The 121,896-nt window shown below is 54.4% G+C and overlaps 2 protein-coding genes and 3 pseudogenes across 7 annotated transcripts; all 5 read right to left on the bottom strand.

Annotated features, from left to right (window-relative positions):
- Positions 1–44,153: 44,153 nt before the first annotated feature.
- Positions 44,154–121,363, bottom strand: LOC104574978 (protocadherin gamma-B4-like). Of its 6 annotated transcripts, none has more exons than XM_088522674.1 (4): positions 118,890–121,363; positions 64,860–64,918; positions 51,024–51,112; positions 44,154–44,798 (listed from the first exon to the last, which is right to left on the bottom strand). In XM_088522674.1, the coding sequence occupies exons 1-4, from the start codon at positions 121,305–121,307 to the stop codon at positions 44,572–44,574; spliced, it is 2,793 nt and encodes a 930-aa protein (XP_088378800.1). In that variant the 5' UTR covers positions 121,308–121,363; the 3' UTR covers positions 44,154–44,571. The 6 variants fall into 6 exon arrangements, with proteins under 6 accessions (XP_088378800.1, XP_088378799.1, XP_088378802.1 ...); XM_088522673.1 differs by lacking the exon at positions 118,890–121,363 and adding an exon at positions 107,190–109,667; XM_088522676.1 differs by lacking the exon at positions 118,890–121,363 and adding an exon at positions 81,748–82,089.
- Positions 72,855–81,741, bottom strand: LOC104574976 (uncharacterized; the record flags this gene model as incomplete). The annotated part of the gene is made up of 4 exons (XM_088522698.1): positions 72,855–75,596; positions 75,838–76,013; positions 78,457–78,568; positions 79,372–81,741. Coding segments are annotated over 4 exons (5,400 nt in total), but the record flags the coding sequence as incomplete, so codon positions are not given.
- Positions 86,018–88,825, bottom strand: LOC148595054 (protocadherin gamma-B5 pseudogene; annotated as a pseudogene).
- Positions 99,112–101,610, bottom strand: LOC148595055 (protocadherin gamma-B5 pseudogene; annotated as a pseudogene).
- On the bottom strand, positions 111,645–114,271 carry LOC148595056 (protocadherin gamma-B5 pseudogene; annotated as a pseudogene).
- Positions 121,364–121,896: the final 533 nt, after the last annotated feature.

Below are 121,896 nucleotides of genomic sequence, written 5' to 3' on the forward strand. Positions count from 1 at the left end.
AACAAGCTCCTTTCCCTTGGGTCGCATCTCATGGCTTCACAGCAGGAGCTGTCCTGCTGGGGCAGGTTCCTGACCCTCCTGGCCATAGTCTGCACACAGAGGAGGTCTCACCCTGGTGTGCAGAGAGCAGAGTCGTGGGGACCAGCAGTGCTCGGTGGCCACAGGGGCACCCAGCTGGGCGCAGCTCCCTTGGCAGCCCCGCGGGCTCCCAGCCTGCAGCTCACGGTGCACAGGAACGGGCTGTTCCCTAGTTAGGCTGCAGCGGTTCCTAAAAAGCCTGTGGAGAAACGTGGTGAAAACTGCCTGTTGCCAGAGGTGTCACCTGAGAGGAGCTGGGAGCGAGGCGGGTGGATGACTGTTTGGAAGCAAAGAGAATTCAGACGGAGCCAGGATTCCTTTACAGCCAGCCCTCTGTCTCTTGCCTGTCAGGTTGAAGAGGTGGAAAGAGGCAAAGGCGGGTTTGGGGGCATTGGTGAAAAGGTGGAATCTCTGAGATTTCCTGGAAAAGAAGAGCGTGGGGGGCTGAAGCAAGTCACAGACCTTGGGCACTAATGAGAACAGAATGGGGACGAGAAGGAGCTTGTGAATGATGCTGAGGCTGTGAGCTGATGGGAGGAACTGAGCGGAAGGAGCCCTGTGTTAACGGCCTCTGTGGATCCTGCTTTGCCTTTGCTGCAGATGGTGGCCCAAGGCCCCTCTCAGGACTGATTCTGGACGGAGGCTGAAGACGAGCGGTGTGAGAGCGGGGATCTCTTCGCTGAGCTGATGCCGACCTTGTCTGCCCCAGCAACGTGTGAGTGTCACTGTGAGAAGCATCAGGGCAGGGCTGCTGCTTGCAGGGCTGCCTGGGGAGGGACGTTGCAGGGTCCTTGTCCCCTGCTGAGGGAGGGAACAGGACGTGGCTGCAGCTCCCAGTCAGGCTGTCTCGCCAGGTCCCCATGTTGCCTCCAGCTGCCCTTTTCCTCTCTGTTTCTTTACTTCGAAATGGTTGAGAAAAGGATGTGCAAATCTTGTCCCCCAGGCACCCAGGTTCCCTGGTGCTGATGTCCTCGTTGTAGGTGCCTGTGACAGCTTTTCCCCAACCACAGCATGAAGGTTCCCACATGCACAAGATGAACTGTTTGTCCGTTCGCATGCAGCTTCTCTGCTGCTGTCCTCTGCATGTTGCCTCCTTGACACAAATCCTGATTTCTTGTTTGATCACCTATTCCCAGATCAGACATCAAAACTGCTTTTCAGTTTGCTGTGGGAGGGCTCAGGAATATGCAGAGTTCTTTCCAGGAAATAGTTTTGTTTCTGCAGCTTCTGGGGGTTGCATTTTTAACAGGCGGCAGCTCATTGATCTCTGGCTCCTGCTGCTTTTACCCGGGTGCTCCTATAACTAGTAAGTGGCAGCAGCAGAAGCATCACCCGCCCTCCCTGTTCTCCATGCTCCTTGGCACTGATAGCAGTGGGTGCCCAGCTTCCAGGTTACTTTCTGATTGTGGAATTCCCACAGCAGTTGGTACAGAGGGAATCGGCCCTTTCCCACACGGGAAGAGCATCCGCAGGCGTTTGGGCCAGGCAGGGCGGCAGCCGGGCTCTCGTCCCCAGGACGCCGAGGAGCTCGTTCCCAGGCCGCTCTTGCTGCCATTTGGGGTGTTTTCCTCCCTCAGGCCCCAGCAGTGCAGGGCCCGCTTGCGGATCTGCCTTTGGACACCAGGTGGCACCTGGATCTCTGCTGTTTGCAGCCAGCCTTGGCGACACTGCTGCAAAAGGGGGAGGAAGCAGCGAGTCAGGGAGCGTGGGCAAATTCCCGGCGCTGGAGGCGGCCGGGAGCTGGCGGGAGAGGCGCCGGGGCCGGGACAGAGGAGCAGGGGCTGCTCCTGCTGCCGCCGGGGCAGGAGGCAGCGAGAGCCAAAGCCGAGAGCTCGGCTGGAACCAGCAGCTGCGGAGCTGCCCGAGAGCCGCTGCCCAGCGAGCGCCCAACTCTGCCACACGCGGGGACATAAAGCAGAGCTGCAGGTTCCTGCCTGCAGGTGACTTGATCCATCAAAACAAGGTGGAGAAAAGCCAGGCCCAAGTTGTTGGAAAAGGTCTGGCTGCCGATGTGGCCTGGGCAGCAGATGTGTTGGCAGGGATCACAGCAGAGGCAGTTACAGCTGGCCCTGCTCCAGCAGCGCTGCCAAACGCTTTCCCCTGTTGCTCACCCCTGTGCTCGTCCTGCTGGGCACTCCTGAGAGCAGAAGAGGGAATGTTGGCATCTTCATTAAACAAATGTAGCTGCCACAGGGAACACATCTGCGCTGTGGGACATGGAGCTCCCCCCCGCACTTCTCTGGCTTGCAGCTGGTCTGACAGTCACCTGCGGGTCCCCCCTGTCCCCTGCCCACACGCACTGTGAGCGCTCACTGCGCTCCGGGCTCAGCTCCTCTGTTCCCTGTCTCTGCAGCTGGACTCGGAGCTGACTGCACGGCAGGAGCTGCAGGTGGAAATGAAGAAGCTGGAGGGGGACTTGGAGCAGAAACTCCTTGATGAACGTCTAAAGAAGCAGAACTTGGACGCGGAGAAACAGCAAATGGCTGCGGAGAAGCAGGAGCTGGAAAGCAAAGTCTCCCAGCTGAGTGAGGAGGTAAATGTCAGGCTGAGCCGCGGGCTGGGGAGTTGGGCTGGGGTTAGAGCAGCTCTTCCCTTTTCTCCTCACAGTGGCCATAGGTCCCAGGCCAGGAAGGTCACTCCACAGGTCACTGCTTTGCGCCTGGCACGAGGCTCTGCCCTTGAGCAGAGCTGCTGGAGTTGGATTCCTGGGGCTGCTCTGGGCTCTGGCTTTGCATCGACCAAGGGATTTGGCAGCAGCTTGTGAGGAGATGGGTTAGGCCTTGGAAAAAAGCCTTTGGGAAGCATTTCAGCACAGTCCCTGTTTGCTCTGTGTCACTGGTGATGGAATGGTGATGATAAGTTGACCATGAGGCAGCAGTGTGCCCTCGTGGCCAAGAAGGCCAATGGAATCCTGGGCTGCATTAAGAAGAGCGTCTCCAGCAGGTCGAGGGAGGTGATCCTGCCCCTCTGCCCTGGTGAGGCCTGCATCTGGAGTATTGTGTCCAGTTCTGGGCTCCACAGTACAAGAGGGATGTGGAGCTGCTGGAGAGAGTCCAGCGCAGGGCTACAAGGATGATCAGGGGCCTGGAACATCTGCCCTATGAGGAGAGGCTGAGGGAGCTGGGCCTGCTCAGCCTGGAGAAGAGAAGGCTGAGAGGGGATCTAAACAGTGTATATAAATACCTCAAGGGAGGGAGTGCAGAGGACGGAGATGGTCTCTTTTCAGTGGTGGCCACTGATAGGACTAGAGGAAATGGCCGGAAACTGAAACATCAAAAATTCCATAGGAACTTAAGGAAAAATTTCTTAACAGTGAGGGTGCCAGAGCACTGGAACAGGCTGCCCAGAGAGGTTGTGGAGTCTCCTTCTCTGGAGATCTTCAAAACCCGCTTGGATGCAGTCCCTGTGCCACGTTGCTCTAGGTGTCCCTGCGTATGCAGGGGGGTTGGACTAGATGATCTCTAGAGGTCCCTTCCAACCCTAAGCATTCTATGATTCTATGATTCTATGATTCTATGAATGTTGTTTGTGCTGTTCTTCACATTGCTAAGCTGGAAAAGTAGCTGGAAGGTGTGTAGAGAGAAAAGGCTTCATTCTCTTCTACCTTGCTTCCTCCTGCAGCTGGAGGCCACACAGGGATCCCCCAGCCAGCTGCTCTGCTCCCAGATGCTGCTTTTTGGCAATTCCTGTGCCCCTTCCACTGCTGGGTCCCACTCCTGGGGACATCCAAAGCCTCTCCACTGCCAGGCATGGGTGGGAGCCTCCCTCCTGCCTCCCCCCTTCCTCTAGGAGCTCTTGGGATCCCACCGCCCCCCACCAGGAATGGGGGCATCTCCTCCTCCCCCTGCCCTTTGGGGGCTGGGGACCTTGTGCAGCTCCAGATTAGCCCCAAGGAAGGTTTATAAACCTGGTGTGCAAGCTGCGGAGAGCAAATTGATCCAAGACAGGACTTATGTTTTTGGGTCATCCTGCACCCTACCCCTTCAGCCAAACAAGCTCCTTTCCCTTGGGTCGCATCTCATGGCTTCACAGCAGGAGTTGTCCCGCTGGGGTGGGTTCCTGACCCTCCTGGCCATAGTCTGCACACAGAGGAGGTCTCACCCTGGTGTGCAGAGAGCAGAGTTGTGGGGACCAGCAGTGCTCGGTGGCCAGAGGGGCACCCAGCTGGGCGCAGCTCCCTTGGCAGCCCCGCGGGGTCCCAGCCTGCAGCTCGTGGTGCACAGGAACGGGCTGTTCCCTAGTTAGGCTGCAGCGGTTCCTAAAAAGCCTGTGGAGAAACGTGGTAAAAACTGCCTGTTGCCAGAGGTGTCACCTGAGAGGAGCTGAGAGCGAGGCGGGTGGATGACTGTTTGGAAGCAAAGAAAATTCAGACGGAGCTAGGATTCCTTTACAGGCAGATCTCTGTCTCTTGCCTGTCAGGTTGAAGAGGTGGAAAGAGGCAAAGGCGGGTTTGGGGGCATTGGTGAAAAGGTGGAATCTCTGAGATTTCCTGAAAAGAAAAGCGTGGGGGGCTGAAGCAAGTCACAGACCTTGGGCACTAATGAGAACAGAATGGGGACGAGAAGGAGCTTGTGAATGATGCTGAGGCTGTGAGCTGATGGGAGGAACTGAGCGGAAGGAGCCCTGTGTTAACAGCCTCTGTGGATCCTGCTTTGCCTTTGCTGCAGATGGTGGCCCAAGGCCCCTCTCAGGACTGATTCTGGACGGAGGCTGAAGACGAGCGGTGTGAGAGCGGGATCTCTTCGCTGAGCTGATGCCGACCTTGTCTGCCCCAGCAACGTGTGAGTGTCACTGTGAGAAGCATCAGGGCAGGGCTGCTGCTTGCAGGGCTGCCTGGGGAGGGACGTTGCAGGGTCCTTGTCCCCTGCTGAGGGAGGGAACAGGACGTGGCTGCAGCTCTGAGTCGGGCTGTCTCGCCAGGTTCCTGTGTCGCCTCTAGCTGCCCTTTTCCTCTCTGTTTCTTTACTTTGAAATGGTTGAGAAAACGATGCGCAAATCATGTCCCCCAGGCACCCAGGTTCCCTGGTGCTGATGTTCTCTTGGTAGGTGCCTGTGACAGCTTTTCCCCCAACCACAGCATGAAGGTTGCCACATGCACAAGATAAACTGTTTGCCCGTTCGCATGCAGCTTCTCTGCTGCTGTCCTCTGCATGTTGCCCCCTTGACAAAAATCCTGATTTCTTGTTTGATCACCTATTCCCAGATCAGACATCAAAACTGCTTTTCAGTTTGCTATGGGAGGGCTCAGGAATATGCACAGTTCTTTCCAGGAAATAGTTTTGTTTCTGCAGCTTCTGGGGGTTGCATTTTTAACAGGCGGCAGCTGATGGATCTCTGGCTCCTGCTGCTTTTACCCGGGTGCTCCTAGAACTAGTAAGTGGCAGCAGCAGAAGCATCACCTGCCCTGCCTGTTCTCCGTGCTCTTGGCACTGATAGCAGTGGGTGCCCAGCTTCCAGGTTACTTTCTGATTGTGGAATTCCCACAGCAGTTGGTACAGAGGGAATCGGCCCTTTCCCACACGGGAAGAGCATCCGCAGGCGTTTGGGCCAGGCAGGGCGGCAGCCGGGCTCTCGTCCCCAGGACGCCGAGGAGCTCGTTCCCAGGCCGCTCTTGCTGCCATTTGGGGTGTTTTTCTCCCTCAGGCCCCCGCAGTGCAGGGCCCGCTTGCGGATCTGCCTTTGGACACCAGGTGGCACCTGGATCTCTGCTGTTTGCAGCCAGCCTTGGCGACACTGCTGCAAAAGGGGGAGGAAGCAGCGAGTCAGGGAGCGTGGGCAAATTCCCGGCGCTGGAGGCGGCCGGGAGCTGGCGGGAGAGGCGCCGGGGCCGGGACAGAGGAGCAGGGGCTGCTCCTGCTGCCGCCGGGGCAGGAGGCAGCGAGAGCCAAAGCCGAGAGCTCGGCTGGAACCAGCAGCTGCGGAGCTGCCCGAGAGCCGCTGCCCAGCGAGCGCCCAACTCTGCCACACGCGGGGACATAAAGCAGAGCTGCAGGTTCCTGCCTGCAGGTGACTTGATCCATCAAAACAAGGTGGAGAAAAGCCAGGCCCAAGTTGTTGGAAAAGGTCTGGCTGCCGATGTGGCCTGGGCAGCAGATGTGTTGGCAGGGATCACAGCAGAGGCAGTTACAGCTGGCCCTGCTCCAGCAGCGCTGCCAAACGCTTTCCCCTGTTGCTCACCCCTGTGCACATCCTGCTGGGCACTCCTGAGAGCAGAAGAGGGAATGTTGGCATCTTCATTAAACAAATGTAGCTGCCACAGGGAACACATCTGCGCTGTGGGACAGGGAGCTCCCCCCCGCACCTCTCTGGCTTGCAGCTGGTCTGACAGTCACCTGCGGGTCCCCCCTGTCCCCTGCCCACACGCACTGTGAGCGCTCACTGCGCTCCGGGCTCAGCTCCTCTGTTCCCTGTCTCTGCAGCTGGACTCGGAGCTGACTGCACGGCAGGAGCTGCAGGTGGAAATGAAGAAGCTGGAGGGGGACTTGGAGCAGAAACTCCTTGATGAACGTCTAAAGAAGCAGAACTTGGACGCGGAGAAACAGCAAATGGCTGCGGAGAGGCAGGAGCTGGAAAGCAAAGTCTCCCCGCTGAGTGAGGAGGTAAATGTCAGGCTGAGCCGCGGGCTGGGGAGTTGGGCTGGGGTTAGAGCAGCTCTTCCCTTTTCTCCTCACAGTGGCCATAGGTCCCAGGCCAGGAAGGTCACTCCACAGGTCACTGCTTTGCGCCTGGCACGAGGCTCTGCCCTTGAGCAGAGCTGCCTGGAGTTGGATTCCTGGGGCTGCTCTGGGCTCTGGCTTTGCATCGACCAAGGGATTTGGCAGCAGCTTGTGAGGAGATGGGTTAGGCCTTGGAAAAAAGCCTTTGGGAAGCATTTCAGCACAGTCCCTGTTTGCTCTGTGTCACTGGTGATGGAATGGTGATGATAAGTTGACCATGAGGCAGCAGTGTGCCCTCGTGGCCAAGAAGGCCAATGGAATCCTGGGCTGCATTAAGAAGAGCGTCTCCAGCAGGTCGAGGGAGGTGATCCTGCCCCTCTACTCAGCCCTGGTGAGGCCGCATCTGGAGTATTGTGTCCAGTTCTGGGCTCCACAGTACAAGAGGGATGTGGAGCTGCTGGAGAGAGTCCAGCGCAGGGCTACAAGGATGATCAGGGGCCTGGAACATCTGCCCTATGAGGAGAGGCTGAGGGAGCTGGGCCTGCTCAGCCTGGAGAAGAGAAGGCTGAGAGGGGATCTAAACAGTGTATATAAATACCTCAAGGGAGGGAGTGCAGAGGACGGAGATGGTCTCTTTTCAGTGGTGGCCACTGATAGGACTAGAGGAAATGGCCGGAAACTGAAACATCAAAAATTCCATAGGAACTTAAGGAAAAATTTCTTAACAGTGAGGGTGCCAGAGCACTGGAACAGGCTGCCCAGAGAGGTTGTGGAGTCTCCTTCTCTGGAGATCTTCAAAACCCGCTTGGATGCAGTCCTGTGCCACGTGCTCTAGGTGTCCCTGCGTATGCAGGGGGGTTGGACTAGATGATCTCTAGAGGTCCCTTCCAACCCTAAGCATTCTATGATTCTATGATTCTATGATTCTATGAATGTTGTTTGTGCTGTTCTTCACATTGCTAAGCTGGAAAAGTAGCTGGAAGGTGTGTAGAGAGAAAAGGCTTCATTCTCTTCTACCTTGCTTCCTCCTGCAGCTGGAGGCCACACAGGGATCCCCCAGCCAGCTGCTCTGCTCCCAGATGCTGCTTTTTGGCAATTCCTGTGCCCCTTCCACTGCTGGGTCCCGCTCCTGGGGACATCCCAAAGCCTCTCCACTGCCAGGCATGGGTGGGAGCCTCCCTCCTGCCTCCCCCCTTCCTCCAGGAGCTCTTGGGATCCCACCGCCCCCACCAGGAATGGGGGCATCTCCTCCTCCCCCTGCCTTTGGGGGCTGGGGACCTTGTGCAGCTCCAGATTAGCCCCAAGGAAGGTTTATAAACCTGGTGTGCAGCTGCGGAGAGCAAATTGATCCAAGACAGGACTTATGTTTTTGGGTCATCCTGCACCCTACCCCTTCAGCCAAACAAGCTCCTTTCCCTTGGGTCGCATCTCATGGCTTCACAGCAGGAGTTGTCCCGCTGGGGTGGGTTCCTGACCCTCCTGGCCATAGTCTGCACACAGAGGAGGTCTCACCCTGGTGTGCAGAGAGCAGAGTCGTGGGGACCAGCAGTGCTCGGTGGCCAGAGGGGCACCCAGCTGGGTGCAGCTCCCTTGGCAGCCCCGCGGGGTCCCAGCCTGCAGCTCGCGGTGCACAGGAACGGGCTGTTCCCTAGTTAGGCTGCAGCGGTTCCTAAAAAGCCTGTGGAGAAACGTGGTAAAAACTGCCTGTTGCCAGAGGTGTCACCTGAGAGGAGCTGAGAGCGAGGCGGGTGGATGACTGTTTGGAAGCAAAGAAAATTCAGACGGAGCTAGGATTCCTTTACAGGCAGATCTCTGTCTCTTGCCTGTCAGGTTGAAGAGGTGGAAAGAGGCAAAGGCGGGTTTGGGGGCATTGGTGAAAAGGTGGAATCTCTGAGATTTCCTGGAAAAGAAGAGCATGGGGGGCTGAAGCAAGTCACAGACCTTGGGCACTAATGAGAACAGAATGGGGACGAGAAGGAGCTTGTGAATGATGCTGAGGCTGTGAGCCGAAGGGAGGAACTGAGGGGAAGGAGCCCTGTGTTAACGGCCTCTGTGGATCCTGCTTTGCCTTTGCTGCAGATGGTGGCCCAAGGCCCCTCTCAGGACTGATTCTGGACGGAGGCTGAAGACGAGCGGTGTGAGAGCGGGGATCTCTTCGCTGAGCTGATGCCGACCTTGTCTGCCCCAGCAACGTGTGAGTGTCACTGCGAGAAGCATCAGGGCAGGGCTGCTGCTTGCAGGGCTGCCTGGGGAGGGACGTTGCAGGGTCCTTGTCCCCTGCTGAGGGAGGGAACAGGACGTGGCTGCAGCTCCCAGTCAGGCTGTCTCGACAGGTCCCCGTGTTGTCTCCATCTGCCCTTTTCCTCTCTGTTTCTTTACTTCGAAATGGTTGAGAAAAGGATGTGCAAATCATGTCCCCCAGGCACCCAGGTTCCCTGGTGCTCATGTCCTCGTGGTAGCTGCCTGTGACAGCTTTTCCCCAACCACAGCATGAAGATTCCCACATGCACAAGATAAACTGTTTGCCCGTTCGCATGCAGCTTCTCTGCTGCTGTCCTCTGCATGTTGCCTCCTTGACACAAATCCTGATTTCTTGTTTGATCACCTATTCCCAGATCAGACATCAAAACTGCTTTTCAGTTTGCTGTGGGAGGGCTCAGGAATATGCAGAGTTCTTTCCAGGAAATAGTTTTGTTCCTGCAGCTTCTGGGGGTTGCATTTTTAACAGGCGGCAGCTGATTGATCTCTGGCTCCTGCTGCTTTTACCCAGGTGCTCCTATAACCAGTAAGTGGCACCACCAGAAGCATCACCCGCCCTCCCTGTTCTCCATGCTCTTGGCACTGATAGCAGTGGGTGCCCAGCTTCCAGGTTACTTTCTGATTGTGGAATTCCCACAGCAGTTGGTACAGAGGGAATCGGCCCTTTCCCACACGGGAAGAGCATCCGCAGGCGTTTGGGCCAGGCAGGGCGGCAGCCGGGCTCTCGTCCCCAGGACGCCGAGGAGCTCGTTCCCAGGCCGCTCTTGCTGCCATTTGGGGTGTTTTCCTCCCTCAGGCCCCCGCAGTGCAGGGCCCGCTTGCGGATCTGCCTTTGGACACCAGGTGGCACCTGGATCTCTGCTGTTTGCAGCCAGCCTTGGCGACACTGCTGCAAAAGGGGGAGGAAGCAGCGAGTCAGGGAGCGTGGGCAAATTCCCGGCGCTGGAGGCGGCCGGGAGCTGGCGGGAGAGGCGCCGGGGCCGGGACAGAGGAGCAGGGGCTGCTCCTGCTGCCGCCGGGGCAGGAGGCAGCGAGAGCCAAAGCCGAGAGCTCGGCTGGAACCAGCAGCTGTGGAGCTGCCCGAGAGCCGCTGCCCAGCGAGCGCCCAACTCTGCCACACGCGGGGACATAAAGCAGAGCTGCAGGTTCCTGCCTGCAGGTGACTTGATCCATCAAAACAAGGTGGAGAAAAGCCAGGCCCAAGTTGTTGGAAAAGGTCTGGCTGCCGATGTGGCCTGGGCAGCAGATGTGTTGGCAGGGATCACAGCAGAGGCAGTTACAGCTGGCCCTGCTCCAGCAGCGCTGCCAAACGCTTTCCCCTGTTACTCACCCCTGTGCTCGTCCTGCTGGGCACTCCTGAGAGCAGAAGAGGGAATGTTGGCATCTTCATTAAACAAATGTAGCTGCCACAGGGAACACATCTGCGCTGTGGGACATGGAGCTCCCCCCCGCACCTCTCTGGCTTGCAGCTGGTCTGACAGTCACCTGCGGGTCCCCCCTGTCCCCTGCCCACACGCACTGTGAGCGCTCACTGCGCTCCGGGCTCAGCTCCTCTGTTCCCTGTCTCTGCAGCTGGACTCGGAGCTGACTGCACGGCAGGAGCTGCAGGTGGAAATGAAGAAGATGGAGGGGGACTGGGAGCAGAAACTCCTTGATGAACGTCTAAAGAAGCAGAACTTGGATGCGGAGAAACAGCAAATGGCTGCGGAGAAGCAGGAGCTGGAAAGCAAAGTCTCCCAGCTGAGTGAGGAGGTAAATGTCAGGCTGAGCCGCGGGCTGGGGAGTTGGGCTGGGGTTAGAGCAGCTCTTCCCTTTTCTCCTCACAGTGGCCATAGGTCCCAGGCCAGGAAGGTCACTCCACAGGTCACTGCTTTGGGCCTGGCACGAGGCTCTGCCCTTGAGCAGAGCTGCCTGGAGTTGGATTCCTGGGGCTGCTGTGGGCTCTGGCTTTGCATCGACCAAGGGATTTGGCAGCAGCTTGTGAGGAGATGGCTTAGGCCCTGGAGACAAGCTTTTGGGAAGCGTTTCAGCACAGTCCCTGTTTGCTCTGTGTCACTGGTGATGGAATGTTGTTTGTGCTGTTCTTCACATTGCTAAGCTGGAAAAGTAGCTGGAAGGTGTGTAGAGAGAAAAGGCTTCATTCTCTTCTACCTTGCTTCCTCCTGCAGCTGGAGGCCACACAGGGATCCCCCAGCCAGCTGCTCTGCTCCCAGATGCTGCTTTTTGGCAATTCCTCTGCCCCTTCCACTGCTGGGTCCCGCTCCTGGGGACATCCCAAAGCCTCTCCACTGCCAGGCATGGGTGGGGGCCTCCCTCCTGCCTCCCCCCTTCCTCCAGGAGCTCTTGGGATCCCACCGCTCCCACCAGGAATGGGGGCATCTCCTCCTCCCCCTGCCTTTGGGGGCTGGGGACCTTGTGCAGCTCCGGATTAGCCCCAAGGAAGGTTTATAAACCTGGTGTGCAGCTGCGGAGAGCAAATTGATCCAAGACAGGACTTAGAGGTCTTCAGGTCATCCTGCACCCTGTCCCTTCATCCAAACAAGCTCCTTTCCCTTGGGTCGCATCTCATGGCTTCACAGCAGCAGTTGTCCCGCTGGGGTGGGTTCCTGACCCTCCTGGCCATAGTCTGCACACAGAGGAGGTCTCACCCTGGTGTGCAGAGAGCAGTCGTGGGGACCAGCAGTGCTCGGTGGCCAGAGGGGCACCCAGCTGGGTGCAGCTCCCTTGGCAGCCCCGCGGGCTCCCAGCCTGCAGCTCGCGGTGCACAGGAACGGGCTGTTTCCTGGTTAGGCTGCAGCGGTTCCTAAAAAGCCTGTGGAGAAATGTGGTGAAAACTGCCTGTTGCCAGAGGTGTCACCTGAGAGCAGCTGGGAGCGAGGCGGGTGGATGCCTCTTTGGAAGCAAAGGGAATTCAGACGGAGCTAGGATTCCTTTACAGGCAGCCCTCTGTCTCTTGCCTGTCACCTTGAAGAGGTGGAAAGAGGCAAAGGCGGGTTTGGGGGCATTGGTGAAAAGGTGGAATTTCTGAGAATTCCTGGAAAAGAAGAGGGTGGGGGGCTGAAGCAAGTCACAGACCTTGGGCACTAATGGGAACAGAATGGGGACGAGAAGGAGCTTGTGAATGATGCTGAAGCTGTGAGCTGATGGGAGAAACTGAGGGGAAGGAGCCCTGTGTTAACAGCCTCTGTGGATCCTGCTTTGCCTTTGCTGCAGATCGTGGCCCAAGGCCCCTCTCAGGACTGATTCTGGACGGAGGCTGAAGACGAGCGGTGTGAGAGCGGGGATCTCTTCGCTGAGCTGATGCCGACCTTGTCTGCCCCAGCAACGTGTGAGTGTCACTGTGAGAAGCATCAGGGCAGGGCTGCTGTTTGCAGGGCTGCCTGGGGAGGGACGTTGCAGGGCCCTTGTCCCCCGCTGAGGGAGGGAACAGGACGTGGCTGCAGCTCCCAGTCGGGCTGTCTCGCCAGGTTCCTGTGTCGCCTCCAGCTGCCCTTTTCCTCTCTGTTTCTTTACTTTGAAATGGTTGAGAAAAGGATGTGCAAATCTTCTCCCCCAGGCACCCAGGTTCCCTGGTGCTGATGTCCTCGTGGTAGGTGCCTGTGACAGCTTTTCCCCAACCACAGCATGAAGGTTCCCACATGCACAAGATAAACTGTTTGCCCGTTCGCATGCAGCTTCTCTGCTGCTGTCCTCTGCATGTTGCCTCCTTGACACAAATCCTGATTTCTTGTTTGATCACCTATTCCCAGATCAGACATCAAAACTGCTTTTCAGTTTGCTATGGGAGGGCTCAGGAATATGCACAGTTCTTTCCAGGAAATAGTTTTGTTTCTGCAGCTTCTGGGCGCTGCATTTTTAACAGGCAGCAGCTGATGGATCTCTGGCTCCTGCTGCTTTTACCCGGGTGCTCCTAGAACTAGTAAGTGGCAGCAGCAGAAGCATCACCCGCCCTCCCTGTTCTCCATGCTCTTGGCACTGATAGCAGTGGGTGCCCAGCTTCCAGGTTACTTTCTGATTGTGGAATTCCCACAGCAGTTGGTACAGAGGGAATCGGCCCTTTCCCACACGGGAAGAGCATCCGCAGGCGTTTGGGCCAGGCAGGGCGGCAGCCGGGCTCTCGTCCCCAGGACGCCGAGGAGCTCGTTCCCAGGCCGCTCTTGCTGCCATTTGGGGTGTTTTCCTCCCTCAGGCCCCCGCAGTGCAGGGCCCGCTTGCGGATCTGCCTTTGGACACCAGGTGGCACCTGGATCTCTGCTGTTTGCAGCCAGCCTTGGCGACACTGCTGCAAAAGGGGGAGGAAGCAGCGAGTCAGGGAGCGTGGGCAAATTCCCGGCGCTGGAGGCGGCCGGGAGCTGGCGGGAGAGGCGCCGGGGCCGGGACAGAGGAGCAGGGGCTGCTCCTGCTGCCGCCGGGGCAGGAGGCAGCGAGAGCCAAAGCCGAGAGCTCGGCTGGAACCAGCAGCTGCGGAGCTGCCCGAGAGCCGCTGCCCAGCGAGCGCCCAACTCTGCCACACGCGGGGACATAAAGCAGAGCTGCAGGTTCCTGCCTGCAGGTGACTTGATCCATCAAAACAAGGTGGAGAAAAGCCAGGCCCAAGTTGGTGGAAAAGGTCTGGCTGCCGATGTGGCCTGGGCAGCAGATGTGTTGGCAGGGATCACAGCAGAGGCAGTTACAGCTGGCCCTGCTCCAGCAGCGCTGCCAAACGCTTTCCCCTGTTACTCACCCCTGTGCACATCCTGCTGGGCACTCCTGAGAGCAGAAGAGGGAATGTTGGCATCTTCATTAAACAAATGTAGCTGCCACAGGGAACACATCTGCGCTGTGGGACATGGAGCTCCCCCCTGCACCTCTCTGGCTTGCAGCTGGTCTGACAGTCACCTGCGGGTCCCCCCTGTCCCCTGCCCACACGCACTGTGAGCGCTCACTGCGCTCCGGGCTCAGCTCCTCTGTTCCCTGTCTCTGCAGCTGGACTCGGAGCTGACTGCACGGCAGGAGCTGCAGGTGGAAATGAAGAAGCTGGAGGGGGACTTGGAGCAGAAACTCCTTGATGAACGTCTAAAGAAGCAGAACTTGGACGCGGAGAAACAGGAAATGGCTGTGGAGAAGCAGGAGCTGGAAAGCAAAGTCTCCCAGCTGAGTGAGGAGGTAAATGTCAGGCTGAGCCGCGGGCTGGGGAGTTGGGCTGGGGTTAGAGCAGCTCTTCCCTTTTCTCCTCACAGTGGCCATAGGTCCCAGGCCAGGAAGGTCACTCCACAGGTCACTGCTTTGCGCCTGGCACGAGGCTCTGCCCTTGAGCAGAGCTGCTGGAGTTGGATTCCTAGGGCTGCTGTGGGCTCTGGCTTTGCATCGACCAAGGGATTTGGCAGCAGTTTGTGAGGAGATGGGTTAGGCCTTGGAAAAAAGCCTTTGGGAAGCATTTCAGCACAGTCCCTGTTTGCTCTGTGTCACTGGTGATGGAATGTTGTTTGTGCTGTTCTTCACATTGCTAAGCTGGAAAAGTAGCTGGAAGGTGTGTAGAGAGAAAAGGCTCCATTCTCTTCTACCTTGCTTCCTCCTGCAGCTGGAGGCCACACAGGGATCCCCCAGCCAGCTGCTCTGCTCCCAGATGCTGCTTTTTGGCAATTCCTGTGCCCCTTCCACTGCTGGGTCCCGCTCCTGGGGACATCCCAAAGCCTCTCCACTGCCAGGCATGGGTGGGGGCCTCCCTCCTGCCTCCCCCCTTCCTTTAGGAGCTCCTGGGATCCCACCGCCCCCACCAGGAATGTGGGCATCTCCTCCTCCCGCTGCCTTTGGGGGCTGGGGACCTTGTGCAGCTCCGGATTAGCCCCAGAGAAGGTTTATAAACCTGGTGTGCAGCTGCGGAGAGCAAATTGATCCAAGACAGGACTTAGAGGCCTTCAGGTCATTCTGCACCCTGTCCCTTCAGCCGAACAAGCTCCTTTCCTTTGGGTCGCATCTCATGGCTTCACAGCAGGAGTTGTCCCGCTGGTGCAGGTTCCTGACACTCCTGGCCATAGTCTGCACACAGAGGAGGTCTCACCCTGGTGTGCAGAGAGCAGAGTCGTGGGGACCAGCAGTGCTTGGTGGCCAGAGGGGCACCCAGCTGGGCGCAGCTCCCTTGGCAGCCCCGCGGGGTCCCAGCCTGCAGCTCGCGGTGCACAGGAACGGGCTGTTCCCTGGTTAGGCTGCAGCGGTTCCTAAAAAGGCTGTGGAGAAACGTGGTAAAAACTGCCTGTTGCCAGAGGTGTCACCTGAGAGGAGCTGGGAGCGAGGCGGGTGGATGCCTCTTTGGAAGCAAAGGGAATTCAGACGGAGCTAGGATTCCTTTACAGGCAGCCCTCTGTCTCTTGCCTGCAGGTTGAAGAGGTGGAAAGAGGCAAAGGTGGGTTTGGGGGCATTGGTGAAAAGGTGGTATCTCTGAGATTTCCTGGAAAAGAAGAGCGTGGGGGGCTGAAGCAAGTCACAGACCTTGGGCACAAATGAGAACAGAATGGAGACGAGAAGGAGCTTGTGAATGATGCTGAGGCTGTGAGCTGATGGGAGGAACTGAGCGGAAGGAGCCCTGTGTTAACGGCCTCTGTGGATCCTGCTTTGCCTTTGCTGCAGATGGTGACCCAAGGCCCCTCTCAGGACTGATTCTGGACGGAGGCTGAAGACGAGCGGTGTGAGAGCGGGGATCTCTTCGCCGAGCTGATGCCGACCTTGTCTGCCCCAGCAACGTGTGAGTGTCACTGCGAGAAGCATCAGGGCAGGGCTGCTGCTTGCAGGGCTGCCTGGGGAGGGACGTTGCAGGGTCCTTGTCCCCTGCTGAGGGAGGGAACAGGACGTGGCTGCAGCTCCCAGTCGGGCTGTCTCGCCAGGTCCCCGTGTTGTCTCCATCTGCCCTTTTCCTCTCTGTTTCTCTACTTCGAAATGGTTGAGAAAAGGATGTGCAAATCTTGTCCCCCAGGCACCCAGGTTCCCTGGTGCTGATGTCCTCGTGGTAGCTGCCTGTGACAGCTTTTCCCCAACCACAGCATGAAGGTTCCCACATGCACAAGATAAACTGTTGGCCCGTCCGCGTGCAGCTTCTCTGCTGCTGTCCTCTGCATGTTGCCTCCTTGACACAAATCCTGATTTCTTGTTTGATCACCTATTCCCAGATCAGACATCAAAACTGCTTTTCAGTTTGCTGTGGGAGGGCTCAGGAATATGCAGAGTTCTTTCCAGGAAATAGTTTTGTTTCTGCAGCTTCTGGGGGTTGCATTTTTAACGGGCAGCAGCTGATTGATCTCTGGCTCCTGCTGCTTTTACCCGGGTGCTCCTAGAACTAGTAAGTGGCAGCAGCAGAAGCATCACCCGCCCTCCTTGTTCTCCGTGCTCTTGGCACTGATAGCAGTGGGTGCCCAGCTTCCAGGTTACTTTCTGATTGTGGAATTCCCACAGCAGTTGGTACAGAGGGAATCGGCCCTTTCCCACACGGGAAGAGCATCCGCAGGCGTTTGGGCCAGGCAGGGCGGCAGCCGGGCTCTCGTCCCCAGGACGCCGAGGAGCTCGTTCCCAGGCCGCTCTTGCTGCCATTTGGGGTGTTTTCCTCCCTCAGGCCCCCGCAGTGCAGGGCCCGCTTGCGGATCTGCCTTTGGACACCAGGTGGCACCTGGATCTCCGCTGTTTGCAGCCAGCCTTGGCGACACTGCTGCAAAAGGGGGAGGAAGCAGCGAGTCAGGGAGCGTGGGCAAATTCCCGGCGCTGGAGGCGGCCGGGAGCTGGCGGGAGAGGCGCCGGGGCCGGGACAGAGGAGCAGGGGCTGCTCCTGCTGCCGCCGGGGCAGGAGGCAGCGAGAGCCAAAGCCGAGAGCTCGGCTGGAACCAGCAGCTGCGGAGCTGCCCGAGAGCCGCTGCCCAGCGAGCGCCCAACTCTGCCACACGCGGGGACATAAAGCAGAGCTGCAGGTTCTGGGGTGTTTAAGCACCCAGCCAGGGTCTGTGTACCCTGAGTATGGTTCAGCCCAGACCTGATCCCAAATCCATGCTGGCAAGGAAAGCTGAGGATTTCCCAAACAGACTGCCCAGCAGTTAGGCCTAGACAGGCAGGATATTTTCAGCTGGTGCAGCTGGACCCTCCAGGGGCTCCCACATCCCTGTGATTCTTGATTCCCCACGCGCTCTTTGTGCGTCCCCATTCCCGTACGCGCCGGCAGCAGTGCTTTCTGCAGCTCATGGAGCTCCTGCTGCAGCTTCCCTGCTTCCTTCCTCACCCTTCCTTCCTCAGCACTGTCTGCCCTCGATACCTCCTGTATTTGGGGGCTACAGGCCGTGCCAGGCCAGGTCCGTCACTGCTGCTTCCCTTTACCTCTAGTAGTGGCATTTTGTGTTGTGGCTGGCTAAAGGTTGGGAATGCACAGTAATAGAAATCGGGCTGTTGTGTTATTCAGGAATATTTCCAGAGCAAATGGAGATGTCTGTGTGCGAGCCTGGGAGCTGATATAGGGCAGTTCAAGCCTTTTGCCTTGGAGAGCAGCTGTGGAGGAGCGTGTGCGCTCCCCAGGCGTCCTCAGCCAATGCTGCAGGGTGGAAGGATGCTCGGGAGGTTTGTGCCTGGTCCGAGCATCCCGCTCAGAGGAGGGAGAACTGCTAAGTGTGATGAGGCAGCTCAGAGCCTTGTGCAGGCACACGCTGAGTCCATCCAGGTTAGAAACTGCCCCATCTTCCTAGATTTATGCAGCCTCCCTGTTCCTGTGCTTAACCCTCTTCCTGTGGACCGTGTTCTCCTTATGTGCAGTTGTGATTTTCATCACTGGAGCTGATGGCTGCTGCCTCTTCAGCTTTTCCCTGTGCTTGCCGAGATGTTGTCTAGTTTCTCTTGCAACAGGGATGGACAATCCATGCCAGGAAGCCCCGAGGTACCTTGTGACAGAGCCGTGGGAGCTCTTGTTGCTGGAAACCTGGATATTTGCCTTTCCCAGAAGCCAGACACTTGTGCGCAGGGCTTCCTCCTTGGGTCTCCTCAGGTGTCATTTCTGTGAGTACCTGGTCCCCGCTCCCCGCACAGCACCCGCACCGGGCCCAGGGCTGTGCCCTGCAGCCACCATCCCCAGCAAGGTGTCGCAATCAGCTAGGAACAAACCCCAAATTCCGGGATACATTCTGTGGCTTTCCCTGCTTCTCTTGCTGGCCTAGAGACTCCCTGGAGTCTCACTCCAGCACCTCGGAGGCGCCAAGGAAGAAGAGAAGCTGGAGCCGAGTTAATCATGGTGAGAGTCAATGCAGGAGAGGAGGGCGCTGGGGCTGCCCGGGGCCCCCAGGTTCTGCAGGGGGGACGCAGTGAGGTGCCGCCCTGCACCGGGGCGGTTGGTAAGGTCCCCAGCTTAGTGCCGCGGGTGCCCTGGGCTTGTCCCGCCCCGAGGGCCCTGTCCCGCCCGGGACAGCGGGTTTTCCCCCGGGAACGCGCCGCTTCCCGCTGCCGTGTCCGCGTTCCCGGGGCGGCTGCAGCGCCGCCAACGGCCGCCAGGTGTGCGCGCGTGAGCCGCCCCCCCCGCTGTGACGTCAGAGCGCGGCCATTGGCTGCGCCGCTCGGCTGATCGCCCCCCCGCCCGCCCCCCTCCTGACCTCCTTCTGCTGCCCCCCCCTCCTCCCCCGCTTCCCTCCCCCTCTTCCTCCCTCCTTTCCCTCCCCCTTTTCCCTCCCTGGCTCCCGTTTCCCGGCCGCTTTGTGCTGCCTGTCGGATTTCTCCCTCTTTTCAGCCCGTGACAGGCTCCCTTTTTGGGGGGTTCCTCCATCTGCCGCCGGGCCGGGCATCACCTGCCCGCGCGCACAAAGGCCCCCGCGGGCTCCCCGTGTTCAGGCTGTTTCCAAGCTAGCGAGGGGGAGATTTGCTGTCCTTTGTGCCCCTGGAAGAGACGCAGAGCCCTGAAACATTATTCAGGGCCTGTCCTAGCTTTCTGCCAGTGAAATGTTCCTTTTTTGTTCCTTTTTCTTTCCTCCCTGCCTGTTTTCCAAGTACCCCATCCCTGTGCTGTGCTCACAGCAGTGCACAATGTTGCTATTTTGCATCTTTCTCTCGTTTTTAGCTCCTTGCTGCCTTTACAGCTGGCAGCTCTGCGGTGCCCCCAGCCCTGGGCTCCTGCCTCATTCCGTCCCTGTCCGTCGCTCCTGCCCGGCGGTGCTGGCTCACCGGGCTGGCGTCCACCCTGCCGTGTGGCTCCGTCCTTCCCAGCGCTCCCATACGGAGTCGCTCGGGACGTGCTGGGAACGCAGCAGCGTTGGGAACCCCAGTGTGCAACTGTGCAGGGCCCCATCGCCCAGAGGCTGAGCAATTCTGGCACTGCTGGGTGCTGACACCCCGTCCTATGCAGCAATGCTGCAAAAACACCAACCAGTCGCTAACTGACTTGTGCTGCCTGGGGCTTGTAGCTGGGCTCTCTAGGTGAGACACCCCCATTCCTGCCTGAATTTAATTCTGTGGCATTTAATTTTGCAGTCTCTTATGTAACTGTTCTCTCTACATTTTCCCCTTTCCTTTCTAAAAATCCTTTGCTTTTCCTCCCCGTCCTCCCAGGGGTGTTTACTCCGGTTGCCCCAAAGGATTTGGGGCCACAAATCTGTTTTCCCTCTCGTAACCACGTTGTGCTTTAGCCCCTAATGCGGAGAAAACCTCCCGTAAGGTTCCCGTGTGCATCTTAAGCTTCAGCCGCAGCTATGTTTGGCCCTAGGCTGATTTGCTCCTAGCTTAAGAGATGGAGGATCAAGGAATGTCTGGCCACAGCAGCGGGTTAAATGCCCTGGAAAAGGCCCCGCGCGGGCCGGGGGCTGCTCCCCCCGCAGCGGCCCGGCCGGCGGCAGATGGTGCTCTTGCACCGCGCTGCAAACCCTCCTCTTCCTCAGCCATTTTAGGCGAATGTTTTCCTTCCTTGCAGGCTCCATTTTATGTTTATGACGCAGGAAATAAAAAGGTTGGTGGCGGGGGGAGGAGGAGGGGGAGGGAGGCGAAGCCATTCCCGGAGCTCGGCGGCTTTTCCGGAGCGGAGACGGGGTGCAGGGCTGGGAGAAGCAGCCAGCAGGGGGGGCAGAGCGAGGGATGCTCGGCTGGGGGGGCAGGATGCCAGAATTGGGGGTCTGTGAGCCCTCTGCTTCCCCCCAAGCGGGTATTCCGGGTGAACTCCCCCAGCCACCCCCTCATGTCGGACATTACTCCCCCTTGGCAGCGCGGTTCTCCTTGCCCTGCCTTCTGCCGGGAGTTATCCCTCCAAACGGCACGTCCGGGAGCTGGATGCAGGGAAGCCTTGGTTGCTGTCGGCCGAGCGCCGGGACCTGCCCGTTCCCGTTGTTCGGGACACGGCGCTCCTTCCCGCCGGGCAGGGTGGGCGGCCCGGGCGCGCAGACCCCGGTACCGGCTGCGCGGGGGCCTCCGGGAGAGCTGCCAGCCGGGGACACGCGGATCGTCATTATTAATGTCTCTATTTGTTGCTCCCATTCCCGGCCGCATCCCTGCGGCGATGCCGTGGAATGGGGTCGGGCAGGCGGATATTGCTCAGGCAAACCCCAAACTGGGGCAGACTTCGTGCTCCTTTTTGTGAAGCAGAACTTCCTTGGGTGAAATCTCCTGCTGAAATCCTGGCACCCCCCTGGCAAGGGGGGATGCCTGGTCCTCCAACAGGCAGCAACAGCAATGGGAGCCAGATGTGTTTCCCATAGCCAGGACTCGGGAACGGGCTTTCCCAGGCAGGAGGATTCACTGCAGGTTTTTGCTTGTTAGTTATGTAATGCACAAAAAGGCATTTTGATCTGGGTCATGGCACTACGTAGCACTCATTTTATGCAGCACTCATTTTATACTATTTATTCTTACCCATGTGCTGTCTTTGGGCAGGGTTAGCTGGGTATTTCTGAGCATCATTCTCTTTCCTAAGAGCTGGATGATTTTTACTCCTATGAAGTTGTATTTTTTTCTTTCTTTAAGTGTTTCCGTTATCTCTGCAGTTCGAGTCGTTAGCTGCCGAGTGCCGTGGCTGCTGCGGGAGGCCTGTGAATTCAGGGGATGGGACGTTAGGGGGTTCATGGTAAACTTGGATTTGTCACTAACAAAAGATGCTGCTTCAGATCTCTGTAACGCCGCCACTTCTGTCTGGATAGTGAGGTCTGCTACAGCAACGTACTAGTATGAAGGTAACAGTCAGCCTGGAGACTTTCCAGAAGGACGGGTGAAACGCACTTGCATTTCGAGGAGGCTGAGGGCAAACACAGCGTCTCTCGGTGTAGGTGCCATATGGCAGCTCAGAGCTTTCACAGTTTAAGCTTCAGAATGAACTTGGCAAGAAACAGTTTTGTGAGCCCTTGTAGGGCTTTTGGTTCTTTCTTTCTCCTTTTTATTTTTTGCCAGACTTCAGAGCGTAGTTTAGGGATGTTTTCTCCTTGTAGCATCTATTACTTCAATTACTTCAAGTTTTTAGAGGTATGCGTGCATAGATTGAACCTGCTTTAAATGTATCTGACTTAACTTTGCAGTGGCCAGCAGTGAGGCTGCCCGAGGTGTGGATTACAACCCTTGCAGCTTGGTCCAAGTCCACCTGGGGTCTCCAGCAAAACAAATTACTGAGACTGACTCATTGAAACTTGGTTTGGGTTAGTGCACGCAAGTAACTTGTACATGGGCGATGGGGGGTGTATCCACAAGACTGTTCAGTCCCAGCTCAGAGAGTTTTGTTAGAATTTGTTCCTTCCACATAGATTAATGAGAACAATCTACGTTTTGTTTCCTAGGCTCAGTTCTCAAGTTCTTACATGTCCAGCAATTGCCCTTCTCTTGCTTTCTCAGGACATCATTTCACAGTTTAATGGAGCTTTTTGCTTTGCCTTTTTCTTTTCAGCCGTGTGGTCAGCGCCTCTTCTGCTCGCGCAGCCTTTCTCAAGGATGGAGGACCGAGAGCGTCGTTGTCCTGAGAACCGCTGCGGTTTGTGGGGACGGCTCCGAGGGCGGCTTTGCCCGTAGACACCCCCGGGCAGCAGCGCCCTGCGCTCGCGGCGGACCCGCTCGCCTGGAACTAGGTCGGTGAATCCGAGCGCGCGGCCGCGGCGCCTCCCCGTTCGGCTCCCACGGGGGAGCTGCTGCTCCTGCCCTGCCTCGTTACGGCACGGGGGATCCAAAGAGTGTGAGGGGGCCGCAGGCATCCCCGCACACACAGTATCCAAAGGGGAGCACCCGGTGGGACACAGGAGGGTTGTGTTTCCATGGTCCTTCCCCGCTGTCTGCAAAGCTGGGGTGCAGAGGAAAGGCCTGGCTTGGCTTTCCATGGCCGAAAGGGGATGAGAGCCACGTTGCAGCTGCAGGACAGTGTAGCAGAGCTCTTATAGTCCCTTTTCTATGGTCTCCCCTGACAGCTCGTGTTTTACTGGCCTCGTGTGTCAGCTCCCTGGCTCCCAGAGAAGGAAGTGTCCATGACAGTGTCAGAAACTGGCATAACCCAGAGGAGAGGGTTGTTCACAGGCTGCAAAATACGTTGTGTGAGAAGGGAGGAAGCCTCAGAAACTGGTGTGAGGCTGAGGGGAGGATTATTCACAGGCTGCGAGAAGGTCCAGGAGCTGGGATGACACCGGGCATCTGCTGTGGCTCCTTTCCTATGCAGGACACCACAACTTTCATGCATTCAGTGCCTCGCATCAAGCTCTGATGTACAGGTGGATGTTGTCACCTTAGCCTAAAGTCTCTGGTTTTATTTAAGGCAATAGCTGTCCTTAGCAAGGTTATTTCTTTTCTTTTGTTGTGGAGAAGTAAAGACTGTCTGTGTCTGTGACAAGGGCAAGGAGAGCAGCCCTCTGAGCCTCCTCTAAGCTTTGGTAAACCCTTGTTAGAGAGACTCACCAGAGCTTTGTCATCAGTTGCTAGGACAGTTCGGTTCAGACAGCACATGAAGAAAAGCTCCGGCACTTTGAGCTTTTTACACCTTACCTGTATTTTGTGTATTCACAGCCAAGAAAGAGCAGGAGGGTGGAGAGGAGAAAAGGACAACTCAGAAGAAAAAAGTCAAGGAGCTGAAAGTCCTGGATTCAAAGACTGCCCAGAACTTATGTGAGTGTGACAGGATTTGGGGCCGTTTCCTTCTAAGCGCTGGGCAGGGCCTTGTCCCTAAAGATTGTGTGTTTCTGTTTTGGGTTCTGGCAGCCATTTTCCTGGGGTCTTTCCGCATGCCCTATGAAGAAATCAAGACCGTCATCCTGGAGGTGAATGAAGCCGTGCTCACCGAGTCCATGATTCAGGTGAGTGCGTGCCCTGCGCACACGCAGGAGGGAGGTTTTTGTAGGTGGCTGCTTCCCAGTTTTGCTGTGCTGCAGTTTGGCAGAGAGTGACCCAGTTCATGGCAGAGCCTCTCTGAAGTTGTTATCTCCTTCCTTTCTCATGTGGGAAGGGCACAGTGTAAAGAAACTGTTTTTTCTCTGTCATTGGACATCCCTGTTGGTTGTACATTTTGAGACCAGCATCGAGCAAGGCCAAACGTCTGCGTTTCTCTTGTAGAACTTGATTAAGCAAATGCCAGAGCCAGAGCAGCTGAAGATGCTGGCAGAGCTGAAGGATGAGTACAATGACCTGGCAGAACCTGAGCAGTTTGGGGTTGTGGTGAGTGCCTTTCCCTTTGCTTAGACAAAGAAAGATGCATCAGCATCTTCCTCTAATTAAAAGAAATGTATTTTTCACTGCTTTGTTCCTTGTGTGATGTCCCACTCCACCTCCATACTCTATGTTCTGCCTCTGAATTTCCTGTCTAGTGCTGCACAAAGGACCATCAGGCAGACTAACAAGCACACAGATTTATTTCTGGGAAGGGGAAAGGGGAGACTCTCCCCAGGAGGCAGCCAGGAGGAGAAGCAATGGGGGAGTCTCCCCAAATGAACATTCTTTGTCCCTCAAGTGCCTTTCCCACCTAGTGTTCTGCTACACATCCTGTCTTGCATCCTGTGTTCAGGTAGGGACTTTTCTGTAGTGTTTTTTTTTATTGTCGGTATTGCCTTTTAGCATCAACCCGAGATGAATTTAAACACCATGTTCAATATTTCAAAAGAAGCTGTTAGAGTATTTAACCTGCTTGGATGGAAACAGTTCTGTTAGGCTGCTTTGTCAGGACCAACTTTATTGCCCCGATTTCCAAATAGGCTGGCTCTCCCTGTGGAGCTGGTAGCTCTTATCTTCTTTATGTGGAGAATTTTGGATTTGATGGAGTTTTAGATCCAAATGCTTTAGATCTGTGAAAGGTCCTTGTCTGTCCTGTAGAAAATCTGTTCTCCCTGTTCTGTTCCTTCCTTAATGAAGTATATGGTTACTTGGGTTCCTCCCAAGAAAAAAGAAATGAAGAATCCAGAGCTCCATATTAGTCTTCCCAAAAATCTTGAGAGGGTCTCGGTGTTCCCGAGACACAGAGCTTTAGGTGGCCTGTAAAACTCCATGAGAATTAGTCCATCTCTTCAGTTACATTTAGTTCCAAAAAAATAAAACTTTGGCCATGTAATGAGAGAAGGAAATTTCAGAACGTGATTTAAAAAAAAAAAAAAAAAAAAAAAACTTCACTGTGAAAAGATTTCAAATTACCGGATGTAAAAAGCTGCCTTTAACAGAACTGTTAAGTTTGCACATCCCAGTTTCACTCCGCTTGGTGGCAAGGGAGAAGGATGGGAAGCAGGAAGGCCAGAGCCTCGTGTCTGGTCAGGTCTGTAGAGGACAACTGCTCCAAGAGCTGAGACTGACCTGACTTTGGGTGCCCCTCCTGAGAAACAGCAGAATAGAAAATAAAACCTGATCCTGTCACCAGTGCTGGAACATTTATGAGCACCAGGAAGTAGAGGAATGAAGAAATAGATCAACAATGTCCTCCCTGTTTCTATATTTTCTTTTTCACTTTCTTGATCAATATAGGATTCTTACAACGTGCTTAATGCTTAGAATGACATTTTCCACAAAGGATGGTGATCCTGCCATCATTCAGCCTTAGCTGATGCTGTTTTTAGAAGTCTCTTGTCCCTCTACCTAACTGTCCATAATCTAATGTGCAGAGTCTGAGCACAGTAACTTCTAAAGCGCGTCCCTGGCCATGGTAACATATGTTTGCTCTGAGATGTATTTCCTTTTCCAAAGAGCCTGCCCAAGGCGAGGTTTCGGGATCTGACTGCGAAACTTCTCTGGGGCAGGATCCAACTGCTTAGAAAAGAGTTTCCCCTGTTGTTAGAAGCTGAGAAGCAGCTCAAGGAGGGGGCGGCTGCTGTTTGGTGACTGTCCGCGTTGGGTCGCGCGGCCGTCGGCAGCTGGAAGCAGAAGGCCCGGCCTAAGGAGCTGCGGCCGCTTCAGAGACACGTGGGCCCTGCCCAGGGACCCTGTGGCCCCGCTGGGCTGGTGATGGTCCCGTGGGACCAGATCAGTCCGCGCTTGTCAGGAGAAACCTCTTCCGTCTCTCTCGAAACAAAACCTTGTGCCTTACCCCGCTGCTGATCTCAGTGCTTGTAGCTGCCCTGCGCTTTGACTCGGGTCAGCACCAAACAAGGGCTGTAGGTGTCTGAGCTGTGGGAGCGTCGGCATCGCTTTAGTGTCTCCTGGATTTGATAGAGCAAATGGCAGCGGTGATTTTGTGCAATGGAAAAGGCTCCTGAGCACTGCTCGTGGTGTGCTGGTGCATCCTGTGCATCTCACCCGCCTCCTCCACCACTTGGGCTCCATCTTTTGCTTGGTGGAGGGGGGTCTGAGTTAGGGTGTGTGTGGGTTAACACCAGACACCTGGTGTGTGCGTGGGTGCTAGCCAGCTCCGAGACACAAAGTCCTCGGATCAGAAGCTAACGCTGCTGCACTTTGTGGCTGGGCAGTGTGAACTGTCCTACCCCAACCTGCTGGCGCTTCCAGACGAGCTCATCCACAGTGGCCTGCCTTTCTTTTTGGGGAGAACAGAAGATGGAGGTTTCAGAACGATTGGGATCAGGGCTTTGGATCTTGGCATTTCTGGACAAAACTAGGGTTGTTCATGCATCTGGGGTGCTCCATGGAAGGTGCCTGCTGCTTCCCAAGGAAATGTTATTCTGGTTGTTACAGTAGAAGCCTTTTTACCATGCAGAGCAGTGAGGGAAGCGTCAATGCAATAGGCAGATCCCATGGCTGAAAGGAAGGATACCCCCTGTTTTGTGATGGGATAAAGAGCGGGGGCTGCTGAGTCTGTATCCAGGGAGGAAGGAAATGGAGTCTCAGCAGCAGGATGCAGACTGCAGGTGCATCCTCCTCCGAGAGAGGGTGAAGGCACTCGGCAGTAGTGCGCTCGTCACCCAACCCGCTGGTGTTTCCTCGCTATAGACTAATATTTCCCTTCAACAACAGGCATCTGAAAATAGAGTGACTCTGCTGGTGTGACACTGTCCTTTCTCCTGTCCCCCTGTTGCAAGGAAACCGTGATCTGCTGCAGTAGAGGTGGGCAGGGAGCTTCAGCAGGGTCTTTGCAGATGCCCAGTCTTGGGCCTTTGTCAGTGTTTAAGCAACTGCAAGTGAGAAAGCAGCACCTTTCTATATTTTGGAGGCTGCAGATTGTTGGACTCCCCTACCAAAATACTGCAAAAAAGAGAGTAGAGAACAGTGGCACTGGCTGACATAATGTGGGGCTTCTGCTTGTGCCAGAGTTTCCTCCCTTTCACTGTCTGGGAGCAGACAGGGACAGATTTCCTCAAGAATCTGATGTTCAGATCTTCCTCACTGAAGTGCTGTTTTGCAGCAGTTAATCATCAAGTGGGAGGAGTGCGACTTGCCTGGACCGAAGTCGGGGTGAGCCTCCCTTCTGGCAGATATCCAAGGGGTTTTCGGGCGACAGGTACAGTCCTGATATAGCAGTTGCAGGATAGAAACTGTGCTCCTGGCTCAAGCAAATATTTTAGGAATGTTCTCTATTTTTGAATGTCTTTTGGGGGACCTTTTTCTGCTGAGAATTTGCGACAAGCTGCATATGATGCACTCGAACAAGTGCAAACAAGCCTTTAAGGAGCTAGGCCAGTAATTTCTGTTTGAACCCAAGAAAACCTCTATTGAGAACTTCCTTATGGATCTGAGCAACTTTAAAAATATGCTTCTGTGAGAAAGATGCCTTTTAGCCTGGACTCTGTTTCCTTCATTGCCCAGATCTACCACAATTTTCACTCGTCAAAAGAGGATTTTTAACTGCCTTGGTGTGTTGGGTTCTTTTCCCCGCATCCCCTCCATCATGCAGCCCCTGAGCAACTGTTTCTCCTTGATAGCTGCAGCAGGGGGATCTAAAAGGGCACATAACAGAAGAGAAGGCAGAGTACAGAGCAAAACTGGCCAATTTTGGAGACATCTGAGAAGGAACAAACAGAAGCAGCAGAAGAGAAGAGAGCTGATAGATACAAGCACAGGTATGAGGGGCAGTTGGATTTGGAGGACAACAAAGGTTTTGGACTTGCTGCACAGGCCTGTATGTGCAGAGAACTACAAATGGAAAGAAATGTTCTGGAGGTGGATGCTGAGAGATGGAGATTTGAAGATACCTTCTCCGTAAGAAAAAATGAATAATATTACTGAGGTGAAGTTCTGTGTGTGAGAACAGCAGCTTAGTTTAAAGCTAAGAGCTTTAAACATGGGCGTTAGGTGAGTCACCTCCAGAGATGTGCAAAGCCTAGGAGGGTGCAGGAAACCAGGCTGAACTTGAGAGTTTTTTTGAGGCACTTCTCACCTAAACAAAATACAGAAATTTGAGTTACATGCCAAGGGCAATAGCACAAAATGGGCAAGAATTCAGTGCTGCGGTGCTGTGCTTTCTATTTTGAGAGGGAGGCAGGCCTGGTGCCCACCAGCGTGAACACTCGTGTCTCCTGCTTTCCTGCTCACTGTTCTGCTAAGGCACCAGTCTGGCATCAGGCCCGTCTAGTCCAACCCAGGTGTTTCAGATTTCTTTGCAAGTTTATTTTAAAAAGCAAACAGGGGAAGGTCGTAAATAGCCCAGTGAGCTCTCCCAGGGCTGGTTCATGGCTTTGGTCACATGCGGTTCTGTGGGGCAGCCTTGTGGCTTCAGCCTGAGTTACCGACTCCAATTCCCCCTTCCTCAGCACCCAAGGGCCTGATTGGGAGCGGGTCAGTCTGTGTAGCAGTAGGTCCTACATGAGGGTTTAACAACTGCTTGGGAACAGAGCAGACCTGCTGATGAGTGGCCAGAACGTGTTTTGGTGTTGGGGTTGTCCATGCTATCCACTTGCCTTCCTAGCTCCTCAATATGCTGGGCAGTGATGTGAGTATGAATAAACCCCTGTCATTTCAGAGTGAATCAGCTGCTTCTGTGCCCTTCTGCAATGTTAACTGATTCATGGAGATATTAATGAGTTTAAGGCTGGAAGGCCTCTGGCACACAGCTAAGACACGTGTGGCCTGGATGACTGCCTGAGTGACAAGCAGCCCATCTTAGCTTCGTTGCAAAGCCTCTGTTTTGTCGCTTCCTGGCCCAAAATGTAACTTTGCTTCCTATGTGCTCTGCTGTCCCCCCAGCCTTCCTCGCTTACAGTGTGTTCCCTTCAACCAGATGCGTTCTGCTCTTGCAACATATGGACTCAATTACTGCCCCTCGCCATTGATTTCCTGTCTGTGGCTTTCCTGCTCGCACCCCCTCGGGCCGGACTCCTGCAGTGAAATTCCTCCCTGCCTCCCGCTGCTCGGCCTCCTTTAACAGGCTGGTCCTGACTCAGAGCACGAACGCATGAAGCTGCAGACCTGCTTTGTCATCGGAGATGAGCTCACGGACCTTAAAAGCTGGGCTTGCCGCAGAAAAAAAAGCTTTTCAGCCCACTAAGTGCCTGTTTGGAGGCGATCTGCATTGGCTTCTGACTCCTTGTCTCAACAGAGGTCCCCACCCTGTCTCAGCACTGTTCCTAGCTCGCTGCACTGTTCACAGCCAGCTGTTTCAGTTGCAAAACTTGGGTTTTTTCCATTCCCTCCGAGCCCTTCTCTGCATTTTGGAAGGGGGCATTGAGCAGCGTCGGGGTTGCTCCTGGAAGCTCTTTGGCTTCCTTCCTGCCCCTCTGCTCCTGCAAACCCCCTCGGAGAAGCCTTTTTGCCCATGGTCTCTGCCTCTGAGAGCGTGCGGGGCAGAGGGCAGAGCGCTGTGCTCTCCGTTAGCTGTTTCTCAACTCCTGCCTGCCGCTGCAGGGGGATGAAGCCCAGGCCCTGCACCACCACAGAGCTCAAAATCTTAGGAAGTTGAAGCTTATTTAAGAGGTGGCCGGAGATGGAAACAGTTAAAACATGCATGAGTTAACGCTCTCCACCGCCTCGCTGGTGTGTTATGGTTTTTGAAAGGGGGTCTGGCCAGCAGCTGTGCCAGCAACTGCAATTGTAGCTCAGAAAAAAAAAAAAAAAAAGCGTATTTTCATTCTCTATCTGCTTTCAGCCCTGACCCCTTTGGATTCTCCTGATTCCTGCGGATGCCAGGTTCCCAGGTCTCCGGCTGCTCCCAGTTTATCCCTCGCCCCCAGCAATGGGATTAGATGATGGGGGAGCTGAGACGACCCTGTTCAGCCACCGCTCGCTTTATTCCGAGTGCTCTGGCAGAGGAGAGACTTTCTCCCAGAGCCCGAGTGACTCAGCAGCATTCACAAAGGGAGCACAAAGCTGTCGGTTCTGCGCCTCGGGAGCCGAGAGCAGGAGAGCAACTTGCTCAAACAGGGCTTTATTCGGAGCCGACTGGAGAAATAGTTGTGGCTGAGGCATCCTGCAGTCAGCTTCAGCTGTGGAGACGCCCAGGCATTTGTTGTGTATCCAGGGCCTCGCATCTAAAAACACAAAGTGCCAGTAAGGGGAATGTGAAAATGGGCGATTTCTGGGGCTGTTTGGAGACTTTCCCCCGGAGAGATGGTCCCTGTTCTTTACCAGACCACTTCCCCTGTGATTAGTAGCATCTCTCTCAAGTCCCTCTCAGTGTTACCTCCTTGTTTGCTCAGTAATCAGAGCCCTTGGTGTGACATGAGCCTGAACTCAGGATTTCCTTCCCCACTGCCAGAAGGAATCTCCTGGCTTCTGGCATCAGGAGCATCACCTTGAAGGATTTATGCAGCATCTCCCTAACTTCCTACCCCAGCCAGCGAGGAGTTTCTGGAGGGGGCAGCCTGCAAGAACAGAGGCCCCAGGAGCGCCCTGTTGTCCAAGCAGAGTCTGGCCCAGTGGCCAGAACTTCACCGTAGGTGGCAAATTCCCTGGGATCACGTGGATCCTACGATGCCCTGGCAACTTTGGGGTGCGTGTTGCACCCTGCTGCTTGCAGGAGCATCGCAAACTCCCCTCTGTAGCTTATGGGCTGCGTCCAGCAGGCAAATTTGAAGGCCCTCGAGGGGGTAGGTGTCCTCCTTAGCACTGCTAGCCCCACACAGGGAACAGAGGCCGGCGCACCGGGGAGCGTTTGCCGGCAGGCGGCACCCTGCCCAGGCAGCACGGCCGGTGCCGGCAGATGTTTAACAGGATTTTAGAGCTCTGGGTTTCCCTGCGAGCTGTTGTTATGGAAACCCGGGCTTTGCAGAGCCTTCTGCATGGGGGATTAACCGCTTCGGTGCCGGGCGAGCACCGGAATCTGCCTTCTCTTGTCACCACCCGCCGGGTCACGGCGCAGGGAGAGCCAAGAGGCTCCTCTGGAAGGCTGGGCGGGAGCTGCGGGAGCCCCGAGTGAGGCGGCTCAAGGAGCTGGCGCTCTCCTCCCTCCGGCGCTGCAGCAGGAACATCCTGCTGTTCTTAGGGCTGGATTTTAGTGGCTCTTAAAACCCACGATTGTGCTGCAACAGCACAAGACCATGTCTGGGGGGCCTTGGCATCTCCCACCCAAAAGAGGGGACTGAAGCAGAGGACCAGGATGGGTCTGCAAGGTTCCCAACTGGGATAAGGGTGCTGTGCTGGTGGCTGCATCCCTGCATCTCATTCTGCCCGAGCTGACTTCAAAGTCTGTGGCTGTTCAGGCAGGCCTGAGCAGGCAGGAGAGGGCACTGGAGCCTTGCTGCTCCGGGCAGTCCCTGCTGGCGCGGCAGCCCCACATGTGTCGCTGATGGCACGTGGGCTGCCAGCCCAGTGACATCCTTGTTGCTAGGGCTGGAGTGAAGCTGAGGCCACACTAAGCTCCTTAGTGGCCTGAGCACCTTTGGGAGAACGAAAGGGAGATTAGGGCACAGTGGCTGGTGCTAACAATGTGGGACTCGGAGCAGAGCAAGGAGACAAGTGAGCCAAGCAGAGAGGGAGAAGGCTCGTGGGGAGGCTAATGGGAAGCGTCTGGAGGGCCTCCTTCGGCAGCAGAATAGCCCAAGAGTTGGGCAGCTGCAAATAACTTGCCCAAAAGGCTGCCTGAGCTGCCCCCGGTTTCCCTCTCCTTGCCAGGCAGTCTGCATCCTAATCCCTCCCCTCCTCTGGGCAGAGGAAGGGATATCCTCTGGGGGACAGGAGGGTCCAAACTTCCCTTAACCCTGCTAAGACTCAGCAGGAGATTGGCTCCTTCTCCCTCCATGGCACCCACGGAAAAAACAAACCATGTTTTGCCCCATGAAGAGGGACGGGACGTGATGCTGCCCCTTTCCCTGATGCAGGGAAGAAAGAGAGGTGCTCTTTTCCGTAGATAAAGGAGTGTGAGGCCTGAGCTCCATGAGGGAACCCAGCTGATGGAATCTGCTCCCCTTTTCTGCCACATGGATTTCACTGGGTATCCTGTTTTCTTTCCAGAGGGGGATGGGACAGGCGTGATGGACAGTCTGCTGGAGGCGCTGCAGTCTGGAGACGCGTTCCGCAGGAAGAGGGAATCGCGCCCTGGTGGGTATCGCTCACGATTCAAACTCTGCTCCCAGGGGAGAGAAACTCTGAAGTCCCTGAGTGATTCCTGAAGTCTCAAGGCCAGCAAGGGAAGCAGGCGCAAACATGGGACATTGGATCTCTGCTTCTGAAGTGCTTCAAGCTGATGACCACGTGTGTAGATGAGTGTGGGAGGGAGGTCTTTGATCCCAGGCTTTGGAAACTGAAAGACAGAGCCCTGAGGGAGATGTGAGAGAGACACAACTCTTCAAAGATAGGAGGAGGGTCAGGAGAAGCATTGAGGGAAACCTGCGATTCAGTTTTAGCAGCCTGCAGTGACAGTGGGGGGTTCTGCAATTTACAGGGGCAGAGGGGGCAAGGGTTTAAATTAACAGGGTGTTGTGCAGCATGGCAGAGAGCAAGGGTGACGGAGCTGTTCCGTAAGGGAAAGCTTGAGACTAGCGCAGACAGCTGCAGAACTGAGCGATGAGATAAGTGTTTTGAGTGTCACAAGTTTTGACACAGGTCCCAGGCAACACGGATCTGATGGCAGAGCAACACAGAGCACAGAGGGGAAGGAAAACCCCACTTGGAGAGAGAACGGAGCAAATATCCTGGCATCCCAAGTATAGTAAAGGGGTGAGAGTAGAACTGATAGACTTTTTGCTGCTGCTTTTATCAGTCATTGGGCAAGGGCAAACACAGACAGGAGAAAACAGTCAGCAGTTGGCAGCATTTTCTGCTTTGAAAGAGAGGGAGGGACAGAAATTAGATTTTGAAAATAGTTGCTTAGAATCCAGACAGCCTAATCAGGGATGGTCAAGCTGGACAAGTGAGACTCCCTGGGAAGCTGTTTCAGGATGGGGAATGGCAAAATGGCAGCTGCCAACTTTGGGGCTTTGGGAAGGTTTTAAGGGTTGAGTAGCTGGGTCAGGATGGAAAGGCCAGTGATGTCCAAGCCCCTGAGGGAAAGCAGGGAAGGTGTCTCTGTGAAGAAGAAGCCAACGGGGATTCTCGCAGAGCAGTAAGCAGAGCTGGGTAGATGGGTATATAAAGGAAAGAGAGGCCCACACCAGCAGGAGGACATACGGATGGAATTTTAATAACCAATAGCAAATAGCCAGTAGATATCCTTGTGCCACTCAGTGATGCGTTACATCAGGACAGGAGTTTGTAAGATCTGCAGTGTCAGTGTTCTGGCAGGAGCTTTGTCCTCCATCCTGCAGACAGCAGCTCCGTGTAGATCCTGTGGCCTCTCATCTCGACTCCGTCCCTCCGTAGGCAGCTGTGCGGGTTCCGCCGCGAGCAGCTCCAGCGCCAGCCCCCAGAGGAGTGGGAAAAGCTGCCGGGCCGCTGGGAATGCGGCTGAGCAGCTGAAAGGCCTCCTTGGAGGGGAGGGAGGGCAGCAAAAGGGGGTTGTTCCAGCTTGCTGAGGAAGGGAGAAGTGCGGAGCCTGGGAGCCGTGGGATGTGCGCACAGGAGCTCAGTGTCCTCCGCTGCCGGCTCTGCAGTTGCGCTGCTCTCAGGTCCTCAGTCACAGCTGGTTTCTGGTGTAAGGGATTCAACCTTTCCCTAAGCGAGATAAAACTGCAGTGAACAGAGCAGACAAGTTACCTCTGTGGCCCTGTTGCTTAATTTCTTTCCTGACTCTTTCCTGGCTTGTGGTAGAGAATAAAACTCATCCTTCACGTAGGTGTTGCACCACTGGCAAAGGCTGTAGTGTGTTCTGGCTTGTTCTGTGGTTGGCAATGCCATCATGGCCAAAATCTCTGTCTCTAGTAGGAGGCAACAATCTCCCAAGTCTTTGTTTTACTAGTCCTGTCTAGAGCCACTGCACTCCTGAATTGGATTTGCTGGAGGTGACCCAAAAATGCATCTTTGGGCATGGACTTGCCGGTCTTGCTATCCATCAGCCCTGCCGTAAGTGCTCATTGCTCAGAAACATGTTGAGTCCAGTATCTCCTCCAATATATCCCTAAAGCCCACCTGGATTTCTGAAGGGCATTCAACTTCGGTGCCTCACCAAAGAATCCTAAAGAAATTAGGATGGGATCGGGGCAGCACCTCATGTGATATTAACCACTTATGTAACGGACTACTAGGTGAGAAAGAAAGGAGTAGAGTGTTTTCATCTGCAAGAAGGTCACTTAGTGGAATCATATGGGAATCTGTGCTCCATAAATGGACTGGAAGAGAATAAATGGCAGTAATAACAGTAATAATAAATGTCTGATATCAGCTGAGTGCTCCGTAGTAGTCGAAACACAAAAGACTCGATTGAGATCTAGGAATTCCTGAGGAAGAGAGGGAAAGCAGTCATAGCATGGTATAATAACACTGATATTTTGTTTAAAATCTGCTTTCTGGCTGCACGTTGGATAGTGTATGCAGCTCTGGTGCCTCTGCCTCAAGGAAGAACATGGTGAGTTGGAAAAGGGGATGGGAGAGAGGTGAGGATGGTTGAGTCGACCTGGGCCTCTTCAGTCTGGAAAAAGCAGGAGAGAACTCAGGGCATGAACTAGGTATATGAAATTATCAGCTGAAACTTGGAGGCAGAAATGAAGATGGAGAAGCAGGCGTAAATGAAAAGATGCAACTTCCCACCACGCTTCACAGTTTGCTGCGGATGCTCAAAATTTACATGGGTTAAAAAGGCAACCAGGAATATTTCTGGAAGGAACCAGTGGGAGGACGTGAGAGAATCTGCTGCTAGGGCGAGATGAGAGAGTGTCAGTGGGGGATGTGAGGAATATTTATGAGAGCCACAAGGAGGAGCGGATACGAGAGACAGAACTCACTGCTTTAGCATCGGGCTAAAGCTGGGGGAAGGGTTTGTCTCTGGGAATGAGCCAGGATGCGGGAGGACAGTGGCCGCCCGGAGCGGCACAAGCGCCCGGTGCTGGAGCACGGAGAGGAGGTGGCCGTGGGCAAGCAGGGGTTGGGGTAGGTGCGAGCCAGAGCCGTTCCCTGTGGGGGTCTGTGGTGAGGGAGAGCTGGGGGCTCGGAGCTGGCGCGGAGAGGAGGAGCAGAGGGAGGAAGGTGGCATCGCGTGTGTTTAGGACAGGGTTCTGCTTTCCTTCAGGTCTTTCCAGCTAGATACAGTCCAGCTGTATCCCTTTAGGGAGGATGGGGCCTCCCTTTAGGGAGGATGGAGCCAAACTCTTCTCAGTGCTGGCCAGTGACAGGACAAGGGGTAATGGGTACAAGTGGAAGCACAGGCAGTTCCATCTCCGTGTGAGGAACAACTTCCTTCCTGTGATGGTGACAGAGCCCTGGCACAGGCTGCCCAGAGAGGCTGTGGAGGCTCCTTCTCTGGAGATCTTCAAACCCACCTGGATGCCACCCTGTGCCATATGCTCTGGGTGTCCCTGCTGGAGCAGGGGGTTGGACTAGATGATCCCTAGAGGTCCCTTCCAACCGCAACCCTTCTGGGATTCTGTAGCTGATGGGACAGCTCTCACTGCCGTCCTTCCTGCTGTCGCCCCAGAGGGGTCACTGCCCGAGCCCAGCAGCTGCAGATGCTCCCCATGTTGTCTGCAGCCGGCAGCCGCCACTGTGTCAAGGTGGGACGGAGCTGCACGACCCCGAGCAGCAGCTGCCTCCCGCGGAGGTGCTGCTCCCTTCAGCAGCACCTGCAAGGGCTGCATAAAACCCGTCAGCAGCCGCCAGCGCTGAGAAATTGCCACCCTGCAGCAGAGACATCCTGGACACACCTGGAGAGGGAAGGGACACAAAGCGTCCGGGTTTCGGAGGCTGCCTGTCCCTTTTGGATCAAGCTTGGGACATGCAAAACAATGGGCATTAAGTCCATCTCAGGGGGCCTGTAAGGGTTTCCTTAATAACACCATTTTTTTAATGGCTTTGCAGCTGTGGGTGAGCACTGCTTGGTAGCACCATGAGACAACAACGTGGTTTCTTTATATGTACAAAATACGGAGAAATAAACATCATTTTGGGTATATAAATGGTGCCCTTGACATTTATCTGCTCCTGTATAATCTCTCTGTTCGTTCTTACTGCCAAGATGAACCTGCCTTGGAGACCTGTGGTGCTGAGTTCTGAGGGACCTTCTCTGGGTCGTCTGCGTGCCAGGAGGCTGCTGGGGTGGTGTCTTCAGAGGTGCAAATGCATTGCCGAAGCCCCACAACCCATCCTTCATCCAAATGTGGGTACAAATAACCCCCACTGTGGGGGATGAACACCTGGGGAGGAAGAGCCCCAGGCACCAGTACAGGTTGGGGGCTGACCTGCTGGACAGCAGCTCCATGGAGAGGGATTTGGACGTTCTGGTAGACAAGAAGTTAACCATCAATGTGCCCTCGTGGCCAAGAAGGCCAATGGGATCCTGGCTGCATCAGGAGCGTTACAAGCAGGTCGAGGGAGGGGATCCTGCCCCTCTGCTCAACTCTGGTGAGGCCGCACCTGGAATATTGGGGGCAGTTCTGGGCTCCCCAGGACAAGAGGGACGTGGAACTTCTAGAGAGGGTCCAGTGAAGAACGACAAAGATATTAAGGGGCTGGAGCATTCATCTTTCCGGCTTAGGCCATCCCTGTCTCTTCAATGGGAAGGAAGAGTCCGTCCCAGCGCTGCTGCTTGGCGACCACTTGTGTTTCTGGAGCTGGTCTCCATGGGCATGGCAGGATGGGACTGCCAGGGTAATTTTAAAACAAGGACAGAGACCTCATTATTGCCCTAGTTTGTCTCAAACCTATGAAAACCCCTCCACAGCATGTTTGACACCTTGTCAATGACAAGTTGCTAACTGAGGAGCATGAGGCCCTGTTCATGCTGATGGTGCCGGGAGCAGGGTGCCCCGAGCAACGGGGAGGTGTTTGCTCCCCTCCTGCTCCCTGAGCCCTGCCAGGAGCTTTGCCCCTTCCTCCACTGTGGTGCCCAGTGGGGTGCACGATGGGGTTGCTCCTCCCTGACGGGCACAGGGTGCTTGGGGTGGGCTTGAAGGAACCCGATGAAGGTTCCTGCCTGATTGGGCTCAGGCTCCTCGCTCTGCCAGGATCATCCCCATGTCCCTTGGCTGCAGCACCGGCCACGTCCACGTCACTGGGGTGAGCAGCAGGATGCATCCTGGATGGCGCAAGCCCAGGGTGGAGGGTTGGTGCGTTGGAATCCTTGCCTGGCCAGAGAGGCGCCAGTTGCTGTTTCGGGATGAAGCAGGGCAGCTGGGGCCGGGCTGCGCTCGAGAGGGAGCCAGACCGGCCCCCCAGACTCCCCCCTCTGCCGTCTGCACCCAGCAGCACCTTCTCCCCCTCCAGCCCTGCGGTGCTTCCCTGCACAAAGCGGCCTTGTCTGCCTCCTCCTCCTCCTCCTCCCCCCCATCTGGCCTTTCTCCCTTGCTGATGCCCACCCTGCCCAGTCCCCTTTCCCTTCGGAGAACAAGGATCCCTCCGGCTTCTCTCTCTGGCTTGGGTTAGGGGGGGGGCAGATTTTTCAAGCTGGAGCCATCCCTGCTGGGGCTCAGCACTTTGTGGGGGGGTGTCCAAGCTCCCGTTTCCCCTCACCAGTGCCTGCTGTTTGGGGGAGCATGATGCCGAATCTGCCTCAAGCTGATGGGACCAGCAGGTCTTTAATAGCTGCTTTTCCTTCCCGGGGCTGGGATGGGGCTGGCTCTCCCAGTCTGGACCCCTGGTTGTTTGGCAGGGGGGGTTACACAGGAGGATGCCGAACCACCCCCTCAAGGGAGCCAAGAGGCTGGCGGGTGAACAGCCATGCCGTCACTGCTGTTTTATTTTATTCCTGCTTATTTTTGGCCGGTGGGGGGGGGGGGGGGATTCCCAAAGTGCTGGCTCTGCCCTGACTCCCGCGGGGACGGCTGGCTCCATGCCGGCCCTTCCTGAGCCCAGACACCATCCCGAGAGCTACCGCAGGCCAAGGAGAGCCTCGAGGGAGTCCTGGGGGATTCCAGCCGTGCTTGAGGCCACAGTGGCTGTTGGCCAGGGAGGCCGGATTTCCTTCTCCGGTTCTCCAGCGCCCTTGTCGTGCTCCCAAGCGCCGGGCCGGGCTGGACATGCCGCACGTTCCCTCAGCACCACAGCCCTTTCCCCATGGGGTCTGTGGATCACAAGTGACACAACCAGGCCTGTTTGCCAAGCCCAGCTGCCTTCCACGGAGCTGCGGTTTAAGCAGGGCCAGCCAGGAGCCCCCATTCCCACAGTATTTGCAGCAGGGCCAGAGGATGGCAGCTTCAGGGATGTGATGCCATCCCCGGCCTCATGCTCGGCCTCTATGGCCCTTGGGCTGCTCATGGTCATGGCTGCCCTCACACTCACCCCCAGCAGCACCTGCAACCGGTCAGGATTGCGGGGGGGATTCAGGGCCTTCAGGACGGCAGTAGGAGACTCTGACCTGGCAACTGGTGGCAACCATAGCGGTAGCCACTGTGGACTGTCACCAGTGGTGTCCACAGAGGGATCGGCACCCACGGATGGATGCGGGTGGTGGTCAGCGACCTCCTGCAGACAGGTTTGTCACCCTCTGGGGAGGTGCCACTAGGAGCTGAGCCCCTCACTCTACCATGGCTTGGTGGCAACACTAGGCTCCTCTCTCCTTCCTCTGCCCAGGCCGAGGTGTTTCGGTTCTCCTTTGCCCTAGCTCTGCCAGGTGCTCTCCTCCCTTTCTTCCCCTTTTCTGGTCTGATACAGTCTGATCTGGTCTCCCATCCCTTCATCTTGTCTCTCCTTCCCTTGTCTGGTCTCCCCTTGTCTTGTCTCGTCTCTGCTCATCTTGTGTCCCCTCATTTCGTCTCCCGCATCTCGTTGCCCCTTGTTTCCCTCCCCTTCCCTGCCCTCTCGTTTGCCAGCTCTGATTGACCTGCTGGACAAGGACAGGGCAGGTGAACCGAGGTGGGGGTCAGGGCTGCCGGCTGGTAGGCTCTGTGCACCAGGACACGAGCACCTTGTGTTGCTGTCGATGCAGGCAGGTGAACGAAGGGTCCCTTAAGCGCCAGCAGCACCAGAAAGCTGCAAAAAGCCCCCACGCTGCATCAGGGAGGGACACTGAGAACACCTTGTGCAGCTCCCACTCCAGAGCCCTGATGGAGGGGCCAGCAGCTGCATCACGGGGACCACCGCAGCATGAAGCCACAGTTAAAGCAGTGTGTAAAAGAGTGACATCCCACCACAGCTGCTTCTACCTGGCCTTGTGGAGACCAGAAAAATGGGTTGGGGCTGACCCCCTCCAATCCTCCTTGACATGGTGAACAAGGAGGGTCACGCTGCCTTTTTAACCCATGGGGCCTGCAAAGGGCAGCCTCCCATGGCCACTCCTTCAGGACAGTCACAGGACTCCAGTGATCAAAAGGCGCATTTATCCTGGCCCTAAGCACTGGGTTTAGGATGCAAAAATCATCAAAGCATCTGGAACTTCCTGGCACAGGAAAGCCAGGACCCGGAGGCAGCGTTCTACTCCCCACGCGGTCCCGTGCCACCCCCCAGTCTTGCCCTGTGTGCCACCCTCTGTGCCTGAGAGGACAGTCCCATCCGTGTGTCTCAGCACATGACCAGGAGGCAGTTTAGCTCACTAAATGTGGCAGAAATATGTGTCTTCTCACTTTATTAAAAAAAAAAGGGAAAAAAAAAGAGGAAAAAAAAAGAGGAAAAAAAAAGAAACAAAATGAGTTAAATTGGCAGTTCCTGCTGTTCCTCCACTGCCTTGGCTTCCCCTTTGGCCTGCATGATCACCAGCCTCGTCAATCCCCAGCAATGGGGCTGAGCCACCAGGGACCTGCTGGGAACTGGGGACGGGGGGCTGACATTCTGGTCCTGCAGAGGGTGGGAAAGAGCAGGAGGAGAAGGATGAGGAGGAGAAAGAGGATTAGAACAGCTCCTGCAGGATATGGTCCGGCCTGGGGGTGAACCAAGCGCTTTTGAATCCCCAAAGCCTTCTTTGTCTCCAAATGGGTGGCGCGTGGGAGGAAGGGGACAGTGACGACCGCTTGGGCTCCAAGGACAGGGGAGGCTGCAGCTTCCTGAAACCGGACCCGCATCCGCAGCCAGTCCCGCTGCCGCCTTGGCCAAGGCTCTTATTTCCCGCTTCCTGAGCAGGAGGCAGCTGTAACCCCACTGGGAAAAACATGTTTTTTTGACCCTTTCCTCTCCTTTCACCCATATTCTCCATCAAGGAGTGCTGGGCGCCTTGACAAGGGGGACCTGGGCCAGCCCGTGTCATGCGACCTTGTGCCCAGATCCAGCCCATGGCGAGGGTGGTGACCGGGACAGGATGGGACTGCGTGTGTGTGCGTGCACATAGGCAGGAGGTTATGGGGGATGGATGGGCCCTGGCTGTGGGTAGCTGCGGGCAGGGGACACGGACCTGACAGGCACACAGGAGTCTGCACAGATGGTCCCTTTTCCTAGCGGGTCTCTGTGCAGTGGGGAGGCTTGTTCGGGGGGGCAGGATGCTGCTTTGAGCTGGGTAACCTGGAGGGCCTTGGGGATGGGGGGGGCTGGGAGGGGGTAGGGGTTGTTGCATGTGGGCAGATGGTCGGGAAGCGGGGGGGGGGGGGGGGGGGGGGGTGTCTATGGGGGATGGAGGAAGCAGGGGGATGGGGATGCGGGGGGGGGGGGGGGCGGGTTGGGAATGTGCTTCGGCGCGGGGTGGTGCTTAGGGGGGTCTCCGGGCAGCGCGAGCCGTTTCCAGGAGGGCAGGGACATTCCTATAGGGCGGATGTCTCTGTGTCGCCGGCGGGGGGCGGGGGGTCTGTGTGTCTGTCTGCACCGGGGGCTCCGCGGCGCCGGGGAGGAGGCAGCACCGGCCTCCACGCCCTCCTCACCCCCACCAAGCAGCAGCTTGTCCGGGGGAGGGAGGGATCGGACATGGCGCGGAAATGGCCCCCCACCCCATAGCGCGGAAACCGCCCCCCCGCCTCCTCCTCCTCCCCTCCCGGTGCAGCGCGGCCGCGCTCCTGTGGGGGCGCCCTCGGCCTCCGCGCGGCGCGGGGTGCGGGGGAGGCTAAAGGATGCTTGGGGGGGAGGGGGGGGACACGGCACCCCCCCCCCCCGAGAGCCCCAGACACCCTCGCGATGGGGGGGGTGCCCCCCCCCCCCCCCCCCGTGCCCCCTACTCCCCGGGTCCAGCACCGCGACGTGCGACACTTCCCCCCCCCCCCCCCGCGCCCCCCCGCCGCTGCTGATCCCCCCGCTCCGCTGCCGCATCCGCCGCCGCATCCCGCGGGAGCCGGGAGGAGAGGGGCGGCACCCGGACCCCCCCCCCGCGCTCCCTGCACGCGCGTCTGGGCAGCAGCGGCCAGAGGAGACGCTTGGTGTGGTCCCCCCCGCCGCGATTGCGACACTCGCCGAGTCACAAGATGTTTGCGAAACTCCCCGGCCCCTTCGGATGGGAGCAGAGCCCTGGCTGCCGGCGGCGGGGGGGGACAGCCAGGGCGGAGGGGGCAGCCTCTATCTACCCCCCTTCTTCCTCCTCAGCCTCTGCCTGCCCTGGGGGGCACCTCTGAGGGCGGTGGAAGCCGAAGGCTGTGGCTGCGCCCAGCAGCAGCTCCGCGGGGTCCCTCCCCAAGTGCTGTCCAAAGCAGAGCGAGGACCGCGCTGCACGGGGGGTCCCTCCGCAGTGGCCCCGGCACCGTGTTGCATGCGGCAAACCCTGGGGTCCTTGCTGCGCTGGGGGGGCTTGGGGCCCTGCAGTGCACAGCAACGAGCCCCTCTGTGTGCAAGGGCACATTTACCCCTCCTGACACTTCAGGGTAACTGCTTGCCCTGCCAAAGCCGCTGCCTTTCCCCAGCAGTGACTGTCCCTCTGCAAGTGGGGCACAGGGCCAGGCTGGACACCAGGAGAAGCACGGTGAGGCCTGCGGCCGGCCCTTGGCCTCCTGAATCTAAGCCAAGGTTTTAGCATGACTCAGATGGGGGGAACCAACCAGTGGGACTTTTCCAACCCAGCACAGTCAGGGCAGAGCCAGGGTGGGGGGGTACATGGTCCCCACGGGCACTAGGGACCACGCTGCAGCATCCTCAGGGATGTTGTGGCCTCGTTGGGCTGTGATGGGGTCGCCAGGTGGGCTGCTCCACCATGCAGTGGCAGAGCACTGCAGTCCATGGCCATGCCACCTGCACCCCAAAGCCTTGGGGCACCCAAGGACAGGGATGTCCCAAGAGCATCAGCCCTATCAGAGGACGGCTAGTGCAGAGACAGCAATCCCAGCTCTGCTACTCACTCTCTGGGGCTGAACCTCACACAGACAAGTTAGAGAGGAGGGACAGGTCATTTTGCACCATCACTCCCTTTCTTGCAGAAACCAACACCAGTTATTCAGAAGAAACCATTTTATTATTTTTTTTCCCAAAGAAAAAAAGCAATATAAATATTAGAGTATAAAACTTGCGTGTAACACATTGACGTTGGTCTATATGGGTATAAGAAGGATATAAGCATATATATAATATATAAGTATAATTCAATATTAGACACATTGAAAGGGCAAACGTGTTTCATGTCACGTACACTCAAGAGCACAGACCACATGGAAAGAAGGTACAGAAAAATTGAAAATACTGGTGTCCACAAGTTAGTTACCGAGATAAAAATAACACGCCACTAAATACACAACACTCACTACTCTACCTCAGATTGCAGATTAAAAAGAAATATAAACACTACGCTTCATCTACAGCATCTCTAGAAGGGCCACGTAATAACTACATGAGATTGTGTAAGCCTTACTAATCATGTAAACTGGTTCTAGTGCCGCCACCACAGGAGGTGACCGGGATCAGTACAAAACTCGTATGCAGGCAAGGTCCTCCCTTCGGCTGGTCCCGCTTCCCAGGGCAGAGGGAGAGAGAGAGCCATCGGGGCCGGCCCCCTGCGCCGCCCGTGTGCCCGGAGCCGAGCGGAGGAGGCTGGATCTGCTCAAGTGACCTACATGTTAGTTATTAAAGGAAATGCAAGGAAAAAAAAAAAAAAAAAACCAAACCAACCTCCCCCAGAAAATCTAGCAGACCCTGGCATGGCTACCTCATCCCCTTCTCTTCTGCCCTCTCGCTACAAAAACGCTCCGTGTCTCCCTTCCCAGTCCCAGTCATCTGGTTTGATGTGGGAGAGAAGAGGCAGCTGGTGAGGCACATGGGAGACCCCAAGACCAGGCTGATGTGGGGCTGAGGGCACAAGGCACCTTCCCTTTGTGGTGTTTATACCAGCGGGAGAAGGGGCAGGGAGATGAAGGGCACATGGTGCAGATATCTCATTCCTGGTCCTTCTGCTCCGGCTGTGTGGTGAAGAGTCCAAAGCCAGTGGTAACACCAAACACAAACTGTCTGGGCTGCAGGCCCAACCTGGGTTGAGGCCCGTCTACCTGTCTGGGTGCAGCGTGGTCGCACATAACCCACAATGAGCCAGAATCCTCCGAGCCCGGGGTCTCCAACCAACTCCATCTCCATCCAGGTTCACTAGCTTTGCAGGCAACACCACATACACTCATTTCCAGGGCCTGTGCCCCTTACAGAGGTCTGGTCACCCAGGGCCACCAAACCAGCTGTCACTTAACTCAGTAGCCAATGCTGAAGGCCAAGGAACCACAGATACTCACGGGCAGATCTCGTCAATGCCCCTCTTGGGAATGGGGCCTCTCCAACTCTCCCCATCTTGTGTTACTGAACCCAACTGAACCCTAGATAGACACTGCTCGACCTGCACCTAGACTCGTTTATCTGCCGTGTATTTATACCATGCTGCATGGGCATGCGATGACTTCTCTACGTCCGTGGAGTTATCTGCTCTACTGTAGATGTGAAGTGAATAATTTGCATGCAGACACTGATGTGCAGAAATGTGAAGCTTGGTCTCCGTTCCCTACAAGCAGATTAAAACTTATTCAGATAGCACAAGGCCTCAGTAAGGACTCGGCTATGTCACTGCTTGAAGGAGCTGCAGCCCCCATCTCGCAGCAGGGCACTAAGACTTTCTTAACTTTAATTCCAGAGAAAAAAAAACATTTACTGTACATATAAATATTTACTGCAAAGAATGTATGAGATGTGTCTGCTCTTTAGAGACCTCTATAATCCTTAGGACAGCTTTTGTACACCTTAGTGGAGAGCGGCACACTCTTCCACTGCGGTTAAATCGAATTGCCTGTCTCAGACATGGTGACTTTTAGTCTCATATTTCAGGCCATCACTCGTTGCACTTAAAAAAAAATGTTTAGGATGCAGCTTTACCATATTCCCTTTGAGTCATGCAATATAAACACTTTTTTTAGGATAACAGGTAAACAGGAACTGAAGCACTCCCTACCAACTTCTTAGCAAGAAATCCATAAATAACTCAGGGTGAATTTCACTAATGGTAAGATAAACAGCAAAATTTTGAACATGGGCTCCAACCTAGGAATTTTCTTTCTCCTTCCACAATGATTAAAGGTCTATAAATTAAAAAAAAAAAAAAACCTTGTTAAAATTATTTACACTGGGCGAAGCCAAGCACAAGCCTTGTGCCTTTCTCAGACTATCGGGGAGCAAATCGAATCCAAAGACATGTTTAAAAGACCTTCTACCCTTGCATATTTCCATTACCCGAGGGATTGTATAAAATATTAGCTAGTATTAACAGGGCACTTGCTTTTTTTTTTTTTTTTTTTTTTTTTCTCTCTCATTAGGTTTTGTTTCCACATTGAGTTTCATCATGAGATCTAACAGTAGCGAGACCCTACTCCTAGCTCTGATGATGAGATACATTCGTTGCTTTTCCTACTTTAGCGTCGCAAGATTCACATTCGTCCTCCGTCCTAGGCTGCAATTTGGGGGAGTGCTGGAGAGGTCTGCCCTGTAGATCTAAGCTGCAGATGGTCTCCTGTCAACCCTACTTCTTCTCCTTCTTGTTCGACTTCTTCTTGTTGCCGCCGGAAGAGGCCGCGTTCTTGGCGTCACGCTTGCCCGCGGCGTTGCTGAGCGTGGCGGTGCTGCCCGGGATGTACACGTTCTGCCGGTAGTCGGGGACGTGCTGCAGGGTGAACTGGGGGCCGTACCTGGCGCTCAGGCCCATGGTGCCTGTTCCTGCGCCCAGAGTCGCGTTCCCATCAGCAGCTTCTGGGGGAAGCGCGGGAGAGAAGCAAAGAAAACAAGAGGGCCATTAACGTCAGCGAGACACCAGGAATACCCTAAAGCCCATCCCAAGCCCCATCCAGCTGGGCACCTCCCAGCCAGCCAGGGATGCTCTGAAAGGCTCCCCCAGGCAGAGGGCATTTAGTGCAGCCCTCCTTGGTGCCATCATTCTCCCCCACAAACTGTCCTTAGCCTTCATTACTGACATCCCCCTCGATACCGTAGGAGGATGAGGGCCACATAAGCAGGTCCACGAGTCTAACGCGAAGGGAGATGCTCACCGTGGGAGGCAGAACCTGCAGAGTTTTTGCTGGAGGACACCGTGCTGCCCCCCCATTGCACATCCCACCAGAGATGGGGCGATCGGTGCAGGCCTGAAAGCAGCCAGGGGCCACATGGCCCCAGTGGGACATCGCACGGGGTATGGGGGAAGCCCAGGAGCAGTTTCATTCCTGTCTTTCCTCTCCTCCATCCCCAAAACCTCCCACAGGGAAGGCCAGGCAGGTCAGCTGCATCCATCGGCAGGGCACATTGTCCGTGCGTGCCAAGATCTCCTTGGGACACACCGGTTTCAGGAGGTGGCTCGTGCTCAAGCAGCAGCAGAAATCCCTTAGTGTCTCTGCAGTGCAGGTCCCCCCTCCCTCTCTGGACCGCAGCTCCTCGTGACAACCACACTGTACAGCTATAACGATTAGTAATGCATTAAGGGAAATCTGTTATTGGGCTCTGCATTTCCCCCCCCTGCATTTAAAACCCTCACCACAGTATTTCTAAATATAGGTTTGTTTAAGGAGCAGAACACTCTCATGCCAAAGAAAATCCCCGTCACGCAGTGCCACAAAATGGCTCTAGGAAACACAAAGCAGCCGGTGCCGAAGTGCGCCTGATAGCCCAGATCTGGGATCAGGCCACGGAGGGGGAGGGGAAGGCAAATTAATTCCTGACATGCTGCAAAAAGGCAGCACAGAGAGGCTCGGTGGGGGCTGGGAGGGCTGCAGAACCGCCCGCGATGCTGTCACAGGCTGCAAAATGGGAATGGGGAGATGCACGGAGACAGGGAATGAGCAACGTTGCCTCCAAGAGCAGCTGCGCACTCCACTCCAACACGACCAGCCCAGGATTTGATTCCTGCACAGCTCTGCCTAGAAAGGACTTGCTAAAATCCTGCCTTTGCATTCGATACCAATCTGCAAAGATCCTGCCGCTTTTCTCATGAATGGGGCTTTTATCTGCTGAGGACATGAGCTCCCCAAAGCCTGGGAGAAAGCCCCAAGTTCTCCCTGGGGTGGCAGACGTGGTACCTCCAAGCCAAACAACCTCTCTAGCAATAGGGCTGAGTCCTCACTGCGAGAAAAAGTGCTCAAGGGGCCCAAAGCAGAGCCCAGAACTGCTGTCCCCTCCCTTTCCCAGTCACAGAGACAGACAAACGACAAGAATCAATTGTGCTACGACCACATCCTGTTGTTCCTCTCAGGAGCTCAGATCTGCACGTGCCTTCAGACCAAAGGCTGGGGAGAACACCAAGGAATCCAAACAGAAACCCGGCACACACTTATTTCCTACCCCCCTGAAATGCTTCAGTGTATATACCTACTCCCCCACCAGGGGCACTGGAAATACTAAGCAACTGCAATTTGAAAAGCTACAGCTGCTGTTATTACAATGGACAGAGGAAAACCATACAGCGAGTCTTAAAGCAGGCATAATACTACTTATTAAGGACCAAGGAAGCTCAAGGATGCATATACAAATGCAGCAAAAGACACTGTGGGGAAATGTCGTTTTGCTTTCTGGCATGAGAGCACCAAAATTCACAGACAGGAGCCTTTTTCTATCGCTGCTTTAGACAGACTCACTGAATTAGCACGGTTTTTAGGAGCTTCTCTGAGGGAAAACATAGGAGAACAAGTGCAGTGAATGTGCACACACATTTAATTATGTTTGTCACTAATCCTCTGTGCTAGTTCCCTATCCCAGGGTTTCACTATTCACCCCCTGGGTTGTGTTTAGCTTTATCTTCTTTCTTCTTGTTTTAAAAGGTGCTTGGAGATTTGTAATTGCCCACCTTGTCAACAGCTCATTTCGCTAACAACCAACTCAATGGCCCACCCCTGAAGGGTGTTAGGGACCAGGATGCGCTCACAGGAGATGGGCCATCAGGCCAGGCTGTAATCAGGGACCAACTTGCAGGCGGGTTATTGCCTCTGGAGCGTGCGAGGATTTTCTTCTGGGCTTTGAGCACTTCTCAGGACTCAGCTGGACTTCAGATGGAGAGAACCTGGCCGGGGGCTTCATGGGTTGGGGCACGTTTTAGCGAGTCCCCACTCCTGCGGCACTGCTTGTCCCACCAACCCATTTCTCTCTATCCCCAGTGCTCAGGGGCTTCGTGGAGTGAGGGGCCTGGGGGCTCTCAGCAGCGTCTTTCCCCTATGAAATACACTGCGGAGGCAGCGGTTTCCAAAGAGGAAAGAAAGAAAGAAAGAAAGAAGTCAGGTTCCCAGCCCACCAGCTGATCCAGTCCAAGAGTGAAGAGCGAGCAGAAAGCTGTTTCTAGGTAACATTGACATTAAGGCTGAAAAGAAGCAAGAACAGGGACAACAGAGATTTACAAATGGGCACTGAGCTGCTTTTGCCAAGCTGGGCATTACAGCTCTTCTTGCTCGAAACGTTACGCTCAGCCTTTACCAGCAGCCACTATCCTAAATAGCTCCCGACTATCCTTCAGGAATATCTGAAATATTCCTTCAGGAATATGCTAAATATTCCTGAAGCCCCCAAAGCAGCTTCCAGTGGGCGAGAGGAAAACAATTTGCACTTGGGCAAAAATAACCAAGTGTCTCCGTTTCCCTCCTGAGCTGAGCTCGCCTCTGGAGGGGAGGATGAGATTTAGGGAGTTGGGCCCCGAACACTTGCTGGTGCAGCTGCTGGAGGGGCTTTCAGGGGGCCCAAATATAGAGCATCTGCTGGAGCCTGTGGGCTGAAGGGTCCTCTCAGGCTGCCTTTCTGTCTGCAGGAGAAGGACTGCGCCGTCTTGCTGGCTGTCTCGTGGCGCCCATATAAATAAATTTGGGCTAAAAGAGACAAAGTATTTCAAGAGAGATTTCCCAGGACGGGATGCCTCACAAGCTTAGCCATCACTGTCCGGTTTCCTGGAGCGTCTGCACTCCTTGGTTCGTCTTTGCAGCTGCCTCTGTCCTTTCAGATTGCTAAAATCACTAGCTTTACAAACCACTAGCAGTTCCCAGGTCTTTGAAAGTGGGAGCATAAAGGCAGTCACTCAAATATACTGCAAGGCTCAATCCACAGGGATATGGCACAGGAACTCCGGGCAGTCCCTCTCTTCCCTTAACACCCCCATCCTGAAGACCTGGATGCTCAGCATGGGAAAGCATTGCTGAAAACACTGTTAAAACGGTGTTTTCGCTATCCCTGCTGCTAGATCAGCTGTTTATCACAGTAAGGAGTGTGTACAGCCAGTGCAGAAAGTGGAAGACCCTTTACTCAAAACATGGGACAGGAGACACTGTCAGGGAGACAGCATGGGCCAAGCTGTGAAGTAATCAGGAAATGAGGTCTCCCAGCTTGGAGGGGGATCCAGAGGGTCCCTGGAAATGGAGGCAGAAGCTGCAGCCCTGTGAGGTCAAATAGCTCCAGGCCTTGGTCCTGTCCCTGCAGCTGCTCTCTGCTTCAGACCCAAGTTAGCTGCTGTCCGCCTTGGAAGGGGATAAAGCAGTAGTGGCAACTGCTTTAATCCTCAGGGAGACTGGCTTGACCGAGCCTGGAATAGCCAAGCAAGCTCACTGCTCTGCCTCTAGTTCCTCCTACACGGTGGCACAGGGCCATGGATGCAGATGGGACAGCAGGGAAGCTCACAGAGCAAAGCAGCATCAGGGGAGCTTCAACCTCCCAAGTCCCCAGTAAGTGCAGACCTGAGCACTAACTTCACTCTGAGCACTAACCAGATGCCTGAAGTGGTTTATATGCCTGCTCTGTGCAGAGAGGAGTTCATGCTGAGAACACTTGGCCTAAGTGAATGGCACAGGGTGCTTTCACCACTGTAATGGGGAGCTACGGCTCTTTGCATCTCCATAGCTCGAGCAGAGCTTAGTAGGCAACAAAAGGAGGCAATTGTCATTTAAAAAGCCACCAAACATTACCCCAGGATGGATAAGTGCAAAGCTTAACACCCAATTACAGCCGTAACATCTGCCCTGCATCAAAGCCTGCCCCATCAGTGCTCTTACCCTAATGAATGAGGGCAGCATGCGAGGAAATGGGTGGGGGGAAGACTGGTGAAAACACCGTTACTGTGAAAAGAAAACTATCTAGGGGCTCCTTGCTGCACTGGAGATGGGTTCCTGTGCTGTGCCCCCATCCTGGCCCCATCCCTCTCCCCTCAGCCAAGTACCAAGAGCGGGCAGGAAAAGAAATAACTGCACTGAGCCAGCTTCTCTCTGGGGCTACACCAAGTTGCTTTGATCTAGTGGATGGAGCTGATTTAATTTAGCCCCCCGGGCAGACAGAGGCGTGGGAGAGGTTAAGATGCCTGGACTTGGGGGAGATTTGCCATGAGAGGACCCAGCGCAAGGCGGAACCAAGGTCTAACCTGGCAGGAACCGGCTCAGCTTTCAGATCTGAGGAGCTGCTGGAATGGCAGGCAGCAAAACCGTTTTATTTGTGAGCAGGGAAACTGGATCTGGAGGCTCTGCATGATGATAACCAGATGGGCCCCTGGAGGCTATTTTTCCATGGTCTTTTTTTTTTTTTTTTTTTTCCAGAACAGACACACATTTTCACGTTGTTTCTTCTCCCTGTGTGTAAACAAGTCTAATACCCAAGACGTTCATCCCTTCACCCGGCCGCCACAACTGTGTCTCTGGGCTGCCTGATGTCTGCAGAGAGCCTTGCAGAGAGGCATAGTTCAGCTGAAGCAGCTTTCCAAGAAAGCAACACCATATGAGCCCCTCCTCCCCCAGATTCCTTCTCTCCCAAGAGCTCAAAGGAAGCATCCTAAGCATTTTACACAGGGTTTTATGGCTGCGCTGCTGATGCTATTTTTAAATCAAGGGGGAAAGAGTTGGTGGTATTTATAAATAAAGGCTTTATGAAAACCAGCCTCTTTATCCTGAGCATTGCGTAGAGTGATAATTGCACTTCTTTTATATAAAGCCATGGAGCTTGCAGGCTCACAGAAACACCCCTCTACATCCACTACTTTCACACAACACAGCCATTAATCAGAACAAGCCAACCAAGCATCTAAACAATGTCAGACCAAGTCCCAACAACTGCAAACAAAGAACTGGCAACAGGATGTAGGGCAGAGTCTTGCTCAGTCCTCAGCCGCCCAGAGCCCACCTCACAGCGAGCTGCAGCCAGAACAACCCCCCAGACACAGGGCACATGCTGGTGGGAACCATCTCGCTACCCACATCTCCAAACACAAAGCCTGAGGGTGGTATTTTATTTTATTTTAAGACATGCAGATCCTTCCTAAAACATTTCTTCTGCTCCTGACACAGGATATTCCCTACTCTATATTGGAGTATAACAGACTCTCCTGTATTCCCTACACGACAAGAAAAAGGGACCTGCTTCCCTGCAACAGCCTCAAGCTTTTGTTTGGGAATATGATTCTGGTAACCTTAAAATATAGGACCCTAGAGTAAGTGGACTGACTCAGGCAGCATTTACTGCATTTCTGATACCACTCACCCAGGCCCTATCTCTGGCCCCAAGCAAATCTTTCAAGCTTTTTGCCTTATTTCCTAATGCCAAGTTCCACCAGAGCAGATACTTCATTCACTGTGACCTTCTGGAACCAGATAGCTTAAAACACATCTCAAGACCAGCTCTTCCAATCAACACAATCCCCACACATAAGCCAGATAACATTCTGTCTAGTTCATGGGTAATACATCTCAGGTGGAAGAGATACCCGTCTACAGCATGCCTGCTGCTGATGACTACCTTGCATCTCTTTTGCCTGAGTCCTTTCTGAACCCTCTTTTCTACAGGGTAACACAGAGAGCAGTGCTTTTCAAGCGGTGCTTTTCATTCAGTGTCTCTTTACATACTTCAGAAACTATCTCAGCTCCTCCAGTTATGCCAAACACATCAATAACACAAGCATCTCATCTAGTTGCACGCGCCTGGGATGTCTATGCAATAACAAATGATGCGTTTTTGCCATACGGAATGGAGACTGACCGTTCGCTGAAGCCAGGATCATGGCTTGAAGCATTTCCGTGTCAAACTGGTTGTTCGGCCAAGCTCCACCTTCCTCTCCATTCTGGGAGCTAAGGAGAAAGAAAAGAAACAGCAAGTTATTACAGCTCAGTAAAAAGGAGTGGGGTTGTTAGCACATTAACATTAGAGGACATTAAACCACTCTGCTAAGGAATACCCTAGAGACAAAATACTTTCTGAGGCCTCCATTCTTTTCCAGGCTTTAAAGAATAGTAAAAAAAAAAAAAAAAAGGTCATTGATATTTCCAGAAATGCCTACCAACTCCCACTGATCTCAGAGAGAGTCAGGCACCTAAACAGTTCAAAATCCCAGCAGGTGCCTTCACAGATCACTACATCACTTAAATACCATGAAAATGCTAGTCCTAAAGTCCCAGAGATGCGCACATCCTTGTACAATCAGATTATTTTCAGGTTAAAACTCCATTCAATAGCTTCATTTGTGAGAATGAAAGGGAGAAAATCTTCAGGACTCATAAGCTTTGGCCTCAGCAGGGAGCCAGCTGTCTAGCACTGAAGGGAATCCAAGAGCAGCCACCAACTCTGTAGAACATGGAGCAAGATTTCTGGGGAGCAGTGGGCAGAAGAGAGAGGAGGTGAGAGACCAGCTCTGTTCCTTGGGGAGGGCTGATGGGTGGACTGTTTGCACAACAATCGATCAGATCGGCTTGCAGAATCCCTGGGGATGCTATCCAGCCTCAGTTCTGGAGGAGTTGTTGTCAACCAAGGTCTAACAAGCTCTGCATTCCTGTTTACCAGATCCCTGGAAACTGTTCATCATGTACACAAGCCAATGCTTACATGGAGGCAATGGCTGATGAGCAGGTCAGCAGAGAACTCTCAAACTTACCAGCTGTCAGGGCCTCTGCTCTGACCCTGCAGCAGCGTGTGAGTGACCATGTAGCACATGAACCCTCTTGGGAGCTGGATTGGGGCCACAATTCTTCCCTGTCTGAGCCAAGTGCTCCATCCACCATGCAACTCTTGCCAGGTTTTGAGAAGCAAGGCTCTGCACCCTCAGCTGTGCATTAGCTCACTTCAACAGGTGTGGTGAGAGCTGCCGCCACTTCTGTGGCCAGGAACTGTCAAGATGTGAGAGGTCATTCATGCTGGAGAAAGCTGAGCCTGTTTCCTAGGCAAGCATTCAAACCCCCAGGCTGCAGGCCAAGGAGGTGGCCTCCTCCGCCCACGCTTCGCCTTGGAGGGAAAGCTGTGGTCAAAGCACTCACATCCAAGAGGAGGTGTCCAACCCTGAAATCCTTTTCATATATATTCCACTGGAGACTTCCCCAGCCCTGGGATCTCCTGTTAGCTGCTCTGCGTCCAAGTGCTCCGCAAGTGCCCCAGTCACCTTATAGAGCGCTGCTAGTGCTGATGCCTACTGAGCATCATGTGCTGTACAGTAGATGGGCACCTCACCACCGTGCTGAGCATCATGCAGCCTGAGTCCTCCTCCCAGATATGACTGCTCCAGCCTTTAGGTAAAACACAGGTCAAGTATGCCCACTTTGAAAACAGGACACTGAGATACAGACTGACCCACATGCAGATCCTTAAAGGCTGCGTCTATCCGGGTGATCTTGTAGCACATCCAGCTAGGTCACGGATCCAGCTGTGTCAAAGCTTTGTCATGAGGGAAGTGCTGAATGCACAACAGCTTTCCCATTCCTCCCTGTACAAATGTCCTGTACACTCAGGAACAAAAAGCCCAGATGCACAGACCAGATAGGAGTCCCAGTAAGCCCCAATCAGGATCAAAATTGGTCCTGCTTTTTCACACAGCTCAAAATAGACTCCATGAAAGATATATACAACTCCCTCTGAAACACAGGGGGACTTGAGCTTAAGGGAGACACGGACTTGGATACTTCTGGGAGCTTCGGTGAGGGATGGAAATGCTTTTGTAAATCTGGTCTTAAGCAACTTGCGTAAAGATATGCAGGACCTCTGCCAGGACATGACTATCCTTCCCTTCCCCCTTCTGCATTGCCTTTCTGACATAACTCTGGCCAGGGCCATATTACTGTTCTTGCTTTACTGTTTTATCTGCTGAGGACACAAACAATTACTTATTTAGCAGAGGATGTCCTGGCAGGACACTGCTAGCAATACTGCTTCTGAAGTGTCTGCCATCTGCTGCAACCTGGGGCATCCCAAAAATTATTCATAACTATCATCTACTACATGGCTTGCTGGCACAGTTTCAAGAAGGCCAGAAGTGAGTTTTGCCTGCCTCCCAAATTGATTTCAGTGTTTGCTTGTCTTCTTGTTTCAGTGAGACTCCTCAAACAAGATTAAAACTCCATCGTACTCGGTGTTACGCCAAGCAGTATGTAGCAATTTTTGCCTCAGAGAACAGAAAGTCCCAGCAGTCAGATCAAGGGGGAGACAGCTTCAGGGATGGAGTGACCTATTCAGTGTCACAGGCAGGGCTGGGAATAGAGCTCCAGGGTAGATCCAATAAAGGGTTTACGCACCTAAACCCCAGTCCAAACCACAACCCATTCAGCCACCACTTAACCCCAGCAGTTCCTCCCTCATCACGTCTCCCTGGCTGACAACTGTTTCGATGCTGTGAGAAGCCTGCCCAGATATACCCAACTCCACACCTGCTTTTCAGGAGGAATCCGGTCTGGCCTGGTCCTCAGGGACCTCTAGAATAACGATGGTATCCAGGGAGGGGAGAGAAGAGAGAAGGCACAAAAAAGACCAAAGTTAATTTGGCTGGGGGAATGGGGTAGTTGTAACAGTCCAGTGGTTTGAACCCATGTTCAACCTATATTTCACTCCTTTGGTATAAAAGTGTTTGAGACATCTCATTTTCCACTTCCCAGAAGATTGCTTCATTGCTTTCCACTCTTCCTTCATGCAACAGGCTACCCTGGACAGAAGCTCCTTCTCTCTCCTGCTAAAGGTGTGCCTCTGCACAGTAAGACAGAGGAAATGCATGGAAGAAAAGCATCACTCTATGACCAGGGCATTCAGCCTGAAGGCAGGATCAGGGTCCTCAAATTCTGAGGTCCCTATCCACTTCTTTCTAAAGTAAATGCTTCCATCTCTTCCCAACCTTGGGGAACCTTGGCCTTTTGGCTGTACATGGGCACAGATGGCGAACTGTCATCCTGCAGCAGCCATCAGACGCTAAGAAGGGAGGAAGATGAAGAAGAGACTTGGCTGTCAGTTCCTGCAGGCTGGGAGGGTGTTGAGGCTCTGGGTCTTCAGTGAGACACGCTCAACCTGACCTGAAGCACGTGGGGCCGTATCTGTTCCAGTCTGACTTTCCTTTGAGTGCTCCCAAACACACGCAAAGTAGGGCCAACCTTTCAGTCAGATGCAACTTTATATTAGATGCTTAAGACCTTGAGCTATTAAAGTTTTGGTATTTCCAAGCCAGATATTTCTCTAGCCTCTCTGGACCCCTGTCCCAGTGTTCAGACACCCTCAGGGGAAAAAATGTTTCCTAATATCTACTCAGAATTTGTCATGTTGTAACTTATGCCCACTGCCTCTTGTCCTTTCACTGTGCACTTCTGCACACTTCTGTGTCTGTGTTATCTACAAACGTCCCTTAGGCAGCAGAAGACAACAATTAGCTCTTAGCTCTCACTTCTCTAAGCTGAAGAAAAGCTCATCTGTCTCAGCCTCTCCTCATCAGTCACATGCTCCAGACCAGATGTGATCCCACAAGTGTTGAGTAGAGGGGAACTGCCACTCCTCTTGATTTGCTGGCTACTTCCTTGCCAGTAAAACCCAGTATGCAGTTGGTCTCCTTCACAGCAAGGGTGCACTGCTGGCTCATATTCAACTTGCTGTCCATCAGGACACCCAGGCCATTTTCTGCAAGCCTACTGCACCCAGTATTCCCAAGCAGCCTTCCATCCAGCTACTAATTTGGCCTGACTTTATCAAGCTTCAGAAATCAAGCAAGACCTGCATACCCAGGATGATGCGGCCTGGTGGCAGTCACCCCATGCAGGAGAGGCCCAAGCGTCACTCTGATGACACCCTGATGACCTTACGGTCCACCAAGGAAGGAGCCCAACCCAGCCAGTCTCCGTGATGATGGTGTGACATTGCTGCACGGTCTACATGGGGAAACCGGTCTGCACAGCACACCCAAGCTCAGCTCCTTTTCCTCACTCCAGAAGGTCCCTAACTTCAGCTCAGCCCTGCTGGGGTGCTGGCTTCTCCCCAAGGAAGGTCAGTGGACTTGGCCTCTGGTACAGGCTTGTGCTCACCCTACAGCACAGGCATGCGCTGTGTCTCTTGAGTCCTGGCTCCAGCTCTTTGTAATACTCTCTCTTCAAAGGACTGGAGATAAGCTGACACTTCGGGCCCGAAACAGTGTTCCTACTGCATATGATGTCACACAGAAAAGCTATTTTAGAAATGCCTTAGAGCTGCAAAAAAAAAAATGGCATTGAGCTCATTTCTATACGCAGGAAATTGAAGTGCCTCAATTGCTCCCAGTGCAATCATGCAGAATTCAGCAGCCCAGAAAACACAAGGGCAGTAATCTAAAGATGACCTAAAATAAGTACTTGCACCTAAAAAAGGCACACATCTGATGACCAGATCTGGCTGTCTTCCATGGCTATAGGACAGAGTTGTAAACTGCTGATTTACAATTCTGCAACTAAAATCCCACCTTTCCCCACTGATTAAAACTGCTTCTTCTACCTGCCTACAATACAGAAGCCTTAAAGCAACCCCCCGCTTACAGGATTGCTCACTGCTCATCCTGAGCCTTAAATAATCCTTCAGGGAGGATGCCCAAAACTTAGAAAGGCTGGTTCCTATGGAAATGACTGAGGGGAAATCACATTTTTAATACTGATGACATTTACTCAATAGGCTTTCTTTAAAAACCCATCCTCCACAGCACAGATTTTTTTTTTCCTGCTAAATTCCTTTCCTCCTCAGTTCAGGAGCACAGAAAATAGCTGTTCTTTATTCAGGGCCATTTCCAAGGCAGCTAGGACTGGAGAAAAAGAAACAAATGCCCAAATCTACATGCAAGACAAAGAGGCAAGTCTTTCTGTGCCAGGTCCTCCGGGAATACAGTGACTGAGGTGGATGAGGGCAGCATGGACACAGGTCTGTGGGCAGGGAGAGGACTGCAGCAGCGCGGGCAGCGTTCAGGTGCACAAAACCATGTGCTTTTCACCCCGAGGGGAGCTGCTAGCACAGAGGCAGGTGTATCTAGGGCACATGCCACCAAGGCCTTCATTAAACTCAACCAAACTGTCTGTCTGGAAGTTAGGAAATGCCAAAATGGAAGGTTTTCTGCGCAGTCCTCATATAGCTCCACTATGCATCAAATTACAACGCTGCCTAATTACGCAGGAGCCTATAGGTTTTCCACAAGCATCCGCCCAAGCAGGGCACAGGGTGGCCACATGTCCTGGCCTGACCGGCTATTTTGTGCCTCTCCACCTGGACGACACATTGTCCCTTTTTAAACTCCACTTTGAGCACTGAATTATTCATTTCCTTATGGAGTTTCTATGGAGCTTGTTGCTACGGCATCCAAATGCCTCACAAACATTTATTTGCACAGCTGCCCAGTGAATACTGGAAAAAAAAAGGAAAAAATTTGTTTTCCTCATTCTGCAGATGGAAACCTGGCTTTGAGACTAGCACTGTAAGAAACTGAAGGAGCTGAAGGCCACAGAGAAGCGACTGCAGAGGGCTGGGGAGGTTTGTCCCTCAGCTCTGGCTCCTTCTCCCACTCCCTCAGCATCCTCCCTGGGGAAAGGATCCTGCTCTTCCATCACTGCCCGGTGGGTCCAGAGTGCAGCCTCAATCCTCATTCCCTGTCCATCCCTGATGCTCACAGGCTGCCTCCCTCAGCCCAGCCCCCACTGCTGTTTCCAGTCTCTTTTCCGATGTCCCTTCCCCCACTACTCCATCCACGCATCCTCCCACACACCAGAGGCAGCAGCAGAAGTAAAAGCTCAGCCTGAGCGTTTTCAGCTTGGCAAAGTGACAAGCAACAGGAAAAGGATCTGTCATGGACAGCGAGGAGCCTCAGCCGCTCTTAAGGTGTGCTGGAGGCTGCTTGCCGAGCCCCAAGGCAAGGATTGAGCATCTCCCAGCTCCGCAGTCCACCCCATCCCACGCATGGCCTGGACCTGCTGCCCACCATCCCCTGCCCTTCCTCCTCCACCTCCCAGAGTCCCCGAAAAACCAGGACAAACACAGAAACCGCCCGAATTTCCTTCCTTCTGCCTTAAGGGAGGATGCTGCCTGCCCTTCCCCCCGGCTCCCTTCCCCCTCCCCGGCTCTGCACATTCCCTGCTTCTTCTGTAATGCAATTACACTGGCTGGAGACGGCCGGGAATAAAGCACAGCTTTACGACCGTGACTTTGCAAAGATGGGACTGAACACTTTAGTAGGTGGAGGGCAAGGTTTGAAGCAGGTTACAGGGAATCGCTTACAGCCCTGGAAGCCACTGAGATGCTGCTCTGCGAGCTGGAGGGGACGGAGAGGGCCAGGATGGTGCCACAGCTGCCAGCAGCTGGATGGCAGGGGGCCCTGCGGGTAACCGCCCTGCACGAGGAGGTCCAGCGCTTGCGAGCGAGCTGCGTCCAGCAGCATAAACAAGAACCAGGAACAGCCTGTCTGCATGACCCATCCCGTCGCCGCACATGCCACAGACACGAGAGGAAAGCTATTTTGAGAGAATTCTTGAGTGCTGTCATTGTGCCTGTTTGTTGGCTTCCTGGGCCTCTACAGTCAGCCACGGCCTGCGCACAGCTGTGCAGGAAACGGAGGGAGAAAGATTAAACATGTAGCACCTGCTAAATTACCTAAAATAGTGTTTCTAAACATAAATTCATGATGATGAAAGACCTGATATTTTGGAGACCCTCCTGAGTGACAACATAATCCTCAGATAGAACATTTCCCATTCTCCACAAGTCTGTCTACATCACTCTTTGCCCAGCCTGGCAGAATCCAGATGTCTCAGGCTTCAAGGGCCATGACAAATACGGACAAAAGTGTAGCGAAATAGTAGCCCAGAATGGCCCTTCCTTCTGGAGAGAGGAAGGAAGCATCAAGCTGAAGAGGTCTACGTAGTCTAAAGAGAAACCCAAACACAGCTTCTTGTGAGGTGTGGGTTGTTAATGCACCAAAGAGAGAGGAGAGCTCACAGGACTCTCTCACAGCGCTGGTGGAAAGCTGGGCTGTCTCGCAGCTGTGGAAGGGGGGCAGAGCTAGGACAGACCATTACACAAGCTCCAATTTCAATTCCCAGGAAGTGCCTTTCATTGCAGCAGGCCAGGACTCGTGCGCTCCAGGGAGAGGAGAAAGGAGAGCAGTTATCTAGGCACAGCTCCTGCTTCAGCATCAGAGCGGCTCCCACGGGATCTTTCCCTGCCCGTACTAGCCCCAGCCCCCACCAGCACGCTCCAACTACAGCACACACCAGGCAAGGCCAGGCTCTGGTAATGCTTTAAAGCGCTTTTCCGCTGTGCTGTGCAATAGGAAACTGTCCACAGCTCAACCTCGGCGCTTCCAAAGCTCAGTCTCATCTCAAGACCCACCGAGCTCCCACCAGAGCAACGCTGCACATTACAAAATCAAACACCTGGCCCTTGCTGGGGTTGTGTGGATCCCTCAGAGATGTTTGCTCAGCAAAAGACCCGCACAGGCTGGAGTTCAAGGCATGTTCCTCATGAAGATAACCTCAAATTTCTCCTCGAAATGCACTCCTTTCTCAGGCTTCTGAGGACCAGAAACATGCTGGTGCTGTGTGTCGCTGTGTGCCACAGTCTGCACTTCATCCAAGGGTATTTCCAGAGTGTTGTGATTTTTCAGGCATGTCTCCTCAACTCCTGACCCTGCCGCACTCCTGCTCACACCTGGCTCCACCGCTGCATTCAAGGCACTGCACTCCTGCTCATCCAGGGTGAGCGGGTGCACAGCAGGGGCCTGCGTACAGTCCCGGTGAGAAGCGAACAGCAAACATGATGCAAACAGCAGATATGACCTCAGGGAAAGACCAAAGGCACTTTACTTCCCCAGCCTGTCACTTTAGCCTGTGTGTTCTCCAAGACATGTTAAGCGGATGAAAGCAGCACTATGCTCTACACGTTGCAGGAGTCACCAGAGAATTGCAAGTGTCTGCACAGACGGATGCAAAACAGCCAGAAGAAACCAGTGATTTTGGACCTAAGACAATTGCACCTCTTTTCATTCACCTACAAAACATGCAAAGCCTCATGTTCAGAAGCAAACTTTGCTATTACAACATAGATGCTGACTTCAGCCTAGGTGCATTTGAGATGAAAATGAGGAATTAGAATCTATTTCCTAAATCACCAGGGGAGGCAGTTATTTTTGCTGCTCCTGCTGCCCCTCTGAGTGAAGGATTGAGGGTGAGAAGTTTGCCCTTCCAGTCGGGCATGTCAGCAGTGCCAGGAGTTATTCCCAGGGCCTCTCAACCTTCAGCTGCCGTCTGACCGTTCCTTTACTCCCGTCTAGCTGAGATCAGATTTGTTGGCCCCACAGAAGTTGCTGCCATACTGTGCCTCTACCACTTACGTGAAAATCAGCACAGAAAGATCCTAATTGCTCTCTTCAGCTACAGAAAGGCTTAGTTACCCGTTGTGCTTTCCCTGCCAGCTATCCTGTCAAAGCCCATCATGGGGTAGACACTCAGCATACGGAGATGGTGATAACCGCTTATTCTGCTGCTGTAGGGCACAGCTGGGGATGCTGTGGAGGAAGACGGGGGTGCTGTGGAAGGCTGTGGGAGAAAGCAGAAGGCTGGGGATGTGATGGGGACCAAATATTATGTCAGAAGAGAAGCACTTCCCCTTCTGCAGTACAGCTGGCTCCCTACAACAGGGAGCCTGTGGCTCCCACAGCCGTGTGTGAAGCGAGCTGCCACACGTTTGCAATGAATGAGTGAATGAAAGTTAAAACTAAGAGTATTTACGCTGTCACCCACCCCCATCCACACACTCACGTACTTTAGTACTTGCCACGGTGTTGACCATGGCATTACATAAGCTTGCAGCATAAATTCCTTCGGGGTTACAATACTCGCAGGCCGCCCCCGCCATGACCATTCAGTCAGCAAATACTTCTCTGCTTTCGGAAAGACTTACAAATGTTGGAACCTGTGTGTGGATCTGTTTCTGAGCTGAGCATCTGACTTTGCTATGTAAATGCAAGAGTGTGTCTGGCCTGTACATGCTTTGGAAACTCCCAAACACACAGCATGTTCCCAGCGTGGCCTAAGTGCCCCATATAGAAGTTTACTTTGCAGGAGCATGTCCCTGGCATGCTGGTGCGATGGATTCACACGGGAGCTCCTGATGCTCCCAAGTCCATGGCAGAAGCCCCTGGAGTTGCACCAGGTCTTTGGGCGTACCCGAATACCATCCTGCAGCCACTGGGATACCAAGAGCCCTTCAGGGAGCTTTAGAAAATATTTGTGGAATGTCTTTTTTTTTCAGCTGTCTGATTCATCTAGTAATGACTGTCCAAGTCTTGGCACCCAGGAGTGAAAAAAAGAAAAAAAAAAAAAAAGAAACTGAGGAAGAAAGATTGCAGCTTTGCTATCACCTGCGTTGCAGTGTGTCCCCAGTCCCATCCCTGCTGCCCTCTGCACAGGTCATGGGACAGCGGCCCCGTGTCAGACAGGGCAGCTGTGAGACTGTTTAATGGGTGAATGACGTGAACATCACTATTGACTGGGTTTAGCCTGGGAGGGCTCAGAGAGGCATTTAAAACCATTAGCACAGGGAGGAGACTGAGGGGGGTAAGGGGAATGATAACCCACTCTATCCTGTTTGCATACTTTGCTCATCCCTCCCCTCTAAGAGCTGGAATCCTCATACAGTCTCCTGTCTCCTTTCAAGTCCTTCCATCCCAGTCTCTCCAGTTTGTCCTGTCTGGGATCGCCTCCTCCAGCTCACGTGGCTTGAGATTGTCCCCAGTCCCCCTTGACATATCCAGGACACACAGTTCCTTCCCAGTTTGGATGGAAGGAACCTTCTTCATCCTCCCATGCTCTCCTTAAAGCCACCAGGACCCTTCCCTGCTCCTCCAAGTAGAAAACTCTGACACAAGCCCAGTGCTTTGCTGAATAAACTAGCGAGCAAAGATCAAAACAACGAGGGGTTGTCAGGCAAATAACGTGAATGCGGGGCACGAGTCAGGTCTCTGTTCCTCTGCTGAAAGATCAGCAAGACGGGTCCCTCGCACCAGTACCAGTCCCCACGTTCTCCTCCCCTCCGGCCACCCACCCTGGAAAATCCCACACTGTCAATCCCACAGGGACTCGTCCTGCAATGCCGCTAGCTCGGCACCGCTCCGGACAATTCAGCACTGTAGCCTCCACTACAGCCAGCCCCAATAGGGTATGGTTGTGAATTGAATTTGCTGCTAATTAGCATTCTGCATTCACTTACATCTGCCCAGAGACTGCATGGGTACATTAAAAAAAAAAAAGAGGAAACAAAATACAAACATTATTAAACTAATCAATTTGTCCTCCTGTTTCTCCCGAACAAGATTAATTGAGAATCACTCTACTCATTTAAAGGTCTAATGCTATCCCTGATGCTTTCCAGGGATATTGTCTAAAGTTTACTGAAAGCTCTTCTCTGTTTCAGATCAAATCCTCTTTACTGCCCAATAGAAGTGATGATGTAAAAGAGACAGCTCCTGCGTTACTGAACTTACATTGAGCTTTGGCTGGTTCCAGGTACTCGGAGGCATGTGGGATTTTTCCCTGTGACCAAGTCTACATTACAAAAAGGCAGCATTGTTCTCTCTTCCACTTCACATTAAAATATTAAAAGAGAAATGACAACATTGGTTTTAGCCTGCTTTCTGGTTTAGGGTCAGTGCCAGACTCCCTGCAGGATCCATCCAATCTGCTAGCCTAAGCTGCCTTGTCTTTATTGCTATTTAATTTACACTAAGTAAATTCAGTTAAAAACACATCCCTCCCTTTATTTATTTTATTTTTTTCAGTTCAGGGCTGGCTCACCAAGCCCTGAGCAGAGCTCTGGAGTTCAGGAGCTCATACTGCTGCAAAGGCTTATTTTCAGTAGAAGAAACAGTCCATACATGAACTGACCTCAGAGAGAACAACAGGAGAGCTCAGGCAGTTTCCCTTGCCTTATTATCTATGCTATCAGCTGAGGTCTGAGGATTCATATACCAGACGTCAGAAAATACCAGTAAGAGCCCAGAAACAGCACAATAAGGAACAAACTGTTCTCCAAGACTTGCCTGACTTGCTTGATCACTGGAGAGTTGTCAGGGACAATCTGTCCACATGATAATACTTGCTGCTGACATCTTTTTAAATCTTAACACTGGTTTAGAATAAAAGTATGTTCTTTAATTTAACTTAAGACAGGATAAAAGGAAATGACATGGAATTCAGTGAATGTGGTTTCATTGCAAACATGGAATCTGGACATAGGCAGGTGGTGAAAAACAGCATGAATCAAAATCCTCTGACTTATTTCGGTACAAGCCTGTGTTCAGAGGCCCCAGAGGCCAATCTGAGCAGCCTGTGCTACGGACAACTGCCAGAACTGGCACTGATAGGAGCCTTCGGCGGTTGTTTCAAGGACTGTGCTGGACACCAGATCACCTAGTTCCAGATCAGGTAGCACACTGAGGACAAACCCACCAAAATCACATGCACTAGAATCAACTTGAAGTGCTATTTCGGCTGCCCCCGAACTGAGTCTGAGGCTGCCTTCGTGCTTGCCCCTGCCCCATGGCTTGAGGAAGGTCCCCATCACTGAGCTATGTAGGTCAGCACTGCGTTAACGCTGTGCCTTGAAGAGAGGATGCTAGAACACAATGCTAGAAGGGAGAGCAATAGAGCTGCTCTGATGGGGCTCGTTTACTCACTCCTCGTAGCAAAACTATTACAGTGGCTCTTGTGCACTTCTGTATAACAGGGCTTTCCAGCTAATTATCGTTTCAACTAGAGCATAAATGTTTAGAGATATTTTCCTTGATTAAAAAGTTGCCACTGATGGGGAGTTCAACAGAGCTCTGGGAAACCGTTACAGACATTTCCTTGCTGTTAAAGTTTATGCTCGATTTCTAGTTGGAATACTTTTAGCTCTATATCAAACCCTAGCTCCTGTTTTAGCTTTCTCAAATAGGAGAGCCTAGTAACAAGGTTTAACTGCTGTGACAGTATTTACAACTTGGCTATAGCAGGTCTCTCGACTTTCTTTCTGCAAAGCTAAATTATTGAGCCACCTTCGAGAGAAGGATTCAGACAGTAAGCAGTTAGCTGTAGTGAACACTTAACTGTGTGTGCACTCCCACACTGGAGGCCAGGACCCTGGGATCTCCATACGGAATTTTCAAAACCTATGAGGAGACTGCCCCAGCCAGCCAACAACAACAGTGACGCACAGAGATGCGAGTCCTCTCATATCTGCACAGATAAGATGCCTGACCCAGCCAGCCAAGGAAGCACAGCATCAGCACTCACTCCTATTTCTCCCAGCCCGCGTTACAACCTTTTCACATATAAATTATCCTGAAGTCCTTTCTGCAGTCACCCCATACTAGATTAGGCTATTGACACAGGAAGGGACACTCCTTACCTAACTACTTTCTTATCCTTATGGTGCTCAACACAGTTCATTCTCAGCAGAGATCTCCTCCCTCTGCCTGTGAGCTAGAAGGGGAGGTGGAGAGGTGAAAAGCGCTTGCTCAACACTTTCTGTCCATGGTTCCTCACTGCGCAGCAAGGAAAACAAACTTCATTGAACGAGAGGTGAGAGAGACAACAGTCAAGAGATGGGTGAGTCAGGAGGCAGGCTCCCTCCTCTACTTCTAGGACTCAGACATTGCATATGCCTCATTTTAAAAACTCAGGCACAGTTTTGAGAGCAAGGCCAGACCTTGGGACCTCTCCCCTGTGAGTTTCCTCACCCACTAGATCTAATTTCTTATTTCTTAGCATCCCTCTGCTCTGTTGCCCAGCTCCAGTGTGAAGGGTGCAAAGGAGTCCTCATCTGGATAAGCTACCCTGTGCTGGTTATGGCATTTCTCAAGGGATATGAGAATGAGTTCAAAATCCCAAACAAATGGAACTGGATCCTAATCTCCCAAAACTAATTCTATGGCCGGACTACTTAATAGAAGACAACATGTACACTTGCATTTTGAAGAAACATGATCCTCCTGGAAAGATGTGGCTAAGACACAATTTTTGAGGCAGATATTTGAGGACCTGGGCCTCATCTAACACAGCTTCTGGCTGCTTAGAGGTTTACACAGGAGTTTGGCACTAAAGGCTCAAGCCAGAGCAGGCAACGCAGTTAACACAGAGCCTAACAGTCTGTGGCTGGTAAAGGGACTCATAGAGTGATTTCAGGAGCCTCTGAGCAGGGAGAGGGATTGTGATTTTGGACTCAAAACCTACCTAAATCTTGTCTAAATATCTGCTTTAGATAATAAGTTGTTCCCTATGAAGCATGTTTTCCAGTCCTTTATATACCTCACAACTTTATCTGGAGCTCTCTACAGTTCCTGAATATCCCTCAGGAACTGTAGACACCAAAACCAGATGCACTACTCCAAACAGCTGTCACACCAGTGTCAAACAGAGCTAACACAGGAACAGCACTACTTCCAATTCTTCAGTTGCACAGCTCTACCAAAACAATGGTGAAAATCCATCCTCAGAGCTGCCACCCAAGGACCTTCCAGCACTACAACCAGGGTCAAAGGAAATGAATCCCACCCCAGACATATGCATAGAGGGAAAAAAAAAAAAAAAAGGCACTTACCCACTGGTTCCAGGTCTCTGAGTCTGAGAGAAGCGCCAGTCTGTGTTAGGCTGAGCTTGCTGCAAAGAAAACAGAAAACTTTTAATGCCTCTATTCTTCTGTCGGAAATCAAAGCAAATGGATCCTGGATTATTTCACTCTGGAATATCACAGTATTCTTTCCAAGGAAAGCATATCAATTAGAATCAAAAAAAAAAAAAAAAAAAAAGAGAGAGAGCGAAAGAGGGCGAGAAAGAAAAGAACATTAAACCCACTCTTCTCTCCTGACCATCTTTGAAGCAGCGTGAATGCTAAAAAGCATGACAAAAACTATTCAGAGAATAATCTTCCAAAGAAGCTCAGGAAATCGGGCTGTGAAAGAAATGAAGCATGAAGCAAACTGATAAGGGCATTAATTTTAGCAGGAGAAACGGTACCAAAGTAACAAGCTTGGGGGAGCATAACGGGAATGGTGGTGGCAAACTGAGGAGTTAATTGATTAAAAGGGGAATTAATTGATACTGGGAAAGATCTTTTTAATGCCAGAGGGTGAAATGATAACAGACCTTCCTAATCTGTCCTTCTTCTGTCCTTAAAAAGGCTTGCCTGAGATCTTGATTTCACACATTATGTTTGAATGACTTTTCCTAGATGCTGTGGCCTTGGAGCACTGCAATATTTTTCTGTCCACACAGAAAAGAATGAACTTCCGACAACAACAACAGCAAAAAAAAGCATTATTTGTTCAGGGGACACAATAATCATCAGACACAGCAACATACTTTGTAACTTCATTAGTAGGCCTTGTATTCCTTTTTATCCATGTTATTTTACCACCAGACAATGGGCATTTTGTAAATAAGGAAGGACACGAAACAGGACTCTGTATTACTCGTTTGAATCATGCCTTTGTGAAGAGCACTAAATAGCAGAACTGTTTTCTGTCTGAATGACGCATACTTCCTAAAATCGTAATCTTCTTAATTAACTCCAGAGTGATAACATGCTACCTGGAAAGGATAACATTTCTCTCAGCTACCTCAGGAACGGGCAGTTCACAGTCCATACAGTGTAACAGAAATTTTATAGGATTATTCTGCCTGCACATGCAATTACTAAGGAAAATTGAAGACGGATACAGCTGACCTAGATTTTTATTTGGTAGAAGTGATTTTGCTAATTTCCCCACAGCTTTGATGATTCTGGTAAAGGAATACATTAGAATAAATTACTGACTTCCCTAAAATAGAGGCCCCACTGTTATCCGTGCTGCATGCAAATTAAGTTGTTTAAACACTTGTCCTCTAGATTTCAGATATGCACATTTTCTGCACACACTGACACACAATCCCCCAATCAATAAGATCTTCCCAATCTATTTTTAGAATTCCTATTATAATTACTACTTTCAAATTTAGGGCAGGCATTTACGGACACAAAATGTCTTTACAGATATATACCAAAGTTATAAAAGGTACAGCTAAATGCAGTCACCTAAATCCATATTTAAACATACAAATTAAAGTGTCTCAGATTTTGGAGCACGCTGCTGCCTAGGTCTCTCCAAGTTTGAGGGCATATAAGGTCATCAGGACCTCAGAGAAAAACGTCACTACTTCAAAGCCCCTTGCCTTAATCTGCCACGCTTGATAGTGATCCCTTGCCCAGGCACAATCAGCAGTTAACATTTCAGAGTCAAAAAAGAGGAAATTTCTACAACACACCTCCTAAAACAGAGCAAGACACTGAGAAACTTTGCTTTATGGTAACTTCCTCCTGTGTGTAGTTTCATAGGACATGCAGAATAAAAAAGTTAAATACCAAAAAAAAAAATCATCATACTGACCATGCCAAGAATCTCTTTAAAAATAAACGAGTACCAAGAAGGCCAGAAGAAAGTTCTCCCGTTTTAACCCAGCTGCCACAAGCACGCAGCCTTTCAGTTTACAGTGACTTTCACCCCCGTGCCATCACACCACCACACAGAGCCAAATATTTCACTGGCCACCTCCTGGCCAGGTGAAGGTAACATACATTCCCCGAGGCCACCTTCTTTAGCTAAAGAACAGGCCTAGAACAGCAAAGTAACCTGGATAGTACAGATCATTGCCCACAGCAAGAAATCACCCATTTCTTACCCCATCACAGGGACTCGCTAAGGTGCTGGTCGCCTGTTCATAGGCAGCCATGCTTTCGGCGGTACTAGAATGGCTGAAAGGTTTTACAAAGAGGAAATCGCTTTGATCGGACATGGGAGAGAAGCAAGAGGTGTACTGCTGTGCCTGGGACGTCAGGCCCGCGCCTCCCACGTCCAGGTACTTGATGAAGCCGTCCGGCTTCAGCTGCCCGCGGAAATGGGAGGTGGGCTTGCGGCCTGTCCCTCGGCAGCAGCCCATGAGGGTCCAGCTGGAGCCAGAGCCAGCTCTGAGACACCTGGCACCCATGATGCCAAATGTCACACAAGACACTAAGGAAATAGACACAAGGGAGATGATCAGGTAAAGAGTTATGTTGGGATCCTTGGGAGAAGATTTGGGGAGGTCCATAGACTTGGCAAAATCCTGCATGTTCTCCTCCAGAGAGATGACTATTGCCACAGAGGCTGAGAGGGACGGTGTCCCATTGTCCCTCACTTCAACCACCAGCCTATAGGGAGCCTCTGACTCCCGGAGGGTCCGCACGACCCTTATCTCTCCGGAGCGGTGCTCTACGCGGAAAGGCAAAGTTTCAGCAGTTTCCTCCAGCTGGTAGGACAACCAGGCATTATGGCCACTATCAGCATCCACAGCTACAATTTTGCTAACCAAATAGCCAGGTTCTGCCGAGGCTGGGATGGCTTGGTGGAAGGCAGAGCCCTTGGGAACAGATGGGTAGACAATGGTGGGGGCATTGTCATTCTGGTCCATGACAAACACATGGACCACAGCAGTGCTGCTCAGAGCGGGAGACCCAGCATCCTTCACCTCCACAGGCACCTGGAACACCTTGTCCTGCTCGTAATCCAAAGCCTGGATGGTGTAGATGGTGCCATTATCCTGGTCTATTTGGAAATAAGTTGAGATAGGTAAATCTTGCATCCCATTGTCCAGCATGGAATAAGACAACTTGGCATTGCTTCCCTCATCAGGGTCAGATGCTGATACTGAAAAGACAAAGGTCCCAGGGAGAGAGTTTTCTTGAATGTGAGCTGTGTAGGAAGGGCTGGAGAAGTTTGGTGCATTATCATTCACATCAGCAATTTGGAGGAAAATTGTTTTTTGCGCAGACCTCTGTGGGGACCCTGAATCCGTAGCCCTTACAGTGATGTTGTATTCACTGGCCTTTTCCCGATCAAGGGGACCATCTGTGACCAGGGAGAAGTGCTCTTTGAAAGATGACACAAGTTTAAAGGGGAGGTCTTTCGCTATCTGCAGGCGGACCTGACCGTTGTCACCAGAATCGCTGTCTTTCACACCAATGAGGGCAATCACAGTTCCTGGGATTGCATCCTCCTGCACTGGGCTAGAGAGAGAGGTCAGCACAATCTCTGGACTGTTATCATTGATATCAATTAATTCCACTCGCAGGTGACAGTGTCCCTCCATGGCCGGCGATCCCTTGTCTCTGGCTCGAACTGCAATCTCATAAGCGCTGGATTCCTCATAGTCCAGTGGGGCTTTGGTTCTGATCTCCCCTGTCAGAGGATCTAAGTCAAACAACCTGGTGAACTTCCCAGGTGCATTATTGCTTGTTTTGAAAGAATACTCCACTTCTCCATTGGGGCCTTCATCCAAATCGGTAACATTCAGCTTGGTGACCAGAGTGCCCACTGGCACGTTCTCCTCCAGATGCACTTTGGATATGGGTGGGTCACATACAGGTGGGTTGTCATTTGCATCCAGGACATGGATGGTGATCTTGGCAGTGCCAGATTTCACTGGATTCCCTCCATCCAGTGCTGTCAGGGTTAAATGATGGACAGCCGCTTTCTCTCTATCCAGTGCTTTCTCGAGGACAATCTCAGGCATTTTAACACCATCTCCTCTCACGTTGATACTCAGGGCAAAATACGCACTGGGGCTGAGCTCATAGGTGGCAATAGAGTTAGAGCCCATATCTGGGTCTTCCGCTACCTCCAGGGGTAGCCGAGTCCCGGGGTTGGCTACTTCGGTAATCTCCAAAGCCACTTCCTGCTTGGGGAACTGCGGCGCGTTGTCGTTCACATCGAGGATGTCCACCTCGACCCGGTGGAGCTGGAGGGGATTCTCCATGACGAGCTGGAGGTGCAGGGAGCACGTGGGGCTCTGGCCGCACAGAGCCTCCCGGTCCAGCCTGCTGTCGAGGAGCAGCACCCCCGCCGCCAGGTCCACCTGGAAGTGCCGCTGCTCCCCCTCGCTCACCAGCCGCAGGTTGCGGGCTGCCAAGCTCCGCACCTCAACCCCCAGGTCCTTGGCCACGTCGCCCACGAAGGAGCCCGGCTCGCGGTCCTCGGGCACGGAGTAGCGGAGCTGGGCGCTGCTGGGGGGCGGCAGGGCGGAGAGGGCTCCGATCAGCAGCAGCAGCCGCTGCCATTGCAAACTCCGCTCCCCGTGCATGCCGCGCCGGCTGTGCGAGCGGAGCGGAAGCGGCTCCGAGCGGCTTCCCCCTGCTCCCCGCCCTCCTCTGCCCCGCTCCCGGTCCCGGTCCCGCTCCCGGTCCCGGGAGTCTCCGCCGCGCAGCCCCGCGCCGGAGCCTCCGCGCCCCGGGCAGGTCCCGCGGGCTGACCCGGGAGGAGCCGGGCAGGAAGGGAGCGGGGCTGGCGGCGGCGGGGGCGGGCACGGTCGCAGCCCCGCCGGCCGAGCGGCTCCCCGGCACACAGAGGCGCACAAAGTCGGCGAGGGCAGGGAACGAACCGAGTGACAGTTTTACGTCTCACAACAGCGGGGGAGCCCCTCCGCCTCCTCCTCCTTTTTCTCCTCCTCCTCCTCTCCCTCCTCCACCGCCTTCCCCAAAATACGCACGGCGTAGCCTCGCCCCCCACCCCCCCCCCAACTCCCCCGCCGCTGCCGCCGCCTCTCCGCCCCCGCAGCGCTGGGAGGACGTCGGGGTCTCCCCAGCACCGGGAACCCCCTCCCGGCCCCTGCGCTCCCACCCGCAACCGGGCAGGTGCTGGAGAGCGGGGGCTCCATCCCCAAACCCATCAAGGGAGAGAGACGGGGCGGGGGGGGGGAGAGGGAGGCGGATCCCGGATCGCGGCGGCGCCAAGTCCCTTAGGTGATGGGGACAGAGTCAGGCTGGGAGGCAGCGGCTGCCGGCTCCCAAGCTCACCTCGCTGCACAAGCTGGGATCCAGCAGGTTTGCACCGGCCGGACCCACGGAAGGTTTCACAAACATGAATTCGCTGATGTCTGAGACCGGCGAAAAGCAGGAGCGGTAGCGCGGGGCGGGGGGTGCCGTGGCCATCACCTGGACGCCCATCACCGTGTCCCCTTGCTTGGGCTGGTAACGCGAGTGCCCGAATATGGGGCCGGAGGGAGGGCGCAGCGTGTCCACGCTCTCCACACAGCAGCCCCGTGCAGGGGGCGTAGAACCCCGTCGGAGATACCGCACGACCAGTGCTGCCAGTCCCACCAGAGAGACAGTGGAGATGAGGACTAGAGAAACAATCAGATAAAGCGTAATTGTGGGTAAGCCTCCGCTGTCTGTGGCCTGAGCCTCAGAGCCCTGCAAGGCCTCTGGACCCTTCTCCTCCACCAGCACCACCAGCGTGACAGCAGTGGAGAGAGGAGGCTCTCCGCTGTCCCGGACCACCACAAGCAGTTCATGCGCTGAGGCATCATTTTCCTGCAGGGCCCGCATGATCCGGATCTCCCCAGAACGCAGGGCCACACTGAAGAGCCCGGGGTCCGTGGCTTCCACAAGGTGGTAAGAGAGCCAAGCATTGCGCCCCGAGTCAGCATCCATCGCCACCACTTTGGTGATGAGAGCAGGGGGGTAGGTGAAGGGTGAAATTCGGAACTGGGCCGCAGAGTCCTCCTCAATCCTAGGGAAATGCACCTTTGGAGCATTGTCATTCTGGTCCGCTATGAAGACGTGAACAAGCGTCCTGTTTCTGAGGGCTGGAGAACCACCATCAGAAACCTCCACATGGAACTGGAAATAGGTGGTTTGCTCATAGTCAAAGGGGAGTTTGGCTGAGACCCGTCCACTTGTGGGATGGATGGAGAGGTAGCGAGTTGGATCCAGACCTGGATCTGTCCCACCAACTCGCAGGATGGAGTAGGAAAGGCGTGAATTCTGCTCTGAGTCAGGGTCAACAGCAGAGACAATGATGAGCACGCTGCCCACTGGATTGTTTTCTGCCACCAACACTTCGTAGGATGCTTGCTCAAACTGCGGCGCGTTGTCATTGATATCAGCAAGGGCAATTGGCAAGATGGTTTGCTGGGAAAGTGGGGGGCTCCCCATATCCGAGGCAGAGATGGTGACATTGTAGAAGGCAACGTGTTCCCGATCCAAATAGGTTCTGGTTAGCAGTGAGTATTGGTGCTCAAAGTCTTTACGCAATTGGAAGGGAAGATCTGGAGACATGTGGCACTGAACCTTGCCCTGCTCCCCAGAGTCCTTGTCTCTGACATGTATCACAGCCACCACTGTGCCCGGCAGAGCATCTTCACTCAGGGAGCTGGAGAAGGAGGTAAGAATGACCTCAGGGGCATTGTCATTCACATCAACGATTTCCACAACCACGCTGCAGTGTTCCTCCATTGTGGGTGATCCCATGTCCTTGGCCTCCACCTCTATTTCATACACCGTTGCCTCCTCAAAGTCCAGCTTGCCCTGCACACGGATCTCCCCAGTTTGCTCATCAATAGCAAACATCTGGCGCAAGGCAGCTGAGTTGTGGCTGCTGAGGGAGTAACGGATGTCTCCATTGGGCCCTTCATCCACATCGGTGGCGTTTAACTTCACGACGAGAGTGCCCACTGGGGAGTTCTCCACCAAGCGGGCTCCGTATGATGGTTTGTCAAAGACTGGGTGGTTGTCATTGGCATCCAGGACCTGAATAGTGATGTGCATCTTGCTGGAGCGGGGGGGAGACCCCCCATCCTCAGCAGTCAGCACCAGGCGGTGGACAGCTCTTAGCTCCCGGTCCAGGGCCCTCTCCAGCACCAGCTCAGGGAACTTCCCGCCATCTGTCCGTGCCTTCACATTGAGGTTGAAGTTGTCGTTGGCACTCAGGTGGTAGGTCTGCAAGGTGTTGGTGCCCACATCAGAGTCCTGGGCAGGCTGGATGGGAAAGCGGGCACCCAGTGACGCCAGCTCGTAGATGCGCAAGGAGACCTCAGCACTCGGGAACTCGGGCGGGTTGTCATTGATATCCAGGATCTCCACCTCAATGCGGTAAAATTCCACAGGGTTCTCGATGGCAAGTTTCAAGTGGAGGAAGCAGCGGGGGTTCTGCCCGCAGAGCTGCTCCCGGTCTATGCGCTCGCTGACCATTATAACCCCAGTGTTCACATTGACAGAGAAGTACTGAGAATCCGAATCAGACAGTACCTGCAGGTTAGCTGCCGCCAGCTTTGCCACATCCGTGCCCAAGTCCTTAGCAATATTGCCCACGAAGGCGCCCCGGGTGAGCTCCTCCGGGATGGTGTAGCGGATCTGGGCAGAGGAGCTGTGCAAGAACAAACAGAAAGAGAAGACACGCGGCAGTCCCAGGGACCAGCCCGCCTTTCCTGCGCTCAGCATCCTTGCCAGGTCGGCAGCCGCAGCTCCGGAGCGATGCCCTCCGCCGAGGCCCCGCGGGGCCGAGCTCTGGGCCGGCGGCCGCCCGCGCTCCGGGGCCGCTGGTCAGCGCTGCCCTCTCCCATTCATTGTTTGGGGTGGATGCGGCTCCGACGGGGGGGCGCGCCGCGCTCCCCGCCAGCCTCCTCGCCATTGGCTCCGAGTGCCGCGGCGCTCGCCCAATCGCCGCCCTCCTTCCCGAGGACAGCAACACGGGCGCCAATCGCGGCGCGCGAGGCGCCGCCGCGGCGCGAAGCGGCGCCGCTTCACCTAGCGACGGCGGGGGCGGCCCCGCGCCCCGACGGCCGCCCGCCCGCCCGCACCGCGACCGTCACCGTCACCGGGCTCGTGCTGCTGGAGAACAAAGACGCCGGCGCTGCCCCCCGAGCATCCCCTCCCCCCCCCGCCGAGCCGCCGGGGCGCCGCAACCCCTTCCCCTTCCCCTAGCGACAAGCCCTGGCAGGATCTCACCTGGCTGGGGCCTTGCAGGGTACCGGTAGCGGAGAGGAACGAATCAGTTTCCCTCGCTAGGGTGCCCGGGGCCGGACAAGGCCGCATGAAGGTGAAATCGCTCCTGTCGGAGCCGGGAGAGAAGCAGGTGCGGTAGCATTGGCTTTGCGAGTCGGTGGGTCGCAGGGTGACCTCCATGTACTTGAGTGTGCCGTCGGAGCTGAGCTGCAGCTTCGGGCTGGCTTGCTTGAAGAAGTCCCGGGACGGCGACTCGCTGAGCCAGCAGCAGCATGGCGAGCCGGTGGCACGGCCCCTGCGCCGCACACAGCGGGCGGCAAGGACGGTGAAGGTGGCAAGCGCCATGGTGCTCACGGCTGCCAGCGCGATGATGAGGTAGAGGGTCAGATCCGGCTTCTCTTTGGTCCCAGCCAGGAAATCCCGAGGCTTGTAGCTCTCCTCCGTGGCCGCTTCCTCCAGGACCACAGCGATGGTGACAGTGGTGGACAGCGGCGGGTCCCCGTTGTCCTGCACCAGGACGAGGACCTGCTGCGCTGCCACGTCAGTGTCGCGGAGGGCGCGCGCCGTGCGCACCTCCCCGGTGTAGGGGACCACGCGGAACAAGGAGGGCTCGGTGGACTGTGGCAGGAGGTGGTACGAGAGCCAGGCGTTGTGCCCAGCGTCCGCGTCCACCGCCGTCACTTTGGTGACGAGGTAGCCCGGCGGGGCAGACAGTGGCACCCTCTGGGGCGCCGGGACGTCGCTACCGCCGGCGGGGTGCAGCACGCGGGGAGGGTGGTCGTTCTGGTCCAGCACGAAGATGTAGACGGTAACGTTGGCGCGAAGCGGGGGGGACCCCGAGTCCCGCACGGCCACAGTGACCGGCAGGACCTGCACCAGCTCGAAGTCGAAGGTGCGCTGGGCGTACAGGTCGCCGCTGTCGGGGTCGATGTGGACGAAGGAAGAGGTGGGGGCGCCCTGAGTGTGGCCGCCCTCAATGGAGTAAACGAGCCGGGAATTGACCCCATCGTCGGGATCTGAGGCGGAGATGGTGCAGAGCAAGGAGCCCGGCGGGTTGTTCTCCAGAAGGAAGGTGTCGTAGGAGGCCTGGGAGAAGCGCGGCGCGTTGTCATTCACATCGGAGATGTTGAGGAGCAGCGTGAGCCTCGTGGTGAGGGCAGGGGAGCCGCCATCCCGGGCCACCAGCTCCACCGCGTACTGCGGGGTGATTTCTCGGTCCAGGCTCTCCCGGGTGACCAGTGAGTAGTGGTTCTGAAGGGAGCGGACGGCAAAAGGCACGTTGGGCGAAATCGCCAAGCTCACTTCCCCATTGGCGCCCGAGTCTCGGTCCCGCACGTTGAAGAGTCCCACGACGGTCTCCGGCGGGGTGTCCTCCGGCAGCGGGTTGAGCAGGGAGGTGAGAAGCACCTCTGGGGGGTTGTCGTTGGCGTCCTCCACTTCTACCTGGAGCACGCAGTGGCCCTCCATCTCCGGCATGCCGCCGTCGCGAGCTCGTACGTGGATCTCGTAGAAAGGCGATTCCTCGAAGTCCAGGGCACCGCTCACCCGCACGTCCCCGCTGTGGGGATCCAGGGTGAAAAGTCCTCGGACCGAGTCGGGGGTGTGCACCCCGAAGGAGTACTGCGTCTCCCCGTTGGGACCCTCATCGGGATCTGACGCGTTGAGTTGGAGGAGCAGAGCCCCTGTGGGCGTGTTCTCCGGCACTCGCACCTTGTATACGGTGCGGTCAAAGGAGGGCGCGTTGTCATTGCTGTCCAGGACCAGGATCGTTATTTGAGCCGTGCCCGAGAGGGCCGGGCTGCCCCCGTCCACGGCCGTCAGCACCAGCTGCAGTTCGGGCTGCTCCTCCCGGTCCAGTGTGCGCTCCAGCACCAGCTCCGGGAAGAGCTTTCCGTCCTTCAACTGCTTGACATCCAGGGAGAAGTGGGAGTTGGGACTCAGCCGGTAGGAGCCCACGGTGTTGGTACCCACGTCGGGGTCCTGCGCGCTCTCCAGGGGGAAGCGCGCAGCCGCGGTAGCGGACTCGGAGATGCGCAGCGTGCGGTGGGAGGTGGGGAAGCTCGGGGAGTTGTCGTTTAGGTCCAGGATCTCCACTTCGAGGCGGAAGAGCTCCAGAGGGTTCTCCGTCACCACCTGCACCGACAGCACGCAGCTGGCAGCGGCTCCGCACAGGCGCTCCCGATCTAGCTGCTCGCTCACCACCAGCGCGCCGCTCTCCAGGCGCACGGCGAAGTAGCGCAGACTCTCCTCCGAGCCCAGGCGCAGCCTGCGACCGGACAGCTCTTCCACCTTCAAGCCTAGGTCCTTGGCCACGTTCCCAACCACGGTCCCCACCTCCGACTCCTCAACCACCGAGTAGCGGATCTGCCCGGAGACCCAGCCCCAGCCGCAGAGCGAAAACAAACTCAGTACTTGCCATTTCCAAGTGGGTCGCTGGAGGCTGACACACACCATGTCCGCACGCGTTTGGCCTGGGTCCTGGCCCAGGACGCAGCAGGCGCAGGGGAAGGAGCTGCTAAAAATCCCCGGGTTTCTCTCCCTCGGCTAGGGAAGCGGCTCCGGGGCTTTGGCAGGCTGCGGCTCCCGTTGCCAGCCTCCGAGCGGAGGGGGTGGGCTGGGGGAGGGGAGCTGAATCAGAGCCCGGTGCCGGGGGAGCAGATCTCCCCGCTTCAGATCGGCTCCCGATTGGCGGCGAGCCCCGGCCCGGCTCGCCCAATGGCGAGCGCCCGCGAGCAGCGGGGAGCGGGGGCTCGAACCCGCCTCAGCGGGGCCGCCACCCCCGGACTTGCGCTCCGCCGCTCTGAGTCACTTGCTCCGGCAGCTCGTTTAGCAGCTCGTTCCCCCGCTCTCGGCGAAGCTGCGCGTCCTGGAAGCCGTCTGGGTACCAACCCTCCCTGTGCGCTCCCGCTCCCACGGCGGTGGCTTCGGATCTCACGCATGAACAAAGAGCAGCTGTAGTGACTGCGGGCCAGAGCACGTCTCATGCCCTATGAAAAGGTGCTTGTTAAAGCCCCGAGGCGCCAGGGACACGTCCCCCTCCCCTTTTCGCCCCCGCAGCGGATGCTTTGCCCTCACTACAGGATTGTCCTGTATCTTCTGCACCCAGTGCTATCTGTGGCCAGGAGCAGACCCCATCGAGAGACAGGGGAGTCCACACCAGCTCCACTTGGTGTGGGAGGAGACACGAGGTGGAGCAGCAGATATTGATGAGTTCTTCAGAGCTGTAGTGGAACTATTCACTGTACATGTCTGGCTGGACGCCACCTCCTTATCCTGGCACAAAGAACGGGTAAGGCTTCAGCATGCCCGGGTTGCTGCAGATACATGGAATCAGACAAAAACCCCACTAGATCATCACTAGCTCACAGCGTTAGATCAGGACATCAGACTGAGACAGGGGCCCAAGCCTCTCACTTGACAGACGCATAGGTCAAAATCCTGCCTCAGAGACAGCTCTAAAAGTGCTTTCCACAAGCAAAAGTTGTGGCCTTGGTCTCTGCATTTGCTAGCAGAGCAGTAAACTCATGCCCTCCCTCACCTCCAGCCCAGAGAATAGTGGCAAGCCCCCAGCACAGCTCAGGTCCCCGCAGAGTCCGTGCAAGGTCATGCCCTGAAGAGACCTGCCCTCAGAGTGCTCAGGGCAACACGACCTCCCCTTAGCTCCTGAAGGGTGACAAGTCGGTGGTCGTGCAGCACATGGGGATCGCTCCTCCCACACTCTATGTCTATCCTCACCACCCTGGCCCCCAAGGTACCTCAGGGGCATAGCTGAAAGAGGCTGGGGTCTCGCAAGTTGGGACCCTACCATGGACACAATCATTCTAGTCTTAGATGGAGATGGCACCTACACTCGGGGACCGTCTGCCCACTGCAAACTACCAGAAGTGCTGTCCTCGAGGGTCCCTCGGCCTCAGATCAGCCTCCTTGCCCTCCACCGCCGCTTCCCACCCCTACGAAGAGCCATGAAGTGGGAACTCTTTACTGCCAGTCAGAGAGAGACTGGGCTTACCTCCCCAAGGATGCTTTAGAATGGTGAAAAGTGCGGTCCAGCTCCTGCCTACTGCCCGTTGCAGAGGGAGGAGAAGCTCTTAAAGGGCCAGCTCGGGCAAACTCTGGAAGAGTGGATTCCCCCTCGTGCAAAAATAGACACACTATCTTGGACGTGCTTATGCCCCGAAGGTTTCCGGAGGTGCCACTAGCAGCAAGCCATTGCGGTAACTGCAGTTGTGGTCCACGTAGAGATGAGACTTTCCCCTGCCGCCCCGAGGGCTCCAGGGCCCGTCACAGACAGTCCCCCCGCAACGACGGAGATAGATAACGAGAGGACATCGCGGCCAGCGACACAGGGCCCTGCTCCCGTGGGAATTGATGTGGAGCAGGTGCGCCTCGCCAGAAGCCTCCTGCGAAGGCCACAGGGTCCGGGGGATCCGCTCACGGAATCATTTGCTCTCTGACTCAGTCGGTGGCTCGGTCACTGAGAGGCTGTGGCGAGCAGCGGACAGTTGCTTGGGTCCCCCACAAGCAAGCCGGGCCGGGGGGGGGGGGGGCAATGGTTGTGCCGTGGTCTGGTGTCCGGGATGGAAAAAGAGGTATCTCGTCCCATCTCACCCTGCGAAAAGGCTCCGGAGAAGCCGCTGAAGGGAACCTAGGACCCACAGGGGATTCTGCAAGGGATCTACAGGAATGATCAAGCAACTGCTCTCTGAATGGGGGATTTCGGCGCAAGGCAGTTCCAGAGACTGAACCACACTCTGGAGATGCCACCTGCCCTGCCCTGGGCCAGCACGGAGGCTGGGGACTGACAGGCAGTGTCGTCCCCGCCGCATTGCTGTCGGGAGTCCTGTAACGCGAAAAGAGACGTTTACTGGTTTGACACGATCCGTGAATCATCTTTCACCAGGAAGACCAAAAATCTGCGTCCCAGAGCCGGCGCAGCTGGGGCTCCGAGTTGCCGCCTGCCCGTTATCAGCTGCTTACAGACCCACCTGGGACCCACCCATCTCCATTCTCAAATCCGTTCTCAAAGCATTTAGTGTCCCCTCCCCGAGGCTCCCTGCCGGGACACTTCGCGGGAGGTGGGGGTGGGAGGGGGAAGGGAAGAGGGGGCGGGACATCCCCGTCCCCGTATGTAACACCACCGGCACAGGAGAAGGAAATTTGCTGCAGCAGCTGCCGCAGCCCGTTTTGGTCTGTGACAGATCGGAAGCGCAAGAGCGACGGAAGCGGAGAGCAGAGAGAGCATAAAATATTCCGGGAGGTTTCTGCCTCCTCCCGCGATCTGACCACTCCAGGCAGGCGTTACATGAAGCCCACGCCGCCCACGGCTCCCGCTGCGCATCGCTTCCTTCTGCTCCGAGGAGTAGGTCGTTTCTACACAGGGCCTCCCCCCAAGGGCAGGCATTACCAGCACCGTCAGCCTTGGAAACCTCCCGGATTTTCCCCTTCCGCCGGATCCAGCGCACGGTATCACCCCCGAGGATCGAAGCGTCCCCGTAGCTGAAAGCTCTCAAATCAATCTGCAAAATTCCCACGGGAAAGGGCGCACAGAAGCTACCTGCCACGCTCAAACGCTTTCCGACTGCGGTCTGATCAGTCGGGCGACAGTGTTCCTCAGCATACTGTTTGGGATGCTAAAGCAACGAGCAGGTGACGCGCTTATCTCCCTGCTCGGAGGCACGGAAAAGAAACTGAAACAAACAGGAGCCAAACGCGATGGCGGGAGGAGCTGCTCTGCTACCACTGCCTGCCAGACGGAGTGACCTTCGGAGTCCTTCGGCCTCGCGTGCAAACCACACCATAGGACGGGACGCCCCGGTCCTCTGCCAGGAGTCAGCGGCTCCCAAGACCTAGAGGCTCGGGGATGGCCGGGATCCGGCCTTGCTCTCACCACCACTTCCCCCGGCCCTCACCGGAGCGCGATGCTCACAGGCTGCCACCCTACCAGGCTCTCGCATCACATTTCGCCGAGGGAAACGTTAGCGTTCACGGTTAGCGATGGTTTGCAGGCGGTTTCAAACTAATCTCAGCCGCCTCCACTGGCTTCTCACTGCAACCAAACCCCAAACTTCCGTGAAAGATACGTGTTCGCTAAACCGAGTCAACACACGCGACGGATCCTGCTCCCCGTGTGCAAATTCCTTCGGATTTTGAGGCGGCTCATTTGAAGAAGAGCTTTTGAGCTACCACTAACGGCTCTGGAGACACTGCGAGACTCGATATTCCCCCCGAGTCTGACCCGCTAGCACGCGCATACAGTACAAACCAGTCACGGCCCGGCCCGGCCCGGCCCCGATGAGAGCCGGGAAGGCGGCTACATTACCTCGGCGGCCTTGGGGAGCCTGCTGGCGGTGCCCACGATCTGGTGGTACAGTCCCGGTTCTCCATTCCTCATGGTATTCTGGCGGCTCCCCAGGGGACTGGAAGTGAAGGGCTTTTTGCACAGCATATCGCTCTGGCGGGAGTCTGTGGTGAGATAAACCTGATGGTACAAGTTGGGCGGTGTGAAGCCACCCCGCACAGCATCGATGTGGTGGAAAGGCCCCGGCGTCCTGTACAGGGTGCTCCTGGAGTTGTTGAACAGCTCCTTCGACTGCCTCCATTTGTAGCACTTGAAAATACCCACGGACACTATGGTGATGAAGAAAGCCGCCGAGACTAAAATCACAGCCAGGATGAGATAGAAAGTCACATGCTTCCTAGGGTCGTGGGCGGGCGCCACATCCGTGAGGTCAATGAGCGCCTCTTTGACCATCTCATCCACTGAGATGGTGACGGTGACGCTGCTGGACAGCACGGGCTCCCCGTGGTCCTTCAGCAGGATGACCAGCGTGTGTTGGGGCGCCTCGTCTTCTCGGAGCTGTCGAGCTGTGAAGACCTCCCCGCTGTGCAGCCCAACCGAGAAGAGACTGGGGTCAGTGGCCTGCAGCAAGGTGTACGAGATCCAGGCGTTATACCCCAAGTCTGGATCCACCGCCACCACTTTGGTGACCATATGCCTGGCAGGAGTGCCTGGCGCCACCACGTCGCTGGAGTTGGGACGGGGATACAGCACAACTGGGGCGTTGTCGTTGAGGTCTGTGACAAACACACTGACCGACAGGTTGGTGGACAGGGGTAGAGAGCCACCATCCTGGACCTGCACCATCATGCTGAACTTCACCTGGTCCTCGTGGTCCAGGGAGGCAAGCAGATAGAGGGTGCCATTCTCATGGTTGATGGAGAAGAGGCGGCTCACTGCGGGGTCACCCTGAAGAAGGACATACGAGAGACGAGAGTTGGGTCCCAGGTCCGGGTCCGTGGCGCTTATGTTTAGGATAGGGATGCCAGCTTCGTTGTTCTCCGGCACATATACATCATAGTGGTCCTGGGGAGACTTGGGTGCATTGTCATTGACGTCTGACACCTGCACTAGGAGCTGTTTTACTGCAGACAAGGGCGGCGAGCCCAAGTCCCTGGCTGTGATGGTGATGTTGTACTTCGACGCTTCTTCGCGGTCCAGAGCCTCTTTGGTTTTCAACGTGTAGTAGCTTTTGAGGGAGGAGCTGAGAGTGAATGGGATTCCAGGAGAAATAAAGCAGTTCACCAGGCCGTTGTCTCCGGAGTCCAGGTCTGTTACGCTCAGCAGAGCTACGACCGTCCCCGGGGCGGCATCCTCGGGCACAGGGCTGTACACAGAGGTCACTGTCACCTCCGGAGCATTGTCGTTCACATCCACGACTTCCACCAGCACTTTGCAATGAGCTACGCCGGGAACGACGCCCTTGTCTTTAGCCTGTAAATAAATCTCGTACAGCTTCGTTTCCTCGTAGTCCAGCTGCCCCTTAACCTTCAGCTCTCCCGTGGCCGAGTCCAGTGTGAAGAGCTCCCTCACCTTTGCCAGCGTGTGGCTGCTGAAAGAGTAGATGATGTCTCCGTTGGGCCCATCATCCAGATCGTAAGCGCTGATCCTGGCCACCAGGGTGCCGCTGGGCGTGTTCTCCCTCACGCTCGCCTTGTAGGTGGAGTGGTTGAAGACCGGGGCGTTATCGTTGGCGTCCACAACGTCAATGTGGATCTGCACGCTGGCAGACCGCGGCGGGCTGCCTCCATCCAGCGCGGTCAGGACCAAGTGCAGTTCCCGCTGCTCCTCCCTATCCAGCTCCTTCTCTAGAACCAACTCCGCATGCTTGCTGCCATCTCCCCTCGTCTGCACATCCAGGACAAAATGCGGGTTGGCACTCAGCTGGTAAGTTTGCAAAGAGTTAATTCCCACATCGGGGTCTTGCGCGCTCTCTAGCGGGAAGCGCACCCCGGGCGCCACCGACTCGCTGATTTCCAGCCTCGCCTGGCTGCTCGGGAAAACTGGGTCGTTGTCATTGATATCCAGGATCTCTACGACGCCGCTGTACAGCTCCAGCGGGTTCTCCACCAAGACCTCAAAGCTCAAGGAGCAGGGAGACACGGCGCCGCAGAGCTCCTCCCGGTCTATCCGCTCGCTCACCAGCAGCGCGCCGCTCTTTAGATCCACCCTGAAGTACTTCTTACTGCCGCCGGACACGACCCGGAGCCGGCGATCCGGCAGCCGCCCGAGATCCAGCTTTAGGTCAGCTACCACATTTCCCACCGCGGAGCCTCTCCGCGCTTCCTCGGGAATCGCATAGCGGATCGCGGCGGAAGCCCAGTCGGAAACGCCGAGCAAAACCAAGAAACTCAGTACCTGCCCCGTCGTCACCCGGCGGCTCCTTGCAGCAACGCCTTTCATCGCACAGGACGGCAGCTCTCCCCGCCCGCGCCTCTGCGGTTTGCCCCCCCTCCACTAGAAATCCTCAGCTCGCCCCTTCATGCCGCTCCCCACAGCGCCCCGGGAACCGGCCGTGCGGCGGAGAGACGGGCATTGCTTTGTAGCACAGCAGTGACTCACTCCCAGGCTCTCTCTGAGGCTGTCTCTGCCTCATCCCGGCTCCGAGCTGGGACGGGCCGCCAGATCCCTGGCTTCATCATTGGCCGACAGCGGCACATAGAGTCCCGGCCAATAATTGCACGGAGCGCGCCCGGACAGCCCCGACGTGGGAAGCAGCCGGGTGCAGAGCACGGCAGCGAGCGCCGCACCGACTGACCCCAAGGTACCGGCAGGCGGGCAGAAATCGCAGCCCTGAGAGCAAAGCTGCCGGGTGACCTGCTGGCCCGGAGCAGACAGGGAGAACCTCCCCGCCGGGAACCAAGCTAACAATCCAGGATCGATCTGACAGGTGGGCTGCGCATGAGGGCAGGGACGCTTAGGAGTTAGCAGAGAAGATGATGCAAAAAGAAAACGTGGAGGGCAGAAAATAGAGGGGTACCCATGAAAAAAAAAAAAGAAAGAAAAAAATAAAAGAAAAGGAAAGAAAAGGAAAGAAAAGAAAAGGAAAACCTCTTTGGAGAAAGACAGCAGGAGCAAGAAAAGGAGGTGGAGGGGACGAGACGAGGCTGGCGGGGACAATGCACAGCAGGGCTTCAACACAGCATTGGCTCAACCTTTATGCCGTCTCCGGGTGTCAGGATCCTGAAGGATCCAGATCATCCCAGGTGCTCTTTCAGCCCTTCCTAACTTTTTATTTTATTTTAAATTTTCCTAATGAGCTATTTTGCCCACAGCAAACAACTATGCTCAAAGGGCGGCTTCTGCTGCAGTGTCGCAAAGAGCATCTCACCTCCTGCCCCCAATCATCATCACTTTCTCAGAGAAGATCTTTCTATCATAAATCGTCGAAAAAAGAGATACAAAGTTAAGTGTAAACGAGGCAGAAACACACGGCGCGGGCGAGGCAGAAGTAGATAGGGCTCTCTCCCTCTCCGGGCTCCTAGGATCTCCTTTTTGGTCTCTCTCTTTTCCTCACCATCTCTCCAGCTTTGTTGCTGATGCCTGTTTGCTTAGTCCAGGCACCTACTGGCTTCCCTGGTTTTGGGAGCTGAGTCTCACCAGCACATGGGAAAAAAACATCCCGCATATGGTCACTTATAGCCCTGGGATCATGGCGCCAGGAGCACCGAGTTGAGAAACAGCCAGCTCTAGCGCTGTCCGTCGTGCGATTCGGGTGGTTGCTGTCGACAACTTGTGATACCGCGTTTTTCCAACGGCACCAACGTACAAATGAATAAAATCACTGCAATTTCTGTCATCCAATGAACGATGCAAAATTGAAATTTTGGGAAGGGGACAATTGAACTTGATACGGGAACGCCAAGAGTTCTATCATAATCATAAGTTTAATAACGAACAAAAGAAGTTGGCTAGAGAAGAAAAATGATTCGAAATCAGCGTCTAGCTGTTCCCTCGTTTATCCAAGACAGGGAGGTAGCGCCTCGCAGAATTTTACTGGAAATATTGCAGCTGATTAACAGTTATCTCGCATCTTATCACATTTGACAGCATCGTAGAAAGGCTACAAATCACCCTTATCATTGTGAGATACACAGCACTGGCGAAGAAATAGGAAACTCGAGCCTAGACACGGTACAATCCTGCTAACTTCCATGAAATACTCAGGACAGACACTCAGAAACAAAATATTTCAGCGCTTATATGTATTCACCAACATAACATGGATCGGTTCAGACTTTCAACTCTACAGCTATTTCTTTTCCTACTTAATAACCAATGATGAAAATTAAATCATATTAACAGTACTTACTACTACTATATTCTTATCGACAGTTCGTAGAACTTGGAAGAAAAGAGGAAAAAAAAAACCCTGTATGCTTAAAAGTACTAAAATGCAATATTAGTAAACTAAAAAAAAAAAGTTTTTAAAAAATGTTCTGGATACATTTAAAAACTCACAGGAAGAGTGGGTGAAAGGTGCCTGTAAGTCACACTTACCTCAATCTATCCATTCTGGATCTTCTTTATAACAGACCATATCTTCAGACTCACCATCCTGAAATGAAGTTTCTTTTCTCATAAACCTCTACTCAGCAAAATTCAAGTTAATTTTCTCTCTTATATATGATCTCAGAATAAGACAACGCATAGTTCCATTCGAGCTACAGTCCAAAAAACCCTTCAAGCTTCTTCATTTAATTACGCTGAAATGAGATCTGAATCTTTTTACTTACCAGTCCCTGCTACTTTCTTAATACGTTTGTGTCTTCTCTAAATTCTATTAACAGATTTGTCTTTTCAACATGTTCATCGAAATTCTTAAATATCTGTTAAGAGCACACACAGGACAATAGCTCCAGAGCAACATGTTTCTGTACTGCCCACACGGAGTAGCAAGATGAGTACTAAGATGAGTAATAAAGTGAGTACTGAGAACAGTACGAGGATATCTGCATTCATAAAGGCACAGAAGATCCTATCTTCCCATCTCTCACACTTTGATTGATTTGGAGGGATCATCCTCTCTTTGCTCTTAAGGAAAGCCAGAAAGTTCAAGGTGATACCTCTCAGACCTCCTTAAAACGCCATTTGGAAGGGACAAGAGAAAAAGAAGAGGGAAGTAGCTAAGAAGTAGCTAAGAGTAAGGGCATCAGATTATATTCTGGAAGTTCAATAAAAATAGCAAATATAGCTCACAGACTTGCCATGGCTTCAGGTTAGTCAGTCTCGGAAACCTATGAACCTTCTTGCTCAGTTCCAAGTCAGGCATCAGTTCCAGCTCCCCAGTGAGGAGGACGAAGAATATGGAGGACAAATGTTAAATCACTAGTGTGCACGATGGGGACAGGATATGAGGAAAATAAAGCTGGAAGGGAAAATGGATGAAAGCGCCACAAAGATGCAGGCATTACTAAGTAAACAGACAGGAATAAATCTTAGGTCTATATCACTCGGGAGAGCCTGAGTCACTAAATGAAGAAAATATTAGAACGAGATAGTAGGTCTGTCTCAATTTTGGATCCTGGAGATTCTTTTCTAATCGCTCCCCTCAAAGCATACGCTAGCCAGTAAAAATAATTCCCGTAATAACTCATTCACCAGCCACAGAAATGCTACCAACATAACCGCGAGGCTCGCATGGGGGTTTGGAAAGGCAGAACAGAAAGTTCATGGAGAAGATAGACAGGTCTAAAAAAAAAAAAAAAAAAAAAAAAAAAAAAAAAAAAAAAAAAAAAGAAGACCACCAGCGACTTCACTTCCCCAGCGACTTCTCTTCCCGTCACACAGCTCTGCTCCTCATGCAGCCACCCTGATCTGAAGCAGGACGTTCGACCACAAACGCAGAAACCACAAAAGCAGAACACAAAGCACCGAGGCAAGGGCACTAAAGACAGCGTGAGATTAGGATGGAGTCAGACAAACGCTCGTCGCCCCATTAACAAGCACATTCACACCTCCTGTGGTGAATACATTGCTAAAAAAAGAGGCAGCACCTGTTCCACCTGCAGTACTACCAATCAAGCTCCAATAAATCTCTTCGGTGAAAAAAAAAAATCAAGAAATCTCACTTGCATTCACCCCACAGGCAGAAGCAGATGACCTCAGAAGACCTCGGGTACAGCGAAGGACACTTTACCCTTCCTGAAGCATATCGCGTCACGCAGCAATACGCCTATGGCGATACCTTCACAAGGTGGAAATACATGGACCTCAGGAAGTATAACTCTACCTTCTGCCATATTTACACACTAAGAATTTTTACTTTCCTTAGAATCCATGTGTTACATTCTTTTTCTTTTCAGAACACACTATAAAATTTATACAACTTTCTCTGTCATGTGACAGGATCTCCTCTTGAAGTCTGCAAGCAGAGCTACTCCCACGGCCAAACCCTCCCAAGCAAGACGACGCTCGTGTTCCCTAATGACCCGGAGGGCGTCGTGTTTCATTCCTGCAACAACTCACACAGCACACACCACCCCTCCCGCCCTCTCTCTACAGACTCCCGCGCTCAGCGGCATGAGGACACCCCGTCTCAGTGTACTCAACACACAGGGAAAACCAGGAAGCACCCTGAAATCTCACTCACACTCGCCCACCTCCCCCCCCCCCAAAAAAAAAGACCTCAGAAGACCACGCATACAGCGAGGATCCACCCTCCCCTCTTAATGAGGCTCAACGCTTCAAGCAGCTCTACTCCCAAGACCGGAGCCTCCCAAGGAAACCGACTCCCACGTTTCCTGATGACCCGGTGGGCGTTGCGTTTCACTTCCTGCAGCGAATCACGAGAAAAGCGGCCAGCCCATCCCACTGCAGCAGGGAAGAGAAAATGGCAGAAGCCGCCGAGCCAACCCAGCCCCAGAAAAACACAAAAAAAGAAGCATATTTGGTCCGAAGATAAGGGAGGGAAAAGAGAACAGTGTCCTCTTACATGCCTATTAATGCTGAAGATTATCAAAATTATAAATAAACGAACAAGGGTCATAACAGGATACGGAAAGCAGCGAGAAGAGGATAGTTTCGTCTTACAGACCTGCAGGGCGTCGGGGTCCGAGGGCGGCTCTGCCGGGGAGCGGCTGCTGCTGGCCGTGAGCATCGCGGGCGGGTCCCCCCCGGCGATGGGCAGCGGCGCCGGCAGCAACGCGCACTCGGCCACGGCGCGTGCCGGCGCCACGCACAGGTTGTAGGAGTAGGGCAAGGTGCCCTCGCAGAAGTCGGCCGGGAAGGCGGGGCCGGCCACGGAGAAGCGCTCGGCGCGCAGGCAGCGCAGCACGGCGGGCGGCCCGGCGCGGCGCACCCGCGCCGCCACGGCCAGCGCCACGCTCAGCACGAACAAGGCGCAGAGCAGCGCGAGCGCCAGCACCAGGTAGAACTGCAAGTCCGACGGCGACTCGGCGCCCGCCGCCCGCTCGCTCAGCGCCGGCAGCGCCTCCTGCAAGCTCTCGGCCAGCACCACGTGCAGCGTGGCCGTGGCCGACAGCGCCGGCTGCCCGTGGTCCTTCACCGCCACCACGAGGCGCTGCCTCGCCGCGTCCCGCTCCGACACGGCCCGCGCCGTGCGCACCTCGCCGCTGTGCAGCCCCACGCGGAACAGCGCCGGCTCCGTCGCCTGCACCAGCTCGTACGACAGCCACGCGTTGCGCCCCGAGTCCGCGTCCACCGCCACCACCTTGGACACCAGGTAGCCGGCCTCGGCCGAGCGCGGCACCACCTCGAAAGGGCCCGCCACGCCGCTCGACGAGCCCGGCGCGGCCGACGCCGGCCACAGCACCTGGGGCGCGTTGTCGTTGAGGTCCAGCACGAAGACGCGCACGGTGGCCGTGGAGCTCCGCGCCGGCGAGCCGCCGTCCTGCGCACGCACCTCCACGGCGAACTCGCGGCACTGCTCGTAGTCGAAGGAGCGCTGCGCGTACAGCGCGCCGCTCCGCGCCTCCACCGACACGTAGGGCGCCGCCGCTGCCGCCGCCTCGCCCGCGCTGCCGCCCACCAGCCAGTAGCTCACGCGCCCGTTGGCGCCCGCGTCCGCGTCGCGCGCCCGCACGCGCAGCACCGCCGCGCCCGCCAAGTTGTTCTCCGACACGTAGGCACTGTAGGCGGCTTCCTCGAACACCGGCGCGTTGTCGTTCACGTCCGACACGGACAGCGACAGCGCCGTGCGGCTCGACAGCGGCGGGCTGCCCCGGTCGCTGGCCACCACCGTCACGTTGTGCTCGGACGCGCGTTCCCTGTCCAGCGCGCTCGCCGTCACCACCTTGTACGAGCTGCCCGACGACGCCACGATCGACAGCGGCGACTCGCCCTCCAGCTCGCACCACACCTTCCCGTTGTCGCCTGAGTCCCGGTCTCGCACCTTAATGAGGGCCACCACGGTGCCGGGCGTGGAGTCCTCGGGAATCGTGCCCGCCACCGACAATATCGTTATCTCGGGCGCGTTGTCATTAACGTCCAGCACCTCCACTTCCACTTTGCAGTGCGCCGCCAGCCCACCCCCGTCTCTCGCCTCCACTAGCAGAGTGTAGCCCCGCGTGTCCTCAAAGTCCAGTGCTTCCTTCAACGTGATCATCCCGCTCTCCGCATGTAGATCGAAATGCCGAAGCACTTCGGCTGTCACTTTGTGGAAGCTGTAGGTGATACGTGCGTTGGTCCCGTCGTCGCTGTCAGAGGCTGAGACTTGTAGCACCGAGGCGCCCGGTGGCGCATTCTCGAGCAGTCTCTCCTGGTATCGGTCCTGCGCGAAAACGGGCGCGTTGTCGTTGGCGTCGGTGACGTTGATCCAGACCTGGGCGGTGCCGCTGCGACGCGGTTCTCCGCCATCCACCGCCGTCAGGACTAGGTGCAGGCTCTGCTCGCTCTCGCGGTCCAACGCACGACGCAGCACTAGCTCTGCGAACTTCTTTCCGTCCTGGTTCTCCTTCATCTCCACCTCGAAGTAGGCGTTAGCCTCCAGCTCGTAGCCCTGCAGGGTGTTCCGACCGACGTCCGGATCAATGGCATTTCCCAAGTGAAACCGAGCGCCAGGAGAAGTCAACTCGTTAATCTCGAAGTGGATATTATCTTGTAGGAAGTACGGGGAATTGTCATTGATGTCCTGGATGTCCACGTCAACGTGGAAAACGTTGAGCGGATTCTGCACCACCGCCTCCAGACTGACCGAGCAGGACGCCGAGTCGCCGCACATCTCCTCCCGGTCCAGACGCTCCTTCACGTACAGGTGACCCGTGTCCGCGCTCACCGCGAAGTAGTGCTTCTCCGAGCTGATCCGCAGCTGCCGTGCGGGCAGGTCTGCGGGGCTCAGTCCCAGGTCCCGCGCCAGCGGCCCCACCACGGCGCCGCTGCCCGTTTCCTCGGGAATCGCATAGCGCAGCCGCTCCGGCGCCGCCCGGCAGCCCCAGGAGAGCAGCCAAGCGCACAGCAGCACTTCCCCGGCTCCCATTGAATGCTTCTGCCCGTGTCCCCTTTCCATTTTCAGCAGTCCGCACTGTGCTCCGTCCTCCCGCCTCTGCCGTTAGGTCGCTGTCCCCGCGGCACTCGCGCGAGTCCAGCGCGGGCCGGAGATCCCGGTGCCGCTTCGGACGCGGAGATCTCCGCTTCGTGATCTCCTTTGAGCTGCACCGTGCCTGCCTTTAATACTCGCTAAATATCCTGGTGCTGGATGAGAACAGTGGACGACCAGACTCGCTCGCCCCCTCTGTCTCCGGCCGCTAGGTTCTCCTCGCCGTCTCAGCGGCAGTTTCTTCTGCCCGTGCCGGTGCCGCCCGCCCGGTGCTCTGCGGGCGAACAGCTGCCTCGCCGGGGGCTGCGGCGGCTCCGGCTCCGACTGCGGCGCTGCTTCGCATCAGGCAGCAGCGGCACCCGGAGTCTCCGCGTAGCCACTGCAGCCGCACTGTCATCAGTGGGATCTGAAACGGCTCCCTCAGCTCCCCGGAGCGCGACGGAGACGGGCTGCTATGTGGATATGAATTTCGCCTCTGGCTTTCGCGAGTATTCTTCTCCACTGGGAATGGAAGGTCAACCCACTTGGGCCACGAAAAAGTCTTGATGGGGAACGTGTAACGGAACTGTGAAGGAGCACACCAGCGCACAAGCTGAGTACAGGTAAGTTCAGGCAAATGCATGGTACCGCATATATTGACTCCATCTGATATCTTCTGAGAGTATCTGCCAAGTATTGAGAGTAGAATTCCCCAGTTCTTTTACTTTTAGGAGATCTGGAAAGATGAGATCCCAAAATACTTTGGTAGATCAGCTACTGTAGCAAAGGATTATCAAATCCCCCACGTGTATGCATTTCTATCAGGCTATTCTTCATTAAACTCTTATTGTATATGCCCATTACAGTGATAGAAATTCTGTGTTTTAGGAGAACATGGTAAGTTATTTTTGTCCAAAACAGCAGGACAAGCATATGGTCCAGTATTACGAACTATGGAAGTATGAACAAGTTCTGGCAATAATGGAGAGCACCCATCCCTTTGGAAGCCTCACAAAATTGTTTCTCTTAGTAAACAGACTAAGAAAAGAAATATAACATAGATGAACAACATAAATCTATCCATGTATTTCCTATTCCCAAGGTATCCCATTGCCAATGCGTTATTCCACGAATCGTACTCTCTGGTAGTGGCCGGTCCACTAAAACCAGCAAATCCAAGTAAAGGAAGGAACTAGCAGAAACAAGGCCAAGGAAACTCCCAAGCTCAGAAAATCTTCTAAGGCAGGCGACAGCTTGAGTAAGGAGTAGTTTAAAGAAGACAACCACAGAAACAAATTCTGCAACAAGAAACCACAGAACATATAAGCAGTTGGGTGGACTGAAGAATGGAAAGGAGAAAGTAAGACATTATTCAGAAAAGAGACTTTTTTGTAGTATTTTTTTTTGTATTATGATAATACCACCTGTATTGTTAGCTAAAGATCATGAAAGGAATATAAGAAGAGGATGTCTCGCACTGCAGACGGGGCCTAAGGGCTCCTGGTAATGGTATCTTTATTGAATATGAGAGGGAAAGTAATTGCCTTCTTGACAAGATCGCTAGGGCATTCACTGAATTCTCATTCCTTCCTCTTTTGACCCCCATATCATCCCAAAGGAAGATGCTACAATACTATTAGGCACACGAATACACATGGCATTCAAACGTTATTGATCACATCAGCACTGAAAAGCTGGATACATGCAGAGGGTGACAGCATGACAGCATTCCCATGGAGAGGCAAGGGTTCAGAAAACCTCCCTAACTTTGCACCATAAATTACATATAACCACAGAAAAAGACACAAAAAGGCACCAGAAATTGAATCTGATGAAACCTTTGGAAAATGAGGGAGATACATCAGAATTCTTCTGCACCTTCTCAGTGTTGGCCACCTCCAGAAACAGACACTGTCATCAATTGATTCACATCCTACAATGGCTTGAAGAGGTGCCAGAGGAAACACTGCATTCAAGCGTTATTGGTGACATCTACACTGTAAAGCTGAAGATCACAGCATGATATTTGAAGGCCTTATGACAATGAGAGAGATGCAGTGCAGTTCTCATCGTCTTTGGTGCCCAAAAGCAGGCGCAGCAAACACTCAGTTAAAACTCTACAAAGGAAGTTAGACAAAGATGTTGCCATGACTGAAGAGATGCCAGTACCCATAAGAACAAAGATGTTATTCTGTACTCTTGTTATGATGTCAAGTCCTCCACATGTCTTTTAGAACCATGCACCATCGTGCTTTCTCACAATGCACGTATACTTTCAAGACCCAAGGATAGGCTGCCTCTTGTAAGCATACAGTTATTTATCTCCACTCAGAAGGCATTGTAATACCTTCGGAAGAGCACATCGTGATTCATTGCTTAAGTCAAGTGTTGCCTGTGTCATATGCACGTACATTTTACAACTTCAAAATTTAGCAAGCAGTCATTTACTTCTTCAGCCTCTTATGGAATCAACAGCATGGCGCATACATTTCTCCCAAAGCAGGATTCCGAGAAGACAACCAGAAGACAAAGGCACACGTAGGAACAGTATCCCAAGCGAGTTACAAGTACCTCCACTTTGAAAATCCATATCGCATTCCAGCACAGGTCTGACACATCCTTATACAGTCCTGTACTGTGCCTAAGTGCCCGCAGTCCTGTTCTCCCCACAAGAAATCATTCCCTTCTATGCCTCCTTAGTGAAGACTACATGTGACTGTAGCCTGGACATATATACCCTGGAGAGACCAAAATCAGAAGACTGCGTCTGTATCAGCAACATAAGCTACTGATTTCTGGAAACAAAGCTGCACATCGTTCTGTCCTGAGACGGACAGAAACTCACTCTGTGCACACGCTTTTATGCATCATTAAGGTCTTCCTCAACAACAAATATTCATATTCTACCTCAGGCTGATCAAGAAACACAAGAAGGCCGCATATCCTTATGGAGCACATCTTTACACAAATTCATACTCTGCTTAAATGTCTGCAGTCCTAATTTCCCTACAATGATTACATCCGTTTTAAACAGTTAGCATCCAAATAAAAGGTTGTGCTCCAAGAGGAGGATGATAACATCAGTGAGCGATTGACACTCTTTAACAGGCAATATATATAATGAGCTGCTCACAAAGAAAACACCGCTAAAAGCACATTTACATTTCTGAGAGTGCAAGTGCACTGCAAGTGCTTTCATTGCCATGTACTGATCTGACTTTTGGCCTTACCTATGCCAAAAGTAAGAGAGTTTCATTCATTCATTCAGAGACATTGTTAGCCATTCTAGGCATGTACGTTTCTACAGATGGTTATAAAACATTACACAGTTATTACTTGAAGACACAGGCCTCAGAGGCCTGTCACCACCCTTAAGTATGTGAATAAGAGAATATTCTTATGCCTGGCATGCAGCCTTGGCAGAAGTAATGAAAATAAAACATTCAGTCTTCAGGTGACCCACCTACCTCCTTCCGGATTCTTTATGCAGTCTCTTCTTGCACTGCCTACACATGCTTTCATTGCCATGTGACAGCCTGACTTTTGGCCCCCACTTATACCACTAGCAAGAGCATTTCATTCAGAGGCATGTTTTGAAAACATATGTACAATAAAGTCGTACTATTAGACATTGAAGGCAGGTACGAAAACTGCTTCTGCTGGCATGTCTTTGTAACAGAAAAGCCATTATCCGGCACAAGGAGGGCCTAAATACCAACCATGGCAAAAAAAAAAGTTGGCTAATGTCAGAAACATCCAGAGCTGTAGAAAACATACCAGGCAGAAATGATTCATAGTAATAATAACAACGAACCTACCATATGGTAAGGACATGAGGATCAATCCTTGGCGACTCTCTACTCCCTAATAGAGCCATATCTACAGGAAGTCTCGACGAAGAGTGAAGAAGTCATCCATCACGGAAGGAAAACACCATGAAAAATAGGGCTACTTTTAATGGGAACGGGAAATGGGGAAAAAAAAAAATGTTCCAATTATGTGCAACTAAGGCAAAACTTGCTTTGTCCAGCTCTATTTGGAGACAGTCTCATCCATCTAAACACATGTTCTGAAAAAGGTGGAACACTGGTCTTTCCAATACAAAGGTAAAGTTATGTCTATCCTCAGTACCCAGCATTCAGATGAAGAGGTGAATCACATACAAAAGATGGTTACCAGAGTAATACTGTAGCACAGGTTCCTCAAAGAAACAGCTCAAGAAAAACGCCATTAAAAACATGAGGAAGATTCATTTAAAAGAAAAAAAGCATTTACATTTCAGAGTTCCACACCATCGGCAGTGTTTCAAACATAAATTATTTCATCAGTAGGAAACATGGGAGAAATCAGCCTGGAAGAGGCGACACAAGGAGCAGACTATGCAAAACTAACACACGCGACCCACGCACCATGCCAACCCTACAAAAAAACCCACATCAAAACATTTATAATGTATGAAATTGTCTATGATCCTCAAAAAGGTCAGGTAAATAGTATCCAAACAGCCGCAGCATGTAACATTCCTCTCCATGATACACTAGCATGAACACTTACACACAAAAGAGGTACATTTTTATCCTGCACACACCGTTATGACGAGTCATACACATCTAAAGCATAGGAATGATGCAAGCCTGAGTATATGCAGTCTTGGGTCGCCAAACTACCTACTTAAAGACAATCTTTAAGATACTGCTTAAGGAATAACAGGTGATATTTACCAAAAAAAAAAAAAACACGCAACTTACCTGAACACAGCAATTGCTCAGAGCAATTATGACAATAAAAATATTATTAAACTGAAAATACACTGCCATCTCGTGCATTCCACGGCGTCACCAACACTCAAAACAAACGGAAAGACAAACCAAGAACCGAAGAGGATCTGCTGCACCTGAGTAAGAGACTATGTCTATGCTTGCCAAGAAACACAGGCGCAGATAGGAAAGCCCCGTGTTAACAAAGGCAGCAAGGCAGCAAAGGAGAGCAATAGCGCGGGCGGCAGGACTCACCAGCAGGGCATCAGCCACATTTGAGACCTGCCCTAAAAAAGCTACAAAATAAGAAAAACAGGAACATATATCTTGCATTCATAAGATAACATATTTTTAGAGCAGCGTAAATTATCTCATAAAGATCTTCCTCACCAACAAATGCTCACACTGTACTTCAGGCGGATCAAGACACGCAAGAGAATCATCTGCCCACAGGAATATATCTTAACACGCTACCTAAATGCCTGCAGCCGCACTACCCCCCGTACTGACTACATCCCTTTTAAACGGTTAGAGTCCAAACAAAAGGGCGTGCTCTAAGTGGAGGCTGATAACATCAGTGAGCGATTGACACTCTTTAACAGGCAATACACTTAATGAGCCGCTCACAGAGAAAACACCGCTAAAAGCACATTTACATTTCTGAGAGTGACGCACCGTCTTCGAAGGGAAATTTGATGGGCAAGAGAGACCTTGGAAGCAATCGCGGCCATACCCTCGGCCACAGCTCTACCTCCGCTTGTTACTGCACGGTAACTCGGCAGAGAAAGCGAGGAGGAGGAAATCAGAGGAAGCAGAAACCCTCAAGAAGGACTTAAGGAATGGGGACGACGGAGCAAAGGAGCAGTGGGAAAGTCTCTCTGTCAGGACTCACCAGGAGGGCGTCTCCGCTGTCGCCGCGGGCGCTCGAGGGCTCTTCGGGCAGCAGCAGCGGCGCGCCTTTGTCGGGCGGCGGCGCGGCCGGGAGGGTGTTGCAGCAGCTGCCGCCCGGACAGCCGAGCTGGCTCTTGCGCGAGTCGGCGGTGAGCGAGACGTCGTGCGCGTAGGAGTGCAGGAAGGCGCGTACGCCGTCGATGCCCACGAAGTGCGAGGCCGGCACGGCGCGCAAGGCCCCGCTGCCCGCGGCCAGCAGGCGGGAGCGGCGCCACTGGCGTAGGCGCAGGGTCAGCAGCGCCAGCAGGAAGGCCACCAAGAGGCAGCCCACGGCCGCCACGGCCACCACGAGCCAGCGCGTCACGCTGCCGCCCGCCTCGCCCTCGTCGTCGTCGCCCGGCCCCGCCGCGCCGCCCGCCTCCCACAGCAGCTCGGCCACGCTCTCGGCCAGCACCAGCATCAGCGTGGCCGTGGCCGACAGCGCCGGCTGCCCGTGGTCCTTCACCAGCACCACGAGGCTGTGGCGCAGCGCGTCGCGCGCCAGCGGGAAGCGCGCCGTGCGCACCTCGCCGCTGTGCAGCCCCACGCGGAACAGCCCCGGCTCCGTCGCCTTGGCCAGCTCGTACGACAGCCACGCGTTCTGCCCCGAGTCCGCGTCCACCGCCACCACCTTGGCCACCAGCGCCCCGGGCTCCGCCGAGCGCGGCGCCAGCTCCACGCCCGTCCAGCCCGCGCCCGGCGACGCCGCCGGCGGGTACAGCACCTGCGGCGCGTTGTCGTTCTCGTCCACGATCAAGAGCCGCACCGACACGTTGCTGCTCAGCGCCGGCGCGCCGCCGTCCTCCGCGCGCACCCACAGCTCCACCTCGCGCACCTCCTCGTAGTCGAACGAGCGCAGCGCGTACAGCGCGCCCGTCTCCGCGTGCACCGACACGTACGACGAGAGCGGCGCGCCGCGCACCTGCCCCTCCAACAGCCGGTACCGCACGCGCGCGTTCTCGCCCCAGTCCGCGTCCCACGCGCGCACCGTCAGCACCAGCGCGCCCTTGGCGTTGTTCTCGGGCAGCCACGCGCTGTAGCGCGCCTCCGCGAACACCGGCGCGTTGTCGTTCACGTCCAGCACGCGCAGTGGCAGCACCGCGCTGCTCCACAGCGCGGGCGACCCGCCGTCCGTCGCGCGCACCGTCACGTTGTACTCCGCCACCGCCTCGCGGTCCAGCTCCCTCGACGTCTCCACGCTGTAGTAATTGCCCAGCGAGCTGCGCAGGCGGAACGGCAGCCCCGCGTCCAGCGAGCACCTCACCTCCCCGTTCGCCCCCGAGTCGCGGTCCTGCACGTGGAGCAGGGCCACCACCGTCCCCGATGGAGAGTCCTCCGGCACCGCGTTCAGCAGCGAACGCACCGAGATCTCCGGCACGTTGTCGTTCACGTCAGTCACCGTGATGGTGACTTTCGCCGTGTCCGAAAGGCCCCCGCCGTCCTTCGCTTGCAACTCCAGTTCGTAGGAGTCGCCTTCCTCGAAGTCCAGGCTCTTCACCAACGTGATCGCTCCCCCTTCCGTGTCCAGATGAAATATTTCAGATACAATGTCTGTGCTTTTCTTCAGTGAGTACGTCACCTCTCCGTTCACTCCGTCGTCGGCATCAGTGGCACTGACACTGAGCAGGGTGGAGCCTACCGGTACGTCCTCCTGCACGCGCACCGTGTACACTGCCTGGCTGAACACCGGCGCGTTGTCGTTCGCGTCCAGAATGACTACGCGGATCCGCGCCGTGCCCGTCCGCGCTGGATCCCCACCGTCCACCGCCGTCAGCACCAGCTCATAAAACTCGTCTTCCTCACGGTCCAGCGCCTTCGCTAGCAGAAGCTCGGGATGCGTCTCCCCATTGGGTGTCGCCTGGACGTCTAGGGAGAAGTGTTCATCGCCGCTCAGCTCGTAACGCTGTAGGGAGTTGCTCCCGCTGTCCGGATCATGAGCCTCAGCCAAGGGAAAACGTGACCCCACGGCTGTTGTCTCGCTCATTTTTTCCTCCAGCTGCACTTCCTTGAAAGAGGGCGTGTTGTCGTTAATGTCTTTGATTTCCACTTCGATTGTATAGACCTTCATTTCGCCCTCCACTATCATCTCACAGCGCAGCACACATTTTTCCATTACTCGGCAGACCTGCTCTCTGTCTATCCGTTCCGCCGTCACTAAATGGCCGGTCTTCTCATGCAAAGAAAAATACTGTCTCCTACCTTCGGAAACGACGCGGGCGCCGCGGTCACGGAGCGCCGACAGTTCCAGTCCCAGGTCCTTGGCCACGTCGCCCACAAAGGAGCCCTTCTGCATCTCCTCGGGCACCGAGTAGCGCAGCTGCCCCCACGACAGCTCCCACGCCGCTACCAAGGCGCACCACAGCAGCGCTCGCTCTGGCGCCCCGCTCATTGCCCAGACGAGCAGGACGCGCCGCCGCTCCGCTCCTCCGCCTGCACCGCGCGGCGCGGGTCCCGCACGGCCCGCAGCCGGCCGAGACCCCAGCGTGGCGGACTCCTGCCGGGAGGCTGCTGCCTGCCGCCTTGGGCTCAGGACGGATCTCTCCGCGAGCCGTGACACGGCGGGAGGGGCGGCTGCATCTGCCGCGCTCTGCTCCTGCCTGGTGAACAGCGGCGCCCGCAGTCTCGCCCGACAATTGCAGCAAAGCAGGAGAAACTGAAGTCGTGTATCATACTGGCACAGGAAACACAGTGTGGATTTCTCTTTTCATTTATATCTTTTTAAAAATTATTATTATTACTCCTCTTTTCATAAGAGAAGAGACAATCGTCCCGTTGTGATATACATCCATTTTTTTTCCCTTCATGTCAATACGTCCTTAGGTAAGCACACAACCTTAGCCTGATTCCGTGTGTCCGTATTTCCGGCTGACCATTGGTCTGCTCGTCAATCTTACTGCTCGGCTGGGCGCCAAGGCACGCTTGGTTTGTGTGGGATGTATGTACATAGGTCATTTCCACAGAAGGAGATACCCCTCTTTATTCCTCCACCCCTCATCTATTCCTACAAAGCCAAAATGGAAACGGAAAAACAAACTACTTCGGCCCGAGGAACACAGTTCTGCCTCTCATGCTATCACGCTGATCTAAGGTGATGGTTTGATGTGAACACCTCCTCTCTCTTTTCTTGCACCCATAACAAAAGAATATAAACCCAAGATCAGTTCATCATGCCTGGGCGACGCCACTATAGACACTATGAGATATGAATGAGGTCACCAAGCGCTCATCGCCTCATTCAAAAATATTCACGGCTTCAGTGGCGAATACTTTACCATCAATACTACTACTCAAGTCCAAAGATATCTCTTCGGGAAAAAGAAATAATCCACCGTCACCCTTCCTGACGCTCATCGCCACAAGCAGAGCTACTCCTAAACTCATGGCGTCCCAAGGACGCCGACTCGCGTGTTTCCTAGCCATGCGGGGGGCGCCGTGTTTCACTTCCTGCAGCGAGTCACCAGAAGAGCGACCAGCCCTTCCCATTACCGCAGTTAAGTGCAAACGACAGCGGCCACGTGGTGCCCCGGAAACACACGCATAGGAGCAACTATAGTTGGTGAAGAGGAAGATAAGGAAGGGAAGAAGAAGAGGTCATAGGATAAACAGTATCATTACCATCTCTAATGCATCAAGGTCTACCGTTACCGTCACCTGAGCATAAAAGACAAAAAGACTACGGAGAGGAATCATGTCAGTATAGGAATAATCTCTCCCCGCTCCCTCCAATTCGAACCTATCCACACCAAAACCTCAAGGGCAGACGGCCAGAGCCGTTTGTTTCTTTATAAGTAAGAAAGACACCAATCGCGATCAGAAACACATCTTTGTCAACCCATTCACCGACACGCACTCAACTTCCTTTTGAAAAGAACTATTTTTTTTCCTTCAACACAGAACGTCCATTGTAGTTTCGCAGTCACCAAGCGCAGAATCAATAGATCTCACTGTATACAATAAGGAACCAGATTTGCCATTACTAACGTTTGCTATAATGTATGGAAAAAAATATCATGTCCAGAACGTTTTAGCTGAGACTAGACGTCTCATTTCTGATGAAAGGGAAGGTAGCTTCGTACACTTCGCGTCTTTAGAAAAAGACAGAAAAATGTTATATCTTCCCTTCCTGGCAAATAAACTGTTCCCAATATAACACATAAATGGAAAGTAAAAAAGAAACAAACAAACAAAAAATGGGATGACTACAGACCTACAGTGCACGGCACCTTAGAGGAGGAAAAAGCGGTAGGGTGTCAAGTACGAGTTATGCGATATCTCATGGGCTGTAAGGCTACCATGACTGGGTGTTCAAATACCCAGGCCATTCATTCTGGCAACAGACATTTATGTTACTAATTTCAAAGGACAAGTATCCCCGATCATCTCTTTGGTGTATTCTCCGCGGCACATTTCGGAAAGAGTTCTCAAAAGGACCTTTCAAAAGCACCTGCGGCTCTTATATATATATAGCATCGGGATAAAATAGTTTCATGCATTCATGCATTCAATTCAATGGACATCGCTCTTCCGTATTAAATATTCAAATATAATCGTGAAGAAACATCAGTTGATGCCAAAGCTTAGCAAAAATATAAATGAACGAACAACGGTTAGAACAAAGAAGAGGATGGAGGTCATACAGACCTGCAGGGCGTCGGGGTCCGAGGGCGGCTCTGCCGGGGTGCGGCTCCTGCTGGCCGTGAGCATCGCGGGCGGGTCCCCGCCGAGAAGATCGTCGACGGCGCGGCTGGGCAGCGGCGCCGGCAGCAACGCGCACTCGGCCACGGCGCGTGCCGGCGCCACGCACAGGTTGTAGGAGTAGGGCAAGGTGCCCTCGCAGAAGTCGGCCGGGAAGGCGGGGCCGGCCACGGAGAAGCGCTCGGCGCGCAGGCAGCGCAGCACGGCGGGCGGCCCGGCGCGGCGCACCCGCGCCGCCACGGCCAGCGCCACGCTCAGCACGAACAAGGCGCAGAGCAGCGCGAGCGCCAGCACCAGGTAGAACTGCAAGTCCGACGGCGACTCGGCGCCCGCCGCCCGCTCGCTCAGCGCCGGCAGCGCCTCCTGCAAGCTCTCGGCCAGCACCACGTGCAGCGTGGCCGTGGCCGACAGCGCCGGCTGCCCGTGGTCCTTCACCGCCACCACGAGGCGCTGCCTCGCCGCGTCCCGCTCCGACACGGCCCGCGCCGTGCGCACCTCGCCGCTGTGCAGCCCCACGCGGAACAGCGCCGGCTCCGTCGCCTGCACCAGCTCGTACGACAGCCACGCGTTGCGCCCCGAGTCCGCGTCCACCGCCACCACCTTGGACACCAGGTAGCCGGCCTCGGCCGAGCGCGGCACCACCTCGAAAGGGCCCGCCACGCCGCTCGACGAGCCCGGCGCGGCCGACGCCGGCCACAGCACCTGGGGCGCGTTGTCGTTGAGGTCCAGCACGAAGACGCGCACGGTGGCCGTGGAGCTCCGCGCCGGCGAGCCGCCGTCCTGCGCACGCACCTCCACGGCGAACTCGCGGCACTGCTCGTAGTCGAAGGAGCGCTGCGCGTACAGCGCGCCGCTCCGCGCCTCCACCGACACGTAGGGCGCCGCCGCTGCCGCCGCCTCGCCCGCGCTGCCGCCCACCAGCCAGTAGCTCACGCGCCCGTTGGCGCCCGCGTCCGCGTCGCGCGCCCGCACGCGCAGCACCGCCGCGCCCGCCAGGTTGTTCTCCGACACGTAGGCGCTGTAGGCGGCTTCCTCGAACACCGGCGCGTTGTCGTTCACGTCCGACACGGACAGCGACAGCGCCGTGCGGCTCGACAGCGGCGGGCTGCCCCGGTCGCTGGCCACCACCGTCACGTTGTGCTCGGACGCGCGCTCCCTGTCCAGCGCGCTCGCCGTCACCACCTTGTACGAGCTGCCCGACGACGCCACGATCGACAGCGGCGACTCGCCCTCCAGCTCGCACCACACCTTCCCGTTGTCGCCAGAGTCTCGGTCTCGCACCTTGATGAGGGCAACCACGGTGCCGGGCGGAGAGTCCTCGGGCACCGAGCTGGACACCGACAACGTCGTTATCTCGGGCGCGTTGTCGTTCTCGTCCGTGATCTGTACGTGCACCTTGCAGTGACCGCTTAGACCGCCCCCATCCCTCGCCACTACTCCGAAGGTGTATTCCTTCCTCTCCTCGAAATCCAGAATTCCCACATTGCGGATGTCGCCGCTGTCGCTGTCTATGCTGAAGACAGCGCGGACAGCGTCGGGAACGTTGCTGAAGGAGTAGGAGACTCGCCCGTTGGAGCCCGCATCCGCGTCCGTGGCTCGCACCTGCAGCACCAGCGAGCCCGTCGGCACATTCTCCCGCACTCGCGCCTCGTAGACGCTTTTGCTGAACACGGGCGCGTTGTCGTTGGCGTCTGTCACGTTGATGCGAATCTGGACAGTGCCCGACCTCGCAGGTGATCCGCCATCCACCGCCGTCAGCACCATCTGAAACGAGCTCTGCTTCTCGCGATCTAAAGCTGCTTCTAACACCAGTTCGGGCTGCCTGCTTCCATCCGGGCTCTCCTTTACTTCCAGCTTGAAGGACGGGTTTTCTGTGAGCTGGTAGCTGAGCAGCGAGTTGCTTCCCACATCCGGATCTTGCGCCATCTCCAGCGGAAATCGCGCACCAGGAACAGTCCATTCTCCAATCTCCACATCGAAAGCAGCCTCGCTGAAGACCGGAGCGTTGTCATTGATGTCCTGGATGTCCACGTCGACGTGGAAAACGTTGAGTGGGTTCTGCACCACCGCCTCGAGACTGACCGAGCAGGACGCCGAGTCGCCGCAAATCTCCTCCCGGTCCAGACGCTCGTTCACGTACAGGTGACCCGTGTCCGCGCTCACCGCGAAGTAGTGCTTCTCCGAGCTGATCCGCAGCTGCCGTGCGGGCAGGTCTGCCGGGCTCAGTGCCAGGTCCCGCGCCAGCGGCCCCACCACGGAGCCGCTACCCGTTTCCTCGGGAATCGCATAGCGCAGCCGCTCCGGCGCCGCCCGGCAGCCCCAGGAGAGCAGCCAAGCGCACAGCAGCACTTCCCCGGCTCCCATTGGGCGCCTCTCCGTTTTCAGCAGTCCGCGTTGCGCTACGTCCTCCCGTTTTTTTCCGTTCGGTCTCTCCCTGTGTGGCACTCGCGCGATCCCGGTGAGCCGGTGATCCCGATCTTAAAATATCCTCTAGCAGGTAAGACTATCGGGAGAAAAAAAAATAGTCTTGCTGACCTCCCACCGCTTCTGCCTTCGGTCCTTCCCGCCCTCTCAGCGGCTTTTTCTGTCCGTGCCGGTGCCGCCCGCCCGGCGCTCAGCGAGAGAGTAGCCGCCCCGGCGGCGGCTGCGGCTGCTCCGGCTCTGGCTCTGTCTGTGACGCCGCTTCACATCGGGCAGCAGCGGCACCCGGAGGCTCCGCGGCGACATTGCAACCCGCCCACAGCAGCCTAGAGCCCCGCGGAAAGCGATAAGCTGCGACACGGGCCCTGCCCACGGGAGCTCGTCATTCAAGAGCTGATTCCTAGCAGCCTGGAGGCGTTACTGTTTGCCAGCCCGTGTTGTCATAGAGAGTCACCTCTGGGAAGAAATCATCTCAGCAATAAGCTTCAGTAAGTCAGGGTCAAAGTTTCTTTTGTTTGCACTGGTGATGGTATTGTGAGAAGGTGATGCAGGAATTATATGTTTCTTCAGGCACACCTGCTCCCCAAACTACTTCTGCATTCCTCATTTCCAGTATACATTCCTGTAAATGTTACAGTAGATGATGAAATCATTTTCAAGTTAGGGTTCTAGTTTCTCATTATGGGCCTGATATGGTTTAAATTTCTTAGGACATACAGAGGCCGCAGCACCCTCAGTCCTAATATCTAAATGTCACGTGTAGATGCCTAAACTTATATTTCCTTCCTGATAGGAGCACTGTAGCTTTCTCTCAGTTCACATTCGTGTAGTCTTTCACTCCGAGGACAGCACCTGAAGAATATGGACATGGGAATGCTCAAGGGATTTCACCATGTTTACAGTCTTGCTGAAAAGGTAGAACTGGCACTGTACTCCAACGACTGGAACAGGTTTGAAGTGATGCCAAATTAGAATACCTCTACTCTGAAAGGTCACTTGCTTTCAAGGCCCAGGCCTAAACTACATTTTCTCAGACTTCACAAATCCCGTGAAGGATTTATCTGTAAAAGCATTTTAATTTCCCTATTTAATGAGAAGCACTCAGGACAGTACGTCCTCTCATAAGAATGACCAGAGTTCTGTAATCAGTCATGCTCTGCTGAAATTTCTAGTGCTTCATCCCTACTTGGGGTCCAAGAATAGGCAGCAGGCAGCAGAACATACTTTCAATGAACACAAGGGTGATTCCTCACAAATGCGGTGTTACGGCCTTATTTTTATGCACTGTGAGAGATTCTGGTTTAGGTCTTCTGCTTCATTTTCCTCTGTCTTCTGGTGGTTGTAAGCTTGTGTTGGGAACTAAAGCGTTCATTGCAAAACAGACCTGACAGCTTCAACATGGAAGCCCACTCCATAAGGATCAACAAGGAAGAGTTCAAGCAACTTCAGGCTTCGAGATGCCTCAAGGACAGGAATATACCCCAGGAAAAGTTGTACTATAAGCCAAAGAACATGAGAAATATTACAAGATGCACTGTAAGGTTAAAGTTATGAGAGGAAGAACAAGATGTCTCACACTGTACACAGGGCCTAAGGGCTCCTGATCCAGGTATCTGTTCTGAATGGATCCAAGTATCTGTACTGAACATAAGGAAGAAAGTAATTGCCTTCTTGCCAAGATCACTAGAGCATTCATTGAGTTCTCACTCCTTCCAATTTTGCCCCCGAGGTCATCCCAAAGAAAGATACTACCAGTACAATGAGGTACCCCAGTACACATGGCATTCAAACATTACTGGTCACATCAACACTGTAAAGCTGGATGCATGCAGAGGGTGACAGCATTCCCACAGAGAGGCTACTGTTCCGAAGATCTCTGTGACTTTGAACCATGAATTACAAACCACCACACAAGAAGGTGCCAGAAAGTGTATCCCTTACAGGCTTTTAGAAAAATGGGAGGGATGTATTGCAATTCTCCTGCACTTTCTCAGTGTCGGTCACCTCTGGAAACAGACAGAAAGAGAGGTGCAATATGAGAATATCTTGCAACAGCAGGTTTTTTTGGAGTACAGCTCTAGCCATAGGCAACATTTGCTGAACCGCACTAATCCCAAACTCACAGGTCCACTGAGACAGTGATATAGAACTAACACAGAAAAAGAACTAAAACCTATTCAATCCAGGATATGATCTCTTTTGTTTCTTATCAATGGTGTTCCAGCAAGCAATCAACAGCTCTCAAGAAGGACTAGGAAAGACCTCTGGGTTCAACAAGTCACACGGCAAATCTTGTAAATACACAGAATGCTCTTTTCTGTCACTCCTGGCTGAGGAACACATCTTATGCAGACCATTCAGTCAAAAGGACTGAAAGGCAGCCTCTCAGCACAGACAAAAAAACATGGCCCTGCATTTTCATTTCTTCTATGCCTCATCCTCACCGTTCTCCACAGCCCTCTGGATTCAACAAATCATACTGCCAATCTTGTAAACTGACAGTGCTTTTGGATGCACAGAACGCACTTTTCTGTCACTCCTGACTAAGGAACAGGTCATATGAAGACCATTCTGTCAAAAGGCCACAAAGGCAGCCTTCTCAACACAGGCATAGACACATAAAACTCCATTTTCATCACTTCCACATCTCATTCTCTTTGTTCTCCTGAAAGCACTGACCTAAAGTGGGATTTTTCACAATGTTTTGCAGCCATTGAGTTAATGCTGTGACATTTCTCTTGACCAACCCATCGCTACATTATTGTGACCATGAATACACGGAACTAGCAGTCCAGGACACTGGTGACTTCAGTTACTGTCAATGCAAGCTCTGAGTCTTCCCCAAGAATTCGCAACCTAAGAACACTCCACAAATGCATGTTCTTCCTATTCTTTGGAATCCATGTGTCACCTTCCTTTCTTCTAGACATACCATAACATGGATCCCACTCTCTCTGTCATGTGTTAGGATCAACTCTTGAAGTGGGCAAGTATGTAAAGAGATACCCTCTAACGATCTATAGCATTAGGGATATAGGGAGGGATACAGAGGTACTGTTAGGGAAGCAGAGTTATCAGCTGTGGGTAAAAGCTGTATGACAAACATGACATATGACAAGATCATGTGAAGAATAAGATGTTGTCACACATGGCATGTATGAAACATGGCCTATGCCCTCCTGGCCCAATACTTGAATTAAACATGGCAGTATTAGTAATCACCTTAATGATCCATACTTTTTTTTTCTGTCAGATCAACATTATAAAGATGGAGATATGCAGAGAATACAGCAGACTTCAGCGACATAGGATTTTCAAAGACAACGACCAAAGCAACAAAAGCAGCACAAACCACCCCTGTTGGAGGTCTGAGACAAAGAGAGGGACATGAATGCGAGTTCCTAGTTTTCTCAGCGTTGGCCTCCTGTGGGAAGGGAGTCAGGCATAATTTCAGTCTTACCGTAAGAAAACTATGAGAGATGAGAAACTGAAACATAACATTTCTTCCCTGTATAAGATGCCTCTGCTGTTTTTTTTTTTTTTTTAGAGCACTGTCAAATCTGGAAACATCGCTCCTTGCACTGCCATATTCCCATAAGCTTATGCCACAAGCATGAGCATTCAGAAGCCTATTTTGAAAATCTATATATATAAAGTCATGTTATTCATACCTTTAAATACAAAAGTTGAGTATGAAAACTGTTCCTCCTGGCATGCCTTTCTAAGGAAAAAGTCATTATCAGGCACATTGGGTCTTACATACCAGTCATGAAAACAATTGGGACTAATGTATGAAACATCCAGAAGTGAAGGAATCATACCAGGCAGAAATCGTTGCTAGAAATAATAAACTTACCACACTGTAAGGATGTGAAGATGAATCCTAGATGACTCTCTACTACTTAATGCAGCCTTATCTACAGGCTGTCTCAATGAAGAGTGAAGAAGAAGAAAAGTCCACCATGGAAGCAGAACGACATGATAATACAGAGCTGCTTTTAATGAGGAAGAAAAAGTGGAGGTGTGGGGGGTAGTATACAAATGATATGCAACTAAGACAAAACGTTGCTTTGTCCACATCTCTGTTTAAAGACAGTCTAATCTATCCAAACATATGTCCTGAAGAAGGTGGAACATCTACAAATTATGTCTATCTGCAATACCCTGCATTCAGATGAATAGTGGAATCACACATGAAAGGTGGTTACTGGAATAATACTGTGGCACAGGGTCTTCAAAGGCCCAGCATAAGAAACAAGACAATAAAACCATGAGGAAATGACATTAAAAAAAAAAGGAAAAAAAGTTACATTTTTGAGAGTCTCACATCATTGATAGTGTGGCATAAGCAAGTAGTCAGCAATAGGGACCATGGGAACAATTGATCTGTCAAACGCAACCCAGGGAGCATGCTATTCCAAACAAAATTATGCACACAGGACCATGCAAAAAGTGCACATCAAGGCATTTATAACTTATATATGATCCTCACAAATATCAAATAAATAGCATCCAAACAGCCGCAGCACACACCATTTCACTAAATGATTCACGAGCATACACACAAGTGAGGCAATTTTTTTGCTCCCCACACCATTATGACAAGTCATACGCATCTAAAGCATATGAGTGAGCTAATGCCAAAGATATGCATTCTTTTACCAGAGACTAGGTCTCCAGATTACCTGCGTAAAGATGCTCTTTAAGATCCCGCTTAGGGAGGAACACATGATATGTTCAAAATATACGATAATTCCCCTAACACAACAAGTGTTAAGAAGAATTCCATCAGGAAAAGTATAATCAAAACCAACCTACACTCCCATCTCCTGCATTCCACAGCAAATCCAACATTCGAAAAGAAACTGAAAGACAAACAAAGAACCGAAGAGGATCTGCTTCACCTGAATAAGGGACTATGCGAACAATTGCAAAGAAAAACAGGTAAAGGCAAGAAAGCCCAGTGCTAATGAAGTCCATAACAGTAAGGCAGCAGGTGAAAGAAAGTAATAGCGTGGTCGGCAAAACTAGGTCAGCATTTGTGTCCTCCGCATATGTCACGGAACACCTATCCGTACGAAACACATCTTTATATAGACTCATACTCTCCCTAAATGCCTGCAGTCCCATTACCCTCACACTGATTACAGCCACTTAAAACAGCTAGCGTCCAAACAAAAGGGCATGCTCTAAGAAGAGGGTGATAACAGCAGTGAGCGATTGACACTCTTTAACAGGCAATACATTTAATGAGCCGCTCACAAAGAAAACACCGCTAAAAGCACATTTACATTTGTGAGAGTGCCGCACCGTTTTCGAATAGAAGTTTTATCGGCAAGAGAGACCTTGGATGCATTCGCAGTCATACACTCACGTACAGCTCTACCTCTGGTTGTTGCTGGCCGGCAACGCGAAAGAGGCGACGGGGAGAAGGAAAAGAGAAGGACCAGAACTCCTGAAGAAGGACAAAAGGGAGCGACGGCGCAAAGGAGGAGTGGGAAAGTCTCTCTGTCAGGACTCACCAGGAGGGCGTCTCCGCTGTCGCCGTCGCCGCGGGCGCTCGAGGGCTCTTCGGGCAGCAGCAGCGGCGCGCCTTTGTCGGGCGGCGGCGCGGCCGGGAGGGTGTTGCAGCAGCTGCCGCCCGGACAGCCGAGCTGGCTCTTGCGCGAGTCGGCGGTGAGCGAGACGTCGTGCGCGTAGGAGTGCAGGAAGGCGCGCACGCCGTCGATGCCCACGAAGTGCGAGGCCGGCACGGCGCGCAAGGCCCCGCTGCCCGCGGCCAGCAGGCGGGAGCGGCGCCACTGGCGTAGGCGCAGCGCCAGCAGCGCCAGCAGGAAGGCCACCAAGAGGCAGCCCACGGCCGCCACGGCCACCACGAGCCAGCGCGTCACGCTGCCGCCCGCCTCGCCCTCGTCGCCCGGCGCCGCCGCGCCGCCCGCCTCCCACAGCAGCTCGGCCACGCTCTCGGCCAGCACCAGCGTCAGCGTGGCCGTGGCCGACAGCGCCGGCTGCCCGTGGTCCTTCACCAGCACCACGAGGCTGTGGCGCAGCGCGTCGCGCGCCAGCGGGAAGCGCGCCGTGCGCACCTCGCCGCTGTGCAGCCCCACGCGGAACAGCCCCGGCTCCGTCGCCTTGGCCAGCTCGTACGACAGCCACGCGTTCTGCCCCGAGTCCGCGTCCACCGCCACCACCTTGGCCACCAGCGCCCCGGGCTCCGCCGAGCGCGGCGCCAGCTCCACGCCCGTCCAGCCCGCGCCCGGCGACGCCGCCGGCGGGTACAGCACCTGCGGCGCGTTGTCGTTCTCGTCCACGATCAAGAGCCGCACCGACACGTTGCTGCTCAGCGCCGGCGCGCCGCCGTCCTCCGCGCGCACCCACAGCTCCACCTCGCGCACCTCCTCGTAGTCGAACGAGCGCAGCGCGTACAGCGCGCCCGTCTCCGCGTGCACCGACACGTAGGACGAGAGCGGCGCCCCGCGCACCTGCCCCTCCCACAGCCGGTACCGCACGCGCGCGTTCTCGCCCCAGTCCGCGTCCCACGCGCGCACCGTCAGCACCAGCGCGCCCTTGGCGTTGTTCTCGGGCAGCCACGCGCTGTAGCGCGCCTCCGCGAATACCGGCGCGTTGTCGTTCACGTCCAGCACGCGCAGCGGCAGCACCGCGCTGCTCCACAGCGCGGGCGACCCGCCGTCCGTCGCGCGCACCGTCACGTTGTACTCCGCCACCGCCTCGCGGTCCAGCTCCCTCGACGTCTCCACGCTGTAGTAGTTGCCCAGCGAGCTGCGCAAGCGGAACGGCAGCCCCGCGTCCAGCGAGCACCTCACCTCCCCGTTCGCCCCCGAGTCGCGGTCCTGCACGTGCAGCAGGGCCACCACCGTCCCCGATGGAGAGTCCTCTGGCACCGCCCTCAGCAGTGACCGCACCGCGATCTCCGGCGCGTTGTCGTTCACGTCAGTCACCGTGATGGTGATTTTCGCCGTGTTCGAAAGGCCCCCACCGTCCTTCGCTTGCACCTCTAGTTCATGTGATGAAATCTCTTCGAAGTCCAATTCATGAACGAGAGATATTTCTCCTTTATTAGAGTCCAGATGGAAAATCTCGAATGCCAGTTCGGAGATTTTCTGAAATATATATTTTACCTGTCCGTTCATTCCGTCGTCGGCATCGGTGGCACTGACGGTGAGCAGGGTGGAGCCCACGGGCACGTCCTCCCGCACGCGCACCGTGTACTCCGCCTGGCTGAACACCGGCACGTTGTCATTCGCATCCAGCACAACCACACGGATCCGCGCCGTGCCCGTCCGCGCTGGATCCCCACCGTCCACCGCCGTCAGCACCAGCTCATGAAACGCGTCTTCCTCGCGGTCCAGTAGCTTCGCAAGCACCAACACTGGACGTTTCTCCCCGTCGGGTGATGTCTGCATGGTCAGGGAGAAGTGTTCGTCGCCGCTCAACTCGTAACGCTGTAGGGAATTGTTTCCGCTATCCGGGTCCTGAGCGCTGCGCAACGGAAAGCGTGTCCCCGGGGCTGTTGTCTCGCTCATTATTTCCTCCAACTGAACTTCCTTGAAAGCGGGTGTGTTGTCGTTAATATCTTTGATTTCCACTTCGATTGCATAAACCTTCATTTCATCTTCGAGTAACACCTCACAGCTCAGCATGCATTTCTCCATCAAACGGCAGACCTGCTCCCTGTCTATGCGTTCCGCCGTCACTAAATGGCCGGTCTTCTCATGCAGAGAAAAAAACTGTCTCCTACCTTCGGAAAGGACGCGGGCGCCGCGGTCGCGGAGCGCCGACAGTTCCAGTCCCAGGTCCTTGGCCACGTCGCCCACGAAGGAGCCCTTCTGCATCTCCTCGGGCACCGAGTAGCGCAGCTGCCCCCACGACAGCTCCCACGCCGCCACCAAGGCGCACCACAGCAGCGCTCGCCCTGACGCCCCGCTCATTGCCCGGACGAGCAGGACGCGCCGCCGCCGCCGCTCCGCTCCTCCGCCTGCACCGCGTGGCGCGGGTCCCGCACTGCCCGCGCCCGGCCGAGCCCCCAGCGTGGCGGACTCCTGCCGGGAGGCTGCTGCCTGCCGCCTTGGGCTCAGGACGGATCTCTCCGCGAGCCGTGACACGGCGGGAGGAGCGGCTGCATCGCGCCGCGCTCTCCTCCTCCGTGGTGAACAGCGGCGCCCGCAGTCTCGCCCGACAATTGCAGCAATGCAGCACCTTTATTTTTCTTGTATTTTTACACGCTATGCTCTTCTGCTTGTACGTCGCATCCAACAAAAAATACCGCTGTATGGTTTTTCCATCATATCATATGCCTAAGTACACACTATACAACAAAAACCTAGGGTTTCACTACCTCACTTGTTCCTATTTTCAGCTGACCCTTGGTCTGCCTGTCGGTCTTGCTGCCTAGGTGGGTCTCTGTATGCTCTTCGCATTTTTGAAATTTCTGAAAATTGCTGCCACCGACATTTCAGCTGTTTCTCGATGTTCACTTATTAGCACAGTAGTACAAGCCGTCATTCCAAAGAGATGGGAGGACTACGCTGAGTCCGCTTCTGCCCAGAGGGGTCTTAAGCTCTCATATCAGGGAGGCGTTTCCTCCTTGACTTTCAGCGATGCATGAGAGTCGCTCAAGTGCGTGCTTGAAATCCACCGCAAGACACACATTTACCATCCAGCGGCTCTGACCAGCCACTGTCCACCGAGAGAAGGACCGTTGAACGCATTGAGGACCACCAAGCACAGCATCAACAAAAGCGTCAGAGAAGGGGGAAGAAAGTTAATAAGGACACAGCTGAACAGTAAAATGAGATAGGCGACTAACTTGGGCAATGATTTCAATGACCCGATTATTATGTCTTTTTTTTTCCCCGCTCTTGTCAGACCCTCACTTTTCCCACCAAATCCACGTCTGCAGTTCCACGTTTTCCCTTTCCGTATGCAATAATATCCGCATCACACTTGAATAAATGATGAATGCAAGGTCAAGGCGAAAATAGAAACATAAACTATTTCAGTCTTAGTCAGACAGTTCTGCCTTTCAAGCAACCATGGTGATCGAAATCAGCGGCCTGATAGAAAGAGCCCCCATTCTCCCCTTTCCCACAAACAAAACTAAAGAATATAAAACCGATATGAACGAAACGCTTGTCGCCCCATTCACACGCATATTCACAGCTCCAGCGGCAAATACATGGCCCAAAGAATACCAACGATCTATTCCTCGGAAATGAAAGAAAATCTGTCCAGGGAAAAAAAAAAATCTGAGGTGCACTCAAATTTGTTTTGGAGACCCATTACTGAAACAACATAAAACACATATTTCGTGCTCAACATTATCAGTTCTGTGCAGATACTTCTTTTTGTGGGGGAGAAGGTAAGAGACGATTAAAAAAGGCCTTTTCAGCACAGAACGGCCACCACAGTTTCGCAGCCCTCAAGTGCAAAATCAGTAGATCTCATTATATACAATGACGCGTCACATTTGCAATTACTAAGGCTTACCATAATTTAGGTACCTTCGTTCACTTGCCGCTTTTAAAGAGAGGCACCATTTTTTTTTTCTTAAATGTCGGCGGGATTATCGGTTCCCATTGCAACAGACAAATGGAAAATAAAGAATACTGTAACATAAAAAAAAAAGAATTGAGGGGTTTAAGATGCCTACAGAACTACCGCGTACTTCCACTTGGAGGAGAGAGAAGCAGTACTGCATGAATTACGAGTTACGCGATATTTTATGGCCTATAAGCCTACCCTAGCTGGGAAAGCAAATATGGAGATCATTCATTGTGGGAACAGACGTTTAAGTAATTAATTTCTACGATAGCTTTCAAAACGACAAGTTTCCCCGATTAACGGTATGGTGCATTCTCAGCAGCATATTTCCAGAAATGAAACAAAAAAAAAAAGGTATCAAAAGGACCTTATGGAAAAAACTTGAGGCATAACATTCTTTCATTCACTTAGACACTTCAATCGGTACCCCTCTTCCGTATATAATATTCACAGACAATCCGTAAGAAGCAGCGAAGGTTACTAAAATATAACAAAAATATAAACGAACGAACAAGGCTCATATCAGGATGCGGAGAGCAGCGAGAAGATGATAGTGTCGTCTTACAGACCTGCAGGGCGTCGGGGTCCGAGGGCAGATCTGCCGGGGTGCGGCTGCTGCTGGCCGTGGGCATCGCGGGCGGGTCCCCGCCGAGAAGATCGTCGACGGCGCGGCTGGGCAGCGGCGCCGGCAGCAACGCGCACTCGGCCACGGCGCGTGCCGGCGCCACGCACAGGTTGTAGGAGTAGGGCAAGGTGCCCTCGCAGAAGTCGGCCGGGAAGGCGGGGCCGGCCACGGAGAAGCGCTCGGCGCGCAGGCAGCGCAGCACGGCGGGCGGCCCGGCGCGGCGCACCCGCGCCGCCACGGCCAGCGCCACGCTCAGCACGAACAAGGCGCAGAGCAGCGCGAGCGCCAGCACCAGGTAGAACTGCAAGTCCGACGGCGACTCGGCGCCCGCCGCCCGCTCGCTCAGCGCCGGCAGCGCCTCCTGCAAGCTCTCGGCCAGCACCACGTGCAGCGTGGCCGTGGCCGACAGCGCCGGCTGCCCGTGGTCCTTCACCGCCACCACGAGGCGCTGCCTCGCCGCGTCCCGCTCCGACACGGCCCGCGCCGTGCGCACCTCGCCGCTGTGCAGCCCCACGCGGAACAGCGCCGGCTCCGTCGCCTGCACCAGCTCGTACGACAGCCACGCGTTGCGCCCCGAGTCCGCGTCCACCGCCACCACCTTGGACACCAGGTAGCCGGCCTCGGCCGAGCGCGGCACCACCTCGAAAGGGCCCGTCACGCCGCTCGACGAGCCCGTGCCGGCTGCCGCCGGCCACAGCACCTGGGGCGCGTTGTCGTTGAGGTCCAGCACGAAGACGCGCACGGTGGCCGTGGAGCTCCGCGCCGGCGAGCCGCCGTCCTGCGCACGCACCTCCACGGCGAACTCGCGGCACTGCTCGTAGTCGAAGGAGCGCTGCGCGTACAGCGCGCCGCTCCGCGCCTCCACCGACACGTAGGGCGCCGCCGCTGCCGCCGCCTCGCCCGCGCTGCCGCCCACCAGCCAGTAGCTCACGCGCCCGTTGGCGCCCGCGTCCGCGTCGCGCGCCCGCACGCGCAGCACCGCCGCGCCCGCCAAGTTGTTCTCCGACACGTAGGCGCTGTAGGCGGCTTCCTCGAACACCGGCGCGTTGTCGTTCACGTCCGACACGGACAGCGACAGGGCCGTGCGGCTCGACAGCGGCGGGCTGCCCCGGTCGCTGGCCACCACCGTCACGTTGTGCTCGGACGCGCGCTCCCTGTCCAGCGCGCTCGCCGTCACCACCTTGTACGAGCTGCCCGACGACGCCACGATCGACAGCGGCGACTCGCCCTCCAGCTCGCACCACACCTTCCCGTTGTCGCCTGAGTCTCGGTCTCGCACCTTGATGAGGGCCACCACGGTGCCGGGCGGGGAGTCCTCGGGGACCGAGCTCGACACAGACAACGTCGTTATCTCGGGCGCGTTGTCGTTCTCGTCCGTGATCTCTATGTGCACCTGGCCGTGACCTGTGAGGCCGCCCCCGTCTATTGCATCGATTTCAAAGGTGTATTCGTTCCGCTCCTCGAAATCCAGAATGCCCACATTGCGGACTTCGCCGCTGTCACTGTCTATTGTGAAGAGAACCAGGACAGCGTCGGGCACGTTGCTGAAGGAGTAGGACACTCGCCCGTTGGAGCCCGCATCCGCGTCCGTGGCTCGCACCTGCAGCACCAGCGAGCCCATGGGCACATTCTCCCGCACTCGCGCCTCGTAGGCGCTTTTGCTGAACACGGGCGCGTTGTCGTTGGCGTCTGTCACGTTGATGCGAATCTGGACAGTGCCCGACCTCGCTGGAGACCCGCCGTCCACCGCCGTTAGCACCATGTGAAACGAGCTCTGCGTCTCGCGATCCAGAGCTGCTTCTAACACCAGTTCGGGCATCTTCTTCCCACGTGGCGTTTCCTTCACTGCCAAGCTGAAGGACGGGTTTTCGGTGAGCTGGTAGCTGAGCCGTGAATTGCTTCCCACATCCGGATCTTGCGCCATCTGCAGCGGAAATCGCGCACCAGGAAGGATTAGTTCTCCGATCTCCAGATCGAGGGCAGCTTTGCTGAAGACTGGGGAGTTGTCATTGATATCCTGGATGTCCACATCGACTTGGAAAACGTTGAGCGGGTTCTGCACCACCGCCTCCAGACTTACCGAGCATGACGCCGAGTCGCCGCACATCTCCTCCCGGTCCAGACGCTCGTTCACGTACAGGTGACCCGTGTCCGCGCTCACCGCGAAGTAGTGCTTCTCCGAGCTGATCCGTAGTTGCCGTGCGGGCAGGTCTGCCGGGCTCAGTCCCAGGTCCCGCGCCAGCGGCCCCACCACGGAGCCGCTGCCCGTTTCCTCGGGAATCGCATAGCGCAGCCGCTCCGGTGCCGCCCGGCAGCCCCAGGAGAGCAGCCAAGCGCACAGCAGCACTTGCCCGGCTCCCATCGAGCCCCTCTGCCCGTGCCGCCTCTCCCTTTTCAGCAGTTCGCGTTGCGCTCCCTCCTCCTGTTTTTTTTTTTTTTTTCCGTTCTGTTCCTGCCCGTGCCGCAGTCGCGAGAACGCAGCGCGGAACAGCGATCCCGATTGTAAAATATCCTCTAGCAGGCTGAGAATTCTGGGGCATGGGAGAATCGTCTTGTCGCACTCCTGCCCCCTTTGCCTTTGACCGCTCGGTCGTTCTCACCGTTTCAGCGGCTTTTTCTGTCCGTGCCGGTACCGCCCGCCCGGCGCTGTGTGAGCGAGCAGCCGCCGCGCGGGAGGCTGCGGTGGCTCCGGCTCCGGCTCGGGTTGTGGCTCGGGCGGCGGTGCCGCTTCGCATCGGACAACAGCGGCACCCGGAGGCTCCGCGCCGACACTGCAGCCCACCCGTAAAGGGACACGTTGGGGTCGCGCTCTGCCCACAGGAGCTCATCGTTCAAGATCCGATTCCTAGAATCTTTAGGGCATTATCATATGCCACTCCGTGCTCTTATAAAACTTCACCTCGGGGAAGCAATCAATCGTTTTTGCTGCAATCAGCTTCGGCAAGTCAGGTTCAATTTTCTCTTGTTTGCACTCGTGATGGTATTTTGAGAAGGTGATGCAAGAATTATGTATTTTTTTCAGGCATGTGCGTCTCCCACAGACACATGTATTCTCCAAAACATATCTTGATTCCTAATTTCTGTCATATCTTCTGGTAAATATTATGGTAAACAAATAAATCATTTTCAAGTCAGGGCCCAGTTTCTCACTACAGCTTTTTCTGCTTTGTGGTTTAAAGTTCTTCAGAATCAAAGAGAGTTCAGTGCTCTCAGTCCTCATATCTACATGTAAATGCCAAGACTAGAATATATATATATATATTTGACAGGAGCACTGCAACTTTCTCTAAACTCTCATTAGCTCTTTTTTTTTTTTGCTTTCAAGAATAGTACCTGAAGAATATGAACACAAGAATGTGCCAGGAATTTCACCAAGTTTCAATGTTCCTAAAGGGGTAGGACTGGCACTTCACTCCCATCTTGGCACAGACTAGAATTCGTGCCTCATTGGAACACATCTCCTCTGAAACGTGACTTGCTTTGAAGGCCCAGACCTAAATTGCAGTCTCTCAGACTTCAGGAAATAGTAGATTCCCTTGAAGGGATTCTCTGCCAAAGTATTTATCTTTCGCTAGGCAATGAGAAGAAGCTCTTGGGAGAATATGTTCTCTCATAACAATGACAATGGTTCTGTCATCTGCTGTGCTCTGGTAGATTTCTAGTGCTTCATCCATACTTTGTGGCCCAGCAATAGACTCCAATCAGCAGACATCAGAAAAAAAATTATATGTGCTCAACGGCAATTCCTCTCCTTTGAGCAAAAGGTGTCTTTTTCCAATTAAAAAAAAATGTATTTTAGAGCTGAAGGATACAACACATCTGAATGTGATCTTACTCTAACCCCCACTTGGAACATACCCCCAGGTGGGGGGTTAAGATTCCAGCAAGCAGCAAACATTTCTCTGGAAGATGTAGGAAAGGCCTCTGGATTCAACAGACACAAAGACATCCACTAAATTATTACCATTCCAAGGAAAATCTGTTCCATAAGCCAAAGAACATGGGACAAAGTACAAGATGTGTTGTAAAGTAAGTCATGAGAGTAATAACAAGATGCCTCATTCTGCAGACAGGGCGTAAAGCTCCTGATTCTAGTATTGCACATGAGGGATAAAGTAATAGCCTTCTTGGCAAGATTGCTAGGGCATTCATTGCATTCTCACTCCATCCTCATTTGTCCCTCATATCATTCCAAAGAAAGAGGCTATCAGTACTATCAGGTATCCCAGTACACACAGCATTCAAATATTATTGGTCACATCAACACTGTAAAGCTGGCTACATGCAGGGAGTGACAGCATGACAGCATTCCCATGAACAGGCAATTGTTCAGAAGGCCTCTGTGACTTCGTACCATCCATTACAAACCAGCACATAAAAAGGCACCAGAAAGGGTATCTCTTGGAGACCATTGAAAAATGAGAGAAATATGGTAATCCTCCTTGACCTGCTCAGCATTGGCCACGTCCAGAAACAGACACAGACATCAATTGATTCACATCCTACAAGGCCTTGTGGAGGTGCAATGCTAGAAGAGACATCTTGCAACAGTAGGAATTATATATTAATATATTTTTGGAGTACATTTCTAGCCATGGACAATGTTCACTGAGCTACACTGCTCCCAACTTCAAGGGTCCACTGAAACAGTGATACAGAGCCAACACAAAATAAGAACTGAAGACTTATTCCATGCAGAACATGAACTCACTTGTCCCAGACCAATGGTAGTCTAGTAAGCAATTGACATCTCTCAAGAAAGACTAGAAAAGGCCTCTGGGTTCAACACGTCATACTTCCAATTTTGTAAACACATACTGCTTTCTGATGTACAGAATGTACTCTTCTATCACTCCTGGCCGAGGAACATCTTATACAGGACATTCAGTCATAAGGATTTAATGGCAGCCCTCTCAGTACAACCACAGACACATATGATGACTGCGTTTTCATCTCTTCCACGCTTCATCCTCTCTGTTCTCCTCAGAGTACTGACCTCAAATGGCATTTTTTCACTATGCTATGCAGTCATGGTGTTTATGCCCTGTCATACTTGTTCCTCTTGACCACCCCATCACTATATTATTGTGGCCATGAGCATGTGGACATCACATGGACAAGAACAATCAAGGACACTGGTGCTTTCCACTTCTGCCAATGTAAGCCTGACTCTTCCCCAAGGACATGTGAAGAAATTGTAGCCTCAGAGCCCTCCACAAATGCAGTCCTGTGTACCACTTGTCAAGCCACAGGGCCTTACTTGTCTGGAATGCAGAGATATGTGAGATGAGAAACTGTAATTCTGCCTTCTGCCATATGTACTCACCAAGAAATTCCATATTCCTTGGCATATCTGTCTTTTTTATTATATTTTTTAGAACACACCATAACATGCATACCACTTTCCCGGTATTTGTTAGGATTACTTGTTGAAGTGAGCAAGTATCTGAAGAGATTAACACTCCTCTAGGGATTTCTAACATCCATAGTATTGGAGTCACAGGCTATTCTATTAGGGAATTAACTCTTCTTAATAGTTATAAGTTACATGAATAGCTATATGGCAAGCTAGAGATCACATGAAGTATAACACAATGTTACACACTGCTAACATGGCCTATGTGCTTCTGGTCCAATACTGGAATTAAACATGGCAGTGTGAGTAATTGCCTTTATCATTCATATCCTTTTTAAAGATGGAGGCATGCAGAGGATGCAGCAGCCTTCAATGGCACAGAACTTTCAAAAACAATGACCGCAACAAAAAAAGCAGCATAAACCACACCTGTTGACATTCTGAAACAAAGAGGGGGACATGAATGACAGTTCCCCAGACTTTTTCAGTTTTGGCCTCCTATAGGAAGGGGATCAGCCATCATCTGAAACCTACTCCAAAAAAGCTATGAGGGACAATTTTTTGTTGTTGTTGTTGTTATATCAACACTACAAAGATGGAGGTAGGAAAAGGATGCAGCAGACTTCAATGACTCAAAACATTCAAAAATAACAACCACAACATCAAAAGCTGTATAAGGCACATTTGTTGGAGTTCTGAGGAAAAAAAGGGGAGATATAAACAGCAGATCCCAGAGCTTTTTCAGTGCTGGCCTCCTATGGGAATGGAGTCAGCCATCACTTGAGTCCTACCCTAAAAAAGCTAAAAAAGACGAAAAAATAAAAATGGAACACATATTTTTCCATACACAAGAGGGCTTTGTTATGTTTTTAGAGCACTCTCAAATGCGGAGATATCACTCACTGCACTCCTGGTTTCTGACCTCACAAATCCAGCGAGATTCTACACAGTGACATCAAGACCTCCAGAAGCCATTGGGAACGATACTTCAGCTTGCATTCTCAAGACCTAAGAATAGGCTACCACCTATAAATATGTCATAATTACTCTCCACTCAAAAGACATTGGAGCACCATGCGGAGAGTACCACAATGATTCGCTCCTTAGGTAAAGTCGTACCTGTGCAATATACATGTACATTTTACAACTTGAAATGTAGAAAGCACTCAGTTTGCAGTTTAGAGCTCACTTTTCTCCCAAAGCAGAGAATAAAAACAGGCAACCAAAAATATACAAGAACATCTAGGAATAGCCTCACGAAAGAGGCAGCAGTACCTTCAGTTTGGAAAATGCATTCTGGCATACCACCCTTCTGTCATTAGCCACTGATTAGAACTTAATGTAAAAAACAAGTCCTAATAGATGAACAAGTGGAAGATGCACCCAGCACAGGTAAAGACCCAGGAGACTCTACCTACAACCCATCCACATGACAGACATTTCTGAAAAATATCTCAAAAGAGCCTTACAAAAGCGCTTGATATTCTACATAGCAGGTAATATAGTATTGTTTCTTTGATTAAAAACATTTAAACGGGCACCCCTCTTCAGTTACTTATATTCCCATATAATCGTGAAGAAACATTAATTGTTAAAGACTGTCAAAGTTATAAATGAGAGAGCAACGGACATAACAGGATACGAAAAGCAGCGAGAAGAGGATAGTGTCGTCCTACCGACCTGCAGGGCGTCGGGGTCCGAGGGCGGCTCTGCCGGGGAGCGGCTGCTGCTGGCCGTGAGCATCGCGGGCGGGTCCCCGCCGAGAAGATCGTCGACGGCGCGGCTGGGCAGCGGCGCCGGCAGCAACGCGCACTCGGCCACGGCGCGTGCCGGCGCCACGCACAGGTTGTAGGAGTAGGGCAAGGTGCCCTCGCAGAAGTCGGCCGGGAAGGCGGGGCCGGCCACGGAGAAGCGCTCGGCGCGCAGGCAGCGCAGCACGGCGGGCGGCCCGGCGCGGCGCACCCGCGCCGCCACGGCCAGCGCCACGCTCAGCACGAACAAGGCGCAGAGCAGCGCGAGCGCCAGCACCAGGTAGAACTGCAAGTCCGACGGCGACTCGGCGCCCGCCGCCCGCTCGCTCAGCGCCGGCAGCGCCTCCTGCAAGCTCTCGGCCAGCACCACGTGCAGCGTGGCCGTGGCCGACAGCGCCGGCTGCCCGTGGTCCTTCACCGCCACCACGAGGCGCTGCCTCGCCGCGTCCCGCTCCGACACGGCCCGCGCCGTGCGCACCTCGCCGCTGTGCAGCCCCACGCGGAACAGCGCCGGCTCCGTCGCCTGCACCAGCTCGTACGACAGCCACGCGTTGCGCCCCGAGTCCGCGTCCACCGCCACCACCTTGGACACCAGGTAGCCGGCCTCGGCCGAGCGCGGCACCACCTCGAATGGGCCCGCCACGCCGCTCGACGAGCCCGGCGCAGCCGACGCCGGCCACAGCACCTGGGGCGCGTTGTCGTTGAGGTCCAGCACGAAGACGCGCACGGTCGCCGTGGAGCTCCGCGCCGGCGAGCCGCCGTCCTGCGCACGCACCTCCACGGCGAGCTCCCGGCACTGCTCGTAGTCGAAGGAGCGCTGCGCGTACAGCGCGCCGCTCCGCGCCTCCACCGACACGTAGGGCGCCGCCGCTGCCGCCGCCTCGCCCGCGCTGCCGCCCACCAGCCAGTAGCTCACGCGCCCGTTGGCGCCCGCGTCCGCGTCGCGCGCCCGCACGCGCAGCACCGCCGCGCCCGCCAAGTTGTTCTCCGACACGTAGGCGCTGTAGGCGGCTTCCTCGAACACCGGCGCGTTGTCGTTCACGTCCGACACGGACAGCGACAGGGCCGTGCGGCTCGACAGCGGCGGGCTGCCCCGGTCGCTGGCCACCACCGTCACGTTGTGCTCGGACGCGCGCTCCCTGTCCAGCGCGCTCGCCGTCACCACCTTGTACGAGCTGCCCGACGACGCCACGATCGACAGCGGCGACTCGCCCTCCAGCTCGCACCACACCTTCCCGTTGTCGCCTGAGTCTCGGTCTCGCACCTTGATGAGGGCCACCACGGTGCCGGGCGGGGAGTCCTCGGGGACCGAGCTCGACACTGGCAGCGTCGTTATCTCGGGCACGTTGTCGTTCTCGTCTGTGATCTCTATGTGCACCTGGCTGTGACTGCTTAGACCACCCCCATCCTTGGCTTCAATTCCGAAGGTGTATTCGTTCCGCTCCTCGAAATCCAGAATGCCCACATTGCGGACTTCGCCGCTGTCACTGTCTATTGTGAAGAGAACCAGGACAGCGTCGGGCACGTTGCTGAAGGAGTAGGACACTCGCCCGTTGGAGCCCGCATCCGCGTCCGTGGCTCGCACCTGCAGCACCAGCGAGCCCATGGGCACATTCTCCCGCACTCGCGCCTCGTAGGCGCTTTTGCTGAACACGGGCGCGTTGTCGTTGGCGTCTGTCACGTTGATGCGAATCTGGACAGTGCCCGACCTCGCTGGAGACCCGCCGTCCACCGCCGTTAGCACCATGTGAAACGAGCTCTGCGTCTCGCGATCCAGAGCTGCTTCTAACACCAGTTCGGGCATCTTCTTCCCACGTGGCGTTTCCTTCACTGCCAAGCTGAAGGACGGGTTTTCGGTGAGCTGGTAGCTGAGCCGTGAATTGCTTCCCACATCCGGATCTTGCGCCATCTGCAGCGGAAATCGCGCACCAGGAAGGATTAGTTCTCCGATCTCCAGATCGAGGGCAGCTTTGCTGAAGACTGGGGAGTTGTCATTGATATCCTGGATGTCCACATCGACTTGGAAAACGTTGAGCGGGTTCTGCACCACCGCCTCCAGACTTACCGAGCATGACGCCGAGTCGCCGCACATCTCCTCCCGGTCCAGACGCTCGTTCACGTACAGGTGACCCGTGTCCGCGCTCACCGCGAAGTAGTGCTTCTCCGAGCTGATCCGTAGTTGCCGTGCGGGCAGGTCTGCCGGGCTCAGTCCCAGGTCCCGCGCCAGCGGCCCCACCACGGAGCCGCTGCCCGTTTCCTCGGGAATCGCATAGCGCAGCCGCTCCGGTGCCGCCCGGCAGCCCCAGGAGAGCAGCCAAGCGCACAGCAGCACTTGCCCGGCTCCCATCGAGCCCCTCTGCCCGTGCCGCCTCTCCCTTTTCAGCAGTTCGCGTTGCGCTCCCTCCTCCTGTTTTTTTTTTTTTTCCGTTCTGTTCCTGCCCGTGCCGCAGTCGCGAGAACGCAGCGCGGAACAGCGATCCCGATTGTAAAATATCCTCTAGCAGGCTGAGAATTCTGGGGCATGGGAGAATCGTCTTGTCGCACTCCTGCCCCCTTTGCCTTTGACCGCTCGGTCGTTCTCACCGTTTCAGCGGCTTTTTCTGTCCGTGCCGGTACCGCCCGCCCGGCGCTGTGTGAGCGAGCAGCCGCCGCGCGGGAGGCTGCGGTGGCTCCGGCTCCGGCTCGGGTTGTGGCTCGGGCGGCGGTGCCGCTTCGCATCGGACAACAGCGGCACCCGGAGGCTCCGCGCCGACACTGCAGCCCACCCGTAAAGGCACAAGCTGCGGTCGCGCTCTGCCCACGGGAGCTCATCGTTCAAGATTCGAAGCCTGAGGGCATCACCATGTGCCACTTCGTTCTGTCACAGAGGGTCGCCAGCGGGAAGCAATCAGTCATCTTCTCTGCAATGAGCTTTGGTAGATCGGGGCCCAGTTTTC

Source organism: Tinamus guttatus, unplaced genomic scaffold (assembly GCF_059628265.1).
Source record: "Tinamus guttatus ecotype Peru unplaced genomic scaffold, ASM5962826v1 Tinamus_guttatus_pri_ptg000155l, whole genome shotgun sequence".
In the NCBI taxonomy this organism is placed as follows: domain Eukaryota; kingdom Metazoa; phylum Chordata; class Aves; order Tinamiformes; family Tinamidae; genus Tinamus; species Tinamus guttatus.

Coding starts and splice junctions, on each gene's coding strand:
- LOC104574978 (XM_010222284.2), bottom strand. CDS start 69,412: ATGCACGGGGAGCGGAGTTTGCAATGGCAGCGGCTGCTGCTGCTGATC. Junction 51,113..64,859: donor CAGAGACCTGGAACCAGTGG/GTAAGTGCCTTT, acceptor CTTTCTCCTTAG/CTCCCAGAATGGAGAGGAAG. Junction 44,799..51,023: donor GATCCTGGCTTCAGCGAACG/GTCAGTCTCCAT, acceptor CGCTTCCCCCAG/AAGCTGCTGATGGGAACGCG.